Source organism: Diceros bicornis, chromosome 31 (genome assembly GCF_020826845.1).
Source record: "Diceros bicornis minor isolate mBicDic1 chromosome 31, mDicBic1.mat.cur, whole genome shotgun sequence".
Lineage (NCBI taxonomy): Eukaryota > Metazoa > Chordata > Mammalia > Perissodactyla > Rhinocerotidae > Diceros > Diceros bicornis.
Genome location: NC_080770.1, coordinates 14,362,522 through 14,506,700, shown reverse-complemented (window position 1 = coordinate 14,506,700; position 144,179 = coordinate 14,362,522). Strand labels below are relative to the sequence as shown.

The window sequence follows — 144,179 nt, the reverse complement described above, 5'->3', positions numbered from 1 at the left end:
TCCAACCTTCTGCAGAAAGACAGTGAGGAAGGACTAGAATTGTGAGCCTGCTATTTTCTCATCCTCAATACTCTACTTCCACACCCCAACCTCCTGCCACCTCCTTGCCTTCAGAGACTAGGGTTGCTTCTGGCCAAGGATTTGTATAAGGTCAGCAGCATCTGGAAATCACACAGCAGAAGCATTTTGAGGGATGCTCCACTCTTTGAGTTCTTCAAGGATGAGAAGGAGAGGGAGATTGTTCAGGGACCAAAGGAATTAAGAATGCACTTTACACATATCCACTGACTAATCTTCATGAGGATGTTATTATCATCCTCATTTGGAAGACATCAAAGCTCAGAGAGACTAATTTCCTCAAGTTCATCTAGAAATGAGAGACAGAGTTACACTTTGAAACCATATATGAATGACTCTGAAACCTGTGTTCTTCCTCCCTGATAGAATGAATATTAAAAGTGAGTATTAAACATTCTATGAGGTTCCCAAATGCCCAACACACAATCCTCCACCACCACCACCATAAGGCTTTTTCTATATCTTGGTCTATATCTATATCAGATGCCTAACAAGCCTCCTTTTATTGGAAATAAAGAGTATCAGTCCTTCAAGAACAGTTAAGAAAGAAAACTTAGAGCAAGTGTTAACAAAAATTTGCTTAAAGGTCCAGCTAATAAATGTTTCAGGCCTATGGGCCATTTCAGAAGTTGTCTCAGTTACGTTACAATATTTGAAAAACAAGGAAAACTTTTGACCCGTAGCCATGAAATTCAGTTGAAATGACATTCACAATTCTCGGAAATGTGCCAGGGATTTAACAATAACTGGGAGAAGACCATTGGCATACCTGATAGTGCTTCAAAACTCAGGCTGAGTTCAAATTTTAGCCCTGTCTCCTACTTCTTTGTCATTGCTTAACCAATCAGAGTCTCAAAGTGTTTTCTAATCAGTAAACAGGAAATTGGAATGCATACTTTTCAGAGGTACAGTGTTACACAATATAATGCATTGTAAGATGCTCAGCATGATGCCTGGCACAAAGTAACTAACATATGTTAGTTTTTTGTATTGAGTAAATGATCAATATGCCATTTTATAGATTTAGCAGTTATATCCAATGAAGTGGAAAACAATTAAAAATTTGAAGAACTTATCAACTTAATTAACATAAGAGAAAGAATCCGTGAATCAGATATTTGAAGCAGTCGTTGGCCAATTAGCTAATACAGATGTTTACAACCTTTTTTTAATCCATGGAGGTGAAATAGTTAAAAAATATGTGTTAATTGATAGGCAAGATTAAATATATTTTGTCTTCCCTGGGACTAACGGCTTGCTAAAGCTACACCATGTTCTGTAGCTTGATGAAGCACTCGTTAAACAAAGGCACCCTGTTGCGTGGACCCAGAATTTCAGAATGTTGGAATATTTAAGGGACTTGTAGATAGAATTGGGTCTCTGACGCGGGTCTACCATCTGCACCCTACCTTCTTATGCTGTTCTTGAAACTGTCAGAAAAAGCTACTCTTCTTATTTCTCTCCTTCAAGTACTTTTCTTGCTCTCTGGTTCTCCCCCCATTTATCTAAAATTGCCCATTCCCATGTCTTTCACCACTATTTTCTCCTCTGAACTTTCAGTCAAGGTTTTAGAAGTTTTGATTCAAGATCCACCATGCTTTATCAGTCCCCAAAAAGAACTTGTGCTCCATTTATTCGCTCTGAGAACACTGTGGTCAGAACTGATGCTTGAGAAGAATGAATCTTTACTCCCCCACATGGATCGGCTGCCATATCCTTCCCCCAAATACCTCATCCATCCATTTCTTCCTCCACTCCTCTGCCACAACCTTAGTTCAGGGCCTCCTCCTCATATTAGAATATTGCTGTTTTCTTCTCACACTGGCCTATGCTTCCAACATCTACCCAAATAAAAATTTTCTCTACCCTCATCTTCAAATCTTTCTTTCTAAATAAGAAAACTGCTTAAAAATTTGGGTACACCCCTCTCCCAACTCTTTTTTTTTTTTTTCACCATGGTAAAATATATATAACATGAAATTTACCTTTTTAACCATTTTTAAGTATACAATTTAGTGAACATTAAGTACAATCACAATGTTGGGTAACCATCATTACTATCCATTTCCAGAACTTTTTCATCAACCCAAACAGAAACTCTGTACCCATTAAACAATAATTACACATTCCCCCTCTCTCTAGCCCCTGGGAACCTCTATTCTGCTTTCTGTCTCTACAAATTTGCCTATTCTAGATACTTCATGTAAGTGGAATCATACAACTTTTGTCCCTTTGTGTCTGGCTTATTTCACTTAGCATAATGTTTTCAAGGTTCACCTATGTTGTACCATGTATCAGAATTTTGTTCCTTTTTAAGGCAGAATATCATTCCATTGTATGTATATACCACATTTTGTGTATACCACTCATCTGTTGGTGGACATTGGGTTGCTTCTACGTTTTGTCTATCACAAATAATAGTGCTATGAACATTGGTGTACGAGTATGTGTTTGAGTTCCCGCTTTCAATTCTTTTGGGTGTATACCTGGAGTGAATTGCTGGATGATCTGGTAATTCTGTATTAAAGTTTCTAAGGAACCACCAAACTGTTTTGCACAGTCACTGCACCGTTTTAGACTTCTACCAGCAATGCCCAAGGTTTCAGTTTTTCCCATTCTTATCAACATTTGTTACTTTTCCTATTTTGGTAATAGCCATCCTAATGTATGGGAAGTGGTAACTCATTGTGGTCTTGATTTAAAGTTCCCTAATGACAGTGATGTTGAGCATCTTTTCATGTGCTTATTGGCCATTTGTATACCTTCTTTAGAGAACTGTCTATTGAAATATTTTGTCCAATTTTTAATTTCTTTTTTTCTTTGTTATTGTTAAGTTGCGGAAGTTCTTTATATATTCTGAATATTAATCCCTTATCAGATATATGATTTGCAAATATTTTCTCCCATTTTGGGATTGTCTTTTTCACTTATCGTATTTTCACACATATAGTATCCCTTCTCTCCAGTTACCATTGATTAACAACCCATGCACTTATTTAAGCCAATCCATCTACTTGAGTATTATATTGCATTCCTTTTGTCCACTGAAGGATGTTGCTACAGCAAGTCTCACATCATTCTTCTGCAGAATCATTTTTTTCACCTTCTTTTGGGTCTTCTCATTGGCATAGATTTATGATATATTTGTCTGTTATATAAAAATAAATACTTCTCTTGGTTCCAATTCCTTCTTCCAGCTACTTCTCCATTTTTTTGTTCTCTTTGCAATAAAATTCATTGAAAATGTTGCCTATACACACCCATCTCCAATCCCTCTCCTAAATCTCATCTAATTGTGTTTTACTGCCACCATTCCACTGAGACTCTTTTGTCAATGTCATCAGCCATCTCCATGTTATTAAATGCAATGTTTCATTCTTGCTCATCATTTTATTTGATCTTTCATCAGCTTTTGACATGATTGATCATCCTATGAAGGATTTTCTTCACTTGGCTTCCAAGACAATACACTCTTGGTTTTGCTCTAACCACATTGCTTACTCCTTTTCAGTGTCCTTTATGGACCCTTGTCTTCTCTCCAATCTCTTCATGTTAGATCACTTTAGAGCTCAATCCTTGATTTTCATTTCCATCTACACTCATTCCCTTGGTGATCTCCTTCAGTTCCATGGCTTAAAATCAATCTATATGACTATGAACAATAGATATATATCCCCATCCCAGATTCTTTTTCCAAACTCAAGACACACATATCTAATGGCCTGTTTGACATGTCCTCTTGGATATCTATCCAATAACCATCTCAAATTCAACATGTCCCAAGTTGAACTTCTGATTCGCCCTTGGACCCAACCTACTCTGCCTGTAGCCTTTCTCAACTTAGTTGACAGCAACTTTATCTTTTTAGTTGTTAAGGTCAAAAATCTTGGAGTTATTCTTAAGTCTCTCTTTTCATCACACTTTACATCCAATTCATTATGAAATCTTGCTGATTCTTGTTGGGAGACATTTCTCCATGAGTCTCTCACATTTTTGCATGTCTTATGAATAAAGACACTGATGACCTTTGTTACTGACTACCTTTTCAAGGATGTTTGCATAGCGAACATCCTTGGAAGCTAGAGATATTGTTTTCCTCAGAAGCAGAGGGCAGGTTTGTTTACTGTCCAGTATAAAAAAGATGTCTCTCTCTGGAGCAAAGGTCAGGAAGACTTGCATGTAGTTTATTATAAAACATTCAGGTTCCCTAAATTCGGGGTTACTCAGCTGCAATACAAATCCATTGCATCTGCAACATCCACTCATGCCCTTCTGCGTCACCTACATAGGACTTGTGGGGCAAGGGGAACTGACACAAACATAGAATTCATTCTGCCTCCTGTGCCGTGAATAATAAAATCCTGTCTCTGACCCAAGAATCTTATATCTCCTGCTGGCATTTATGAAATTGTGCCAGGCTATCTTGTTAGCTTGTAAGTAGGGTAAAATTTTAAAGCTCTCATGGTTCTTGGCAGACTTACCTCCAAAATATATCCAGAATCCAACCACTCTTACCCTGATCTCTGTAATCACCCATCACTGACTCTTGCCTAGATTACTGTAATATCTTCCTAAATCCTCCCTGCTTCTCTCTTTACCCCTCCAGTCATACTTCAACATGGAAACCATATGTTCTTTTTAAAACAAAGGCCAGATCTTGTCATTCTTTTGTCCAACTCCTGCTATGACTATGAATCTCATTCAGAATAAAAGACGCAAATTCCTTACAATGGCCCACTATGTTCTCCATGAATTAGCCTCCAGTCACCTCCCTGACTTCCTTTCCTACTTCACTGTCTTTGGCCACTCTGTTTCAGCCACTTGTCTTCTTATATTTCTTTAAACTGATCAGGTCGACTCTTGCCTATGACCATTGCACTGACTTTTCCCTCTGCCTCTACTCTCTTTTCTCGTTAGTCTGCACAGAAGACTCTCTTGCTTCCTTCCACTTAAAAGCCACCTTCTCAATATGACCTTCCCTGATCACCGTATTAAAAATCATAACTACTTCCCTGCTCTCTGCCATGCTCCCATCCCCCATTACCATTCTCTATTTCTTTTCTTTTCCCATAGTAATCATCACCTTCAAACATGCTGTACAATTTACTTATTTATTTCCTGTATTGCCTGCCTCCCTACATGAGGTTATGAGCTCTATGAGGGCAGGGATATTTGTCTGTTTTGTCATATACTAAGTGCCTAGAAAAATTCTTGGTAGAAACTAGGCACTCAACAAATACAAATGAATGACTATCCCATCATTGTTGTCATATCAGAAGTCCTGCTTTTGGGACCTCTGCAGTCAGGCAAGTGGATCCGCCGTGGCAGGGCAGGGTGACCATGCATGGTAGGACTGCATTGGTGGGGGGGAGGAAGGATTGAGGTGGGAGGGGGGGAGGGGGGAGTGAGAGGGAGGTAGGACCTCAGGCAGAGGGGTTTGTTGACTGCAGCACACTTGTATCACTGGCCTTCTCAAGTGGCCACACAGGAGATTTGCTTCACATTCCAATGACTAAAAGGATTGTATATTACCATGCCTGGGCCAGCTGCACCCAGCTACACTCCTGAAAGAGCTGACAATAGCCTCACTGGCTGGAGGCATACAGCAATTGTAGGCTCTGGAAGCTAGCAACCAGCCATGATGGGGGCCTGACTCATTTAACAGCAAAACAGCAGCATGGGTGTGCTATTAGACCATGCAGACAGCAGTGATGGGGCTCACCCTGCCCAATAAAGTGATGAAAGTGACTGTAGCATCCACACATAGCTGAGCCTTACAACGAGCTGGCCCAGGGGACAGCCTAGCCTACCCATGCATCCAAAGCAAGAGCAACCCAGCCACAACATAAGGGCACATGTAGCCCACACAGGCAACACTACTGGAACATTTGGAACTGGTGATGACAGGGAAGCATATTGTTGGGCTCCATAAGGAATCTCTTACATAAGGCCACATCTGCAAGATTGAGAGATGTAGCTGATCTACGTAATATGTAGATATAAGCACAGAGAGGTAGGCAAAATGAGGAAACAAAGGAATATATTCCAAATGAGGGAACAGGAGAAATCCTAAGAAAAAGAACTAAACGAAACAGAGATAAACAATCTACCTGATAAAGAGTACAAACTAATAGTAATAAGGAGGCTCATTGATCTTGGGAGAAGAATAGATGAAGACAGTGAGAACTTCAACAAAGAATTGGAAAACATAAAAAAGAACCAATCAAAACCAAAGAATACAATAATGGGAATGAAAAATTCATGAGAGGGAATCAACAGCAGAGTAGATGATACAGAAGAACGGATGAGTGAGGTGGATGAAAGAGTAGAGAAAATCACCCAAGCTGAATGGAAAAAAGGAAAAAGAATTAAGAAGAATGAGGACAGTCTAAGGGACCTCTTGGACAAAATCAAGTGCACTAACATCCATATTATAGGTGTCCCAGAAGTAGAAGAGAGAAACAAAGAGGTAGAGAATTTATCTGAAGAAATAATAGATGAAAACTTCCCTAGTCTGAGGAAGTAAACAGACGTCTAGGTACAGGAAGCCCAGAGAGGACAAAACAAGATAAACCCAAAGGCCTACACCAAGAGGCATTATAATTAAAATGTCAAGCATTAAAGATAAAGAGAGAATCCTAAAAGCTTGCAGAGAAAGGCAACAAATTACATACAAAGGAAACTCCATAAGGTATTGGCTGACTTCTCAACAGAAACCTTGCAGACTAGAAGGGAGTAGCACGATATATCTAAAGTGCTGAAAGGAAAAAACCTAAGGCAGAGAAACCTCTATCCGTCAAGGTTATCATTCATAATGGAAGGAGAGATACAGAGTTTTCCAGAAAAGCAAAAACTAAAGGAGTTTAGCACCATTAAACCAGCCTTACAAGAAATGATATAGAGATTTATTTAAGTGGAAAAGAAAAGACCACAAATAGGAATAATAAAATTGTCAAAGAAAAAAAATCACTGGTAAAGGCAAATATACAGTAAAGGTAGAAGATCAAGCACCTATAAAGCTAATATGAAGGTCAAAAGTCGAAAGTACTAAAATTATCTATTTCTGTGATAAGAGGTTAAGGGATATATACTCCCTGAAAAACAGGTTAAATATGATATAAAAAACAAAAAATGTGGAGGGAGGGGAGTAAAAGTGTGGGGCTTTTAGAAAGAGGGAAACCTTAAGAGACCATCAACTTAATATAGATTGCAATCACATAGGTTATTATATATGAATATCATGGTAATCACAAATAAGAAATCTATAATAAATACACAAAAAATTAAGAGAAAGGAACCCAAACATAATACTAAAGAAATCATCAAACCAAAAGGGAAGAGAGCAAAAGAAGAAAGGAAGAGAGAACAACTGAAACACCCAGAAAAGAAGTAACAAAATGGCAATAAGTACATTCTTATCAATAGCTACTTTAAATGCCAAGAGACTAAATTCTCCAAACAAAAGACTTAGGGTGGCTGCATGGAGACACACTTCAAACCTAAAGACACTCACAAACTGAAAGTGAAGGAATGGGAAAAGATACTCCATGGAAATAGCAATGAAAAGAAAGCTGGGGTGGCAATACTTATCTCAGATAAAATAGACGTTAAACCTAACACCGTAACAAGAGATAAAGAAGGGCACTACATAACAATCAAGGAAACAATCCAACAAGAGGACACAACACTTGTAAATATCTATGCACCCGACAGAGGAGCACCTAAATATATAAGGAAATTATTAACCGACATAAAAGGAGAAATAGACAGTAACACAATAATGGTAGTGGACTTTAACACTTCACTTACCTCAATGGATAGATCAGCCAAAAAGAAGACCAATAAGGAAACATAGGCCTTAAATGATACACTAGACCAGACGGACTTAGTAGATATGTATAGAACATTCCATCCAAAAACCCCAGAATACACATTCTTTTTGAATGCACATGAAACATTCTCCAGGATAGATAACATGTTAAGCCACAACACAACTCGCAACAAATTTAATAAGATTGAAACAACACCAAGCATCTTTTCTGACCACATCGGCATGAAACTAGAAGTCAACTACAAGAAGAAAATCAGGAAAGCCACAAATACGTGGAAATTAAACAAAATTCTACTGAACAACTACTGGGTCAATGAAAAAATCAAAGGAGACATCAAAAATACCTGGAGAGAAATGAAAATGAAAATGCAACATACCAAAATTTATAGGATATAGCAAAAGCGGTACTAAGAGAGAAGTTTCTAGCAATACAGGCCTATCTCAACAAACAAGAAAAATCTCCAATAAACATCTAACACTGCACCTAAAGGAACTAGAAAAAGAAAAACAAGCAAAGTCCAAATTCAGTAGAAGGAAGGAAATAATAAAAATCAGACCAGAAATAAATGAATAGATACTAAAAAGACAAGAGAAAAACAGCAATGAATCTAAGAGTTGGTTCTTTGAAAAGATAAACAAAATTGACAAACCCGTAGATAGACTCACCAAGAAAAAAGAGAGAAGGCTCAAATAAATAAAATCAGAAACAAAATAGGAGCAATTACAACGGTAGCCTCAGAAATACAAAGGATTATAAGAAAATACCATGAAAAGTTATATGCCAACAAATTGGATAATCTAGAAGAAATGGATAAATTCTTAGAAACCTACAACCTTCCAAAACTGAATCAAGAAAAAATACATAATTTGACCAGACCAATCACCAGTAAGGAGATCGAAACAGTAACCAAAAACCTCCCAAAAATCAAAAGTCCAGGACCAGACAGTTTCCCCTGTGAATTCTACCAAACATTCAAAAAAGATATAACATCTATCCTTCTCAAACTCTTCCAAAAAATTGAAGAGGGGGGCAAGCTTCCTAACTGATTCTATGAGGCTAAAATTACCCTGATATCAAAATCAGACAAGGACAATACAAAAAAATGAAATTATAGGCCAATATCTCTGATGAACATTGATGCAAAAATCCTCAATGAAATACTGGCAAATCAAATACAACAATACACTAAAAAGATCATACACCATGATCAAGTGGATTTATTCCAGGGATGCATGGATGGTTCAACATCTGCAAATCAATGAATGTGATACACCACATTAACAAAATGAGGAATAAAAATTACGTGATCATCTCAATGGATGCAGAGAAAGCATTAGACAAGATCCAACATCCATTTATGATAAAAACTCTGAATGAAGTGGGTATAAAAGGAAAGTACCTCAACATGATAAAGGCCATATATGACAAACTCCTTCATACTCAATGGAGAAAAGCTGAAAGCTATCCATCTAACAACATAAACTACACAAGGACGCCCACTTTTACCACTCATATTTAACATAGTATTGGAAGTTCTAGCCAGAGCAATCAGGCAAGAAAAAGAAGTAAAAGGGATACAAATTGGAAAGGAAGAAGTAAAACTTCCAGAAGTAAAACTGACATGATTTTATATACAGAAAACCCTAAAGAAACCACTAAAATACTATTAGAAGTAATAAATGAATACAGTAAGGTTGAAGGATATAAAATCAACATACAAAAATCAGTTACGTTTCTATGTACTAACAACAGAACAGCAGAAATAGAAATTAAGAATACAATCCCGGGGCTGGCCCAATGGTGTAGTAGTTAAGTTCACATACTCCACTTCAGTGGCCCAGGGTTCACAGATTCAGATCCAGGTTGTGGATCTACACACTGCTCATCAAGCCATGCTGTGATGGCATCCCATATAAAGTAGAGGAAGATGGGAATGGATGTTAGCCCCAGGCCCATCTTCCTCAGCAAAAAAGAGAAGGATTGGCAATAGATGTTAGCTCAGGGATAATCTTCCTCAAAAAAAAAAAGAATCAATCCCATTTAAAATTGCAATAAAAATAATAAAATACCTAGGAATTAATTTAACCAAAGAGGTGAAAGACCTGTACACTGAAAACTCCAAAATATTGTGGAAAGAAATCAAAGAAGACACAAAGAAATGGAAAGATATTCCAAGCTCATGGTTTGGAAGAATTAACATAATTAAAATGTCCATACTTCCTAAAGCAATCTATAGATTCAATGCAATCCCTATCAAAGTCCCAATCACAATTTCACAGAAATAGAACAAAGGATCCTAAAACTTATATGGAACAACAAAAGACCCCGAATAGCCAAAGGAATCCTGAGAGAAAAGAATAGAGTTGGATGTATCACACTCCCTGATTTCAAAATATACTACAAAGCTATAGTAATCAAAGCAGCATGATACTGGCATAAAAACAGACACACAGATCAATGGAACAGAATTGAGAGCTCGGTAATAAACCCACACATCTATGGACAGCTAAGTTTTGACAAGGGAGCCAAGAACATATAGTGGAGAAAGGAAAGTCTCTTCAATCAATGGTGTTGGGAAAACTGGATAGCCACACACAAAAGAATGAAAGTAGACTATTATCTTATACCATACACAAAAATTAACTCAAAATGGATTAAAAACTTGAGTGTAAGACCTGAAACCATAAAACTTCTAGAAGAAGACATAGGCAGTACACTTTTTTACATCGGTCTTTACAGCATCTTTTTGAATACCATGTCTAACCAGGCAAAGGAAACAAAAGAAAAAATAAACAAATGGGACTACATCAAACTAAAAAGCTTCTGCACAGCAAAGGAAACCATCTACAAACCAAAAAGACAACATAACAATTGGGAGAATATGTTTGAAAAGTATACATCTGATAAGAGGTTAATATCCAAAATATGTAAAGAACTCATACATCTCAACAACAATAAAACCAACAAACCAAATTAAAAAATGGCCAAAAGATCTGAACAGACATTTTTACAAAGAAGATATACAGATGGCCAACAAGCACATGAAAAGATGTTTAACATCACTAATTATTAGAGAAATGTAAATCAAAGCTTCAATGAGATATCACTGATATTCACCATCAGAATTGCTATGATTAACAAGACAAGAAATAACAAGTGTTGGAGAGGATGTGGAGAGAAGGGAAAGCTCATACACTGCTGGTGGGAGTGCAAACTGGTGCAGCCACTATGAAAAACATATGGAGATTCCTCAAAAAAACAGGAGTAGAACTACCATACAATCCAGGTATTCCACTTCTCGGTATTTATCCAAAGAACATGAAAACATGAACACGTAAAAATATGTGCACCCCATGTTTATTGCAACATTATTCACAATAGCCAAGATTTGGAAGAAACCTAGGTGCCCATCAAGGGATGAATAGATAAAGGAGATGTGGTATATATACACAATGGAATACTACTCTACTACTCTGCCATAAAAAAAATGAAATTTTGCCATTTGCAATGACACAGATGGACCTTGAGGGTATTATGTTAAGTGAAATAAGTCAGAGAGAGGAAGTCAAATACCATATGATCTCACTTGTAAACTGCAGATAAAAACAACAGCAAACACCTCTGGGGCCCTGGCACCAGAAGCGGTGGCACACCTGCACCCTGGCCTCAGCAGCGGCAGTGCCCCAGCACCTGCGGCAGCAGCGTGCCTGCATCCAAGCCCCAGCAGCAGTATTCCCTCAGCTCCCCACCTCCCCCAGTGGTGGTGGCATGCCCATGCCCTGGCCGCAGTGGTGGCGGCTCCCTGGAGCCCTGGCACCAGCAGTGGCAGCATGCCCGCACCCCTGGTACCAGCGGCAGCAGCCCCCTAGTGCCCTGGTCCCTGTGGCTCAGTATCAACCGTGCCACAGCCCCAGCTGCCCCAGCTCGACTATGCCATGGCCCCAGCTGCATCAGCTCGACTGTGCCCCAGCCACAGCTCCTTCAGCTCAATCGCACCCCAGCCCCAGCTCCATCAGCTTGGCCAGGCTCAGGATCCAGCTGCCTTGGCACCAGCTACTTTGGCCAAGCCATGCTTCAGCTCCTGCCATGCATAATGCCCTCAAGGTCCATGCTCCTGCTTCTTCAGCCCCACTGTGCATCAGCTGCAGCTGCTGCAACCCAGCCACACTCCAGCCCCAGTTCTTCCTGCACTCCAGCTCCAGCTGCTTCCACTCAGCAGTGCTGAAGCTTGGCTGTGCTCCAGCTCTAGATTCTTTGGCCCACCCACACTCGAACCCCAGCTGCTTCGGCCTAGCCTTGCTCCAGCCCCAGCTGTTCCTGTGCTCCAGCCCCAGCAGCCTCTGCTCAGCCATGCTTCAGCTCAGCCGCACCTCAGCACAGCCGTGGGCTGACCAGAGTGCCCGCAGATTGAGGCAGGCACAGAATACATAGCTCTTGACCCCCACCTAGTGGCAGCAAGGGGAAACTGTGATCAGATTTTTTCACCATGAAGAAAAACAGGCCAACTTAGACAGACCCTATGCAAAAATATATTAAATCTCCAGATGAAAAGGAAAATGACAAGCACTCAGAAATCAACTCTGAAACCACAGAAATGTATAACCTTAATGACAGAGAATTCAAAATAGCTATCATAAAAAGCTCAACAAAATACAAGAAAACACAGATAGACAATTCAGTGAAATCAGGAATTTCTTCACAAAAGAGATTGAAATTATAGAGAAAAAACAATCATAAATCTTAGAGATGAAAAACACAGTAGAGGAGATAAAGACAAATCTGGAAGCCTTAAGCATCAGAGCTGAATATATGGAGGAAACAATCACCAATATTGAGGACAGCAATGCAGAAATGCTCCAGATGGAGGAGGAAAGAGAACTAAGACTAAAAATAAATGAAGAAACTCTCTGAGAAACATCTGACTCAATTAGGAAATCCAACGTAAGGATTATAGGTATTCCAGAGGGAGATGAGAGGGAAAAAGGAGCAGAGAACTTGTTCAAAGAAATAATAGCTGAGTACTTTCCAAACCTAGGGAAGGAGCTGGAAATACCAGTGAATGAAATCAATAGGTCTCCTAAATATATCAAAATGAAAAGACCCTCTTCAAGGCATGTAGTAGTAAAGCTTGCAAAAGTCAATGACAAAGAAAAAATGTTAAGGGCAGCTAGACAAAATAATAATAATAATAATAACGTACAAAGGAATTCCTATCAGGCTTTCAGCCAATTTCTCTACACAAACTTTACAGGCAAGGAGGGTGGAACGACACATTCAAAATTCTGAAAGACAAAACTTTCATCCAAGAATACTCTCTCCAGTGAAAATATCCTTCAGATATGATGGAGAAATAATAACTATCTCTGATAAACAAAAGCTAAGGGAGTTCATTGCCAGAAGACCCCCCACTACAAGAAGTGCTCAAGAAAGCCCTCAGGCCTGAGGAAAAAAAGAGAAAGTGGATACAAAGTTTTAAACACGGAGGAAATCAGGTGGACAAAACCATAAAAATTGCAGCTCTCTATCAGAATAGATTAGCAAACACTTAATTATTCAACCAAAGATAAAGGCAAGGAAAACACCAAAAATAAATATAACCTCATCACTTTAAACACAAACTCACAACACAAGATGGAACAAGTTGTGACAACAATAACTTAGAAGGGCAAGGCATAGAGGATATAATGGACTTAGTCTAAGGGAATAAGAAGCCATCAAAAAATGGACTATCACATCCACAAGATTTTCTATGCAAACCTTATGGTAACCATTAACCAAATAATCAGAACAGAGTCACACACAATAAATAAAGAGAAAACTAAGAGAACCCCCATACAGAACTACCAAACTGAATTGGTAGTCTGAAACGCATGGGACGAGAAACAAAAGAAATGCAAAAGAACTGGAAAATGAGTGATAAAATAGCAACATTAAGCCCTCATATATCAATAATTACCCTAAATGTAAATGGACTGAACTCTCCAATCAAAAGACACTGAGTGGTAGGATAGATTAAAAAACAAGACCAAACAATATGCTGCCTCCAGGAAACACATCTCAGCTCTAAAGACAAACACAGGCTCAGAGTGAGAGGATGAAAGACAATACTCCAAGCTTATGGCAAACAAAGGAAAGCAGGTGTTGCCACACTTATATCAGACAAAGTTGACTTCAAGATACAACAGGTACTGAGAGACAAAGAGGGGCAATATATAGTGATAAAAGGGACACTCCACCAAGAAGACATATGACTTATAAATATATATGCACACAACACAGGAGCACCAAAATACATAAAGCAACTATTAACAAACATAAAAGGAGGTGTTAACAACAACACAATAATAGTAGGGGATCTTAGCACCCCACTTACATCAAGGGATAGATCACCCAGACAGAAAGTCAATGAGGAAATAATAGACTTAAATGAAAAACTTGACAAGATGGACTTAATAGATATACGTAGAGCATTCCATCCAAACACAGCAGATTACACATTCTTAAGTCCACATGAAACATTCTCAAGAATAGACCATATGTTGGGAAACAAGGCATGCCTCTATAAGTTTAAGAAGATTAAACTGTAACAGGCATCTTTTCCTAACACAATGCCATGAAGCTAGAAATCAACTACAAGAAAAAAACTAGGAAACTGACAAAGATGTGGGAGACTAAACAACATGCTACTGACCTACCAATGGATCATTGAAGAAATTAAAGGAGAAATCAAATCATATCTGGAGACAAATGAAAATGAAAATACAGCATACCAACTCACATGGGATGCAGCAAAAGGGGGTCCTGATAGGGAAACTCATAGCAATACAGGCCCACCTTAACACAAAGAAAAAGCTCAAATAAGCAACCTCAAACTACACCTAACAGAATTAGAAAAGAAGAACAAACAAAGGTCAAAGCCAGCAGAAGGAGAGAAATAATAAAAATAAGAGCAGAAATAAATGAAATCAAAACAAACAAACAAACAAAAAAAAAACAGTAGAAAGGACCAATGAAACAAAGAGCTAGTTCTTAGAGAAGATAAACAAAATTGACAAACCCTTAGCCAGACTCACCAAGAAAAAAAAGAGAGAAGGTTCTAATCAATAAAATTAGAAACGAGGGGCCAGCCTGGTGGTGCAAGTGGTTGGGTGTGAGCGCTCCACTGCAGTGGCAGAGGGTTCGCTGGTTCAGATCCCGGGCACGCACCAACACACCGCTTGTCAAGCCATGCTGTGGCGGCGTCCCATATAAAGTGGAGGAAGATGGGCATGGATGTTAGCCCAGGGCCAGTCTTCCTCAGCAAAAATAAATAAATAAATAAATAAAATCAAAAGCTTAGGGTTAAATCAAAAGAACTGTATTCTCACACTCAAAATGCAGGGGCAAATAAAGAAGGTGAAAAAAAGAAAGCAAATAAAATTTGCCTCTTTCAAAATGATGCCTCAGGCAAGTCCTATATCAGAAAAGGATATTCATCAAGAGTTTGGGGCTCAGGCCACCTTAGCACAGTCCAGCTGGAAGCTTCTCTTACCTGGCCCCGCATAGCTCCATTAAGATAGTGACTCCCAAACCTGATCATGTACTTGGATAATAAAATAACAAAAAAGCATGAGAAACAGGAAGGAAATCTTTTAAATATGGTGAAAATAAGTACATAAATATCAATAACCAAAATAAATGTGAATGGATTAATTTTCCTATTAGAATACTGGTCTCTCATATATTGAGTAAAAAACAAAGTCCAAGAAGCATGTATTAGTCTGCACTGGCTGCCATAACAAAATACCATAGCCTGGTTGGCTTAAACAGTAGAAATTTATTTTTCATTGTTCTGGAGGCTGAGAATTCCCAGATAAAGGTGCCAGCAAGGTAGGTTTCATTCTGAGACCTCCTCTGTTGGCTTGTAGGTGGCCGCCATCTCACTATGTCCTCATATGGTGGACAGAGAGAGATAGAACTCTGGTCTCTCTTCTTCTGCTTAGAAGAACACCGATCCCATCGTGGGGGCACCACTGTCAGGATTTCATCAAAACCTAACCTCCTGCCAAGGGCCTTACTTCCAAATACCATCACATTGGGGGTTAGGGCTTCAACATATGAATTTGGTGGGTGACACAAACATTCAGCTCATAATAAGGCACATTTGAAACAAACAACATGTGAGGGTTAAAAGGATGGAAAAAGATATATTAGACCAATGTTAAACTGAAATCCAGGTAATAACATCAATATCCGGCAAACTAGAACTTAAAGTGAACATCTAATAAATACAGAATCCTCCCACAAGATAGGTTACGGGTATTCCTAACAACACAAGGCAGCTACAAAATATACAGGCATACAAAGAGAGATTAGTAAATCCAGAATCATAGTGAGAGAATTCAGGACACTGTGCTCTGAAAGCAACAGATCGAGTAGACCAAAAAAACACCATTTGGATTTACACAATACCATTAGACTTGATATTTTGGTGATTTCTCATTATCTACTTAATTTGTGTTTGAGAACACTTGTTCATCTGTTTGTCTGTTTATTACAGCTGACCTACAGGGACTATGGGGGAGGGGAGGGATGTGCTTCCACAAGGGGAGTGCTGGTAACTTGTTTCTAAGTCTAGAGGCACCCTGTCCCTCCTATGATCATCAGTTATCTATTGGGCAAACTCTGCATCTCTAGCCCCAGTGGCGACACTCACCACTTTAGCCTGTGGATAAATTCCACAGCTGTCATGGTGCTTAAGACAAAGAGGACTAGGATGTGAGGATGGGGTAGAGACAGAGGTTGACTAGATGAGCCACAATAAAATCATATCCTGGGCCAACTTCCACCCACTTCTTACTTCTGCCATCCCCAAACTTGAAGGTTTTCTTCCAGTTCCTGTCTCCACAGGAGTCTGCTCCCTCCAGTGTTTCAATCTGGGGTTTCCTCCAGGTTTATCTATCTGCTTAAAATTTCTGGCCTCAAGACAGCACTTTTTTGTGTGTGTTAAAATTTACTTATTAGAACTTTACTTAGGATTTTTTTCAATTTTTTTATTGATGTCTTAATAGTTTATGACATTGTGAAATTTTGGTTGTACATTATTGTTTGTCAGTCAGCATATAAATGCACCCCTTGTGCCCACCCCCCAGCTCCCTTTACCCTGGTAACCACCACACAGTTCTTTCTGCCTGTGTGCTGGTTTATATTCCACATATGAGTGAAATCATGTGGTGTTTGTCTTTCTCTTTCTGGCTTATTTCACTTAACATAATACCCTCCAGGTCCATCCATGTTGTTGCAAATGGGACAATTTTGTCTTTTTTTTAATGGCTGAGTAGTATTCCATTGTGTATATATATACCACATCTTCTTGATCCAATCATCAGTTGAGGGACATTTGGGTTGCTTCCACTTCTTGGCTATGGTGAATAATGCTGCAATGAACATAGGGAGGCATAAGCTTCTTTGGATTGTTGATTTCAGGTTCATTGGATAGATTCCCAGTAATGCGATAGCTGGCTCATAAGGTATTTCTATTTTTAGGTTTTTAAGGAATCTCCATACTGTTTTCCATAGAGGCTGCAACAGTTTGTATTCACACCAGCAGTGAATGAGTGTTCCTGTTTCTCCACACCCTCTCCAGCATTTGTTGTTTTTTGTCTTGGTGATTATAGCCATTCTAACGGGTGTAAGGTGATATCTTAGTGTAGTTTTGATTTGCATTTCCCTGATAATCAGTGATGTTAAACATCTTTTCATATGCCTATTGGCCATCTGTATATCTTCTTTGGAGAAGTGTCTGTTCATTTCCTCTGCCCATTTTTTGATTGGGTTGTTTTTTTTGTTGTTCAGTTGTGTGAGTTCTTTATACATTATGGAGATTAATCCCTTGTTGGATATATGATTTGCCAATATTTTTCCCCAGCTGATGGGTTGTCTATTCATTTTGATCCTGGTTTCATTTGCCTTGTAGAAGCTCTTTAATCTGAAGAAGTACCACTTGTTTATTTTTTCTTTAGTTTTCCTTGTCCGAGTAGACGTGGTATCTGAAAAGATTCCTCTATGCCCAATGTCAAGTAGTGTATTGCCTATATTTTCTTCTAGGAGTTTTATAGTTTCAGGTCTCAACTTCGGTCTTTGATCCTTTTTGAGTTGATTTTTGTGAATGGCAAAAGTAGATGGTCTACTTTCATGCCTTTCCATGTGGCTGTCCAATTTTCCCAGCATCATTTATTGAAGAGACTTTCCTTTGTCCATTGCATGTTCTTAGCTCCTTTGTCAAAGATTAGCTGTCCATATATGTGTGGCTTTGTTTCTGGGCTTTCAACTCTGTTCCACTGATCTGTGTGCCTGTTTTTGTACCAGTTCCGTGCTGTTCTGATTACTATTGCTTTGTAGCATGTTTTGAAGTCAGAGATTGCGATGCCTCCAGCTTTGTTCTTTTTTCTTAGGATTGCTTTAGCTATTCGGGGTCTTTTGTTGCCCCATATGAATTTTAGTATTCTTTGTTCTGTTTCTGTGAAAGATGACCTTGGGATTCTGATTGGGATTGCACTGAATCTGCAGATTGTTTTAGGTAATATAGACATTTTAACTACTTTTATTCTTCAAATCCATGTGCATGGAATATCTTTCCATTTTTTTATGCCATCATTGCTTTCACTCAATAATGTCTTATAGTTTTCATTGTATGGGTCTTTCACCTCCTTGCTTAGATTTATTCCTAGACATCTTATTCTTTTTGTTTCAATTGTAAATGGAATTATCTTTTTGAGTTCTCTTTCTTTTAATTCATTATTAGCATACAGAAATGCAACTGATTTTTGTAAGCTGATTTTGTATCCTGAAACTTTGCTGTAGTTGTTGATTATTTCTAATAGTTTTCCAATGGATTCTTTAGGGTTTTCTATATATAAAATCATGTCAGCTGCAAATAGTGAGAGTTTCAATTCTTTGTTGCCTATTTGGATTCCTTTTATTCCTTTTTATTGCCTAATTGCTCTGGCCAAAACCTCCAGTACTATGTTGAATAAGAGTGGTGAGATTGGGCACACTTGTCTTGTTCCTATTCTCAGAGGAATGGCTTTTAGACTTTCCTCATTGAGTATGATGTTGGCTGTTGGTTTTTCATATACGGCCTTTATTATGTTGAGGTAGTTTCCTTCCATACCCGTTTTGTTGAGAGTTTTTATCATAAATGGATGTTTGATCTTGTCAAATGCCTTCTCTGCATCTCTTGAGATGATCATGTGGTTTTTATTCCTTGTTTTGTTAATGTGGTGTATCACGTTGATTGATTTGCAAATGTTGAATCATCCCTGCGTCCCTGGTATAAATCCCACTTGGTCACAGTGTATGATGTTGGTAACATATTGCTGTATTTGGTTCATGAATATTTTGTTGAGTATTTTTGCATCTATGTTCATCAGCGATATTGGCCTGTAGTTTTCCTTCTTTGTATTATCCTTGTGTGGCTTTGGTATCAGGGTGATGTTGGCCTTGTAGAAAGTATTAGGAAGTGTTCCCTCTTCCTATATTTTTTGGAATAGTTTGAGAAGGATAAGTATTAAATCTTCTTTGAATGTTTGGTAGAATTCTCCAGAGAAGCGATCTGGTCCTGGACTTTTATTTTTGGGGAGGTTTTTGGTTACTATTTCAATCTCTTTACTTGTGATTGGTCTATTCAGATTCTCTATTTCTTCTTGGTTCAGTTTTGGGAGGTTGTATGAGTCTAAGAATTTATTAATTTCTTCTAGATTGTCCAATTTGTTGGCATATAGTTTTTCATAGTATTCTCTTATAATTCTTTGTATTTCTGTGGTACCTATTGTAATTTCTCCTCTTTCATTTCTAATTTTATTTATTTGAGTCTTCTCTCTGTTTTTCTTAGTGAGTCTGGCTAAGAGTTTGTCAATTTTGTTTATCTTCTCAAAGAACCAACTCTTTGTTTCATTGATGCTTTCTACTGTTTTTTGGTTTCAATTTCATTTATTTAAGACAGTACTTTTTTTTTTTTTTTTTTTTGCTTTGCTATTGCAGACTTATTCTGTTTTGTTCCTTTTTGTTTTCCCCGCGGTTTTGTATCATTATTGGTGTGAAGAAGACAGACATGTGTGGTTCACCACTTTGATGCCCTCTCCATCTAGCATTCTGTCTCTTCACTCTTTCTCTCACGCTGGTCCCATCCCTCATATTGCATCAGTTCTCTCATATTTGCCTCATACAGTTTCCTCTGTAGTCAGAAGAACCTGTCAATCAGACCTTCCCATGGACACGAACTCCCCTGAAATATTACCTGAGTCTCAGACTTTGCATATGAATCTTCCCTTGACACAGCAAGCAGTCTTTTCTTTTACCTTCACTGAAGGCATCAACTCAGGAGTAGGGGCAGCACCAACATTGATCCCAATGGGCCGTCTTATAAGGTAAACTTGTTGTGCCTTCTTAGGGTACAGGGCAGAAGGCAGAGTTTAGGAGGGACAGTTTCTTCCTTCCTTCCTTACCCTGAAGGAGCTCCTGCTCTCACAGAGAAAAATTAGGGACAGTCCAATGGAAGCTCTTGGCAACCAAGCCTTTCCTTGTCACCAGGGGAAGAGTAGCCTGTGTGTCCAGGGGTGAGATTTTAAAAAAATTAACAATGATGCCCAGGAGTGATAATAAAAATATTTTAAAACTGGTAAGGGCACCAACCTTTCCAAACAGTTTGTCTTCCCAAGGGCCTATGCCAGGACCTGAAGATCGTGGCACCTCACTAGCAGCCTATGGGCTACCTACCTGCCCCCACCCAACACACACACTCACACACACACACACACACACACACACACACACACACACAGGCCTCTGCTATCCTTTGGCCCCTGATCTCATCTAAACTTAGTCCCAATTTTTTTCTCCCTGTGGCCCAAACACGTGTGTTGTAGGGTTTTTGTGAATCTCTTTTTGAGCATACTCTTTGACCTCCAAAAAATTTTCATGAGAAATAGATCTAAGGTAAAACTTTTCATTTCAGGCCAGATCAGCAAATCTTCTTATGTACGAACACTGAACTGCCTACTTGCTGCAAAAATATATTGAAAAGGAATTATTATGCTTGTATAGTCATAGATTATCTCTGGAAAGGTAGAGTGTCTAGAGAATGGGGTGAAAACTAATTTATTTTCCTGTATATACTTTTTTTTTTTTTGAAAAGTGTATTCTGTGTCTATTCAAAAGTTAATTTTTTTTAAAGGGGATATTGCCTCCACTAAGGAATCTTATGAATTCACTTGTCCATCATATTCCCTTACTAACCCTTCATTCAATCAACAGCGTTTGTCCTGGTGCGCATAGCTGAACAGAAATTTCCCTACTATAATATGAAATAAAGTACCAACTATTCTCCTTCTGCTTCACCCTGTATCCCAAGAAGATGGCATCTTTCCAAAAGACTCATTCCCCTGTTCTTCTCCCTCCTCACATCCTGAAGGGTGTGATGGGTGAGACAAAATGCCTCTACTTCTCTACTGGTGGTCCCCTGAGCCCAAATCCTGGTTGTTTCAGTTCCAGATATCATAGAATTTCCCTTGCAGTGAGTCACTTCTATTTAAAGATTCCTGCTTTAAAACATTTTTTACACATTCCAAGAGAGCCTAGCATTGTCTGTTTGGATGTGAATATATGCATAAAATTTGCCAGAATTTTGCTCAGAATTTTTGCTTAGAATTCTTACTCCAGTATTTTCTACGTGACTATGTTAGTGATATGATTTCCAAGTCTTCCAAATCCACAAATATCTTTCTTTGACCCTTACAGGGGTATAGTTTCTGAAGTCTTCTAAATCCACAAATATCTGTTTTGATCCTCAGGGGACTGACACCCTGTGACCCCAGATTTTAGGCTGACCAAATTTTATTTTCTCCTTTTACACATGGGGAAACTGAGGCTCAAAGAAAGAAGGTAATATGTTCAGGGTCATGCAACTAGCAAGAAGGAGATGACTAGCCATGGGGGTTTCAGATTGGGAGTAACAGTCAAAAGCGCAGGATAAAATAGGGTTTAACCCAATTTCAAGTTTGTAAAATGAGGTAAGACTGAAAAGAGCTGGCAGAGCATATGCATTCTCATCAGGATCAGTGCAATGTCCCACGTGCAGGTTCCAGGCCCAGCCACAGCAAGCACTGCACTTGGTTGCCGGACGCGAGCCTGGCTGGGTGTGCACCATCTCAGTACAGAGAACTAGTACATATCTGCACACTCTGCTTTATACCTTGCTAGTCATGACAGCTCTTCAGGTGTGTGTGACTGGTTCCCATCCTCTGTGCAACTGGGGCCCACTGATTATAAATCATATAATAAATAACCTCTACACCCTCTGTAGGTTTCTCAGAATATTCTCCTTACATTACACAGAAACTGGAAATTGCACAAGATTCCTCATTTATCATTAGTTCAGGATATACTCTGGGTGAGAAGTTCAAGCCAGTGTCAACTCCAAGGTGTCCTTGGCTCCTGTACATGTGAGGGGAATCTAGTAGTGTCGGGGCAGGGTGTTAAACCATCCTCTTCACTCCTTTCTTCTGAGGTAAATCCAGGTATGGAAATTAAGTCTTCTGGCTCCTAGCCCTGAACAGTTTCTACAAACACCTTAAGTGAGAAGATGCTGAGAGAGACAAACAGCAGAGTCTTTCTCTGAACTATAACTGAGTCTTACTCAAAGTCTTTGCATATCAGACTTTATCTTTGCTACCAGTGGGAGTGGGCACTGAAACTGTGCTATTCCTCACTGAAAGTCAGGAAGAAGAGGAAGAGACTGTAGATGACTCGGGTAGAGGGAAGGGCTGGGTGACCCTGGCCCTGAGGACTGCAAGAATGCAGGAACCAGGAGAACCATGAATGAACAGTCTCTCATCTTCCCTCTATCCCACTCCAGCCCTGGGGGATTCCAGGATGCACTAGGCAAGGATTTCTCCCTCCATCCCAACTCTTCATGCTTTGTTGCTTTCCTCTCACAGTCAGCAGTGTTGAGGACTTCTCTCTGCCCCTCTTGAAGCTTACATTCTGAACCAAGGAGATGCAAACTATACCAATAAAAAAATAATCATATTTACTATACAATGAAATGCAGTATATGGGGGGAAAAAAGCAGAATAAGGAGACAGAAGATGACAGAGGGGAAGAGGATATTATTTTATAAGAAGTGATCAGGGAAGCCCTCTCTGAAAATCTGGCATTTGACAGAGATCTGAAGAAAGAAAGGGAGAGTCAGGCACATATTAGCAGTGGAGGGTTCCAGACCAGGGAAGCACTCTAGAAAGTGCCTAAGATGCCCCATTGGGGTGAATGAAAGAAATATTTGAGCTTCCATTTATTTTTTATCTAAAAAATAAGAAATTAAGTGTACCTAGCATTCAATCTATTAATTATAAAAGAATATATATAATGTAAATAAGTAAATATGTGGTAGATGCTCAATTTGTTAAAAACTATAGGAGTGGGAAATTAAAAGTTTAGAGATTACTACTCTATGGCAATTACCTACTGAAAGGCGAGGGTAGGTTTTATCCATGTCTGTATCTTCGGATCCCATCATATTATCTGGATCGAAAGAGATATCAATATTCTGTGTATGTCTTTTCTATCTCCCCGACTTTACAGTAAAGTCTTTATCCTATTGCATAATAGCAACTAGACCCATGCCTTGCAAATGGGCCCCTAATAAATGAATAGGTAGATGGATGGACAGAAGGATGGATCAGCATGGGGACAGGTGATTCACCAGACCCGCGTGCATTGAAATGCTGCAGAAACAGCCCTAGCACAATAAAAAACCTTGGGTTTTGGCGCTGGCACAAGTTAAAATCATCCAAGGACTGCCCTTGAGCAATTTACTTACCTTGTTTCCTAATCTGTGAAACAGGAAATGAATTAAATAGAAAGATGATGAAATGAGACAATCCTGTGGAAAATGCCAAAGCACAATGCCTGGCATTTAGTGGACGCTGCCCATATGTTCTCTCTCACTCTACTCTCTTCGCCCCGACTCCCACGCAGCCCGGTCCCCATTGTTAGGGCCAGAAATACTTAGCTACTGAGACAATGACAGGTATCACGCTGGTTTTGCCCCCAGGGCGCCTTTTACAAAAACTCCAAGGACCCAGAGTTATGGAGAGACCAGTGTGCCCAGAGACAGATGAGGTGGGCCTTAGTTAACTGAGAGGAAGGTAAGTTGGAAACTAGAGTTGAGACAACATGAGCTATAACAACCTTGGACTAACAGGTGTAACTTCAGGCAGCACGTGACTCGGCATCTTCCACTCTCACCTCTCCACTCCCTGCCACAAATGCAGCCTCTTAAAGAGGTGGAAAGCTCTTCGGCGCCGGAGAACCTAAGAGTGAGCAAACCACACCGTGCTGCAATTGGCCATAATGAGCGTCAATCCTCACTCCGCTTTTTCCCCGCCTCCCTGCCGCTTCAGGTTCCAAAAGGCTCATCCTCTGGCGCCATCTGCAGACGGCGCGCGGGACTCCATCCGCCGCGAGGAAACCTTTGCCAGTAGGGAGCGTCCGGGTGGAGGAGTGGGAGCGGTTCTTAGGGGTTCTGTTCGCGTGCCTGGCGGTCTAGAAGGGGGCTGCCCGCGCTGATCTCACTCCCAAGCGCTCCCAAGACTCACCGGCGGGTTTTGAGTGAGGGTCACAGAGGGACAGGTAGGGGCAGCGGGGTCCAGGCCTGAAGGGGAGCGAGAAGTGCTGGGGTGGGGTGAGGTCGTGGAGGCTGATTGGAACAATAGAGAAGCAACGCCTGGTGGCTAAGGTAACTGTGCCTGAGTGCTTGGGTTGTAATCTTGGGTCTGTTGATAGCTGTGTGTTTTGAGGCCAATTGCTTGACATCTCTATGGCTGCAATTTCCTTTGAAGTGGGGATAACTGTAGCTACCTCTTGTGGTTGTTATGAGGATAAAATTAGTTAATATTTGTAAGGTATTTAGAATAAGTTTTGTTAGATGAAATTAACAATTGGCTTTAAAGACAGTCACCAGCACCATTAGCATCTCTCTTGAGAAATGCAAGTTACCAGGCCATGCTCCAGCCTTATGGAATCAGGATCTCTGCAGAGGGAGCTCAGGATGTGTTTCAGCAAGCTCACCAGAGGATTCTGATGCATCCTAAACTTTGGGAAGCACTGGTCCGAGTTTCTTGGGCTGGCCTGTTGATGCCTCTGCTTGTTAAAAGATGCAGATTACTGGACCTCACCCAGACCTACTGAACTTAAATATATTGAGGTTAATTCCCAAAATCTGCATTTTAAAAACTACCCAAGGGGCTGGCCCCAGGGCGCAGTGGTTAAGTGCATAGGCTCAGCTGCTGGCTGCCCCGATTCAGATCCTGGGCGCACACTGACGGACCGCTTGTCAGGCCATGCTGTGGTGGAGTCCCATATAAAGTGGAGGAGGATGGGCACAGATGTTAGCCCAGGGCCAGTCTTCCTCAGCAAAAAGAGGATTGGCAAGGATGTTAGCTCAGGGCTGATCTTCCTCACACAAAAAAATAAATAAAATAAAGCATCCATTGCTCAAGACACTTTAAAAAAAAAAAAAAACTACCCAAGTAATAAATTTAAACATGATTGGACTGAGAATCACAAACAAGCAGACCTCTTTAATTTACAGATAGGGAATTGAGACTTCCAAGAAGGAAAGGGACTTGCCCAAGGTCTCCCTGCAGGATCCCAAGAGGCTGTGAGGCCCTAAGGTTAAAGTCCTGGACGTCTCTACTGCTGCCCCCAACTAGTCCTGTAGTTCCAGCAAACTGTCCTGTTTCCTAATCTGTGAAATGGGGGCAAAAGTCACAACTACCCCAAACGGTGACTGTGAAGATCAATGAGACCAATGTGAGTCAACTACCAAACAGGGGTTGCCCTAAAGTGTTCATCCATCTCCAGGCCCCAGAACCGAAACGCCTGCAGGCCCTGGACCCCCGTAGGCATGGGTTTCCCTCTAGGAAGCGAGTGATAAAATAAGGCTCCTTGGAAACTCTAGTCACCAGGGGAGTGGACTTAGGGAGTAGGTCCCATCTCTGGGCCTCTTGGTTTGGCCTGAGAGTCCTGAGCCATCCCCTGTGCTGAAGCCCCTTGTAAGAGGGGGAAGGCAAAACCACCCAGTTCACTCCCTGTGTCTTGGCCCCAGGCTAAGTCCACCATGTGGGGTGCAGTGGATACTTCTCTTACTGGAGAGAGAGAGAAAATTCCTCCGTGGCTCAACAGATTCCTGGAGCACTCCCTATTCTGTCACTGCTGCCAAGTTGCAGTGGCTTTGCATCAAAGCTCTCAGAGCACAGCGCTGAAAGGGAAAGCAAAGCTGGAGCTCTATTGCAGACCTATAGGTCCTGATCCAGCCAGCTCTTGGCAGTTAGTTTTCTTGTGAGGGTCAGTTTTACACATAAGGCAGGAAAAGAAGACGGGCACCTAAAATGGCATCAGGCTAATTATTCCGAGAATGTGGTTCTGTGGCTATTCCAGTGACGAGTAAATGAAGAGGGAGCAGAGGCATCAGCTGTTAGCTAGGGTCAAGGAGCCCCGAAACTCTGGGATTGGCAGAAAGCATGTGCTGGTTGGGATGCCATTACAAATGAGCGAAAGTGGGCCACTGGGAGGGAAAAATACACACATCCCCTAGGAAACAGGGCATCTGGGAAACAAGGCAGACTCTTTCTTTATCTGCTACTGAGATCTCCCTGTGAATTATTTTCCTTTTAATTTTCACTGTAGCTCAGATATACTTCTCAGTTAATGGCAATATCATTACCATCATAAGTCCAAGCTTCTCTGTCTTTCTCTCTCTTTCTCTCTCTCTTTTATTTTGGTCTATGTTCTTCCCTCTCATGTTCAGTCCCTTGTGCCTTCTTGGCCCTCCCTGGGTATTCACCATCATGTATTGAATGTGAATGCTTCTACTTCACTCCTATCTAACAGTTGGAGTAGATTGGCATCTCTAAGTCAACATGTCAAAAGTAGAGTTATTCACACACACACACACACACACACACACACACACACCCCATTCATAGCACACACAGCAGCTCCTTCCTCAGATTTCCCCATATCAGTTAATGGAGACTCTATCCTTCTAGTTGCTCAAGTCAAAAGCCCAGGAATCATCGAGCCCTCTTTTTCTCTTGTTTTGGAAACACTCTATCCATAAACAAAGCTTGTGGGCTTGCCCTTCAAGATAAATGCAGCATCTGACCCCTTTCACACCTCCACCACTACCACCCAAGGCTGCGCCTCCCACATCTTTCAAGTGCTGGGATAACCTCCTAACTACCTTCTCCTTGTGCATCTTCTCTTGTCCTCCCAGAGTTTTGTGTCCACACAGCTACCAGTGATTTTTTTTTTTTTTTAAAACAGGTCATATTACTCCCTTGCTTCAAACTCTCTGTTTAGAATAATTCTCACATTTATAATAAAATCCAGACTCCTGACTATGGCCTACAAGGTACTTAGTGCCAATGGCATATGCAAGTGCTCCTTAAGGTATGTTCCTTTCCAGGGCAAATTCTCAGTCCCCAGAGACGTCAGACAGTTTCAGGAGCACCATTCTCTACAACCTCACGCTATTCTTATTAACGTCTCCTGATTCTACAAAGAAAAGAGAATCAGCAAGTCCCCTCGTGCTGTAATTTGTTCTCCATCTGCGTAGACGTTGTTCCCGGTCACCTGTACCACTCTAGGAAGATTTAAGCAATAACAGTGATTTGAGAACACTATCCTAGGTTTTCCTCTAACTTTTTGATATTATTTTCACAATTACGCTTCTAAAGTTTACTCTCTCCAAATCTCACAAAGTAACTGGAATTTAAAAGGTGATTGTAGCTTCTCTGTGCATATTTTACATCAAGTCAAGTTAGGAAAAGCTTTCATGATTCTTACACCAACACCATCAACTTTTACATAAATATCTGTTCTTCTATGAGTTACAAAAGAATTGTCACCATGTTCACCTATCAATCATATTTTCCCCTTCTTTGACCAGCTTTTCAAAAATAGCACCCAATACTGAAGGTTCTTAAGCAGTAAGATGTCTTCTCAAGCCCCTTGCAAAGCACTTCTTTGATCATCGGTTCGGGGATTCCTAACTCTGGCGTCCTCCATCAGGGCGGTCAAGTTCTGCATGTACTAATGTAACGTCCTGGGAACCAGGAGCGCAGATGCTGGCCCCTTCCTCCTGGTTGGCAGAGTCTATGTGCATCAGCCTCTTGGCGAAGTTGGCTCATTTGCGGAGGGGCGCCAAGTCCCGCTAGACACCCCCCAGGAGCGGGCTGCTGCCTGCTTTGGGCCATTTTTGTCCGCTGGAAGCTGGCGAAGCGCCCCGCGAGGACGCCCGCAGTTTCTGGGCAGGAGCCTCTGCCCGGTCTCGGGGGAGCTCCGCGCAGCCGCCGGGTTCGGTCCTGGATCCTCATCCCACCGCTGCCGCCCACTCCGCAGCGGCTGAAGGGCAGCAGTCACCGCGCACGAAGCACCAGTGGCCGGGCCGTTCGCCCTGCAGCTCCGACCCCGGGCGCGCTGCTCCCGCTCTGCGCGGCTGCTGCGGACTCAGAGCCCCGGGAGGCGCGCGAAGCCGCCAGCTCCTTCCACTCCCGCCCAGCGCTGGCTCAGCTCTTCACCCGCCGGCAGCGGAGGCGGGTGGGCGGAGGGGATGGAGGGAAGTGAATGCTCCAAGTTTGCCCCGGAACGCGGAAGCTGGCCGTGGAGCGAGTATGGGCAGTGAGTGGATGGGTGGGACCAAGCTGGATCATCAGGTCAAGTAGAGCGGGTGCGTGTGCCTCTCCTCCGGGCCCCACCTGACTCAGCAGCCCGCGCTCTGGGGTCCATCCCCATAATTTCTCGCCGCCCCACTCAGTGGTCCAATGAGGGCAGACAGCGCCTGCAACTTTGACGTCCATTGGCCAGGCGGTGTCAAATCCCACACCCATTCCTGCCTGCGCAGACTTCTAGTTGCTGGCGAGAAAAGTTTCCGGAGAGAGCCCGCTGAGCGCCATTTCCGCAGCTCCTGCGACTCCCAGTGCGGCGGTCACCGGCACCCCTGGGGCAGATTCTCCGCTTCTGTGAGTGGTTCTTCTGGTCTTGAGTTGAATGTGGAGTTCTTAGGGGGTGAATATCAAGGGCACAAGGCAGAGGAACCGCAGCCTGGAGCCAAAGAGATTTTGGCGGGAGGGGAGGAAAGGCAGCTTTCCATTGTGGGAATCCCCTTCCCGCTCCCCAGCTTCAAAAGTCAAAAGTTTGACTCCTGGCAAGGCACTTTGAGACAGTCTAGGTAGCTGTTCCAACCAACGTGTTGTGCGCATAGGGGAGGTGGGGGGGGTGCGGGGTGGGGGTGGGGGTTAAAAGTGCAAATTCCATAATTGCACCCGAGATGTGTTGAATCATGATCTTTGAGGATGGAATCCGGTGTCTTCTTTTTTAACAAGCTCAGAGGAGGTAATTCACGGGGACAATAAAAGTTTGATCTGAACCAAACTCTTTAATTTACAAATGAGGAAGCTGAGATGCCCAAGAGCTGTGTAGGGAGAGGGTTTGACGTTTTAGGGTCGTTCTTTCCTGGTTTTAGGTAGTTTCCTCCATTGCTGCTCTGATCAGTTCTCAGCTGAATATCTGAGGGGAACCCTCTTCTTATGCCCTGAGTTCTCTCTCTGTGCAGGTCTCTCCCTTCTGTATCCTATGAACTCTTGCCACCTTAGTCTCTCAGCTCTATCTCCTCAAATCAGGAATCCTAACTGACTCTGCCTGGCTGCTCCTCCTTGCACCCTGGCCTGGAATCTCTCAAGCAATCAGCTGGAATAATCATAGGTTGCACCTCATTTGTCACTGCCCTTAATTGCATGATGTCCAGTTCTTTGTAAATCATTGTTTCATATATTTTGCCCTTTTGGGCTTGTTTTGTTTTCAGACTGGAGGGTAAATCCGGTCCCTTTTAGTACATTTAGCCAGAAATCCAAGGTAATAACTGTTCTAGTGTTCTTGTCTAGTTCTGTCATCTGTGTCACTTCTGGATCTGTTTCTGTTCATTGATTTCTCTCCTCATGATGGGTCCTCGTCATGATACTTTCCTGCTCCTTTTTATGCCTGATAATTTTTGATTGGATGTCAAGCTTCATTAATTTCACATTTTGAGCTGCTAGAAATTGTTATATTCCTATCAATATTCTTGAGCTTTGTTCTAGTGCTCAGTTATGTTACTTGGAAACAGTTTTATCCATGCAAGGCTTGCTTTTAAATGTTGCCAGGTGGGACCAAAGCAGCCTGTAGTCTAGGGCTAATTTTGTCCCACTGTGGAGGCAACACCTTTCTGAATATTCTACCTGATACCTCATGAATTATGAAGTTTTCCAATTTGATGCTTGGGAACAGAAACTATTCTCAGCCCTGTATGAACCTCAGAGTTGTTACATCTTTTCCCTTGGGGTGGTTCTTCTCCTGGCTTCCAATAGTTTCATCACACGCATGCACTGATCAATATTTAGCTGAAATTTCCAGGGTACTCACTATAGATCCCCAACACTCTGTCTGTATAGTGTAGCTCTCTTCTCTCTAGAACTCTGCCATAGAAACTCCAGCCCCCTAGGACGCCCACAACTTTCAGGTTGTCTTCTCAACTCAGGGAAACTGCCAGGCTCTATTGTGTTTTGCCTCTCTGAGATATGCCCTGGAAATGCTCCCCAGGCAGTAAGCCAGACATCCATGGGGCTTACCTCATTTGATTTCCCTCTCGTAGGGATCAGAGATCACTGTTCTGTGCTGCCTGATGTCCAGCATTTGAAAATTATTGTTTCATCTATCTTGTCTTTTATTTCTTTAGTCATTTCAAGTAGGAGGGTAAATCCAATCCTTGTTTCTCTAGCTTGGCCAGTGGTGGAAGTAAGTTATATTCTCTTGGAACTCATCATGAATTCTGTGAAGCCTGAAGAGAACAAGTCATTCAGTGCTACAGAAAATGACCAGAGTACCAGACCTGAAGTTTCAAAGGTATGTCTGCTTTTTAACAAGCCTTTGCAGGAGCAGCCCTCTAACCATGGCACTATATTAGGATCCTAGAAGGGGATAAGTTCATAAAGAATGGAAGTTATAATCCCTTCTTTTGCGTAGCTTAAAATATATTTGGGGAGATGATACATGTAAGTGCTTGTGTAAAACAAAATGATAGAGTATGAATTAATAATGCAAAAAATGCCTTGTTAGACAACAAAGTGACTACCAAACAGTGTTAACACTTAATATCATTGGCAATATAGACAGGCAAAGATAATAACATAGTTAATGTTTACTGAGCAATTACTTTGTGCCTGGAATTATGCTTGTCATTTCCTATGGATTATCTCATTTAACATTTAATAAAACTCTGTGCAATAGATATTATTATCATCCTTATTTTACAAATGAAGAAACTGAAATCCAACTTTCTTAAAGTTGCAAAGGTAATGGACTTCAGAGCAAGGATTTTGAAACCAGGCAGTCAGACTTTGAAGCCTGGTTTTTGACCAACACACTGACTTATTCGAGATATGCACAATGAGGATACTAAGTGGAGATATAAACAACTGCTTTTGAAGTGCAGAGAGAAGAATGCTTAATTCAGACTCAAGAAATTAAGGCAGAATTGTATGAGAAAGATCTTAAAGAATGAATAAAATTTCACCAGAGAAGTGGATCAAGCATGAGGGAATAGTCTGAGTCATGTACACATGAAAACATATTTGAGGAACAATATAGCTAGACTTCATGGTATGTAAGGAGAATTCAAGAATACGGTAGACAAATAATGCTGGGAAGATGGTTTGGTACAAGATCACAGCAGACTTTATATCAATAAGAACTTTTTATTTTGTCAGGGAAAAAAATCCTGTAATTGTGAAATAATAAAATGGATTCATTGCATTAAAATTTAAAATTTAAAATTAATTTCCTCAATGCACTAACCACATTTCTAGTGCTCAGTCACCATATGTGGCTAATCGCTACCATATTGGACAAGGCAGATATAGAACATTTCCATCATTGCAGAAAGCTCTGTTGGGCAGTGCCGCTGTAGATTAAGGAATTCTGTGGCCTTGCTACTCAAAGTGTGGTCCACCCACCAGCAGCATTGATACTGCCTGAGAGGTTGTTAGACCTGTGTGATCTACATTTTAACAATACACCCAAGTGATTCATATGCACATTAAAATCTGGGAAACACTGTTTTAAAATACGCTTCCATTCAAATATTATGTCTGGTGAAATCCATCATTGTTATCAGCATTATTTGCTAAGGTTTATTTAGCTTGCATAGCATTGTTTCAAAACAAGACACTTTTAGCCCCATGAGGGGAAAAAAAAATGGATTTCATTGGTTCATGCATCTGAAAAGTCCAGAGTTACGCTGAGCTTTAACTCAGCAGTACACAATTTTTTCAAAGACGTATTTATGTTTTCAGTCTCTATACTCTGCTTTTCGTTTCAAGCCTCTGGCTGGCTTTCTGCGTAGTGACCATCCAGCTTCAGTAATTTCAGAGTTCATATCTGCATTCTTGACCATCCAGATAATGAATCTATCCTGGTACCCTGAGAAAACTTCTATTTGCCGTCTAATTGTTCCAAGCTAAGTAGCTCAACCATGCCTGCACAAAACCTTGTGGCTAAGGGGGCACTTAGAGTAATCAAGATCTATTCCTGAGCTGGCATGAATTCATTTCTATACACATTTATAGCTGCTAAGGAAGGGGAGAGAGGTAGAATAGCTTTTTGGGAAATCACTGCAGTATCTTTTGCTTCCTTGAACTCCATGCTTAGGTATTTGGATTTTATTCTACAAGTAAAGGAAAGGTATTTCCAGTTTTTTTCTTGTGTTATTTAGGAGGAGAGATTTAACTGAAACTTTAAGTTAAATATTTGTGTTAAAATACCTAGTGCTACACTGTTCAATACAATAGTCACATGTGGCTATTTAAATTTAAATTCAACTTAACTAAAGTTAAATATTGGAAAAACTGAGTAATTCAAATTCTCAGTTGCACTAACCACATTTCAAGTACTCGGTAGCCACATGTGGCCGTCGTATGGGGCAGTGTAGATGCTAAACCTTTGGATCATTGCAGAAAATTCTATTGGACAGTACTCATCTAGGGCATCCACTTATAGAACAAAACTATAATGTAAAACTTCAAAATTATTTGGAGGGAAAATGGAATGAGGGGAAAAAATTGATCTAAAAGAAGACAATAAAGCAAGAGAAAATAAATCTAGAAAAAGTGGGAAAAATAGTTGAGCAATTCCACTCCTAAGTGTACCAAGAGACGCTCTTTCACATGTGCATCAGGAAACATATCAAAGAGATTCGTAGCAGCACTGCAGCACTGTTTGTAGCAGAGAAAGGTTGGGAACAACTGAAATGCATGCAAACAGTTTCTTCAATGGATTCTATTTAACTGAAAGTGAATGTAGGACTCTCCATCAACTAGAATGAACCCCAAAAAAGTAGCAAAACAAGTCACAGAAGAACACATTCAGTAAGATGCTTTTGTATAAACTCAAAAACAGGCAAAACTAAACATATGCTACTTATATTTTGACTACATATATGAATGTCTCTAAAGAAATGTGAAGTAATAATAATTTTAAAACAAATTCAGGAATAGTGGTTGTCTATGAGAATGAGAAAGGGAGAGAAGATGAAGGAGGGGCATACTGAAGCCTTCTAATGAATTGTAATATACTATTTCTTAAGCTTCGTGGTAGATACATAGATGTTTCTTATTATTATTTAAAATATAGGATATGTCATATATTGCTTTTGCATGTGTATTATGTTTCATAATTTTTAAAAAATGGCATATAAGAGATAAAATAGGGACCAGCCTGGTGGCATAGTAGTTAAGTTCCAGGGCTCTGCTTCGGCGGCCCGGGGTTCACAGGTTTGGATCCCGGGGGTGGACCTACACACCACTCATCAAGCCATGCTGTGGCAGGCGTCCCACATATAAAGAAGAGGAAGATGGGCAGGGGTGTTAGCCCAGGGTCAATCTTCAGTAGCCACATGAAGCAAAAAGAGGAGAATTGGGGGCTGGCCCGGTGGCGCAAGTGGTTAAGTGCGCGTGCTCCGCTGCGGCGGCCCGGGGTTCGCTGGCTCGGATCCCGGGCGCGCACCGACGCACTGCTTGGTAAGCCATGCTGTGGCGGCGTCCCATATAAAGTGGAGGAAGATAGGCACCGATGTTAGCCCAGGGCCGTCTTCCTCAGCAAAAAAAGAGGAGGGTTGGCGGATGTTAGCTCAGGGCTGATCTCCTCACAAAAAAAAAAAAAAAAAAAAAAAAGAAAAGAAAAAAGAGGAGAATTGGCAACAGATGTTAGCTCAAAGCTAATCTTCCTCACACACAACAAAAAGAGAGATAAAATAGAAGGAGAAGCTGAAGATGATTCCTAAGGTGCTAGCTTGGGTGGTTGAGTGGGTGACAGCACCATTAAAAGACTCAGGAAACACGGGGAAAAAGGGAATGATGAGGGGTAAGTTTTATGAGTCTGCTTTTGAAAGGGTTCGGTTTGGTTTTGAAAGTGTTGAGGGTGAAATGCCTCTGATGTATCCCTGAGTAGATGTCCAACAGGCGACATTTATTATATCTGGAACTCAAAACAGAGGACGTTGCTGCAGATACAGATTTGGGCAGTAAATAGTAGTTGAAAACCTGAAGGAATAGGAAAGCGCCATGAAAAGAAGAAACTCACTATGCCCGAAACCTAAGCCCATTCCATTGCACCTTCCTCTTAAATAAACCAAACCCAGGTGTCCTTTCTGACTTTACTCTCTCCAGCTTTATTCCTCTACTCCTGTAGACTTGGTCCGAGACTTCAGATTCCACAATAATTGCCATCCAAGTTCTGTTGACTCCTATGGTGGAATATTTTTCACTTATATCCTTGTTTTTCATTCCTGTTGCCATCAGTTTATCAATACTTTTTCCTAGGCTATTGCCAACTGATTGTATATGTATATGTTTTGAATATGTATATTTGCTTGTACACATAGCTAATCCTGTGATTTATCAATCATTTTAGTATATTTCCTTAGTGCTGTTGAAACCATGTACAGAATGGAAACTAGACAGATATTTAATGGGAATTTTTGAAAGGTGATGTTTCAAATGTCCAAAAGATTTATTAAATAAGTCCAGCTTTACTAGTAAGTAAATAAATGCAAATTTAAAAAACAATCATCTTAGATGGCATTTCATCTATCAATTGACAAACATTTAAAATAATAATGCTGATATCGTTTTGAGGAGTCAGCTATATGGTTGATCTCCTTGGGCAGCAGGGGAGGAGAGACAGGGTGAGTTGATACAACTTTCCTGGAAAGCAGTTTGGCAGTATATATGTTGTGAACTACTTTTATAACCTTAGTCTCAGTATTTGCACTTCTGGGAATGTAGCCTAAGTAAATATTCAGACGTGCAAACAAAATGTTTTATGTATAGAAATATTTGTCATATTTAGAGTTGTAAAAAATTGGAAACAATCTAAATATCCAGCAATAGAAGAATGGATTAGAAATTATTGTACAGTGAAATATCATATGGGCCCTCAAATTGTGTTTTCAAAGGTTGTTTAATGACATGTGAAAGCACTGGCAGATTGTTTAGTGAAAAATAAACTCATATGCAGCATAGAATAATTTGAGAAACATAAGATTTATGTCTGCACGTAAAATAATAGAAACAAATAAAACAAAATGTACAATGGTTATCTCTGGTAATGGAATAATGATCAATATTTTTTCTCCATTGCTCTTTATCCATTATATTATCCAATTTTTATTCAGAATATCTATTAGTTTTACAATTAGAAAACATGAAATATTATTAAAGGCGATCCTTATTAAATTTTTAACTTTTCCCTTTTTAAGGATGTCATGAAGCAGACATGTTCTGGCACACCTGTTCATCATTCTCTGTCTGATACAGAAGAGTGTAGTGGCACCATTAAGCATGAAAGTGAAGTTATTAAGCGTGAAGCATCCCATGAAATTCAGAACCCAAATTTGAGCACCAATAAACAATGTAGTTTCACCTTTACTTTGAATGAAAGCTCCAGGAAACCAGACCGTAGTGTGTTTACAACATATGGTGAACTCAATGAGAATATCTACTCAGCTCTGAAAGCTAATGACAATTTCAGTGAAAGGATGAAGAATCATTTGAATAAGAACATTATTGTTTATGAAGAAAAAACAATAGAAGGATATATAAATTTAGGAATGCCTCTCAAGTGCCTACCTAGAGGTTCTCATTTTAAAATAACATTTGGTCAAAGAAAGAGTAACCAGGAAGAAGATGATAAGCTATTACGCCAATGTAAAAATCCAAACGTCAAATGCATTCTTTTTCGCGTTGTTGCTGTTGGGAAGACGATAAAGAAGATTCTTAAGATCAAGGAACTTCATGAAAGAGGAAGTACACTTTGTATTTATGCCTTGAAGGGTGAGACTATCAAAGAAGCCCTGTGTAAGGATGGCCGATTTCGGTCTGACCTAGACGAATTTGAATGGAAACTAATGGAAGGTCATAATAAAATTCATGGAAAACAGTCCAAGGTAGATGAAGTATCTGGAAAAGTCTTAGAAATGGACATTTTTAAAAAACGATTTGTCAGGAAAGGTACCTTTAATAAAATTAAACAGGAGAATGAAAATGCCACTGATAAAACCAGTCCCTCGCATCCGATACAGTCTAAGATTGAGGTCTATGAAAAAGACAAAGATGGAGAGACTGAAGATGCAGAACACAACAGAGAAAAACTTCTCCCACCTCAAAGTCTAGGGCGTGATATTGAAGGTAAAAAACGCCGGACAATTTTCAGAGTTAAGCGTTATTACAACAATAATTTCAACAGAAAATATAGGAAAAAAACCTCACGAGTTAGGCAAGGGCCCCATATGGCTGTGCAATATGCTATTAATGAGGCTATCCAGCGGGAGGCAACTAATCTCAGGATAAAGAATTTCCAAATGTTGGACAAAGTTATAATGCGGCAGTATCCGAATTTTAAAGATGAGACACTTCGTATGAGAAAGTATTTTCGGGAAGAGCGGAAGAGAACAAAACTGCCAACGTTTAAACAATTCAACCTATATAAAAAGTACTTTGGAAAAGTGACTGAAAATTCTACTTCAGTTGCAACCTATGAACATCTTATTCATCTTAGTAAGTCAGTCGGGTTCATGAGATGGGACAATAATGGAAACACAGGCAATGCTACTTGCTTTGTCTTTAATGATGGTTATATTTTCACCTGTCGACATGTTGTACATCTTATGGTGGGAGAAGGGACAGATTCAAGTTTGTGGCCAGATATAATAAGCAAATGTGCAAAGGTAACTTTCACTTATAACAAGTTCTGTCCTACTGATGCTGATTGGTTTTCCATCGAGCCATGGTTTGAAGTGTCTGATGCAGCTCTAGATTATGCCATTTTAAAACTAAGAGAAAATGGAAGTGGATTTCCTCCAGGCCTGTTTAGACAAATTTCCCCTCCACCAGATAATGGTTTGATTTATTTAATTGGTCACCCAGAAGGCCAGATCAAGAAAATAGATGGTTGTGCTGTGATTCCTCTAGGTCAACGGTCAGGGAGGTACCCACAGCATCATCAAGATGGGGTGGTAGGACCCTCTGCTGCCACTTCCAGTGCTTTCCCTATGTTTACCCAAAGAAGTTTCCTATCAGAGGCTTGGAGAATTGACACACTTAGCTATGATACTTGTTTTTCTAGTGGGTCCTCTGGCTCCCCAGTGTTTAAAGCATCTGGCCACTTGGTTGCTGTGCATTCCATTGGGCATTTTTATCAATGTGGCAATATGGTGCATCCTGTTATTGAATTTGGCTATTCTATGGAGTCAATTCTTTGTGATATTAAACAGAAAAATGAGAGCTTTTATAAATTACTAAATGAAGAGAAAAATGAGAACCACAGTGAAGACAAAAATAACAAACAAGAGTCGTCATTTCAAGATCATCAGATTGAACCCATGGAACATTAGAAAGAAGATGCTGTTTTCAGGAAAATAGGCCAATAATTTAGAGTATTTGGGGCTGTTTCCTTAAAATATAATGAATATTCTTTTTTATTAGAAAAATTTTAGAGAATCATGTAGATGTACAAAACAGATATTAGACCTCAAATAAATATTGATTTTTTTCTCATTGGTGCTTTTTTTTTTTTAATTTGAAACAATCTGAAGCCTCACTTAAAATACTTAGCTCACTGATACATATACAAAGAATTTGGTGTTTGCCATTCTAAATTCCTAGTATGGTACAGCCATCCATCATCCTAACTAATGAAGTGATTCTTGTTCTCTGAGTAACAAGATATATTTACAGTTAGAGTTAAGGAAAAAAGATGTACTGTTCCTCTAACACCCAAAATTCTTTGGTAATCTTACTTTTTTCCCTTTTATGCCACCTGTGGCATCAGCCTCTATTGCAAATGCCAATAGAAAATCCCAGCTTTTCAGTTCTTTAATTCTGCACTTCTGTGACAGATACAAGGAATGACTTGCTTAGTCTCCATCCCAACCCGTTCATGTTCAGAGTCTAGAAAGCTAAAAGCTATTTCAGTCTAACTTGCAACTAAGATTCTGGGTATAAGTCAGATTCCTCTAAATAGATGCACTTGCATATTATTTGGAAGATAGAAATAAGATGCAAGCCATCCTTCTTGCTCCATCTTCTGGAAAACTAAATCATAGAAAAGTGAGTGTCTAGAGATAGCAGTGTTGGCCACATTCAGTGTCAACGTCTAGTCATCAGGTTCATGGGTATCCAGGAGTAATCACAGCAGTAGCAGCAGCCAGAATCAGCATTGCCATGTCTAGTCATTCGCTTCAGTGGTGTGGAGGGGCATTTGTAACAGCTTCCTAATCTAGCCTCCTGACTCCTGGATTGCAGCTGAGAGAGTATATTCCTGAACTCAGTAATTCCAATGTTGGTCTTCTGAATCTCACTGCTTTTATCATTCTGAAGATTTTCCAGCACTTAATCCCTTCAGTTAAATCTCTTTTACCCGCACTGAACTCTGATATACCCTCCTTACCAACTAACAATTGATTGGACTGTCCAAACATGTGATATCTCTCAGTTGCGAAAAAGCTGACTCAGAGAAATTGTTGGTTCAGAAACTCTAGATCTGTATGTCTGTTAGAAAGGATATAGGAACAACTGCTGAATTTCAAAAATAAAATGGTAGCTTAAATGAGAGAGAAGTTTATTTTTCTCTCACATGATAGCCTGAACATACTCTCCTCTGTGGTTGTGGGAATTCACGGCGTCAAGGTATTGGGTTTCTTCAGTCAGGTTACACCACAATCCTCAATATGCAACATGGTCCAAGATGGCTGTTAAACCTCCAGCCAACGCACCCACACCACAGCCAGGAAAATGTGCAAAAGGTAAATGTACCTCTTCCTCTTAAGAACACCATCCAGAATCTGCATATATCATGGCTGCTCATACCCATTGTCTACAACTTGGTTACATAGCTCACTTTGCTGCAAATCAGGCTGTGAAATGTAGTGTTTATTCTGGATGACCAGAAACCCAGCCTAAATTCTATTACTGTTGAGTAAAGGGAAAATGGATACTGGGTAAACTAGTAGTGTCAACCACAGTCCACCCATCTAGCCCCTCTAGTATCTATAGATCCTCTTCTTTCCATATACAAAGCACACTTACCCACTTCCCAAGATAGTCCAGAATTTCTGGGTAATGTGCATTTCTCTCCATCACATCTGGATGCAGCTCCTCATGGTCCAGAGATGTATCTGCCCATTTGCCCTCATGCTATTCACATACCCAATATACCGTAGTGGAATATGGCCAGAATCCAACAACTTAAATTTTTCACTAAGAAAAAGGGAGAATGGAAACTATAGCAGTCACCATCCCATAGCAGAGATCAAATTCTGTTGTGCAGGAATTGTCAGGATGCCCAGCGCTGGCAGGGGGTACCATTTCTGGTTAGCTCATATTGCACCTCTTGGTTACTGCTCATTGGAGTTGGAACTGCCTTGACCATTGTCCTTCACAGCCCCAGATTTTATCCTTCAGGGTGTTCTCTTTTGTCCATTGTTTTCTATGGCCATTTATTTATCTATTTTAAAGCCTAGTTTTATTAAGTTAGGATTTATGCACAGTAAAATACATCCTTTTTGGCATATAGGCCTATGAATTCTGACAAATGCATATACTTGAGTAACTGCTACCACGATCAAAAAGTTAAAAGCCAAACTATTTTTTCATAAAAGTATAACTGCAGTGCTGTCGGCATGCTTACAAACATTTAATGATAATTTTAGTCAGTGTATATCTTTCCCTAACTTCTCCTAAATTTGCTGTTAATTTTTGTTTTACATCTGGGTTTTTCAAATCAGAATCCAAACAAACTCTACACATTGTATTTGGTGGTATGAGTCTCTTAAGTCACTTAATGTGGAAATTCCCCCTTCCTCTTTATTTTTTCCTGACATTCATTTATTGAAGAAAGTGGGTCATATTTGTCCTGAAAAATATTCTACATTCTGGACTTCGCTGTCTCATCCCTGTGATATCTTTCAATGTGTAGCTGTAGTCTCTGTATTTCCTGTAAACTGGTGGTTAGATTTAGAGGCTTGATTATATTCAGTTTGGACGTTTTGCCAAGAAACTTCCTAGGAAGTGCCAAGGAATGTCTGGCCTTCTGGTTGCATTTACTGGAACTTTTATTGGCAAAAGAGATTAATAAAAACGGCAGAGATTGTAGATTTAATGGGGAAAATGTGACGGTGTTCTTCTATCCAGTACTAGTATGTGAGATATATACTGTTATAATTATTTACTTATAAGCCAATTCAAGGGCCCAAAGTGCTTATTCAAGAGACATGCCTTCTTTCTTAATCACTACCTGAGTAGAAGGGAATTAGGTTCTACTCTCAGCATTTGACTCATTATTTCTATATGAGTCCATGCGGGCTAGCATTTCCTGTTTTAGTATTTACTGAAACGGAAAGGAGCAATTGCACAACAAAAGGAGAGATATAACTTTAACCAAAAGGAAACTTTTAGACATTTTCATGAAGCTGTGGGCCCTCTAGTCAAATCTTGGGAGCCCAGTACTCCTGTTACAACCACGCGCATAAAGGTTTCAAATCACTTAACCCTGCTGCTGCAACTAAATCTCCACGGAAGGTTACTCATGGAAGCTCTTAACTGAGTGAATCAGATCTTCAAACTTATTTTTTTTAATAGTACTCAATTGAAGCCTGCCCTTCTCAGCGCCAATCCTGAGAGCCTGTGCTGTTGCTTCGGCTTGCCTGTCATATGATCTCTGCTCCATCCCTCTGAACCTAAGATGGGTTCAACCAGGTGGGCCAAACGGTGGTTCTAAGTGGTTATAGTAAGATTCATTCTCCACTGAAATTTTAGGTATAGCTTATCATTGGGATTTGCAGGAATCAGACACATAGACTCTGTGATTTTGTGACAGGAAGCACATCCAAATTTCGGATCCATAGCTCAAATGTCACCAGCTCTGTGCTAGCATCCTTGTAGCCTTCTTCATGCCACCACTGCATCCTGTTCATTTCTGTATTATAGCACATGAGTTATAACTCCCTTGTTACTTGTCTTGCTCACCTACTAGATTGTAATTTATTGGATGGTGAGGACAATGTTACATTCCTTTTTATATCCCCAGTGCTTAACACTATACTTGGCACACACATAAAAGTTCCTCCAAAAAGAATGAATAATTTTTTTTTAAAGAAGAAGAATTTAGGTTTATAGTTCTTAGACACAGATCAATGAGAGATGAGTAACAGCTATCCCACAGAGCATATTAAGGGGACTTCTCCCCCAACAGTTGCTTATATTGGGACCATACAAATCACTAAAGATGAGACCCCATGGTGGGTCCCCTCCAGCACTCTCCTTTCTGTCTTTGCTTCTTGGTTATCCTGGGTTTCATGCAACCTTGCAAAGGGCAGCCAAGAAGAGCAAATTAGAGGCTGGTCCACACCTTGCTGGTGAGATGACATGCCCATCCATCCACATTGAGCTCACGGGCTTCAGCCTGTTTTTTTTTTTTTTTTGGTGGTTTGTTTATTGTGAAAGTCAGTTATACATTTAAAGTAGAACTAAAAGACAGCCACTCAAAACGAAATCTAGCTAATGCTTCTGGTCAGTTTAACCATGTGATTGAGCCACTTCCCCCAATTGCCAGCAAAGGAGAAGAGTGTGGAGAAATAAATTAATTGCTAGGCTTCAAGGAACACAAAGAGTCTGCAATCAGTCCGGCCATTTCAGTGTGCTTTTGCTGTTGCCTCTGCTATAAAAAGGCTAGGAAGGAAACCTAAGATTGAGGAATTAAACTTCCTAATATGTAATATATTGATTTACAAGAGAAAAATATGTAACTTAAAATATATTTAAGGGTCCAGCCTGCTGTCCCCTTTTCAGGGCCAGAAATACTCGGCAGCTAACTTCATAACAGCAGACTCCTTAGCCCTGCGCCAAGAATCCCTTTACAGTTTTACAATAATCCAGAGTATCACGAGTGATGGAGAAAACGGCATTTGAGACTTGGTTTGCCCAGGGAAGGTCTGGCGGATCGTTAGTAAACTAAAGGGGTAGTGATGCGGCCTCGACAGGCCAAGCCAACCTCAGTACTAGCACCTTTAGACCAACTGATGGATCTCTGAGGAGCACGTGAGAGAGAACGTCCTGCTCCCACACTTGACAGCTCTCTGCTAACCTCTCCCGCCTCTCCAACACAGAGAGGGAAAAGCAGTTTCCTAGGCTTCAAGCTCTGCCCCTAGAGAACTGAGGATTGGGTAAACCACCTCCTTATCATGCTGCCATTGGGCACAAAGGATGTCAATCCTCGCCCCGGCTCCGTACCCGCCTCCCCACATTCCCGCAGGTTCATCCTCTGGCTCCATCTCCAAGCGGCGCGCAGGACTCCATTCGTGGTGAAGAAACGGCTTTCCTAGGTGCGGTTCTTAGGGGCTCCGCTCGCCGGGCAGAGACTGTCTTGGAATAGGGCTGCCCGCACTCACCTCATTCCCCGGGGCTGCGAGTCATGGAGCACCGTGTGCTCCGCGAGGGGATTACGGAGGGACAGATGGGGTCGACAAGACGCAGAGGAGAGCGGGCGGGGAAAAGCTGAGGTGAGGATGAGCTGGGGTAGGATGGGGTCACAAAGACTGATCTAACAATGGAAAGGAAGAAAATCCTAGAGGCTAAAACCATGGGGCCAGGTTCCTCCTCTGCAAAATGGGGGTGATAAAAATTGTCCCACTTCGCAGAGGTGTTGTGATGATTTAAAATTCGTCAAGTCTGGCAGGCCCGGTGGCGCAGCGGTTAAGTGCGCACGCTCCGCTGCTGAGGCCCGGAATTCGCAGGCCTGGATCTCCGCGTGCACTGATGCACCGCTTATCATGCCATGCTGTGGCAGTGTCCTGTATCAAGTGGAGGAAGATGGGCATGGATGTTAGCCCAGAACCAATAAGAGGAAGATTGGCATCAGATGTTAGCTCAGGGCTGATCTTCCTCACAAAAAAAAAAAAAAAAAAAAAAAACTTGGTAAAGTGCAGAGTTAGCAATTGGCTTTAAGGACTATCTAAGCCAGAGTCTCTCACCAGGGCAGTTTTTAAAAGATGCGAATTATATCTTTGACCTTGCATGTAAAAATTAATTTCTTCCCATCAAGGAAGAATTTTTCCCCCAGAAACTATTTACTGACTGCTAATTAAATATGGAAGAAAAAACTCTTTGGGGCTAATGTTGGAAAAGACTTGTCCTCTGTAGACCTAGTCTAAGAATTATGAAATAGCCTGCTTGATAAAGCATTGACAAGGAACTCAAACTATTTTCTTAGAAGAGGAGTTTGATAGTAATTATAAGAACTCTGGTCTTTAGAAGACAAAAGAAACCAGATTTAACATGTAAGTTTAATGGTAAAAATAGCTTTTTAAAACTTATTTGGTTAATAGTCTTGAGAATGTGAATTTTATTTGGTTTTAGATCTCACTAGCTATATTTTGTAACTTTGAAATTAAGACTTCATTTTGTCTGAAATTTGAAGAAAAAACAATAACCAAAGTTTGCTACAGAAAAAAAAATGTCAATCTTAGACTTTTTTTTTTAAGTTAAGGAACTTTCATAATATAAACCAAGAAAAGGCCAAAGATGTAGGGATGATGAGGAAGAAAATGTGACAGTAATCTTTCATCCAAAAAAGTTTGTTTTCCTATTATCTTAAACCAAAACATATTTTACTGCAAATATATTTAAGGTTTAAGAAGTATTTATTTTATACCCTTTCTCTAGTAAGCCAACACATAACTTACCAAGCCAGAAATGTTTTAATATAAAGATGATTAAAATTATACAAAATTATATAAATATTTAAGAAAAACATACTAAATATCTTGCTACATAGGTTTAGTTGCATAGGCATTAGAGGAACACATTTTATATCCTCTGTAATAGTCACATAATTATCTTCTTGTGCACTAATATTTCAATAAACAAAATATATCAGTATGTTGAATTCTTAACATTCATGTTTTAGAAAGTTCTGTTAAGACTATTGTCTGTTAAATCACTACTTTGTTTATACATTGAAATGTACAAAAGGCAGAAAACAAAAACGGAAGGAAGGAAAAAAAGAAAGGAAGAAGGGAGAGAGGGAAAAGCCACAGAAAACACTTCACATCCACATAAACACATTCTTGGTGGACTAACCACTGTATTTATTGTCATCATAAGTCTTCTTACTCTGTACTATCTCCACGTGCAGTGGCCTCAACAATACCAGTGTTTGTTCCAATACCAACTTCACTCTTCGTCATAGCTTTCTGAGATCCATTTCTTAATTTCCAGGCAATCTCAAAAGCCTAACAAATACTATTAAGTCAGATGGAGATATCAGGATGCTGTTCAATGTTTGGCAGTCACCAGGCTGGCTCTCCAAAACAGGATAGCTCAGATTGCTGGGCAATTTCAATCCCAGTATTCTTTCACACCTCTTGCTTGTCACTGAAATTTTTACTGCTTCAGAATCCGCAATGAAAAAAAAGAATCAGCCAAATCCTAATACTTTGGTGATTATTGCATGCACTGCTCTGAGGGGTGTAGAAACCTCTCCAGATTTTCAGAGAATGAAAATAAGTGGTGAAACTTTCGTACAATTTTTTATTGTTGTTGTTGACTTTTTAAAGGGTTCTCTAGCCAAACCCCAGAGAACCCACAGAAGCAGCAGCAGTAATTTTAGCCACTTTGGGTGTTTTGTATGCATATTAAGGCCAGCTCCCCAAAATTACCACCTGCACTGTAGTTACTAACACATTTTGCAACCCTATCGCTTTATGTACATCATATTCCTCTTGTCAATTGCGTAAGCGCTGTCACCGTTGTGACCCTGATCACTTCTCTAACACAGCATGAAATACTTGCACATTGCTCTTCCTGCAGATCCTGAAACAGCCGGCTGCAGTTGCAAGCCCTTTCCAATGGAGTTCTTTCATTGTCAGCTTTGAGGTGCATATTCCTGGAGTCCATATCGTGGTCTTCGTCCGGATTGTAAATTTCTGCACATATTGGGCATTTGGAGACTCGATATATGACAAGGTCTTTCACTCCCACCTCCTGCATTCACTGCCTGTTCCTGATTGTCATACTCCTGGAAGTGTCTCAACTGCTGGGAATGCCGCCCCCTGGGAAGAGCCCGAGTCGCCCAAGCCCTCCTACCCACCCGCCCACGCGAAGCGCCTCCTGTGCGCTGGAGCAAGCCACGTGTCCCCTCCTCCCACCCACTTCCGCGGCGGGTTCCTGCGAGCGGGGCTGGAGCCTCCGCAGTGGCCCCGCCTCCACCATTCTCGCTCCTTCTGCCCCCTGGCCTCCCGCTTTCGCACCTCCCAAGCCCAGCCCACTCCCACTCCGACCTACCCCTCACTGGGGCTCTTTCTCGAGTTTGGGACTAGGGGATCAAAGAGACATGAAGCAGGCATTGACGGCAGTGAGCAGCGGAGTAATAAGGCATGATGCTGCTTAGGGAGGGACAGTTGCAGGCGTCCCGCCATCCGCCAGCGCGGGCCTTTCCTTCCACTATTGGGCGGGACGGGTCCGCACTCAACTTTTCCCGCGCTCTACTGGGGGGGGCAAGAGCGCGGCCAATCGGCTTCTGCAGTAGAGAATAGACAATGAGAGTATCCAATGAGCGTAGACAGACTTCACGATCTCTCTTGTCATTGACCAAATGCACCATTCTCTGGGGAGCTGCGCCAGAGCAGGGGATTCTCGGCGGAAGCGAAAGGTTCCCCCGCATTTGCAAGTGCAGGCGAGAGACGGCTCGATTTGGGACAGAATCTCCTTTTAGGTGAGTTACCCCTTTGTTCCTGGGGCTGACTTGGAGTTTGCGGAAAATTCATTGACAGGGCGTGATGCAGAAAAACCTCAGGCTGGGGGAGAGAGAGTGGAGAAAAAGAAAGCGAGAGATGGCGGGAGGGAGAAGTGGGTAGGCGGCTTGCGCTGGGAGAAGCCGAGTGGATAAGAAAGCGGAAGTAATCAAAGGGCCAGCTGGGCAGCAGTTCCTCAAAGGCAGGAGATCTTTCTCAAACGTTAGCCCCACCTCCCGCCTTTCTTGCCAGTCTGAGCCAACGTGAGGGGCTCTTCTTGGCCAGCTGTCTCTGCGAGACTCAGAGGCTTTCGCTTCCTCCGATAAGAACCGACCTCGGTTGGGCGCTGGCTTTGAGTCCCGGGTGCTGGCGGCAGGCGAGGTGCGCAGCCGGGCAGGCGAGCGCGGGACAGGTGCCCGCGTGCCTCCGGGGCTGGGAGGGGAAGGGCTGGGGCCCCGAGTCCTGGGCCAGATGGCGCGGCCCACCTAGGGAGCCAAGACGGCACAGGTTTTATTTCACTGGCTGCTTCTTGTCAAGCTGTGTGTTGGGGGGGGCGGGGTGGTGGGTTTGGACTAAGCCTAAGGTCAGCGGAGATCGGATCTCTGCCTCTCCACAGCCTGACTCAGTTCGGGCTTGGGAGCGCCTGAGGGAAGAGAGAGAAGGCCGGAGGAGGCAGAAGTGGAGCGGGGAGGGAGAGAAAAGAGAAGGAGAGGGGAGAGGGGAAGGGGGAGAGGGAGGAGGAGAGAAGGCGGGAGAAGGAGAAAGCCGGAGGAGGAAGTGGAGCCGGGAGGCAAGAAGAGAGGGAGGGAGAGAGAGAAGAAGGGGAAAGAACAGGAAGTGGGAGTAGGACTGAGAGGAGGTGGAGGGGGAGAGAGAAGGGGGCAGAGAGAGAGAGAGGGTGAGAGGGAGACAGAGAGGAGAGGGGAGAAAGAGACGGGAGGAGAAAGAAAGAAGAGGGGGAGAGAGAAGGGAACAGAGAGAGAGAGAGATGAGGGAGAGAAGAATTCTAAAGGGGAGCCTTGGAGTTGGGTGAGCTGGAAATGGACCAAGGACAGGCTGTATTGCCTTATCTCTTTACTGTAGAACATAGGGCAAGTCCTTGTGGTGAGCAGAGCCTCAACTTCTCCAACTCTAAAACAAGGCATGGAGTAGGATAGTTAAGGACACTTCACATTTTGCTCTAACATGGTTCAGGCTGGATACTGGAAACCGTGTTGGAGGGGAGGATCTTGGGGTGTTTTCTTAACCTCTTGCCCCTCTTCACTGTGGTTGCTCAAGTTCGTCCCAGTGGAGTGCCAAATTCACATTTGTTTCTGCCCACTTCGTATTCCTTTTTTGGTCCATGTGTAATAATCACTCCTAAAGCATCTGGGTCCTCTCTCAAATTCCATAAGATAGGTCATCATCAACAGACACACCGAACCCCCAAATTCTCTTAGTTGTTGGGAAGTAAGTTCCTGCCTTCAAGGATCTCTTAACGTAGCACAGCTCCTTAATTATATGTATCTCTTTTTGTTTCCTCAGGTTCTCTGCTGTTTAAGAAATATCCCTGTGGTAAGTATATTGATATTGATAATACTAACAGCAACAATATTTACTGGGAAATTTATTACATGCCAGGCACTGTTCTCAAGGCTTTACACGCTTTGTATTTTTTAATCTTCACAACAATGGAAGCTGATTCTACCTCTACTCCTATCTTGGAGGTGTGGAGAATAAGGCAGAGAGTACTAATTAATATGGCCAAGGTCATGCAGCTAGTAAATGGTAACCTGATATTTGAACCCAGATGGTCTTACAAAAGGAAACGTAGATGTAGCACTTTCATATTCATTCTCTCAGAATCATTGCTTCATTTTACAAATAGAAAACAAAGGCTCAGAGAGGCTGAAGTGAGGTCCTTAAGTAGCTTATTACCAGTAAATGATGAAGCCAGGGCTCCTGCTCCATAGTAAAATGGTTAAGAGAATAAACATAGTCTTTAGATAATTTCTACTTGACGTGAAATACAGGGGCGAGAACATAAATTAAGCAACATCAGGAGCAACCCAGAAGGTGAACATTCTACAAACAACTTCTTTGTTCCCTTCAACAAATTAATGCTTTCTCCAGAATAAGAGACTTAATAGCCATAATACTTAAAGACAACTTACATAGCTCAACTGGGTCTTGGTCTGAATAAATTAGTATTATAATTATATAAGAAAAAGTCTTAAATTTTTAGAGATGGAAAATGATAATTAGGATTAAAATATTACACTGTCTCTAACTGTAAAATAATCAAGTAAAATACAAAGATGCAATTTTGCAAAAAATAAACAATTATTATCTATGTGATAGGTATAGGGAGGCTCATTATGCTGTTCTTTTTGTGTGTGTGTGTGTGTGTGAGGAAGATCAGGCCTGAGCTAACATCCATGCCAATCCACTTCTCTCTCTCTCTCTCTTTTTTTTTTTTTTTTGCTGAGGAAGACTGGCCCTGGGTTAACATCTGTGCCCATCTTCCTCTACTTTATATGGGACGCTGCCACAGCATAGCCTGACAAGCAGTGCGTCTGTGCGCGCCTGGGATCCAAACCCGGGCCACCAGCAGCGGAGCACGCGCAATTAACCACTGCAACATGGGGCCGGCCCCTCTTTTTATTCTCTATTTGAAAACTTACATAATCGAAAGTCAATAAAAGTATACTCTCTGGGGCTCTGTGACCTTGAGTAAATAGTTTAATCTCTCTTGGTATTCAAGTTCTTTATCAGTAAAATGGAACTAATAATACCTATCTCACAGGGTTGTAAGAATTACATGAGGTCGTTTATGGACAGCACTGAGAACAGGGCACAGTACATCATATGCATACTCCATTCATTCATGGAATGTATCTTTACAAATGTGTCTTTCTTGAGGCGCTGTGTTAGATGTTGAGATACATGAAAGAGTATCTTTCATGTGCCAGGCATTGTGTTAGATGTTGAGATACTGAAGACAGACGGCTGCTGCCCTTCCTGGCTTTCCTTCTATTGGTATTTATCGCTATTGAAGATTTCACTATTTTATTTACACTGTTCATTCTCTTCTGGGGAGGCATCAGAGGAAAGATAGAGTGCAAGCTGTCATTCTAAGTTTATTTTGTCTTCATGATAGCACCCAGTTCCTTTTCCATCTGTTTCTCTATAATTGTACCATCCCTGTGCCATCTCCATCTTAAATGGAGTCCAGATTTTTAACCTCAGTGTAACTAGAACACACATTTGAATTCTCCAATTGCAAACTCTTCTGTTGGATATTTATAGCTGCATTTGAATTCCATCTCTGCCACATAGCTCTGGCCTTGGGCAGGTCACTTACTTCTATGAGTTATACTTTCCTCATCTGCAATATGCAGATATACCTACTTTGCATGGTATCTGTGGGCATGGACAATCAGAGATCATTTTTGTAAAATATTTAGTATAGTCCTCTATAAAAGAGAATTTTTATTGTTGAGGTGATTATAGTTGGTAGATAAACTATCTACTTGCTAAGTTACCATCTCTGAGGGTAGGGAGACTGGACCTGAAGGAAAAGGTGGGATGTGGGGTCCCTGTTAATCTTATGCTCTGTACAATTAAGAATAGCTATGAAGATACTGCTATAACTTGAACCTTTTTCAAATTAGTGTTTCAGCTGAACTGTCTGTTCATCTTCAAGTCATCATGAGCCCTAAGAAGCGCAGGTCACAGAAGGTCGCATTTGATGAAAAGAGTAATATGAAAATTGATCACTATTTTTCTCAGGTATGTTTGTAACAATTTATAGAATATACTGATACTAGACTTAGCCATCCTTGACATTGGTTCATATCAAACCATCATATCCTTTTCTGATTCTAAAATGCTCCTTGAATTTATCATGAAGAAGGCTGAGAAATGGCAAGCATTTGAGGACGCAACTTAAAGCCTTTAACTTTTCTTTTATCCTGGTTCTAACTAGAACATCCAAGTATCTAGAAAAGCCAAGACAAGCCTAATTCTGTTTTTCAGTTCCACGACAGAGTGAGCTAATAACCATGTGCTACCCCAGACCCCTTTTTGAAAGTCTATATCTACCCAAGAATCCTTTGAATAGTTGGAAATCCATTACATTATTCTGATAGGGTGTATGACAAGGATGTTTTTTGGCAGCGTTAGGCTGAATCTATGTTCCTTTTTTTGATCCAGAATATTAGTACCATTACAAAGAAGGAAAATAAAAGTTAACCTATGATGTGCTAACACTGTCATACATGATGTTACAGTTAATCTTTACAACAGTCCTGGCATTGTTATTCCATTATCAGCAAGTGGCATCGCTGGCATATGAACCCATATCTGTTGACACCCATGCCTTGATGAATATGACTTGGGGAAAATGTATCTTTTAGACATAGGAATCAGATGCTCTTAATTTTTCATTGAATTTCTGATATTTGATTAATTCTCCTTATGTAATTCCTCTCCCCTCCCCCACCCCTGGTTTTTAAGATAATGCCCTATAAAAATGGGAATCGTGGGTATAAAATTTACAAAAAAGAATATATAGTCTAATGGAAAAATACTGGCCTAAGTATTGGAGTTCCAATATTCATTTCATTCATTGGTTATTATGTAACCCTAGGAAAGGCACTTACAGGAAAAACTTTTTGTGCCTCATTTCTCCATCAGGAGGGCAGAGATACCATATTTGTTCCTCCTCACTTCATAGGATTTGGAGATTAGTTGATATAATAGAGGAAATAATTTGAGTTCTTTGCATAATAGATACTGGGTGATTCAAGGTTTTTATTATTAGAAATAACTATATTATTATGACTAAATGATTAATTAACTAATGATGGTTTTGTTTAACATTTAATGCTTGGTAAAAAACGATCATAATTTATTCTTGCTGGGTTTGGAAATTTAAGAACCAAATTTTGGTGTGATCCATCACTATACTCGGAAAAAATAAAAACTGTATAGTTGAGAATAGTAAGCAAGACCTGAAATAACACTGTAAGAGAGCTGGCAGACTTTTAAACATCTCTGTATTTGATGCACCTGGAAAAAAGTTATTTCTTTCCTCATATTTCCCAGAAAAATGCACCAGTGTGGCAGTAGTAAGAGTTTATCCGACTGATGAGACAGGAAACTCAGCTTGTATTTTGAATCCCAACTCAAACTCGGATTTAATTGTATTCACTGGCCTTTTGAGATTGGTTCTGAGTTTCCTATAGAAATTTTGTGAATTATGTACTAAAAAGAGATACAAAAGACTAGAGTTGCATTCAGAATTTTAAAGTATTTAACATTTGTTTTTAGGTCAATAAAAAAGAACAGAATAATTCCAGTATGTCTCAAACAAAGACAGGCTCTAGAAAAGGTCCAAAAGATATAACTAACACCCAGGCTCAAGAACCCAAAGACCAGACTACACCCCTAAATAAGACAATTAACGTTACCTTGGGTGTAAATCACAAGAAAAACCAAAAAAGGAAACTCGTGCTCATACATAATGAGAAGGATAGCTTATACTCGGCACTCAACACTCTTAAGGCTGTCAAAGAAGAGATAGAAACTCATCAAGGCAAAGAAGTGCTGGTGCATGGCATAGAAGGAATTGAAGGATATATAAACCTTGGAATGCCTCTCAGTTGTTTTCCTGAAAACTGTCACGTGGTAATTACATTTGCCCAAAGTAAAAGTAAGGAGGAAGAAGGGAACCAGGTATTTGGACGCCATGACGAGGCATCTGCTGACTGTGTCAAATTTTATATTCATGCAATTGGGAAGAGGAAAAAAACAATTGTCAAACGCAGGGAACTTCACAAAGAAGGGTACAAACTCTGTGTCTATGCTTTCAAAGGAGAAACCATTAAGGATGCTCTATGCAAGGATGGCAGATTTCTTTCCTTTCTGGAGAATGATGATTGGAAACTCATTAAAAACCTGGACTCTGTTTTAGAAAACACACAGCCTGTTGATGATCTAGAGGGCCAGCTCTTTCAGGTCGAGGTTGAGAAGGGAATGGGCTCCAGGGCAGCAGCTGCTCAGAGGCCTGAGTCAGAGAAAAGAAACACTCGTCTGTTGAATGAAGAAATTGTGGACCAGTACCCCAGTTTGAGAAGAGAAAGTGAAAAAATCAGAGAAAACTTTGAGAAAGAAATAAAAAAAAGAAAGAGCAAAAAGAAAACTTCATTATTTAAATGGCATGAAACAAACTTTGGAAAACTGACAAAAAACTCCACTCCGGTTAAAGTACACAAATTTCTTTCTCGGCTCAGTGACTCAGTTGGGTACGTATCCTGGGACAACAATGGAAATGCAGGTTCTGCCACGTGCTTTGTTTTTCAAGGGTTGTTCATTTTCACTTGTCGGCATGTAATAAATGACATTGTGGGAAAGGGGATAGATCAAAGTAAGTGGGCAGACATAATTGGTCAATGTGTGAGAGTGACATTTGCTTATGAAGACCTGCAAGAAAAAGAAGGTAAAATTTGCTTTTTCGTTGAACCGTGGTTTAAGATATCTGATGTAACTCTTGATTATGCTATTCTGAAACTGAAGGAAAATGGACAACAGGTACCTTTGGGACTATACAATGGAATTGCTCCTGTACCACTTAGTGGGTTGGTATATATTATTGGCCATCCAAATGGAGATGCAAAGTCTACTGATGCCTGTGCTGTGATCTCTCAGGGTCAGCGAGAAGAAAAATGTCGAGAACATTTTCAGGCTAGAGAAGCAGAGGGTTGCGATTATGTTATGCAGTATATCCATATGTTCACTCAAAGAAGTTTCCAGGAAGTACTTCACAACCCTGATGTGATTACCTATAACACCACTTTTTTCTTTGGGGCTTCTGGCTCCCCAGTGTTTGATTCAAAAGGTTCGCTGGTGGCCATGCATACTGCTGGCTTTGCTTATGCATATCAAAGCAAGTTTTCCAGTGTGATTGAGTTTGCCTCTACTCTGGAATCCATCCTCCTTGATATTAAGCGAAATCATGGAGCATGGTATGAAAAAGTATGTATAAATCAGCAAGATGTAGAAATGGTGAGTGATGAGGATTGAGGACAGTGGGAATTTAGTCTGTTTACTGGCTTTAAGAGAATTGCCTATGGCATTGTTATTCCATAGGCAATGGTGACAGTTTTCTAAATTCCAAATGGTCAGTTTCCTCAAAAATGATAATAATTCTTGGTCACTTCCTAGGTGCCAAGCATTTTCCTAAGCACATGAAGAAACTAGTCCTAACAGCTCTATGAGGTGGACTGTTGTCTCTATTTTAAAGTCAAGCAATGTGAAGAATGATAAGATTAAGTAATAATAAGTTTTATGATACTAAAAATAGTGTAACCATTGATTTTTTCTCATCTTCCGTATCTTCCCGTCAGTTCCATTGCTTGAAGGCAGGATCTGAATGAGATGATTTCTTCATTATTCAATAATTCATCTCATTATTCCCAATGTCTGACACATGGAAAGTACGTGTTTAGAAAATGTGTGGGTCGTGACTTGCAAAACTTAAGGATACGATTAATCTTCACTGAGGAACTAAATCCTTGGTTAGAAATGATCTCAAATAAAATCATAATTGTTCATTTGTACCGGGATAGGAAATAACTTTATCACCTAGAGTACTGTGTTTATGAGCAGTTTCTTTTGCCTTTCATCCTACAGACTTGTTCCCAAAGTTACTTAGATCAACCTCCTTTCCCTCACCTCCTTCCGTGAGGTTATTTCATATATTTTTTAGTACTGTTAAGATTTTCTTGTCACAGCCAGCATTCTTTCCTTTGATCCCTTGACCTCCTAAATGATTTTTTAAATTTGCATACATTAAGATTCACTCTTCATGCTGTAAATTCTTTGGGTTTTGACAAGTGCATAATGTCATGTGTCCATCATTACAATATTATCCAGAATCATTTCACCACCCTAAAATTCCCCTGTGCTTTGCCCACTCATCCCTCCTCTCTCCCCTGAACCCCTGGTGACCACTGATCTTTTTACTGCCCTTATACTTTTGCCTTTTCCAGAATGTCATAGACGTGGAATCATATACTAAGTAGCCTTTTCAGGTTGATTTCTTTCACTCAGCAATGTGCAATTAAAGTTCCTCTGTGTCTTTTCATGGATTGAAAACTCATTTCTTTTTATTGCTGAATAATATTCCATTGAATGGATATACCACAGTTTGCTTATTCATTCTCTTTTTGAAAGATAACTCGGTTGCTTCCAGTTGTTGGTGATTATAAATAAAACTGCTATAAGCGTCTGTGTACAAATTTTTGTGTGAACATAAATTGTCAACTCAATTGGGTAAATACCTAGGAGTGTGGTTACTGGACTGTATGGTAAGATTATGTTTAATTTTGTAAGAATCTGCCCAGCTATCTGCCAATGTGGCTGTACCATTTTGCATTCCCACCAGCAATGAATGAGAGTTCATATTGCTTCACATCCTCACCAGCATTCCGTATTGTCAGTTTTTTGGATTTTAGGCATATTAATACTGTTGGAATGCCTGGTATTCTTCAGGGAATTATGAAATTTATTCAGGAAATTGGGGCTGTCTTGGATGATCTAGCATATATACACATAGTTTTAGTATCAGTCTGGATTCTGTCAGGAGAATAAAGTCACTACAAACACAGCAAGAGTAAGGTATTTAACTAGGAATTGGGATTATATGAGTATGGAAGGAGCAGGGAAAGAGAAAAATCTGTAAGACTGCAGCCAGAGGATGTCAGCCTAAACCATTGGAAGGGGGAGAGAAGGTGCTAATTGACGTGGGGAAGTCTGAAGAGTTGCCGTGTCTTGTCACCATAATGGTATAGTGGTAACTTACAAAGAGTGTGCAAAGTTGCAGCATCGGTCACAACCTATGAGTGAGAACTTGTGGAGATATTACAAAGTCCTGCCTGACTGCCACGATCTTCCAGTAGTGACTTCCACTTCATTTCCACCTCCCAAGTTTCTTACGAGTTTTTCTTACGGAACAATGCAACCCAGAACACACAGGGATTTGAGGAAAATAGTTCTCAGCTTTATCAGGAAGTGGTGGTGCTGCTAAACTGGCAATAGGTAACCAGCACACACATGCATACAACACATGCACATATATACAATCATAAATTATCATTGTTAGCGAGGTTGTAATGCAGTGTTTATCATGAAGTGTATGTTACAACTTCGATTAGTAACTGCAGGTCATCTGATTATTCATCGTGTCCTGTAAATAAATTATGATATAAACAAATCCTATCACCAGGTGTTTTTGTTCGGCTGAAATATTCTGCCATGTTTAATATCTGATGCCATCCCAGAGAATTGTCAAGTGAAAAATCAGACTAAAATTGGACACAGCGAGGAAAAAAACTCACTTCTTTCTGTCTCCTTTTGATCTTTCATACAGCCCACCTCTTTTCTCTTTTTGCTTATTTTCCACATGGGAATTCCAGGTGAGCTCACAAGAACTTTAAACACAGCCTTTCATTTCTCATTTCTACCTTGGTTTCTTTTCCAAAACATTCATTTCCGTATTTCTTCCCATCTCATCATTCACACTGAAACACAGAGTTGTTTCTCTGGCACTCTCCCCCTCTGTTAACAGCCTTTGAAGACATCCAGAAAGAATTATGAATTTCATATTTTGAAAACTGGCCTCCCCAATATATACACCCAATATGCCTTGGGAAAATTACTTAAAATCCCTAAGCTTTGGTTTCTTATCTGTAATTTAAAAAAAGAAAATTACATGGTATGTTTATGGGCTAAGCACTGTCTTAAGTACTTTATATTTGTTAACACTAAATCCTCACATAAGCCCTATGACGTAGGTACTTTCCTTATCCCCATTTTACTGATGAGGAAACTGAGGCACAAAGAGGTTAAGCAGCTTGGCTAAGTTTATATAGCTCCTGAGAACCAGAGTATGAATCCCAGAGAGTCTGGCTTCAGAGTCCATGCTCCTAACTCTTCTACACAGTCTCTCAAAATGTAAGGTGGAAATAATAATGATCCTTGGGAGGATTAAATGAGAAAGCCTAATTCCTTTTCCCCTTGTCCTTCTAACTTTCAAAGTGGTGATTTTATGAATTATCTTGATTTGAGTTGGCTTAGGAGATTTGTTTTAAGTTCTGAAGAGAAACAGATCTAATACTTTTTAGAGTTCTGCATGGGTATGGGAGAAAGAGTGAGGAAGGAAAATGGATGGGAAAGCCCAAAGATGGGAGAAAGCACAGTTGTTCTTTGGAATGTCTGACCTCTGACCAAATCCATTGGCCTTTTATCAACTTTTCTACAGGCTCTCCTTTTTATTTCTTAATTTATATACAGTAATATGCACTCTTTTATTTTTGTCTTACAGTCCTATGAGTTTTAAACACATGCAAAGATTCTTGTTATCACCACCGCTATCAGGATGCAAAACAACTCCAGCACCCCAAAGAATCCCCCTGTGTTACCCTATTGTAATCTGACGCTTGCCCCTCCCCTAGTCCCTGACAACTCTTTGTCCTCTGTCTTATAGGGTCTTTTTATTCTTAGCTTTTTATGGCACTTGATTTTCTTTCCACCTTTCAAACCATTCCTCACTCCTCCCTCTTTCTCTTCATACTATCCAAATATTCCCTTGGAATCCCATCTTCTGTCCTCTTCACTCCCTTATTCTCCACTTGGCATTCGCAGTCATGGGTCAGCTTCCCTAGTACCTCTCTCTGGATGATTCGTGATTATTATTTCTAGACCTGATATCTCTTAGGAGCACAAATATGCAGGTGAAAGTCCTGGACACAGTCCCCTCAAACCCAACTTGTTAAAAGCCAAGCCATGGAGATCCCCTATCCTGCACCCCCCTAATCTGCCTTTTCCTACTGTCTCTGTTCTGTTCACAGCCTCACCATCCACATAGCCTTCCAGACTAAAATCTTTGGAAGTACTTTTGGTCACTCATTTCCCCTCATCTCCCATATCTACATTGTCAATAAGTCTTGTTGCATCTATGGCTCTCCTCAAACACGAGCCCTCCTCTCCATTTCATTTCTTTCCATTCTCTTTCATCTCTTCCATCAATAATATTATCATGGTAACTAACATTTTATGCAGCGCTTAATAGTTAGGGCCATGCTAAAATTTTAAACACAATATCACATTTAAGCGTTGCCACAACCTTAGGAGGTAGATATTGTCATCATCTCAATTTTATAGGTGAGAAAATAAGGCATCTAAGGTAGAAGGTCATCCAGAGCAGTGCAGCAGGTTTTGGACCACATCTGGAGCCTGGATATCCATTCTAGATCACCAGGGACCCAATTCTGTCTCCTGGCTTCCTTGGGGATAAAGTGTCAGAAGATGTGAAGACCTGGGGTGTTCCTTCCTTCCCTTGCCATGCAAACTGCTGAAGGAACTGGGCAAGATCAGCCACTCCTACTTCCGCCCCACTCACCCCAAATCTTATTTTAACATGTTGAACTGAATTATCTTTACAGTACTTTTGAGCCCTGAACTTCTGAAATTGAGAGAGGAGACCACAGACTTAGGGGAAATATTAACCAGAGCTCTTTTATGGGGGGAAAATGTATTAATATTTTGGTTATAACAGAAACAATTACAGAGGTTGTGGTGGGTTGAACTGTGTCCCTCAAAAAGATATGTCCAAGTCTTAGCCACTAGTACTTGTGAATGTGGACATGACTTTTTTAGAAATTGAGTCTTTACAGGTGTAATTAAGTTATGTCTAGATGAGTTCATCCTAGATTTAGGGTGGGCCCTAAATCCAATGATTGGTGTCCTTATAAGGAAAAGAAGAGTGAGATTTGACACACACCAGGACAAAGACCTTGTGGAAAAAAAAAAATGGGAGAAAGACATGAAGATCTGAAAAAGCCTGAAACCGGAAAGTTGGGGTGGTAGGCCAAAGGGGTGAGGAGAAAGAAGACTAGGAAGCCCATCAGTTTCCCTCCAAGCTGGAACCCATTTCAAAGCCAGAGCCTCATTTGGATCCACCTCTCCCTCCCTTCTCGCTCAGCAGGAGCCAACCTTTGTCACTTGTTTGCCAGCTCCCAGGTCTCTCCAGTCCCTTTATTGCCTCCACTAACCCTCTGGATCCCTTCATTTTCTCCACTAAACTTCTGGACTCTGTCCAAAACACTCACTGCAAGGAAAGATGCAGTCATCAATGATCAGGGAAAGGGATCCTCTCTCTACTGCATGGTGTAGGCACCTGGGAGCCCAAGATGTAAGGTGTCACCAAGGCCAAGCTGGGAAGGTGGACTGTGTCTACTTAGAGGGCTATGGGGGGGGCAGAGTTGAACAAAACCTAGTGTAGCCCATGACCCTCGGGAGCCTGCCTTCGTTGAGGAAGAAGGAAGGATGTGTGGTCAAGAAGCAATCATGCAAGCATAATAGTAATGGATCAGGGAGTAATTTTTCATTGAGTGCCAGCCAGAAGAGTGCCAGCTGAACTGCCAGAGAAATTGAGAGAAGGGAGAAGGAGTGGAAGAGACGATGGGGAAAGGTGGCTAGCAGGAGATGGACTCACCAGCAATTGCATTTACACACCCACTCCACAAGTACTTATTTAGCCTACCCCACATACCACAATGAGTATGACTTGGGAAAATATACCTTCAAGACTGAGGGATCAGATGCTCTGTTTTCATTTAGTTTCTATCATCTAAACTTGCTCTTTTAATTCATTTTTTTCTAAAGCCAATCTCTTACAAATGTGAATGATAACACAAAATTCACATAGGAAATCACATAATCTAATAGGAAAAGTAATAAACAAAGCATTTGGGTTTTGATTCTCACTTCATTCATTGATGATAAGTGACTTCAGGACAAAAAAAAAAACTTTTCCTGTGCCTCAATTTCCCCTTCAATTATTAGAAACAACATTTGTCTGTCATCTGTCACAGAATTATTGGATTGAAAAATGCCAAGTTGTCTATTATTAGCAATAACATGATATTATGCTTAGATGGCTAGCTAAATAATTTTTCAAAGTAACTGTTGGAAGAAGAAGGACAAGATTACTATGGGATAGGTTCAGGGATATGAGAAGTTCTTAGCAAATGCTTTCACTAAGTGATGGGTGCAGTCAGGAGGGGTGGAATTAAGGGTCCCTCACTGACATAGCTGTTAACGAGTCTGATTGACTCATAGAGTTGAAACAAGCCACCCAAATGTTTCCTTGGTTGTTACTCATGTTACTTTCCTCTTGGCAGGAACAGGAAGAGATGTTATGATAATGGAGCACCATAATGATCTTGCTATATGATGGCAATTGCTATTGATCAGCTTTGGGTGAACTAAAACATTAGAAGTTCATTTGGTTGAACCCAAACCACCACCAGCCGCTCAAAATCAAAAATGAAAGCATGTAGTCACTCTCGTCTCCCTCCTCACCCCCTGATCCCTCCCTTCCCCTCTACCAAAACCTTGTCTGCTTTTGGAGAAAGATAATCAGAGATGAAGCTGAGATCTCCCTGTCTTCTAGGGGAACTGAAGGCCATACACTCATATGACTATGGGAGAGGGGGATTCAAACTTACGGCTCTGATGAATTCAGGTGCCCAAATCACCATCCTACCCTGTCCCAGAAGAGGAAAGGATTCTGGGCACAGGAGTGGTCAAAGGTGCCAAGGACTGACGGATGGAGCTGAGGCAGCGTGTGTGGGGGTGGAAAAGGGGTCCCTGAACTTGGATGCTCAGCAGACACTGAGAGGTACGTGGGAGAAGAACCAGCACTGGTGCTTAGGTGCTGACCCTGGAATAAGACATCAAACGAGGGAGGGAAAGAGACTGACAATCAAGTTTTCTCTCCTCCACCTTCCTCCCTTGCCCACCTCCCTGAAGCTGCCTGGGCTCCTGGGTGGAGCCCCTGTGTTCCTATAGGAGGAAAGGCACCCTAACTCAGTCGATGGGGTTTAGGCAAGATTTGAGGTGGGGAAAGAAAGCTGGAGTGACATTGTATGTGGAGCCTTTTGGGTGGATTTGACGTGCTGTTGTTGTGGAATCATGTGCTGTATTCCTGCTCTTCCCATCTCATAAGTGCTACAGGGGATTCTCCTGTTCAGGAACTGCTTCATGTGGAACATGTAGATTGTCCCCCAAAACACTGCCCTGTCCGCTCTGGATATTCCAGGAAAAAATAATATAGAATCCCAAAGAAGATAGGAAAATCCCAGCTTGAAGACTGAAAGGCACCAGAACACCCAGAGACGCCATTTCCTGGTACAACACTACCACCTGCTGGATGCAGCCACCTGTGCACACCTTCTAAACAAAGGCAGCCATTAACCCGTGGATACGCTCAGGCAGAAACTGATGGCTGGAGCCAAGGATGTCTCTTCCATCTGGCCTCCTTTTTTTTTTGGAGTTGTTCAACTCAGACTCCTTGAACAAAGGAAGGGTCCAAAAGGCCTTGGTAGTCAAATACAAATGGTATGCGTATCCAGTAGCTCAGCCAGCCTGGCTTTGGCATCATGTTGGATTTTTACATGAAAAAGTGGCAGTTGCCTTTCTGGGGGAAATTTTATCCCCTACTTCATCACCTGGATTTTGTTGTTTTCCTCCTAGGAGGGGTTACCATATCTTCTGATAGACAGAGTGAAATCAGATCATCTTACTCAGTTAGGGACGAAACTGACTTGAGACAGAGTTACAGAATGTTAAGGCTCTGTCTACTTCTGGTCTGCTCCACTTCTAGAGTTTACCTCTCTAGGGGTCCCAGCCAAGAGCTTGGGATGTATATAGGACCCTCTCCCTTATTAAATCCTGAAGTCCAATTTTTATCTCATCAGCACTAGAAGTCTTTAGGAAACTCTGCCCCACTTTTCAAAACACTTACCTAAGTGGGTGGGCAGGGATGAAAATTAGTGTAATCCTTAAGATCTAAAAAATATAGGAATAATAGTCTCTGTCAGATATGCATTTAATTTATCAGTCTGGCCCTGCAGAAACCTAGGAAGTCTTGAAGAACAACAGTTGACTACCACAAAGTCAAACCACATGGTAAGCTCAATTTTAGCCACTGTGCCAGATGTGGTATCTTTGCTAGAGCAAATTAACATGGCCTCAGGAACATGATATGTGGCCATTGATTGGATGGATGTGTTCCATTCTGTCACTATCAGAAGAGGCAGCCACAAGCAGCTGGATTCACATGGAATAGACAATAGTATATAATTTTTAGTTTTGCCCCAGAACTATATTATCACTCTCTTCTATTGTTATAATACAGATTAAAACATCTGGACTATTTGTACTTCCTGCAAACTATCACATCAATCCACTTTATCAATGACATCATGCTAATCAGACCAGATGAGCAAGAAGGAGCCAACATATTAGAGATCATGATACACATGCATTTCAGATGATGGGAGAGAAACCCTATGAAGAATTAGAAGTGCACTAAATCAGGGATATGCCAGGACATCTCATCCAGAGTGAAAGATAAATTATTGAATCTTGCATACCCTACTGTGAAGAAGGAAGTACACCACCTCCTTGGTTTCTGATGGTAGCATATTCCACACCATTGACAGGGTGACACAATAGGTTGCCAGCTCTAAATGGGGTTTAGATGAGGAAAGGGTCCTGCAGAAGACCCTGGCTGTGATGAAAACAGTACTGCTACTTCGACGATGCAGACTAGCTGACCCTATGGTATTAGAAGTATCAGATGAGGGAAAAGATACCATGTGGAGTACATGGAAAGTCCAAGTGGGAGAACCACAATGCAGATTTCTGGCGTTCTGGAGTAAAGCCATGCCATTTGCAGTGGAGAATTATATGCCTTTCGAATAACAACTCCTAGTGTGCTACTTGGTCTTGATAAAGATGGAACGCCTGATCTTGAGAGATCAAGTGACTATGCATCCAGAATTGCCCATTATGTGGTGAGTTCTATCAGATTTACCAAATCGTCATGTGAGGTGTGGCCCAAAACTGTCTCACATGAGATGGAAGTGGTACACCCAGGACTGAGTATGAGCAGGACAAAAGATCACAAGTCAATTGCACGGGCAATGTGGGGAGCATCCCTGCAAAGACATCCACATCCTAATTCCTGGAACTTGTGTGTATGTTAGGTTACACGGCAAAGGGCAAGTGTGGGGCATCTCCGATTGGCCGTTTTAGCTCCTGAGCTTCCTATTGGCCAAGACTATTCCAGGGTACAAGTTCAGGAGGTCCCAAAGGCCTTCAGGTTCAATAATTTGGTAAAAGATTCATAGAATTGAGGAAACTGTTATACTCATGGTTACGGTTTATTACAGTGAAAGGATACACATGAAAATCAGCAAAGGAGTAGGATTTATTCCAGGCATGCAAGGCTGGTTCATCATCCAAAAATTTATTGATGCAATCCATCACATCAACAGGCTAAAGAAGAAAAACCATGTGAGCATATCAATAGATGCTGGAAAAGCATTTGACAAAATCCAACACCCATTTATAAAAACTCTCAGCAAACCAAGAACAGAGGGGAACTTTCTCAAGTTGATAAAGAAAATCTACAAAAAACCTACAGCTGATATTATGGTGAGAAATTAGATGCTTTTCTGCTAAGATCAGAAAAAAGGCAAGGATGTCCACTCTCACCACTCTTATTCGATATCATACTGGAAGTCCTAGCTGATAAAATACGACAAGGAAAAGAAGTAAAAAGTATACCAAGAAGAAATAAAACTGTCTGTTCACAGATGACATGATTGTCTATGTACTATGTATAAAATCCCAAAGAATCAACAAAAAATAACCTGTTGGAACTAATAAGTGATTATAACAAGGTTGCAAGACACACAGTTAACATACAAAATTCAATTGCTTTCTTATATACCTGCAATGAACAATTGGAATTTGAAATTTAAAACATAATACCATTTTCTTTACCACCCCCAAAAGAGGAATACTTAGGCATAAATCTTACAAAATATGTACAAGATCAATGCGAGAAAAAATACAAAAGTCTGGTGAAAGAAATCAAAGAAAATGTAAATAAAGGGAGAGATGTTCCATGTACGTGGATAGGAAGACTCAATATTGTCAAGCTGTCAGTTCTTCCCAACTTGATCTATAATCAGTGTAATCCCAATTAAAATCTCAGCAAGTTATTTTGTGGATATTCACAAACTGATACTGAAGTTTATGAGAAAAGGCAAAAGACCCAGAATAGCCAACACAATATAAAAGAGAAGAACAAAGTTGGAGGACTGACACTACCCGACTTAAGACTTACTATAAAACAGCAGTAAGTGAGACAGTGTGGTATTGGTGAAAGAAGAGACAAATAGATGAACGGAACAAAACAGAGAACTCAGAAATAGACCCACATAAATATAGTCAACTGATCTTTGACAAAGGAGCAAAAGCAATACAATGGAGCAAACATAGTTTTTTCCACAAATGGGGCAAGAACAACTGGACATCCCCATGCAAAAAATATATATATATATATGAATTTAGATACAGACTTTACACTTTGCACAAAAGTTAACTCAAAATGGATGATAGACTTAAATGTAAAACACAAAACTATGAAATTCCTAGAAGATGACATAGAAAAATCTAGGTGATCTTGGATTTGGTGATGTCTTCTTAGATACAACACTAAAACATGATCCATGAAAGAAAAAATTACGTTGGATTTCATTAAAATGAAAAAATTCTGCTCTGTGAAAGACATTGTTAAGAGAATGAAGGCCACCTCATCCCTACTGCTGTGAGGTACAGAGGTAAGTGCTGATGAGTTCAGAGAAAGTCCACATGAGCCTGAGCACTGGGACACCAAGGCACTTCCTGCTACTCCTGGGCCTTGGGGCACCTGTTATTAAAAAAGAGAGAGAGAGAAAGAATGAAAAGACAAGCCACAGATTAAGATAAAATATTTGTGAAAAACACATCTGATAAAGGACTGTTATCTAAAATATACAAAGAACTTTTAAAACTCAACAATAAGAAAACAAACAGCTGGATTAAAGAGATGGGCCAAAGACCTTAACAGACGTCTTATCAAAAAGATAGGTGGCAAATAAGCAGGTGCAAAGATGCTTAATGTCACATGCCATTAGAAGATTACAACTTAAAAGAGTGATGAGATACTATTGCTTATGTTCTGTGGGTTCTGTGTAAAAACCCATAGAATGTACAACACCAAGCGTGAACCCTAACGTAAAATATGACTTTAGTTAATAATAATGTATCAATATTGGCTCATAATTGTAGCAAATGTGCCACAGTAACACAAGACATTAATAATAGAGGAAACTGAGACGGTGGGGCACTGGGGGAACTCTATGTATTTCCTGCTAAATTTTTTTGTAAACCTAAAACTGCCACTCAAAATAAACTGCATAATTAAAAAAAAAAAAAGATCAGCAGAGGGAGACATAGTAGAACAGGACCCAGGAGAGACCAGGTGTGGAGCTTCTAGTTGCCCCTTCCCGGTGGAGTTGTGTGGCTGGCGCTTATTTCTCCCAGCAATGATGTATGACAACATACATGGAGTATTGCCAACCAGGGAAACTCACCCAAGCTTTTGTGTCCAGAGTTTTCATTAGGGGTTGGTCATGTAGACATGGTTGACCACCCATGAAGCTGACCTTAGTTTCCAGCCCCTCCAGAGGTCAAGCTGATACTCTATGTCCCAAGGCCTCTACCATGTTTTACATTGTTAGAATTAACTATCTGGCATGGCGCAAGGCCCCAGGTAAACAAAAGCACTCTTGTCAGGCAGGACACTCCAAAAGCTTAGAGGTTGTCTCCCAAGAGTCAGGGGCAAAGGGCCAAACCTCTCTGGGTGAGATTAATCCTCTGTTGCCCACAGGGCCTGCATTGCAACACAACTTCTCCCTTTGCCCAATCCTGCTTTTATCTCCTTCCTTCCTTCCCAGGTGATGAGCCAAAGTATGCTCCTTTGTAAATATTCTGCCCACTAAGCTTTGTCTCAGAGTTGGCTTTCTGAAGAAGCTTACCTGCAACAGCTGAAGTGATGGGACATTTGGTCTGTAGTTTAGGTCCCAAGACCAACTCTGATCAGATTTTATTCACCAGGTTTTGAGATTTATTCTGAACTTTCCACAGAAAAATCACACACTGTGTACAAAAGGAAAAGGAAAAGTTTTAAGTTGATTTAGGAATTTTTAATCTGTAAATTATTTATTTTTAGGATCCCAAAGACAATTAGGTTAATTTAGATACTCTGAGAAAGAAATATTTTTCTGGTCAGAGGTGTTTTAGGAAAAGTTCAAGAAAGAGAGCTGGCACCAAGTTTCAAGGATTACATTCATCTGAGGAAAATCCCAAAGGCCAGACAACTCCCTAAAAGGAGAAACTTACCATTACTTTGGATGTAAACTACAAGAGACACTGTTAAAATAACTACCCAGTAGATTGTGATAAGTTATGAATATATAGTGTAATAGCTAGAGCAGTCACAAAAAAGCTATTCAAAGAGACACATTAAAAAACACTATTTATAAATCAAAATGGAATCTTAAAAATGTGCAAGTAACCCGCAGAAGAAATAAAACAGAGAACAAACAGAAGACAAAAAATAAAATGGCAGATATGAGCCCTAACATATCAATAATTACATTAAATGTAAATGGTTTAAATATACCAATTAAAGGGCAGAGATTGGCAGAGGAGATTAAAACATGACCCAACTATAAACTGTCTACAAGAAACTTAGTTCAAATATAATATTATAGGCAGATTGAAAGTAAAAGGATGGAAAAAAGATACACCATGCAGACATTAATAAAAGGAAAACCTAAGTGCCTATATTAATATTAAAGTAGATTTTAGATAAAAGAAAATTAGAAAAGAGAGGGGTATTATACAATGATAAAAGGGTTAATCCACCGAGAAATATAGAAATCCTAAATGTGCAAGCACAAAACAGCAAAGTGGCAAAATAGACAAATCCACAATTATAATTAGAGATTTTAACACACTGCTCTCAACAATTTATAGAACAACTATACAGAAAATCGGCCTGAGATAGACGAACCAAAGTCATCAATGAAAATTTATAGAACACTTCACCCAACAACAACAGAATACACATTCCTTTCAAGCACCGATAGAACATATACACTCACATGTTACCGGTGAAAATGTAAAATGGTACAACCACACTGGAAAACTGTTTGGCAGTTTCTTTAAAAAAAACTAAACGTGACCTTGCAATTGTATTCCTGGGCATTTATCACAGAGAAATGGAAACTTTATGTTCACACAAAAACATATATATGAATGTTCACAGCAGCTTTATTCATAAGATGCCAAACTAGAAACAACTCTGGGTCCTTAATGGGTAACAAGAAGACAAACTGCGGTACGTGCACTCCATGGAATACTAGTTAGCAATAAAAAAGAACAAGCTCTTGATAAACACAACAATATGGATGAATCTTCAGGGAAGTATGTCGAGTGGAAAAAACCCAGTCCCAAAAGGTTACATACTATACGATGCTATTTACATAACATTCTTGAATTGACAAAATTATAGGTATGGAGAACATATTAGTGATTTCCAGGGATTAAGGACAGGTGGTGGGGGGAGGATTAGATGTGGCTATAAAACAGCAACTTCCAATGTGATGATGGAAATGTATATTATATACATTTGTATACAAAATGTATAATGTGTAATGTATGATACAATGATATTGTATCAATAAAGGAGCAGAATTGTAACTACTCTGTATCTTGACTGTGTCAATATCAGTAGTGATATTGTACTATAGTTTTGTAAGTGTAGTTTTGTAAGATGTTACAGTTGGGTAACGTGGGGGAAGAGGGTACATAGGATCTCTCTATCTTATTTCTCACAACTGCATGTCAATTTACAATTATTCCAAGATAAAAAACTTAATTAAAAAAAAAAGGCAACGCAGCTTCTGTCTGATTCTTTCTATTGGGTCACACTCATTTGGAACCCAACCTCTATGCTGTGAAGAAGCTAATCAGCAACATAGGCCAAGTGTAGAGGCTTGGGCTGACAGCCCTAGCTAAGTTCCCAGGTGACAGCCAGCATCAAGCACCAGACATGTGAATGAGCAAGCCTGCAGATGATTCCAGCCCCCAGCCGTCCTTCAAGCTGCCTTGAGCCCCATGTGGAGCAGAGACTAACTGTCCTCATCAAGCCTTCTCCAAACTACACATTCTTGTGCAAAAAACACCCAGCTTGTTGCTGTTTTCAGCCACTAATTTTAGGATGGTTTGTTTCATAGCAATAGGTAATTGGAAAAAAGAGTGACTTTTGTCTATGAACATCCCACAGAAAAAGAAGAGAATGGCTTTTTCATTGAACCTTGATGTTAAGCAATGATGGCATTTTTTCAAGTATCAAATTATACCTTTGGACAATTCAGACTAGCTTCATTCCAATCAGCCTTAATTAGTGAGGTTATATTATAGCTACCATATTCCAAATTACAAATTGCGCACATCATTTGGTTAAAGATTATTATAGTTTGGATACTAAAATGAAATGTCTGAGGTTTTCAGGAGTTTATGGTACAGATTACTTGAAATTAGGATTATCTTGGAAGATCTAAGAATTTATAATTATAAATTATTATTGCCAAGTAGGTTGTTATGAATTACAAACTATCATAGCTTACCAAAAATACACATCTTACCACTGTAAATGATTACTAATGTCAAGTCATCTATATATTCACTTCTTCTTGCTAATCAATCAGGCTAGATACAAACCTTTTCACCTGTCATTGGGCATTTCGGTTCTGCTGTAGTTGGCAGATACAAGAAGACCAGATACAAAATCAGGCTGCACATAGGTAAGAGCCATTTTTTTTTTCCTGGTTTCCATTCATCTTTCAAACAGCCTGTCTAACATTTGTTAATAGTCCTCTTATCTGGTTCAGGCTTTTTTTCACCTGGGAATTTCTCGTTTAGCTGGTCAGATGCTGTTTTCTCTCTGGTCCTTCCAACATCCCCTTCATCATTACTGATAGTTTCTGGATCTATACCTACTGAGACCACAAGTTTCCATACTCTTATGCTTGGAATGAAAAGTCTTCGTACTCTTGGTCTCATGGGTGAAGGTAAAAATAGCTCAATAAAGCTTTACATTACATTTTCTTCAGTACTACTTTTGTCCTTCCAGAGCAATCTCTCCTCATTTTCTCCCTTTTCTTTTTTCACACTGAGACACTTTTACATTGCCATATGCCTTGCCTCTTATTGCACTGCCTGCCTGTCATATAACTTGTGCTACGGAACCAGTAATTTTTTTTTTTTTTTCGGTGCCCAACTAAATTTCGAATACCAATTTCCCCTCTGGCTAAATATACCCTGGGACAAATCACTCACATTCCCTAAACCTCGTCATTTGTAAAATGGGAATAATAATGGCTCTTGGTAGGATTAATCGAGGTCTCCTTTACTCCTTTTCCTTTTGTCCTTCAAACCCTGAAATGTGATATTTTGATGACTGGTGTTGATTGAGTTGGATTGGGAGACTGGCCTTAAGGCAGTGGCTGACTGGAGATTCTGGAGGTCATACAGGGAGATTTCTGGACAAGGGCACCAGAAAGAACTAAGCTCAAAGGTAGCCTTAAGCTTGGTGCTTTTGGAGCCCTAAAGAAAAGCACATCTGATATTTTTCCTTTTGCTTTGTATTTATAACTTTGAGGAGGGAGGTAAGTGTAGAGGGATGAAAAAGATACGGAAAATACTAACAATGGGAGAGATGGGAGAAAAGACAGCTGTAATACAAGAGAAAGCAAGAAAGAGAGAGGGAAAATAAATCTTCCAAACAAAAAAGAACCATATGAGATTATGAAAGAAAACGATTATTTCAAAAGGATTCATAATCCTAGTCTCTAACACACAACCTATTTTTATTTTTCCATCTCCTATCCTGGATCTTGATCATATAAATCCATTGTTTTATGTGGTTGCAACCTCAGCAAAACAAAGTTTGTCTTCTCTGGTAAGATTAACATGTAATCCTGATGTCAATCTGCCCTTTTAGATAATTTTCCACATTTGATGACCAAAATAACCAAGTCTAGCTTGTGTATGTCCTAGCGTCTCGTTATTTTGGTCACAGAAACCCTGCAGAATAAATAAATTTAGCACATGTCTTCTTGACTACTGTAACGTTGAAGCAGGCCAGAAAAAACACATTTGCTCCCTACATAGACGATATAAATCCGTCATTCCCCAAATTGCTGCATCCCTTTGGACTGGGTCCCATCAGCAGAAGTAGGAGCTGAGCAGTAACTAAAGCATGTGGCCATTTGCCGTCACGCGTCGCTTCGGGACAGCAGGGGGCGCGCGAGGTCCAGGGCACCAGCCCGCGTAGTCAAGGGGCGTGGCTCTGCATCCTTGACGGACAGCTAAAGATGCGGGTGAAGATGAGGTAATACGAGCCGGAGCAATGAGGGCGTGGGGGTGTGGGTGCGTGTGTGTGCGAGTGTGAATGTGTGAGTGCGTGCGCGAGCCAAAGACACTGCGTGTCTCCGAGCTGGCGCTGCAGACACTGACCACACTGCATTAAATAAAAAGAAATCCCATTTCTGGGGGGAAGGCTGCAAAGTTGCAGCCGGGCGACAGCTGCGGTCCCGGGGCCGTGTCATGGCGGGTAGCTTTTCGGCGTCCAGGGCCTGGGGAAACCCCCGCGGGCGCGGGTTTGCCCTAGCGCCCCGCTTGGGAGGGGCGATTCATTCTGGAAGCGACTGAGCAGAGCCACAGGGAGGGGGAGCTCTCGCCAAGGCGGCGACAGCATTTCGTGCGGCGAAAGCAGGGGGAGGGTGGGCAGAGGGGAGGGAAACACGGCGTGCCATTCCGAGCGCGGTCGCGAGGCGAGATCCCACCCCGGCGTCCGCAGAGCCCGAGGCGCAACTGGTGCGAGGGCTCGGTCCTCGCCTCACTGTTAGCTCCAGTTCGCGGCCGCCAGGCTCTGGCCGCGCGCCCGCCGGGTGGCTTTGCAAGGCGGGGGCCTGTTTGCAGAGAGCCGGACATTTGCATGAAGCGACTCGACCCCACGGAGCAGCGGCAGCAGCGGCGGACCCCGGCGGCGGCGGCGGCGGCTGCGGCGCGCAGTCGGAGCCAGGCGGCCCCGGTCTCCTGGCCCCGGTGGATGCGCTGCTGGGGAGCGGCCCATGGGCCGGAGCTGAGGCTGCCAGGGGCGTCGGGGCGCGCGGCGGGGGGCGCGGTCGAGGCCCGGAGGCGGCGGCGCAGGAGGAAGCGGAGGAGGGCGGGCGCTCCGGGCCCCGGAGGCAGGCAGCGCAGAGCCGCCGCCGCCGCAGCCCCGGGCTCGCCATGCTCCTGGCCTCGGCCGTGGTGGTCTGGGAATGGCTGAACGAGCACGGCCGCTGGCGCCCCTACAGCCCGGCCGTGAGCCACCACATCGAGGCGGTGGTCCGCGCCGGCCCCCGCGCCGGGGGCAGCGTGGTGCTGGGCCAGGTGGACAGCCGTCTCGCGCCCTACATCATCGACCTGCAGTCCATGAACCAGTTCCGCCAGGACACGGGTGAGCCGGTCGTCCCTGCCTCGCCCGCGCCCAACCCCCCTCCCCTCCCTGCCCTGAGATCTCCCGCCTCGCGAGCCCCCGGGGACAGCCCACCCAGGCCGCACCTCCGTGCGGTGGCGTCACCAAAAGGTAGTCGTGCGCGAGGCATTTTACTCCCCATGATCCTATTAAGATCCCCGCTGCAATAAACGTCCATGCTAGTAGCATCAATGTTCTGGTTATGCAAATCGATCTTCAACCTAGCTCCTAAGAACCTCTCTTTTACACCCCGTTTTAAGCGCTTGATGGCCCCAAATCACCCCATAAAGAAATTCTGGGGCTGCCCCTGCCGCAAGCAATCCCTGCCTCTAGTACAGGCTTCCTGCTTTCATCCCTCACACATCAGCTGACCCTGCTTTGTCTCAGGCACCCCTGGGCCTCCCACACATCACCCTCATCGCCCACCTGACTGCCTCTGCCCCTCCTGTGTGAGATGCCTTCCCACAGCTGGGGCAGGAGGAAGGGATTCCCCGCAGGCTCTGGCTCCCTCCCAGTAGTCTAGTATGGGAAGGGCCCGGCCTCCCTGGGAGGAGAGACGGGAGTTGGGCGGATTCTAGGGCATGAAATGCCCTGGATGCTGTGCCGCTGCTGGTGCACTCCGGGGGCTGAAGCAACAGGCCCTAGCAGATGGAGAGAGGAGGCGGAGGCACCGGATTCCGGAATGCCTGGCAGGGAAGCCACTCCCTTTGTCCATGGAGGAGGAGGAGGAGGAGGCGGCAGATTCCTAAGGAGAAACTATCCCCAAGCTTCCTCCTGAAACAGCCGCCTATGAGGGACACTCTGGCCTCCCAGAACACTAAACTGTTTTTTCATAAGAATCAAGTTGGCACTGCGGCCACCACAATCCCACTTCCCAGCTGACCAGCCTGTCCAGGTTAGAGCAAGGAGAGGAGCCTGCAGAGAGAAGGTCAGGGTGGCGGGTCATTGGCGGAAGGGGCAGGGCAGAGCTGCACCTCTGCTTGGCCCAGTGTGTCCAGGCTTCACTGAGGACCTGGGACAAGTCTCTGTCTCCCTCATGGGGATGGGGGGTTGTTTCTGGAATTCTGGCTGGACTTTCCCGAGCCTGTGACCCAGGAGCCTGGAGGGGCAGGTGTGGAGGGGAGGGACTAGAGAGGATGACTGGGAGAGTCCCAGAGGGTCAGAGAACAGCTGTTTGAGCAGACCTCAGCTTCCCTGGAAAGCCCCCACATCCTGTGCACTAATTAGGATTGTCATGGGAAAGGGTTATCTTTCCACCTTCATGCCCCCATCTTGAGTCATAACTCCCAACAACCTCTTTGCCAAGGACTTTGCAGACACTGGCGGAATGAGTAAAGCTTTCTGCGGAAAGGATTTCAGAAGGGTTATCATCTGGAGGGGCTTGAAACTTGGTGAGAAAGGGAGAGACTGGGAGGAGGAGGGCATAAGGAGGAATGTGAGGAGACTGAGAAAGAAGATAGAGTGTGGCTGAGGGGGAGGGAGAGAATATAATTGTAGGATTTGGATAGAGGTTGTGGAGGTGAGGGAGTATGTCTGGAGAGGTGGGGAGCTGAGCCATGGAGGTGGGACCAGGGAGACCAGCAGTTAAGACACCTGACAGGGAATTCCAGTCCTGCTCAAAATAAACGGACAGGTGTTAGCTTTTCTATTTCAGACTAAGTCTCTGCAGCATATGGAGAACCTCCCTGGTAACATAAAGCTCCCAGCCCCATGTCCCACATTTGGGAAGGGAGAAAGTTTAATCACTGTTTAGAGGTATCTAAGATGGCCATAGTACCTAGGAAGGGTCATAGCCTGACGGGTCCTTTTTACAGAAGTGAAGTTCTGGAGAAAACTGAGTTAACGGACCTCCCCCAGGTCTGACCACTCTTTGAGGACGAGCTGACCGCTATCTGGTGGTTAGCAGTTTAGTCCGAGGCTAGGGCTCCTCAGATTTTAGCCTGGAGGCAGAGAGCTGGCCCTGGGTCATTTTAAAGACTGCCTTAGGGTATGTTTTACGTTCTTGCCTGTCTTTGAGGCACAGGATTCAGACTGCGTATGTTACATCCACTCATTCTAATGGTCAGTTGGTCGACGTGTGCTGAGCGCTTCCCTCCTCAGTCCCAGGCCCTGCGCTGGGTGCTGAAGGTGCTGGGCTGAATTCCCAGGAATGCTGGGTCTGTCAGGGAGCTTGTCAAAGTAGAATAGAATCTCTGGGTTTCTGGGCTCGGAGCCCCCTCCTCTCCCTTCTCCGCCAATAGACACACAGTTCCTCTCAACATAGCTCATTGATGAGGCCGTGACAGGGTAGGAACTTTAAACCACGGGCTCCCAGGCAACTTCAGCCAAGCTCTGGCAATGTTTAATTAAATTACCCACCGTCCCCAAGCCATAGTTTGAAGCTGGGAACCAAAAACATCCCCACAAACAAAGGAGAGCTGGAAGTCCCCTGCCCAGAGGCGATTCCTCTCTTTTTTGTTACCTCCTCTATGTGGGGACATTTCCTGACATGGGAGCTTTGTTTTTTCAGAAGTTGCATGTCCTGCTGCTGAGTGAGTCCTTGGACTCGCTGCTTCCCTGGGCTCTGACTTCATCCAGCCTGTCTCCAGGGAGATGGCCAGGAGGTTGCAGACACCCTCTGTCCGCCTCTGTTTGCCCTGGGCCCTTCTCTTTCCCCAGACCTCCTCCAAGTCTGAGCTTATTTGCATTCTGTGCTTGTCTCCTCTAGACATTTTAAGCTAGAGAATCTGGAAGAACGGAGGAGATGGGGCTTTGGCTGCTTCCAAAAGCCTTGGTTGGGTCCTCCTCGTCTGTGGTCATTTACCTTGACTAGGCTGACCTTTTTCTGTTGTAGGGCAGTGACTGGAATGCTTTACTTCAGCATCACTGTCTCTTCCAACATACCTGATCACTGCCATCTCCAGGGCTCCAGCAGCAGGATGGGGGAAGACCTGGGCTGGGAGTGGGCAGACATGACTCGGGCTCTCATCCCAGACTCATTGGCTTACTGTGTAACCTTTAGCAAGTCCCTTAACTGCTCAGATCTCATTCTCCTCTGTAGCATGAAAAGCAGCCTTAAGATTTCTTCTGGCTCCTTTTCTCCCATCATACAGATCAGCAGGTGAATGATTTGGCCCCCACACCAGTGATGATGATGTGAGGGAGGGTTCTTTCCAGCTTAGAGTTTTCTGTGCAACTTTTGTCTCTTTTATGTCTTTAATGTGGTGAAGAGGGTCAGACAGAGAGACCTTAAAGGATTTGACAGAAGCTGATTTTTAGGCACCCCCCCACTATACGCCCCACTTTGTGTGAGCCCAGGAGTGGAGGAGACAAGTGTCATGATGACCACAAGGTAGTTACCGTATGGGGCATGGGCCAAGCACATTGCACACATTACCTTGTTTAATCTTCACAGTGATCTTATGAAGGAACTAGTGTTCCTATTTTATAGGAAAGGAAACAAGTTGAAAGAGATTAAGTTGCACAAAGTTTTACAACGCAGAGCTGAGATTCCAAATCAAGTGCCCCATGCTTTACTCCTTCATTTGATGAACACTTATGGAGCACCTGCTTCCTGCAGGCACTGTTCCAGGCATGTGGGACACAACAATAATAAACTTCCAAGTCTTTGCCCTCGTGGAACGTTCTAGTGGGGGTGAGAGGTGCTGGTAAGAGAGGTTTGGGATTTCTTGGGCGCAGCATATGTTCTAACACAGTGTTGCATAGGTATGGGTGAAAAGAAATGTCCTAGAGATCTCGGGTCATGCCCGGAAGATGTTGTCTCCCATTTCCTAGGAGCAAAAACATCTTGGGTGCTTTGAGGTATAGTGTCTGAGTTGCTAGGAAAAACTGATTTTCTTTTTATTCCTCATCAGTCTGTGAACATCCTTTATCCTTGTCCCATTAGAAGCCTTTTCCTTGAGTCACTGCATGTTAGGACCAAATAGATTTCCTCAGATCATCTAGTTCATGGTCTTGCTTATCGAAAAATCCAGGGCTAGCCCATTCCAGATAGAGTGGTCTCTGAAAATAATCAGAGAATGAAATCCTACCATCTCTCTTGTCCCTAAATGTTGTTTCTGAGGTCTGCCTGCTGTCTCTAACTAACCCTCTAGGGCTGAACTGAACTCAACTGGCCAAAAACTGGGTCTTCTTCTTGGCACCCCTCTGCCTATTAATGGTGCTACCATTTTACCACTTGCCCTTGGTCAAAACCTCGGGATTCTTTGACTCGTTCTGTTATTTGGGCGCCCAATATGGACGCATAAACCATGTGGCCCAGAAGTTGAAACTTGAGTGTACATCACGAATGCTCGGTGGTTGTTCACATACAGAGTCCCAGGCCCAGTCCCTGGAGAGTCTGACCCTTAGGACTAGGGGGCATTGCTGATCCATACTGCAGGAGATTCTGAAGGAGGTGATCCTAGAACCTCTCCTTCTCTCTGAATGAAAGCATTTAGTTACTCATGGTCAAGTCCTCGAATTTCCTCTCTGTGGGGTCCCTCCAGTCTGTCACCTTCTTTTCATTTTCACTGCCAACACCCTCGTTACTTCTCACTTGGAACCAATTAACAGAGCAGCTCTGGCCTTGTCACTTCTCTGTGTCACAAACCTCACTAGCTCCTCATTGCTTACAAATAAAACCCATCACAACCTGGTGGTATAGACTGTCTATCCCCTGGCTCTCACATACCTTTCCAGAGTTATCTTCCTCTATGCCTTATATTTTCCTGTACTTCTGCCCAACAGATGTCCCTTTTATCCTCACACGTTCTCTCAGAGCTCTCTGATCACCCCCTAAAACTCTTCAGAGTCTCTTCTACCGAAATGCCCTCCTTTGCCACTTTTATGTATTGAAATTCTCCTATCATTCAGGTCCTATGCTATTTGTCATCCATTTCATGAAATGTTCTCCAAACCATCATTACTTCATTTATTAAGTTGATATTTATTGAGCCCCTAGGACATGACAGGCATGGGGGAGACAGCCATGAGCAAACACCTAGATGCCCACTTGTGGGATTGGGAATCCAGTTAGGGAGACAGACATTCATCAAATTAATCACACAAATAAATGTGTAAATGCACATCAAGATAAGTGCTATAAAAAAGCAGGAATGGGAATTTGACCTGTTCAGGGCAGCCCAGAGAGTTTCCTTGAGGAAATGAGCAGAAATCTGAAGGATGAGCAGCAAAGAGGATGCCAGAGTGTTTTGGAGGAGGGACCAACATTGTGAAAAGGCCTAGAATCGGATAAGCATGGCAGTGGGGCAAGACTAAAGGAGGCCAGTGTGGCAGAAATGTAGGCAGAGTGCATAAGGGTGTGGGGGGGCTGCAGAAGCTGGTGGGTGGGGGAGATTTTGGTCCTGATCTAAGAGGAAGTCATGGAACAGGTTTAAGCATGGTGAGATGTGGTCAGATTTTCTGCCAACATGCATTTTGTTGGCACACTTCTTGTGGCATATTCTGCCTCATAATAGTCATTTGCACACTTATCTTGTTTTAGACTGTAAGCCACTTGAGGAGAGTCTGAATCTTTGCATCCCTCATAGCAGCTAGTGGGTACCCAGCAATATGTGATAACATGATTAAGTGCCAAAGAAGCCATAAGTCTTCAATCAATCACAGCATGTTTATAGGGCCCTCGTCACTGCCAGACACTGCATTAGGCTCTAGAGTGCAAAGAGCTGTATAGTGGTATCCCTGCCTCCACTTAAGGCACCGTAAAAAGTGCCGAGATACTAGTACACATCAGGGCACAAGCAGATATGCGCCTCAGACTTCCTGAGGGAGAGGCCTGGGCTGGGAGAACATTTCAAAAAATGGATGGCAAATGGCATAGGACCTGAATGATTAGGAGAATTTCAACAGAGAAAAATGGCAAAGGAAGGCATTCCAGTAGAACCGACCCAGCGAATAGTAGGGGGCGTGGCCAGGGAATCTGAGGGAATGTGTGAGGATAAAAGGGGCATCTGTTCGTCAGGAGTGGAGGAAGATACAGGCAGAGAGGAAGATAAGCCTGGAAATGTATGTGAGAGCTAGGGCATAGTTCCCAGAAGTTCTGGGGCAACTCTGAGGCATCTCCGGGATTGATAACACTATCATAAAAGATGCCTTTTGAGGACATTTGTGAGAATTGGTCAAGTGTATTGTCCCTGCTACCCTGAACAGAATATGAAATAGTGTCATTTAAGCTCTCTAAACTTAATTTCTTCATCTCTAAAGGGTGTGTCATAGGACTGGCGTGAAGATCATATGGGGTGGGGTGGGTGAAAGTGCTTTCTAAATGATAAAGATTATACAAATACAAGTTATATATAAACACTCTCTCTCTTCCGTCTCCTCCTCCTCCTTTCTCTCTCTCTGTCTCCAGCACACATTGCATCCCCTGAACTAAACTTGCCCCATATTTTCTATTATATGTCCATCCTGCTTAGACATATAATAGAAAATAAATTACAATAATAGTCACCAACTTTGACTGAGCTCTGCCATGTGGCAGGTGTTATTTTAGCCCAATATATTCATTCCTTCGCTTTATCCTCAAGTCCACCCTTTGAAGTAGCTAGCCTGGACCCAAACAGATGAGGAAACTGAGGCTTCATCACACAGCTGGAAGGGAGGAAACCTCCACTGTTGGGCCCAAAGCGCGTGCTCTTTGTTCCCCAGTGAGCAGGCTACTCAGGAAGGAAATGGAGGCCAACCAGGGAACTGTGGCCCACCCCCCTTCTTCCTCCTCTGTCCTCCCATCCCGCTATCCCCATGTGCTCCAGCAGAGCTCATGGTGCTGAATAGGGGATTGTTCTGCTTCTCTCTCTTGCCTCTGAATGTTGATGTTTTGGGTCATTAAGGGGCCTGGAGATGGGGTGGGGGGCGAGTTATGACCCTGGCAAAGGCCTGAATAGCCATTGTTCCTTTTCTTCCCCCCTTGAATGGGATTCTGTCCCCAGTCTTGGTGTCTCCCTCTGGGTTGGAGGAGGGGTGGGTCAGAGGCCGGGGAAAGGGACCCTTTTCCCACCACTTTGATGGATAGGGCTTAAGCTGACAGAAGCAGAGATTCTAGCATCCTTGGAGCTCTTCCCGGCCTCCCCACCCTGCTTTGAGCCAAGCACCTTCAGCCTTGATGTTGATACCCATGAAAGGAGCCCTGGTTGGGGATGGGTCTGAATTCAGATTTGGGGTGGGTAGGGGAGAAAGAAGCAACAGTTACAGGCTTAGTTTTCCCTTCCGATCCCGCAGGTTCATTTCTGCTGTTTTATTCCCCCAAACTCTTCCCTGCCCCTCAGTGAGACTGTAAAAATTGAGATGATCCCATCTTTAGGAGGGTTTGAGTTTCTTGCAAGAAAGACATTAGATAAGTATAAAATTATTCTTATGACCGTTATTATTGCTGTTGATATAAGATTTAATGCTGGGAAATATGAGAGTTCTCTCAATCTGATTTTCCATTTTTTGCCACACCCATAAAGGTACAGAGAGCTAGCTCAATCGCCTCCTCCTCTGGGCAACCTTCCTGGTGAGGGCAGAGTCTTCCTCTGTCCTCTAGGCTTCCGTGACCCTGTGTTCTTTTTCCCTCATAGCCCTCAGGGCAGGACTATTTAGAGGGACAGAGGAGAAGGGATATGATATTTATGAGCACCCACTAGGTGTCCAGGGCTTTATATGACTTAGTGCAAATTACAGGGTGCACGAGAAATCCAGGACCTGGCATATAGAAATACGTGTTTGTTAAATGAATAAGTGAGTCACATTTAATTTTCACAAAAAGCCTGCGAAGGAGTTATTATCCTATTTATCAGGGGGAAAAAAGAGGCTGAGGGGTTCTATATTAGTAAGTGAATGAACTTGGCTGCAGACTAAGGTCTCCAGACTCCAAACCAGGAGGTGCTCTTTCTGGTATGTGGCACTGCCTCCACCTCCTTCCCCTTGTAACTCGTCTGCTCCCACCCTTGTGAGACTGTAGACTCCTAAAAGTCAGGAATGAGTCTCATTCAAAGCTGATACCTCAACAGGCAGCCTAGGGCCCGGCACACAGTAGGACTCCTTTAATGTCTGCCTGTTAATGTAATGCGATTAGGTTTCATTGTTACTGACCCTGACCCTCTCCTCTGTCTCCATCTGGCAGGGACCCTCCGCCCAGTTCGCCGCAACTACTACGACCCATCCTCGGCCCCTGGGAAGGGCGTGGTGTGGGAATGGGAGAATGACAATGGTTCTTGGACGCCCTACGACATGGAGGTGGGCATCACCATCCAGCATGCCTATGAGAAGCAGCACCCCTGGATCGACCTCACTTCCATCGGCTTCAGCTACATCATTGACTTCAGCACCATGGGCCAGATCAACCGGCAGACCCAGCGCCAACGCCGCGTCCGTCGGCGTCTCGATCTCATCTACCCTATGGTCACTGGTACCTTGCCTAAGGCCCAGTCCTGGCCAGCCAGCCCCAGCTCAGCCGCCTCACCCCCTGCACCGCCCTGCTCCTGCCCACAGTGCATCCTGGTGATGAGCGTCAAGGCGGCCGTGGTCAATGGGAGCACCGGGCCCCTGCAGGCCCCAGCAGCCCGCAAGAACATGCCCCCATCTGGAGCGGTCAAGCTGCCCCCACCATCAGGCCCTGGGGCCAAGCCTCTGGACAGCACAGGCACCATTCGAGGCCCGGTAAAGACTGCCCCATCGCAGGCGATCCGGCGACAAGCCTCTAGCACGCCGGCAGGGGCGGCTGCGGGCTCCCCTGCCAGCCCCCCAGGAGGCAACGGCAAGACCGGAAGGGTGGCCCTGGCTACCTTAAATCGTACCAACCTGCAGCGACTGGCCATCGCCCAGTCCCGGGTGCTGATCGCCTCTGGGTAGGTGCTTCCCTGGTGGCCTCTGAGCATTTACTCCTCACAGGCATAAGACATGACTGGTCTTCTGGGTCAGAGATGAAGGAGGGACAGCCAAGACCTCAGCTCCTCATCATCTTGTCCTGACCCTCTGGCTGCAAGTGGAAGGCAGCATGGTGGATAAGGGAGGGTTTGGCGTTTGGGGTCCGACAGATCTGGATTCTAATTGAGACTCTGCCTCTTACTAGCTGTGTGATTTGGGGCAGATCCCTAATATCATAGAGTCCTAACTTCCTCCTGTATAAATGCCAGCAATAATACTCATGTCAGTGTTGCTATGAGGGTTAAAGAAGATTATGCATATAACTACGTTATAACAGGGGGCATTAACTGAGCTCTCACCATGTTCTAGTTTTGAGCTTTATCACTTCATTTAATCCTTACAGCTACTCTGGGAAATAGGCATGTTGATCCCATTATACACATGAACAAGGCAGAAGTTGACTTGCTCAAGAGCATGTAGCTAGTCATCTGCTGAGACCAGGATTCAAACTTTAGGAAGTCAGAGCCCAGACTCTCTCCGACCCTGCTGTGCTGCTTCCCTGTGGAGCACGTACCACAGTGCTCGGCATACAGTCAGTGCCAAATGAGGGTTAGTCCCTTTCCTCTGGTCTCTCTGGAAGCTGGAGGGGTGACCCCAGATTGGAATAACAGCGCATATTTAGTGAGTACTTACTATGTGCCAGGCACTGTCCATGCATTGTCTCAGTTACTCCTATGACAACCTGGTGATGTAGGTTCTGTTATTATTGCTTTTTATGATCTTCTTTGTCTTCCTGATCATAAAATGGGAGAGGCTGAGAGGTCCTTGCGGTGCCCACAGCCTTGGCCTGCCAGCCCCTGATTTCTTGTGAGATTGGCCTCTCGCACCTGTCCAAACTTCCCTTTGCCCAGGTCGGGGTGGGTTAGTTAGGTTGGACACCTGAGTGTGAAATTCAGGCTGCCTGGAGGAGCTCTGCACATAGAGGTCAGTGCTGGGAGGAGACAGGATGGAGGGTATACTGCAGGGTGAGAGGCCCGGCCTTTATTCCTGCCTCTGCCACTTGGATAAGCCATGGGATCTTTGCAAGGTCCAGTTTCCTTGTGTGTGAAATGAGGATCGTCATGCCTGCCTCACCTACCTGTTGACACACAATCCATAATCAGTCGATAAATCAAAATTGGGTTGACTTTATTATGAGTCGGATCTGAGGGCCAGCCCAGGGCCTTGCTTCCCCAAGTGAGATGTACAGAGTGGTTATATACCATCTTGGAACAAAGAGCCTACATCACATATGATAGGAATGTCCTGTTTGCAATTGTCACGAGATGCTTAGCTGGCACAGCAGGTTGCTGGTCAGCAGGTCAGTGGTCACAAGGTGAGCACAGCAGGTCAGTAATTCATCCTTAGCTTCCAGAAAGAGATGCTTGTCCTTAAAGAAATGCCGATATAGGGGGGCTACACCTTAAATATTCTTGTCTTTGGGACATAGTAAATATTTGAAGCAGATGTATAATGCATGCTCAATAGGCCACGTCAGGCCCTTTTGGTCAGAATGAATTAGTTTTACACCAAATGGCTTCCTCTTATACCCCAATATATTCTAGTGCTTTTCATTTATTTATCATACCTCACAGAGCCATTGTGCAAACCTCCACTAAGGGATCTCACCCCTTAACAGTTTACCCAATGCACTTGCCTGCACACATTGGCATTATCCCATTGCCTGACCCTGTGATACAAGTGTCAGGCATGGGCACTTAGCTCAGAATTAACTCTCCAAGGAGAGCCACGCAGCTCATGTGTTCCAGAGTGGGGGCTGGAACCTAGGTTTTAGTCTCTTTGTCCACTGCTCTTTTGGCTAAAGCCCAGCTCCTCATTTTTTGTGAAGGCAATTTATAAATGGTCAGATGCTAGTCAGATACACACGGGATTTTCATATGACTTCCCCTGAGCCGGCAGAAGTATTTGGGAGAGGGAATGTGTATGTAAACCGCGCCGCTTCTCAATTTCTCCACACTGTCGCACAGCAGTATCTGGGGGCCCCTAACACAGCTCCAGGGGGATTACTGGTGTGGCAGAAGGAGACTCGCATGGTGGGCAAGAACACAGCCTCCAGAACCTGACTGCCTGGGCTCGAACCCAAGCTCCTTGGTGTGTAACTTTAGGCAAGTTTTGCATCCTGTCTTCAGTTTGCTCATCTGTAAAATGGAGATAGTAATAGTACCTTCCTTATAATAGAGTTTGTCATGAGGATTAAATGAAATAGTGTATAGATTTAGCACCATGTTTGGCACTTAATAAGAGTTCGGTCAGTATTCGCTGCTATTTTTATTATTATCAGCAGGTATCTATTGAATATGCACTGTGTAGTTATTGAATTGAAGTCAAAGCTGAGCAGAGTCAAACACCCCACCTCATTTCTGGGGCCCTTGACAAATGCCAAATGACTCCATGCCGTAACTGAGAGAAAGGAGCCCCAGATCGCTTTAAATCTCAATGAGGGAGTCGGCAGCTCTTTATCTCTCTGCTTTATTCCCTCTGCCAATAGAATTGGAGCCAGAGAATAGGGTGGAGGTGGAGGTGGAGGTCCCAGCAGCCTAGTTTCAAAAGGGCTATGGAAACAAGTTGTTTTTTTCTCAGCTCTGTTTTTCTGACAAGGGAGGCACCTCCCCACTCCTCTCTATCTTCCAGCCCTTTCCTTTTCACCTCTTCCCACCTCCCTAACCCCCACTACCATCTTCTTCAGCCTTTCTTGGCCATTAATTAGCGTGTTTATTCCCTTTGTCTGGTATTGCCATCGACCTTCTGTCGTGGAATGGCCCCTTCCCCCTCCTCTCTCAGCCCATGACCTCTTCAAGCAACTTTCCCACGGAAGAAAGGAAGACCAGGGAGGGCGGGAGAGGTGGGATGGAGAGAAGGGTTTGGGGGGAACAAAAGATCCTGTGAATTATTCAGAGACACAAGCAGGGGGTTTCTAAAGAGAAGAGAGAGGGGGCCGTGCAGCGGAGGGTGGGAGTCGCCCCTCTGGCCCTCTCCTCCAGAATTGAGGCTTCTGTATCTCCAGCGAGACCTTGATTGCTGGAGAGACAAGACCATTGTTCTGCTTGAGGATTCCTGGTTTGGCTCCTAACTCCAAGAAAAACACTGCTGCTCACCATGGTATCTGCAGAGCTATTCTCCCGCTGTTGACCCCCATCCCCCACCACCTTGTCAGCTCTTCTCTTTTCTTAGTTTTATATTTTAGGGACAGAAATTAAAACTTGGCCCCTCCGTAACTGGGAACAGCCCAACAAAATGGGGGCAGTGGAGTGTCTGCTGATTGACAGACAAGTGGTTCGGTCAGACAGCTTTGGCCGAATGGAGTTGCCTGGAGGATGTGAGAAGCAGGTCTGCCGTTGGATTGCTGATTTCTAGAAGCATGGCTCAGGTATATTTACCTGGGGCCTCAATGGGGTGTGACTGGTGTGGACTGCATGGGCAGGTCTCCACAGTTTTCATTTTAACCAGTAACAGTGGGTGAGGGGTGATCAGGTATTGGCAACTCAACAGTTCTAAGTACTGCCCAGCACTCAACTTTATGCTTGATGTCCTCAAGAACCTGAGAAAATTGGAATATTAAAGCAACAAAAGACTTTATCAAGCCCCACTTCCTCTTACCATTGGGAATTAAAAATGTAAACTATCACCCAAATTTGCACAGGGCTTGGCTATTTACAAAGTATTTGACCTGGATCCTAAATCCTCATAGGAACCCCACAGACAGAGATTTAGGGTTCCCTGTTACAGCTGTGGTAACTTGGATATGGTCAACGAAGTGCAGAGAGGCTGTGTGGCTCTCCCAAAGGCACAAAGTCAATGCACAGCTGGGCTAGAAGGCAGATTTCTGACCCCTGTGTGGGGCTCCTTCCACCATACCCTTCCGTATTTCATAAGCAAAAATCCCCCTCCTCCCCAACCCTTGCTGCCGCTGTCCAGAGCCTAGTGACAAGCCCTTCCACCATGTTGTCCCTTTCCTGGCATGGCAGGGACACTCACCTCTTCCACAGTATTCATACAAGTCCAGGCCCCAGTGCAGACCCTCCCTTTCTTCAGACCTTGCCCCCACCCCGAGTTCTTGGGCTGCCTGTGGTGTGTGCTCCGAGAATTGGCCTATTTCCTGGTTAACCAGATTGGGTGTGGAAACCTGCCAGTCCAGTTTGTAGGAACAAAGGAGGCTTTTGTGACCCAGATCACAGCTACTTATCAGCTGGAGTGGGGGCCCTGGACGTGTTGAGGGGGAAAGGCAGGTGCTGGGCTGGGCAGCACACTGCCCCCTGGTGGGGAGCCGGGGAACAGGCACAGGAGGATGCCTCTTCGCTCCCAGCCTCTCCAGGTACAGCCTGGTGAGGAAGAGAAACAGCCATAGGTCGGGGACCCAGGGCTGCCATCTTGTTCTTAGTTACTAGGATGGGAAATCGTCAGAAAGTCTCCCTGGCCTCTTTTTTTTTTTTTTTTTTTTGTGAGGAGATCAGCCCTGAGCTAACATCCGCCAATCCTCCTCCTTTTTTGCTGAGGAAGACGGCCCTGGGCTAACATCGGTGCCCATCTTCCTCCACTTTATATGGGACGCCGCCACAGCATGGCTTACCAAGCAGTGCGTCGGTGCGCGCCCGGGATCCGAACCAGCGAACCCCAGGCCGCCGCGGCGGAGTGCGCGCACTTAACCGCTTGCGCCACCGGGCCAGCCCCTCCCTGGCCTCTTTTAACCCGAGATCCTCACAGGTTTACAGATAAGGAAATTGAGGCTCAGTTAAGTTAAGGGACGTTGTGAGGAGTTACTGGCAGGATGGGGACTCGAACCTGGTTTTCCTGACTCCCCGTCCACCATACCACGCCTGGTGCAGCAGGTCACAGAGTCCAGAATCAAGTCCGTGCCTCTCTTCTTGGCCGATTTTCCGTTGTTTTGAATTACCCTCCCCCCATCGGGGTTTGATTTATCCTGGGGACGGTTTCTGAGTAAAAGCAGCCTTTGGAGGCCTGTTGAGATGCAGACACTCCCACATCTGTTATTTCACATCCTTCTCACAACTGTGGTGCATGTATCATCATTCCTGGGAAGAGACAGAGGCCTGGGAAAACTCAGCATAGCCCAGGCAGCACCCATCCTTGTGGGCATGTGGGGACAGACTGACCCAAAGCTCAGCCTTGAGGTCTCATTCCAGCTCTCCCTTCTCTTAGTTGTGGGTTTATTCCTTACACTCTCTGAGCGTCCTGCTCTCTCTGCAGCGTGGGGTGTTATAAGGATATATAGATGCAAGAGCGCAGCCTGGAGAGTAGCTAAAACTGGGCTCTGGATCCAGATTTCCTGATTTCCTGAGCTGTGTGATCTTCGTCAGGTTGGCTTAACCTCTCTGTGCCTCAACTTCCTTGCCTATTAAAACGGGTTTAATAATACTAATACCTCCTACACAGGTTGTTGGAAGGACTAGATGGATTTATATATTATGAGCAGTTAGAACTCTGGCTGGCACAAGGTGGGCTCTATGCATGTTAGCGATTATCATGTGTGGATGAAGGGCCATGGACTGTCTTGTTCATTGCTGTGTCTCCAGCATCTAGCAGGTGGTCCAGAACAAAATATGGCTCAATGTGAATGGACAAATAAACAAATAATAAAGAAAATAAATAAACAAATAAACATACTCTTTCACCCTCTTCCTGTTTTCCCAGACCACCCTGCCCCCATAGCAGAACTGCTGGCTTCTCAGGCAGTCTGGCTCCTGGAATCATCTGTAACCCAGTCCATTGGCCTCTCCAAACCCACTTCCCCCCTCCAAGCCCAGCTGTGGAAGCCTGGGTGGCAGGGTGGATGATGCAAGACCCAGCCCCACACGTCCCGTGTTTTTCTAGCCGGCGCCGTGGGAGGCCTGGTCTCTCCCAGGCAGCTGTGCCATCTCCTCTCCAGCTTGGCTTGAGTTGCTGGGGAGAAAGACAGAAAGAAGAGGAGGCTTTGCCTGATATTTATGATTTCTCAGGAAAAAGGAGAAGCGACAGCTGTTAGAGCAGTGGTTTCCAAATGTTGCCCTGGGATTGGCTGCATCTGCATTCTCTCAGTGGAAGCTTGTAAAAGTAGATTCTTGTGCCTCACAGGTGGAGACTGATTCAGGCCTGGAGCTCTGTCTTTTTAAAAGCTTCTTAGGGGGCTCTTATGGACACTTAGGTTTGGACTCACTTTATTTTTTCATCCCTTCAACAAATCTTCATTGAATGCCTACTAGTGCCAGACTCTGAACGAAACAGACAGAGATATTTGTCCTCGTAAAGCTTATATTTTGGAAGGGGAGATAATAAGCAACGACTTATTTTAAAAAGTATAATTTCCCTGGGGGGGGAAAAAAAAAAAAAGAGCAGGGTAAGGGGATGGGATGGAGGGATGGGCAGCAGTATTAAATAAGATAGTCTCAGGAACCTCATTAAGAAGGTAAGATTTGAGCCAAGACTGAAGGATTAGTAGGAGGGAGCTAAGCAGATGTCTGGTGGAAGAGTGTTTCAGGCAGAGGGAACCACATACGGAAAGGCTCTGAGGCAGGAGCGTGCCTGGCATGTAGGAGGAACAGCTAGAATAGAGCAAAGAGGTGAGTAGTGTGAGAGAGATGGGGGGATTGGGGTGTGCTGGTACTTCGACTCTGAATGAACTGAGGAGTCATTCTGAGCTCTGAGGTTCTGAGTGGAGGAGTGACGTGGTCTGACTTAGTTTTTGAAGGTATCACCTCCGGCTGCAGTGCTAAAAACTTACTGCATCTCTAGTAGGGATACGTAGTTTCTGTCAGAAAAGGGAACCCCTCAGTGAGGGAAATTTGGGGTCCCAACACTGGCCCAATTTGTCAAAACCATAACGTATCTGCTCTTTCCTTCTATAGGGTCCCCACCGTCCCAGTGAAAAACCTAAATGGGTCCAGTCCTGTCAATCCTGCCCTGGCAGGTAAGAGAAACCCTGGGCTGGTCTTGCTTAAAGTAGAAAAATGAAAACAATGAAATAGGTAGTGACCATTTGTAAAACAGAGAGAATTTGGATATTACTTAAAGGGGGATTTTAGGAGTTGGGTTGGAAGGGCAGGAAGAGCTTGGGGAGAATTGACTGCTAAAAGCAAAGCATGCTGTTGCAGATGCGTGAATGAATACAAGTAGAGGGTAAGTAGAGAATTTGCGAGTTATGAGAACTCTGCTAGAAAGGGAGAGAGGAGGTTAATGGGGAGGGAGGGATTTAGCGGGTATTGGGGACCTAACACCTCAGTCCTTCCTCACTCCCGCCTTGCCCTTCCAGGAATCACTGGGATCCTCATGAGTGCAGCGGGGCTGCCTGTGTGCCTCACTAGGCCACCCAAGCTGGTCCTCCACCCACCCCCCGTAAGCAAGAGCGAAATAAAATCCATCCCAGGGGTTTCCAACACAAGCCGCAAGACCACCAAAAAACAAGCCAAGAAAGGTATCAGCCTCGTTAAGGGATCCTGGGGGTCAAAGCCTTGGCTCCCAGCCTTGGCTCTGCCTCCATCACTGAGGGTTGTACCCATGACTTAACCCCCTGTGCCTTAATTTCTGTATCTGCTAAGTGGGCCTAACTAGTACCCGCTCTGATGATTATACCCAAGTGGATCAGATGTGTGTATGGATCAGATGGAGACCCCTTGAGAAATATAAAAATGCAGTGCAAATATAAGAAACATAAAAATATAAAGTGTGACGCCAGTAAAATATGTTGGAAAGATGACTTTGGCATTGGAACCAAAACAGGCGGATTCAGATCTCCACTTTGTCACTTGCGAGTCGTGTGATCATAGAGAGCCCCTATTTTCTCCCCTTTACAGTGGAGTAAAAATACTCACAGCCAGTGTCCAACAGGTGTGCCCTGGAATGCATCCATGACAGTTGGGAAGTAGCCACTCTCTTGTGTCCCTCTAGAGCCTCTAGACGCTCTGGCCACTTGAACCGTCCTTCAGGAGCTCTTTCCTACCTGCCCACAACTAAGGGGTCGCTACATACCTGAGCCTACTTTGGTACCAAAGGACCCTGCCTCAGCTCTGTGGCTGCTCTGTCTGGTCACTGGTATTGGTTGTTAAATGTTTTGACCATTGCCCCTAAACCCCCACCTTACAAACTTGTGAAATTTCAATGGGATCATATGTTGCATTTAGCCTACGGCCTAGCAAGCAATAGGGCCTCAATTAATAGAAGCTTAATTCTTTCAAGAGAAGCAGGCTACTGGGAAGGAAGGGCCTGCATGCCAGCTTTTGGCTGTTGCATGAGCCACTTCCTCAAACCCTTGTGCTACATTTCCAGTCTATCAAAATTTCTCTGATTAAATGAATTTGATTGCCTTGCTCATAGTCTCATAGGAAATGACAGGATTTTGCACTTTCCCACTCTTCCTGTTATTGTAATAGCACATATTGGACCATTAGCTGGCAAAGTGCTAAAAGGCTGCATGTCCATTGGCTCATTTAATTGTCAAAGTAACCGTAAGGTGTAGGTGCTAGTGCTCTTCCCCGTTTTATAGGTGAGAAAACGTAAGTTTAGAGACGTTAAGAGAGTCAACCAAGCAGACACTGACCCATTGTTTCCTTTGATGCCTCCTTGTGAGGCCGTATCATCCCATCCCCTGCATTTAGGCTGGACTGCCTCTTATGGGTCCAGTCCCCAAAGAAATTCCAGAATCATTACACCTGTCAGGATGCTTTCCAGAGCATCACCTTTTCCCTGCTGCTGGGCCACATCTGCTGGCAGTGACCACACTGTCAACTTGGGGCCAAGGAAGACCATCCTGAAGCTGTGGTCATAACTTCCTGGTTTCCCGTAAAAATAATATCACTCTGATGCCACATTGTAGATCAAGATAGTACTTAGCATACTGTAAAATCAATGCAATAAGCCTACCTAATATTTTTTAATGTGTAACAGTTTACAGAGTGCGTTCATTTCTGTGTCATCAGGTCATTTGGGCAGGTCCAGGCTCTTCCAGGCTTTTCGATTTCAGTTAAAAAGTGGGTTTGTTGAGGGCCGGCCCAGTGGCATAGCGGTTAAGTTCGCGCGCTCCACTTCGGCGGCCTGGGGTTCACAGGTTCAGATCGCGGGTGCGGACTGACGCCCCACTTGGCAAGCCATGCTGTGGCGACGTCCCATATAAAGCAGAGGAAGATGGGCACGGATGTTAGCTCAGGGCCAGTCTTCCTCAGCAAAAAGAGGATGATTGGCATGGGATGTTAGCTCAGGGCTGATCTTCCTCACACACACACAAAAGTGGGTTTGTTGAAAATAGGCAGGGGATGTGAGGGACGTGACTGCAAGAGGTAAAGGCAGGCATGAACACCTCCCACCTCCTCAAACCACCTCTCTCCTTCTTCTATGCCGTGCTCCCCTTCAAATTCTTACGTACAGTTTCAGAATGAATTCCTCTCCTTTCCTACTCTGAGCCTGGCTAATAACTCCCCTCTCTGGCATGCCCGGCTTGACAAGGCTGTTTGATCCCTTATCTCTGTCTTGGTGGCCTACTGATTATCCTGTCCTCACAGGTAAAACCCCGGAAGAAGTGCTAAAGAAGTATCTGCAGAAAGTCCGGCACCCACCAGATGAGGTGAGTGCAGGGGAGGCAGGGCAGGGCTCACCTTCTCCACCGCCCACTAGCATTTCCTCTGCCAGAGTTTCCGCAGGATGCGGGAGGAGCTGCTTCTAAGTGCTGACTGTACAGAGCTGGTCAGAGCAGACGCCCAGGCTCCAGGTTCGTGGTCCTGAGCTGCAGCTTAACCTCCTCCACCTCCCTGTTCAGCAAAGTGCCAATTGACTCTAAATTACGTTAGCATGACCACCTGAATTTAAGAAAAACCGTATGATAAGCTATGGAGACTGACTTTTAAAACGGGCTTGATGTAAAACAGTGGTTCCCAAACAGAGGCAATTTTGCACAACTTTGGTAGGAGTGGCGATGCTACAGGCATCTAGTTGGAAGAGGTCAGAGATGCTGCTAAACACTGTACAATGCCCGGGACAGACCTTGCAGCAAAGAATTATCCGGCCTCAAATGTCAATAGTGCCAAGGTTGAGAAATCCTGTTTTTAGATTTTTTAAATAGCCGCCTCTCCACTACACTCAAAATATAATTCCTTTACAAAAGTTCAGCTTAAATAAAGCTCATTGGTGAGTCTATCAGCAAGCGTTTGTTTCCTCCACAAGCCCTTGGAGGACACCAAGGGAGGCGGTGCATTGTCGCGGCTCTCAAGATTATCTTGTTGGCCAGCCCAAGTTCACATGTACTTCCACCAGGAATTATTTCAGGAATTTCTCTGTTGAGTAAAGCAAGACAAAACTATAGTTAGATTCCCAAAGGCACATATACCCTGGTTTGTGGGTTTTCTAGAAGAGAAGCAGTAACAGCTCACCTGACCTCTGAGATCTTGTGGGAACCACTGGAGATGCTCTGGCCTCCAGGCTGGGTGAGAGCTGACGAGGTCTCTGCTCTGTCCCCTCCCACCCCCAGGACTGCACCATCTGTATGGAGCGCCTCACAGCCCCATCGGGCTACAAGGGCCCGCAGCCGACAGTCAAGCCTGACCTGGTGGGAAAGCTGTCCAGATGCGGCCACATCTATCACATCTACTGCCTGGTTGCCATGTACAACAATGGCAACAAGGTTAGTGCCAGTCTATGGGGCTGCTGCCACCTCCCATGCTAGGTCCTAGAGCAGCAAGTGTGTGGGGGCCCCTATTGGGGTTGTGCCCAGGTGATTTGGGGAGTCTTAGAGGCACCCCAGGGCATCAGGGATGATGATCTTGGCTGTTCTCAGCAGGATCAGTAATCCACAAATTATAATGTTGGCAAAACCTGCCTTTATCTTCCCTGTGGGCTATGCTACCCAACTCCCCCCAATCCCCACACTGGGTGTGGTGGTCTGAGAGGTGGAGACTTCTGTCCCTGAGGGTTCTGAGGGGAATCACAATGGGCCCATGGTAAGTGTTCATTCATAGTGGCATAAATGGATTTCCCAGTCATCCTTCCTTCTCCAGAGCTAGTAATTTTCAGTTATAATTCATTTTCTTGGGACAGTTTCTTCTTACTTATTTATTTATTTTTCTGGGAAAGAGTCACACTGAGCTAACATCTGTTGCCAATCTTCCTTTTTCTTCCCCCACCCCGCCCTACCAAGCCCCAGTACATAGTTGTGTATAGTTGTTACACTTATTCTAGTTCTTCTGTGTGAGCTGCCACCACAGCATGGTTACTGACAGATGAGTGGTATGGTTCCATGCCTAGCAACTGAACCCCTGGCCGCTGAAGCAGAGTGTGCCAAACTTCAACCACGAGGCCATCAGGGCTGGCTCTGGACAATTTCAGAACACTCGTGATTGCCCACTCCTTCAAAGAATTAGAGACTATTGCCAAAGTATACCTGGTAGTCCCTTAGCATCCCACTGTTGGAGGAGGGAAGACTGTTTGTGATGCTCATCTTGTCCATTAATGACAGTGGAGTAGGATTCCCCCATTAGAGCTAGTTTCCAGGAATCTAGGAGGGTCCTTCGATGATAACTCTCTCCTCATACTGTCTGAGCTTTTTTTAAGTCATTGACTTTTCTTGTGTTCTTTTCTGTGCCTGGAATAACCTTCACTCTCCATCTCCATGAATTTGAATCCTACTCATTTCTCCAGGCCCAGCTTGGATTGCATCAGAGTCTGAGATTTCCCTGATATCCTCCAACCTCTTACTCACCCAAAAAAATGACTGCCTTTTGGGGACTGCTCTGTACCTTTCTTGCTGTGGGAAAGAGGAGAGGCAAACTTGAAGCGTGGCTTATTAGCCAAGTGACGTTGGGCAAGATTTTCAGCCACTTGGAGGTTTCATTTTCCGTCTGGAAAATGGAGATAAAACAATATCTACTTTAAAGAGTTTTATTACTATTATTATTCAAATTGATATCTCCTTTGTATTATGGCTATAATTTTTTCATTCATCTTTGTGTAGCCCTCTCGTTGAAATTCCCGAAGTGCTTGTAATCTTTGTCAGTGTTTCAGAGAGTGTATGCTCAATCGTTGATGGACGATGCATATCTGGATCCCCTGCTCACTTTCCTGAGACTAAGCTAAAAGATTTCTTTGGGACTTCGCATTTTAAGAGGTTATTTTGAGTTTAAAGGGGTTTCTTAGCACATTCATTACCTTTTTGATGACTATATTCATGAAGAATCTAGTACCTCCTTGCATTTATCTCGATGGTGCTTCAAAAATGTTTCTCAAGACACTATCCTTTATTCTCTTTTGTACTAACACATTGAAGCATGCATTTTTCATTTCTTGGCACAGAAGAGGGGAGAAAAGGGCCCGCAGAGAAACAGAGTGATTCACTCAAGGTCATGAAGAAAATTAAGGCCAGAGCAGAGAGTGGGACCTGGGTTTCTTGACCCCAAGCCTTGGGTTCCCATCCTTTTGTCACATGGAGTAACCTCTGCTGCTCTGAATACAAGCTATTCCTTTAAATGAGTAGAGTTTGAATTGAAATGTCTCTAAATATGTCCACAGAAGAGTCCTGCCTTCCCAAGGAGATGGATGTCCTGGAGAGCTTTGGTCCCAGCTGTGGGACAGTGCTTTTTATACACGTTGTTCTCTGCCCATGCATGCCTTCCTTCTCCTCATCTGCTTTTTCTTGCGAGCCTGGAATATGATTTACTGTCCAGGCTGTCATCCTGGCTCTCCTCCCACCCCTCCAGGGGGCCCTTCACCAGGTCCTGCTGCGAGACCACGACTCCTTACATCACTGCATCCAGAGTCCCCCTCTGCCCCCTAACAGAGCCACTGAGGTACAATGCAAAGCTTGTGAGGTTTACACAGATTTGCTGGGCTCCCAGCCCTAACTAGCAGCAAGTCCTTTAATTTTGCTGTGCCTCAGTTCCCCTCTTTGTAAAATGGGATAATTTTTAAGGCTAATATTCCTTCTCAGCTGATGTCAGAAGGTGAAATCTAAGCAAAACAAGAGATGTAAACTCTGTTGTAAGATTTACAATTCTATAACTAATGACATCATTCCATCCTTTAGTTATTTATGTAGACCTCACCCTCCATCCTTCTAAACCAATTCATAACTATTCTTTAAGGACCATTTTCTTAAAGCCATCTTCATTTGCTCCGGCACATGGTGCCCAATTTCTCTTCAATCGCAGTGGTTTCCAAACCTGTATGAGCATTAGTCTCCCCACAGAAATCATAAAAATACTAATAACGTTTAGATACGCCTCATGCTAAAGATTTCCTATGGATTATCTCATTGAATCCTCCCAACAACTCAGTGAGATAGATACTCCTGTTTTCCTTGTTCTATAAGGAATCTGAGACTTATTTGTCCAAGTCACACAGTGGGTAGATGGCAGAGCTGGGAATCAGATCCAGGAAGTTTGACTTCAGAGTTCATACTCTTAACCACTATGGCTCTGTAGCCTCCCAACTCTGATTCAGTGGGCCTGGTGTGGGTCCAGACGTCTTTAGTTTTCGCAAGCTCCCGAGGTGATTCTGATGTGCTGCTCTCTAGTGCTTGCTGTCGGTTCCACTCTTTTGGTGCTTAGCAGTTAAATAATGATTCCCTCTGTATGGTCCTTGCCCTCATGAGCTGGTCTCCTCAAGGACAGAGTCTCTCTTACCTGCCTCTTCGCACATGGAGCCTGGGGCTGTCTGTGGGGACTTGACCTCCTCTTACTTTGGAGAAAGCAGAAACGGCCTTGGTAACTGGGCAGGGGGGCCGTAAAGTCTAGTCCTCATTTCAGTGCATTTTGACTCCCTGACCCTAAGCTAGAGTGGGGAGGTCATTACCAAAACTGTTTCCCAGTCTGGTTGTTCTGGCCTTGTCTCCTCAGGATGGGAGTTTGCAGTGTCCAACATGCAAGACCATCTATGGGGTGAAGACAGGCACCCAGCCTCCGGGGAAGATGGAGTACCACCTCATCCCCCACTCCTTGCCTGGCCACCCAGACTGCAAAACCATCCGGATCATCTACAGTATCCCCCCTGGCATTCAGGTGAGCTCACCCTCAGCCATCGACATTTATTGTTTTAAGTTTAAATGTTTGCAGATAAGTGTTTGCCTTAGTCCATTCACGTTGCTGTAACAAAATACCACAGACTGGGTGGCTTTTAAACAACAGAAATTTAGATCTCACATCCTGGAGGCTAGTAAGTCCCAGGTGAAGGTGCTGGCAGATTCAGTGTCTGGCGAGAGCCTGCTTCCTGGTTCCTAGACTATCTTCTCGCTGTGTCCTCACATGGCAGAAGGGGTGAGGGAGCTCTCTGAGGTCTCTTTTTTAAGGGTACTAATCCCATTCATGATGGCTTCACCCTCATGACCTAATCACCTACCAAAAGCCCCACCTTCTAATACCATCATATTTGGGATTAGGTTTCAACATATTAATTTTGAGGGACACAAACTTTCACTCCATAGCATTCCACCCCTGGATCCCCAAAATCGATGTCCCTCTTGCATGCAAAATACATTCATTCCATTTCAACAATCCCAAAAGTCTTAACTTATTCCAGCATCAACTTTAAAGTCTAAGTCCAAAGTCTTATCTAAATATTAACTAAATCAGATATGGGTGAGACTCAAGGTACGATTCATCCTGAGGCAAATTCCCCTCCAACCGTGAACCTTTGAAATCAAACTAGTTACGTGGTAGAGCCTCACCGGACAGTGAATCTGCTGGCACCTTGATCTTGGACTTCCCAGCCTCTAGAACTGTGAGAAATGGATTTCTGTTTCTACCATAAAGCCAACCAGTTTATGGTATTTTCTTACAAACTGACTAAGATGATATTATACCATGAAAAGTCACCTTCCTACTCTTGTACCCATCTATGCGGTTTCACCCTCCCCCACTCTCCACCATTGTTCTTACTTTCTTAGTTCTCCTTCTAGGCTTCTTTGTGCATATGGAACCAAGAGGGCATCTACTCCTCCCATTTTTACACAAAGGATGACATATTATACATATTGTTCTGCACTCTGCATTTTGCAATTAACAGTATAGTCTATAGATCTTTCCATGTCAGTATAGAGAGAGCTTCCTCATTCTTTCTTAGCTCTGCAGAATAATCCATTGTATAAGTGCACCATGATTTATATTCAGCAGTCTCCATTTGATGGGCATATGGATTGTTTCCAATCTTTTGCTACAACAAATAATGCTGTAATGAATAACCTTGTATGTATGTGAGTATATCTGTAGAATATTTTCTAGAAGTAGAACTTCTTTGTCAAATGGTGTTTGCATTTGTAATTTGATAGATAGTCCTTGGCTCTGATTTTTGTGGGCACTTCTTTCCTCTTTTGAATCTATGAAAGAAATCCTAAGGAAGAAATTGAACAGTTTTCCTGACAGTGAATACAAATGTGCCCCTTCCTTCACACATTGAAGCTTTTTCTAAAGGGTCTGGGGTGCGTACTGGGTTCATTTATTTAGCAAATATTTATTGGTTCACCCTTCTTTCCTCCCTCTTCCTTGTCTTCTTCTATTTTCTCTTTTATTTAACAAACATTTGGGGGTGGATTAGGGGCCAGGTGTGTTCTAAGTGCTGGAGAAACAATCGTGAGCAAAACCTTGCTGTCCTTGAAGCCCCCATTCTAGTAGGATGAAGAAGACAATAAAGTAAACAAATGAAAAACAAGGTATTTCCAAATAGTCATAAGGGATGTGGAAGAAATAAAACAGGGAGATGTGATAGCCTGCAAAAGAATTGAATAAAAAGCACGATTCTTCTTTGAAGGACTAACCATCCAGTCAGGGAAAAATAAACATACATCACTAAGCTGTAGAGCAAAAAATGGTGTACACCATTGATAAAAGCTGTGGGAGGCACTGTGGACAAAGGCAACACAAGGCCTTCCAAGTCTGGCGGACCCGGGTTCCAATTCCTGGCTGCCTCTTTATTAGATGAGGACTTTGGACAGCCACTTGACCTTTCTGAGCTTGGTTTATTTATCTGTGTGGACAGAAACCTAATGAGCAGGGATTTTGTAAAGCTAGAGATAACGTTTGTATGTGCGTATTGTGGTACCGAGCACAGTACTAAGATGCTCAATACCTGGTCACCATCATCATTTGAGTATCCTGCTTATCAGAATAAGGAGGATGGCTTATGTCTGTCTGACTAGGAGGGTCAGAGGAGACTTTCTGGTGCAGGGCACTCACTAGTAGGGCCTTGAAGGACGTGATGAAATGGAGGAGATCGTTTTTAGTTGGAGGATGCAGGAAAATTGTAGAGGAGAGAAAGTGGGGGTGTTGAAAGCTCATAAGGAAGATTTTTAAAGGGTCTAAGACTTGTGAAAGTGGGGGAGGAGAGGAGTGAGCATGAAGGATTTAGAAGACTAGGCAGTGAAGAACAATTGTGGCCAGGTAGAGGAAGGTCTTGAACACTAGAGTGAGGGCTGTGGACTTTCCTTCTCAGGCTGTGGGGAGTCCCTGAAGGTTGTTGGGCTTGTGATTAGGATTATGGAAAGTCATGTGGTTGAGATTATGCTTTAGGAAGGTTCGTCTGGCGAAAGAGTGAGGGATGACCTGACAGACCAATTAGGAGACCACTGCGATAGTTCAGGCTCCAGTAATGGCACTTGAACAAGGGAGGGGACAGGGGCAAAAGAGAGCAAGATGTGGTTGGATGTGGAGGCAGGTGAGACTTCTGGAATGATTCTGAGGCAGCTAGTTGGGATGATGGGGACATGAATAAAAATTTGAAAGTCAGGAGAAACAGCCAATGGCTTTGGTGGGAAGTAGAACAGACTGAAGTGGGCAAAGGTCGGGATAGGGCCGCCATTTCGGAGGATGTTCTTTCTCCCAACCTCCAGGACTGACGAACAGAGAGCCTGAAGAGTATAGAGGTGCCTGCATGCTGCCTTTATAGCTGCCCCAGCTCCTCCAAGAAAACCCAGGCTTGTGTCAAGGCAAATGCATCTCTCTGCTGTCGTTACAGACATTATGTAGACCCACCCCTGAGAGTCAATAGCTAGACTCTCAGTGCCACGTCCATCTCTGGAGATTCCAGGGACCACCAGGGCTTTGGCTTCCATGAGGAGGCAAGATGTTTAAGCTCTACCTTCACTGAAGAGAATGATTTCTTGAGGGAGAAACTGAGCTGGGCGGAGTCGAGACTGCTCAGCTTAGTGACGTGCTGGGAGCACACAGCCTTGCTGGGTCAGTGCCAGGCAGGCATCTGAGTTGGCCACACAGCTGGCAGTCCTAGGCAGGAGAGGAGCAGGCAGAGCTGTGGTCGGAATTGGCCTTTCAGTCTGGCAGCCTGGCTTAGAAACAGCCATGGCCATGGGACTGTTGTGAATGTAGAGTGATTTCATATGAATGTGAAATTCAGAACCATCAAGTCTCGCATCTCCAAGAAGACATTGTTGCCTCTTTCAGCTCACAATCATCTTTTCCTTCTCTGAGACCCCAATGCACTTACCGTAGTGCTCAATCTGCCAAATCATAGATGATCTTGAAGCATGCTATTAAAAAAATTAATATCACAGAATTTTAAAATCATTTTGGAACCAGTGTCCATAATAAAAGAGAGTGAAAAATCTGTGTTTTGTTGTAGTTTTGTTATTTATTTATTCACTCACTCATTCATTTATTCAGCCAGGATATATTTACTGATCATCTCTGTGAGAGCTTGTGCCAGGAGCGGCATGGAATTATCAATATTATATTGGTTTCATCTAGAAGAGAATTTAAAAGAGAGTTCCACAGACCCTGAGGGGGTCAGTGGTGTTCAGAAATTTTAGACAAACATTTGTCTGTGTGTGAAATATGTGCATTGTTACTGGGAGAAAATCGCTCACTTTTCATGAAGTTCTCAAAGGGGTCTGTGGACCCATTCTGGACCCTGATCAGGAAGCCTGGTTTCTGGCTAAAATCTGCTTCAGTTTCTTTCTGAGACTGCTTTTTAATAGGGGTATTGGGCGATAACAGTTGAAATGTTATTAGAAGATTTTTAGTCGTGAATATCCCAATTCATATTACTAAACAAGAAAACAAACAAAAACCCGTTAGGACAAAAAAGAAAACCCACAAGAATTATTCAGAAAATTCTGATTGCATGGCTCCTAGCTCAGAGGTACCTTTGTTATTCTGAGTAGTTTAGAGGTAAAAAGTCCGGAGTATGCCCCAGAAGGCTAGGCTTAAGTTTTGGCAAAACCCTTAACATTATGAAAGTCATGTAACCTCTCAGGACTGCAAGTTTTCCTAGTTTATTAAACAAAAGAGGCAGAATAGATGCTGATGATGATGATGATAAACATTTACTGAGCTCTTACTGTGTACCAGGTTCCACGCTCACTTAACATTCATAACAGTCCCACAAGGTGAGAATTCACATCCTCCCTATTTAACTTGGGGAACCAATGCCCCACGACGGGCTCCAGCTAACATAGCTGGGAGGCGGCAGCTCTGGTCCAAAGCTAGGAGTTAGAACTCTGAAGGGTGTGTTAAATGCCTACTCCCACTGCTGTTTGGGTCTGTTCTCTGTCTAGACTCTACGGCCATTATTATTGTCATCATTATTTGAATTAGTCATGGCCTGCACTTCCTTCATTAGAATTTTTTTTTTTTTTTTTTGGCAGGGGAAGATTTGCCTTAAGCTAACATCTGTTGCCAATCTTCATCCTTTTTCCTCCCCTGCCAAAGCCCCAGTACATAGTTGGGCATACTTGTAAGTTCTTCTGGTTCTTCTATGTGAGCCGCTGCCACAGCATGGCTACTGACAGACGAGTGGTGTGGTTCTATGCTCAGGATCCAAACCCGGACTGCCAAAGTGGAGCACACCAAACTTTAACTGCTAGGCCATCAGGGCTGGCTCTCATTAGAAATATTTTGAAAAAATGTCCTTCACTTTCTTTCTTTCTGCTTTCAGGGGCCAGAACACCCAAATCCTGGGAAGAGTTTCAGTGCCCGTGGCTTCCCACGACACTGTTACCTTCCGGACAGCGAGAAAGGGAGAAAAGTAAGAGTTGCGGGGGCGGTGTGGGGTGGGGGGTGGTGGGGGCTGGGTGGTTCACGGTAGAGCCAGGGAATTTACTTCTCTGTTAGGGCTCCAAGTTGTGCTTCCCACAGTGCACAAGCTAAAGAGAACTAGTTCTCTTTTAACTCTAGATGCACAGGGTAACAAGGTCATATTTGAGTCAACTGTAGGTAAGGGTGGATGTGATTAGGACTTTTTTTGCAGGGTGGCAGAGGCAGAGCCTTTGGCTTTTTCCTGTCCTGGATATTACTGGCAATAATTCACCTATTTTAGGATCCTTTCTCTAAAGGTTTGCTGCTTAACAGCTGGTCCTGGGAACCGCACCAGTGGCAACACCTAGAAGCTTGATAGAAACACAGAATCTCAGAACCTACTTCATTTTCACAAGATCCTGGGTGATCTGACAGCGCATTAAAGCTTGAGAAGCATTGCTCTGGGGCAGGGATCTTAATTTGTGGGAGATTATTTTCTTTTCATGTACTTTAGTATTCTTTGACTTTTCCCAAAGGGGCAGAGGGAAAAATCAGTGGGTTTCTGGATTCCTAGTGATTCATGGTCAGGCATAGCGGTTTAATGAATTCTAAAAAATAGAATAAAAATTTTATGTTCCTTTTTCTGCGGATAAGGCCAGAAAGTCCTTGGGTTTTCAAAACCTTCTCTTATCTCAAAAGGGATAAGAACCATTGATCTAAGCGAGTGTTGTACCCTTTCTTGTGGGGATGCTGGAGAAAATGTTGGATGAGGTGTGTTTCCACTGGCTTTCTCTGGGTTGTGCTGTGTAACAAACAACCTCTAAGTCTCAGCAGCTTACTTCAAAAACTGTTTATTTCTCATGTACTTGGCATCTCAGTGGCTGTGGCTTGGTTGCTGCTGTAGGGCAGCTCAGTCTGCCCCATGTGGCTTCTGGTTACAGAATCCAGGTCAAAGGAGCAGCCCTTCTGTGGTTCATGCCCTTCCCATGGAAGCGGGCAGAGGACCAAGAGAGAATTCAAGGGTAATTGTGCAATCCCACGAGAGCTGCTCCTGGAAACTTGTTGCTTCCATTCACATTTCACAGACCCCAGCAAGTCATGGGCAAGTGAGACAAGGAATGGAGTCATGAACTGCCCACAGGGAGGCCCTTCAGGTCTCACAACAAAGGGTGTGGATATGTTCTCCTGTTACAGGGGAGGAAGCAGGTAGTTCAGAACAATGAGAAAATCAACCCCATCATGAAGATGTGCCCAGTGCAGTGTCCTCACATTAAGAGTCAGGACCAGTCCTGATACCTCTTTGCCCTTAACAGCCACATTTCTGTGCCTGAGCCCTAGATCTCCAGTTCCACTTGCTGGCTAAACGTCTCTGCTATAAAGTCCTGCTGCTAAAACTTGAATCCTCTTGCCAAGAGCTGCTCCTCTTCCAGGCCTCCCTCTTTGTGTTAATGACATACCCAGAATCCCTGGGACCCAGATTGGACACATTAACCATCTTGGACTCTTGCTCTGATCCACTACATCCATTCAGCCCATTTTTCCCTGTGCTGCCCTCCAAACCACTCGGCTCCTTTTCTAATCCTGCCACTGCCAACCTCCTTAATGCTTTCATCTTTTATCTGCCACCAGATTAGTTATCTCAAAGCACGGTTTCTAGCATTAATCTCCTCTGTTTAAAATAAAGTAAAAAAAAAAATTGTTTTGATGGTTTTCCCTTCCTTCTTTACAAAGTACAATTTTCTCAGCTTGACTCACAAGACCTACTCCAGTGTGGGTGTCAACCTTCCCCTCCCCCTAATTCCTCATCCTTATCCTTCATGTCTGCTGTTCCGGGACCCTAACTTTGGGCCCTGTTGCTGAGCGAGGTAATAAGAGCATGTGCCTTGGAGCCAGACCAGCCTGGGTTTGAGCCCTAGTTCCACCATTTACCAGATGTGGGGACTGATATAAAGTTTAACATCCTCAAGTCTCAGTTTCCTATAAAATAGCTGTGATAATTTCTATCTGTGTGGAGGATGTGAGAATTAACTGAGAGTAGTATTTGTAAAATGCCCAACGTGGTGGCAGCTATTGTAATTATACATGCCTTGGCTCATATTTATTCACTATGTCTACACATCCTTCTCTATTACTATACCTTAAATCCTCTCCTCCCTCTGAGACTCAGCTCAGAAGCAGCCACCTCTAATGAAACCTATACTGATTCCCATCTGAGAGTCAACAAAGTAATGATTCAGACCATGGACTGTAAAGTCAGGCAGTCCTGAAGTCAAGGCCCCCTTCTGCCACTTACTAGCTGAATGACCAAGACAAGTCTTTTATCTCTGAGCCTGTTTCCTTGTCTGCAGAAAGAGGGTAATGAGAATACCCATCTTATCTAATTGTTGTAACCATTACATGACCCAGTGCTTTGCGCCTGGTTAGTAAACACTCAGGAAATGGTAGCTCATAGTTTTAAAGTCTGCTTTTATGATTACTACTACTATTATGCCATGTTTACAGTAGTTCAGTTCTGAATCTAATACATTTTTATTGGGTGCCTTCTTCATGCTGGGCAGGGTGTTAGTCATTTGTCTTGTTCAACAAAGATTTTCTTTTTTTAATTTAGCTGAATTAGAACATTCTGCAAGCCCTAAAACCTCTCTGGGCTTCACCTATAAAGTAGAGACAACAATAGTGCCTGCCAGACCTGCCCCAAAGTGTGGTTGTGGGGACCAGATGAACAACTAAATATGAAATAGCCTGGAAGAAGTCAAGGCACTTCCACAATGTCACTGGAGAAATAGTCTACAACTTTAGCTGTGGGTAAATTAATACCACATTCAGGTGGGGATGGTAGAGGAGAACTTCAGAAGATCTCAGATCATAAGTGCCTTGAATTCCTAGATCCTATCTTTTAAAACGCAGCTATGATGTTGGTAGCTAACAGTTGTTGAGTAGTATGTGCCAGGCACAGCCCCCTAAAATGCTCACAACCTTTGGAGGCAGATTGTACCATTGCCACTTTATAAGTAAGGACATTAAAGCTCAGAGAGGTGATATAACTTGTCCAAGGTCACATAGTTAGTTGGTGACAGAGCAAAGACTTAACCTACAGGTCCCTAACTCCACACTCAAATCTCTTTCTAGTCACTGTGCTGCTTAGGGCATCATGATGCAGGAAGAGCAGGACCCTTAGGAGACTTTCTATCATCCAAGGGATAGTCTTTGACCAACACTAACTATCTGCCTTCAGTCTTCTACCTTTACTGTCTTAGGTTCTGAAGCTGCTGCTTGTGGCCTGGGATCGCCGCCTCATCTTTGCCATTGGTACCTCCAGCACCACGGGCGAGTCAGATACCGTCATCTGGAATGAAGTCCACCACAAGACAGAGTTTGGCTCTAATCTCACTGGCCATGGCTACCCAGATGCTAATTACCTGGATAATGTGCTGGCTGAACTGGCTGCCCAGGGCATTTCTGAGGACAGCACTGCCCAGGAGAAGGACTGAGCTGGAGGGGCTTTGGTGGGGAGGGCCATGGGGACCACAGGGCAGGAAGTGGGAAGAGTCAAGGTAGAAGTTGGTGCCCTGCCCTCCCGACTCCCTCATCTCCCCTCCTGTCCTGTCTCCATCCCCTATCCCTCCCAACCACAGGGGGGAGCCAGATTGAACAAGGTGATGTCATTCATAAATCTCATCCATCACAAAGGGGACATGGGATTATGGCCATCCTTGGTCTATTCCCATGGAGTTTTCGGTGCTGGGTAGGCAAGAACCCCCCTCACCCCCTTAAGTGGGGACATGGTCAGCACACTTAGGGTGTGGACAGTGCATGGGCACTCCATACCCTGGCCTTGTGAAGCCTGAGGTTCAGTGCCTCAGCTGGCTTCTTGCTGCTTCCACTCTGCTTTGAGAGCGGAGTTTCTGCTTTTCTCTCCTCCGCTGGAGGTGAGGAGCTCTCACTGTGCAAGGTTGAGGGGCAAAGGGGTGAATTGCTAAACTGCTGTGACATCAGAAATCTATGCCTAGTTGTACAGCGAGGAAGCACTTCTTGCCAAGAGGGTCAGGGAGGCAAAGGCTTCTGGGAGCACTCTTAGCTCTCATGATAGTCCTTGGGTTCCCCGGGCCCTCCCTCCTCCTCACACCTTTGATCGTCCAAAGAGGCATCTGGTTCTCTTGTGTGGATGGATGGACTCTGGGATTCCTCTCTGGGGCAGCATCTCATGATGTTTCCAGCCCTTTTCTGATCAGACCAGAGCCTGCATCCCACTTAGCATCTGAACTGTCCTCAGGGAGAGGAGCCCATAGCCTTCTTCCCAACTCATCCCAGACCAACTCAAAGACTCCATGAGTTTCATCAAGTCACTGTGAGTAGAGCTCACGCTGGGCTCTGTGCCATCTGTGTATGTGCATATATATGTGTGTGTGTGTGCGGTGTGTGTGCACACCACTGGGCCATGTTGGTAGAGAGTCCCATCATGTTCCCACACTGTTTTGCAAGATGTCAAACCCCAGTTATGATGGGGATCAAACAGCCAGGCTGTGGTCCTTTGACTTCCCTCATCATTTGCCAACCTACCCCATAGTATACTTGGACCCAGATGGAGACAGAACTGTGCTTTGGGAGATGTGTAAGATGATACCTGGACTGATCCCTTTTTATATCTCTTTCGAGATTAGATCTGAGCCAATCTCCATCCAGTCTTGTTTCTATGAGGGCTTCAATCTGTCTCCATACAAATTTGCTAATCAGAGCCCAGAGATGGTGCTGGGCCCTTCAACTCCCTCATCTATTACAGATTGACCTAGAGCATGGAGAGAGCTTCTTTAGCTCATTCCTAATAGGGTTAGGACCACGTTATGATCCAGTCCAACCCGCATCTGGGTTGTGTTCTAAGATAGACCCTGTCTATCCCCTCCCCTACATTCCTCTTGCCTTTGGCTCCCATTAAGGAATGAATTGGGAGTCAGGGAGGAGAGAAGGCAGATTAAGAAGGGAAACCCAATTCCCCCTTTGAAAGTGGGTTCTTTGAACTGTGTGTTTGGGGGAAATTCCTCTGGATACTTACTAATTTGAATTTATATACCTCATGTTTTGGGGGTTTGACGTATATATATGCATATATATTTCATAATATTTGGAAGGTTTTTGATGCTAGAAAAATTGAAACAAAAGAACCTTCAAAAATGGTACTTAAGTTAGAACTGGAAGCCAAGCTTTCCTGAGAGCCAGCTCTGGAGCTGCTTGCTGTTAGGCCTGTAGCCACTTTGATGTTAGTGTGGCCAGTGGATTCACCTGTGTGTCACCTAATTTTTCTGGACACGCCGGTGCTAAGCCTTTCCTCATTTCTCAAATGGCTACAGAAATGTTAATCGGCTCCAGCAGAGGGAGCTCTGATAGGAGGAATTGTTCCTGCCATTTTAGTTCCAGTCTCTCTCATCAGTTAGCAGCCATTTTATCTTACCAGCCGACCATGAGATTGGTCCTGAGTTCACTGCACCATGGGGCAGTTTCCTGCCACAGTTAGGAAGGAAACATCTGAACTCAATGAAGAGACATCCCTGCAGGGTTTAATGTCATGCCCCATGCCCTTTGCCAGGCTACCATGTACCCGAGATCATCAGAGAGCCTCATTGTAGGCCTAGTAGCATCTCTACCTTCAGTGCCGTGGTCAAGTATCTGCTAGGATTCTCACCCACAGGGATGAGGAAATAGACTTAGGGTCAGTGGGTGGAAACACACAGCTGTGCAGTAGGAGGTAAGGAAGGAAAGAAGACATGCTTTGACAACTGGCAGTGGGCAGTGGGGAGAGACTGATTTCCCTGAATCAGGCAGAAGAAGGTATTGGTGGGGAAGTGGACGGCCAAGAGCAGAAGAAAGAGATACACAGTGTATAAGGCAGGCAGCACGACAGGGGCAATACCGCTTTGAGAGTAAGTCTTCATACCTTCAAGCCTTTTCCTCTAGGATGTTGACTATGTCTGTGCCTCTTCCTCTCTGAGGATGCTCTTCTTGTGGGACTTTCTGGGCAGAAGGGATGTTGAATTCCCTTTCTAACACTGTGCCGTACAAGGCAGGGCGCCTTCCTCTGCCCTTTCTCTTGTGCCAACCTGGAAAGGCACAGTCTTGGGTTCAGCAAGAACCCTGTCAGCAGAGGCCCTGTGCATTCACCACTTTGACACAGGACGTTTTCCCACCAGAAGCCCTGCTGTGTTCCCTGGCCCATACAGGGAATTCCATGCCTTTCCTTTCATCGTCTTAGCACCAGCAGCCTAGTTTCTCCCTTCCTGAGTCTCCAGGGATGACAAATGTGATTGGAGACAAACCCTGTCAGATGCTCATCCTTTAAACATAAATGTGTATATGTGATTGTGTGTGCCTTTGTGTTTTCATCCCCCTCCCTCCACCTTTTGTAAAACTTGGACTTCTCTGCGGTTTTCTACTTGGTCAAAAGTACTCGTCCTGGTATTGCACCATCATGCACATGAGAGGATGGGGGAAAGCCCCGTGGCGTACAAGAAAGGGGCTTGTCCCCTTTCCTTGTCTGTGGGTACTAGCATTTGAGTGGGGGATTTCGGGGAGAGGGCAGGTGAATGTCCTGTTGTTTGTAACTGGTGTGTTTTGAAGTCTGTGGTGTTGCTCTGTGGGAGGACATTGCCACCTGGTGCTCATGAGATGTATGTACAGAACAATAAATGGTAAATGAACAATCACAAATTGCTGTTTAACCTTCTGCTTTCTGTACATCAGGGCACCTATCTGTGAGGCATTTGGGGTACCTCCCTAAGTCTATAAGGAGCCACAAACGCTTGCCTTGGATGGAAGGGAAGGTCCCTTTTCTCTATTTTTTTTTTCCACATCTTTTCCACCCACACATTTGACGAAGGGACCAGGCTTGACTTCTTGTTCCTCTAAAGCCACAGACCACACGGCAGGGGAAATAAACAAGTGAACCTTTGGGGGAAAGACTCTCTTAAAAACTGCCAATATTAGCTTCTTAAAGTTCCCTTCACCTGACCACAATACAGTGTATGTGTCAATAGTTTACAGGCTGTTGTTTTTCAAATAAATGTTTAGTATTAATCATCCTGATACTAACAAGAACACAAAAATAAAATGCAATTGCAAAGCTGCCTTTGTCACCCAAATGTGTGTCTATTTCTGATAGTCCGGAGTGGTTTTCTTGGAAGCTAGGATTCATCTTTCCACAGACCCCAGCCTGCGCTCACCAGTCAGGAAAACAGAGCCCATGAACCACCACCCTCCCATCAGGGTTCTAACTTTGTAAAATGACTTGAATGTAAACTGCAAACTCCCACATTCTGATTTCCTATGGAAGCACAATCAGACAGAGTGTTCCTTAAATACATATTTTAATGCATATTTATGTGCAATTTTGTTATTAGAAATACAAGTTTGTGAAGAGCTTTTTATTTCAACGGTTAGTGCATTAAAAATCTAGAAACCTATAGACTATACTTCATCTCTCTGACTCAGTAATCTTCAAAGAATTCATGGGAAAGTTAGTATTTGCAGAAAAGTGGTTAGCTTGGCTGAAACTTACCCACAAAACACCCAGAGGTTTAGGAGAACATTTTAATGCTTAAGAGGCAGGGTCAAGTGAAGAGGTTGTAGAAATCGGTGTCGCTGGCTGAGTAGCCAGGAGAACAGACCTCAAATTCTGTGATTCACTTCTCTTCTCTGTATCATAGTGGGAGATGAATGAGTATCCTCCCATCTTCCCACAGGCTGAGGTGCTTCAAGCTCCTCAGGAGAAGGACCTATTGTAAACCTAAACTCTTGATTGTGAATGTTAACTAGGAGAGGACAAATTATCCTTCACAGACGATAACTCACTAATGACGTGTGATTTGGTGAAGAAATGTTGTGGAGGAACATTAACAGATTCACCCCGGTAATTACAATTAGGTGAGATTAGCATTAAAATCGGGCAAAGCCCCAAATGCCAGGTCACAATTATGCATCCTGCTAGGTGCCCCGGGGAAGTCAGCCTGGAACTGAAAATAAATGTGTCACAAATGTTGTTGATGTCTTTTTTGTTTCATTTAAAAACATGGATCTGATCACATCAACCTCCTTTCTGCTGGAAGAAATAACGGTAGGGTACGTAATTGGTGCTTTTTACTCTGTTTTGGTTTAAGGGAGGAAGTAATACTTAGGTGTGGGCTTACTTTGACTTTTTACATTTTTCCTTGTCTCCCACCCCCAGAAAAATGCAGACTTCCTGTTGGAATGTGGTGTGTGTGTGTGTGTATGTGTGTGTGTGTTTGGGGGGATGTGTGCATGTGATGGGAAGACGGGAAGGCTAACGGCCACTCATGGAAGAGGAAGGGGTTATACTTTGGGAACATAGACCAGGAAACTGAAATGCTTGTTCTATCCAAATCTGTGGCTTCTTTCTTTGCCCCAATTATGATGAGGAAGAAACCAGGTAGTTGGTTGTGGGTAAGAATTCCAATTTCCCCTGAGCACCAGAATCTTTTCCAGTTTTTACCCTTTCTTCACTCACTCCTTGTCTCTAAACCATTCTCTCCCCCTTGACCTCCTAATGGAAGTTTATAAGTTAAAATATTTTCTGAAAACTTTATGACACTAGTCTGCAGTCCAAGAGTGGCCTGGTCTAAGTAAGTCTTGACTGTTGGCAAGTTGGAATAAATGGGCTGGGTACAGGCAACATCTTTCTGTTCAGATGATGTTGAGATGACACAGTCCATCAGTATCAGCCCTCAAAGGTGAAAAGCAGTGGCCAAGCAGGACTTCCAGGGTCTTCTGGGGGTCTTGTCAGCCTCCAGGAGCATGAATTTCAGACAGCTTTTTTAAAAAAACAAAATAGTGGGAGGGTAACACTTATAGACAGAAATTCTTGCAGCTCATGAATTGGAAACCCAGCTGACCTCAGATTAAATGCATAGCGTCCAAGTCCAATGTCAGCATTCACTCTCCTCTCTTTTTACAAGGATGCATTCAGGTGAAGATAATTAATGACACACTTAGAGAAAAGACAACCCTTTCTCGCTTTAGTCTCCAGAATGACTTTTGCTTAAAAAGTCACAACTGCTCCCCAACCCCAACCCCAAACTTGTTCATGTAGCTCTATTAATTTCCTGGCCCAGAGACCCAAGGATGTCACAAAATTATACCTGCTTTTTGTTGCACTTGCCACTTCAATAGTTAGGACGGCAGAAGTGGAGAGAGAAGGAATGAAATTCATGCTTGAAGCTCTGGCTGGAGATGAGAAACAGTTTCTTGGGAGAGATTTAGGCTGGGCTCTGCTCGTGGTCTTGGTCAGGGGTATCGCTAGTTTCTGTAGCACCGGGAGCCAAACTCTGCCTCTCACCTTCTAATGCCTGGTATTCCCTCTTCTTATACTTGCGGTTGCCGTAGATGGCCAGGGCAATGACAGCTGCCAGGACAGCAGTGACACCCACTGTGACCCCAGCTGCTGCTCCTCCTGACAGGCCACTACCGTCCTCATGGATGACCTTCATGGCCTTGCGCAGCTCTAATGGCTCTCCCAGCCTCCACTGGTGGGTCTGGGAATCTTTAATCCAGGAACTTGCGGTCTCAGTATTAGTCACTATGACAGTGTTGGTGGCAGCCTGGCTCATGAGGGGTGGCCGGGTGTAAGGTGGGAGCCTGGCAGGGGGCAGAGACCCTCCCGTAAAAAGCCCGGACTTGACACAGTAGGACACTTGGCACCCATCGCTGATGACGGCTAGGTGTTGGCTGAAGCCCCCAGGACACTTTTTTAGAGAAGGTGCCCCTACATCTCTGGATGTGGCAGAATCCACCAAGGGGTTCCCGGCTGCACAGCTAAAGAACCCACCAAAGGGGACTGAAAACCTATATCCCAACTCAAAGTCCTGAGAGGCACACACCTTGAGGTTTTCAAAAAGGCTCAATGGAATATAGCCAGCTGGGCATGACTGTGCATTTGTCAAAGGGTTTATGCTCTTACCGCTGAAGAGGCCCCCGAAAAGTAGTCCTGAGTTTTCTGGTACTTGGCCAGTGGCTGCACACCAAAAAGCCCTAAATTTGGCCTTTGCCACCCGGAACACATCTTCACACACCGTCTTGCAGAAGATGACAAGGGTGCACTTCCGTTGACACTCCAGGTGGTTGTAACCCTCCTCATGGATCTGGGATAGCAGGCGGACTGGGGAGTAGCCAGAAGGGCAGGAAAAATCGCCAGTGAGTGGATTCTTCTGCTCCAAGTTTTGGCAGAGTTGGACAACATCATTTCCTGAGAACTGGGTGCATTCCTGATAAACTCCGCCAAAGGAGAAATTGGTCATTTTCCCCTCACAAGAGCCATCATCAGTGTTGGCCTGAAAGTTGAAGTTGGGTGAATTGAAATCTGTGCATCCAGGGTAGGTGTTGAACGTGTAATAGCGTTTCACAGCTGCTTCCACCGTCTTAGACAACTTCTTCACCAAGGGCCCTGGCAAGTCAGGCAGCGTGTTGGGGTTGATGAAGAAATACAGAGGCAGGCCAGTGCGGTCTACAGCCACCAGGTGGTTGGTAATGCCCTGTTGCCAAACCTGGAGGGTGATGCCTGGGTAAAAAGGAATCCCTCCAATGCTTTGCACCCTGGAGTTCGTTCGGTTTGAGACGTAGCTCTTGCTGAAGGCATTCTTTGAGGTGTAGTTCTCCTCAAATTTGAAGTTCACAATGTCTAGGAAGGCAGCACCAGCAGATGCAGTCATTGCACTCTGGCCACTCTCGCTATCCTGCAGGAAGGAGGCTCTGATGTGGTCCTCCTGAATGAGAGCAGCCCCAGCATCCACACTGGTGATGACATGGGTGCCATAATTGAGAACCAGGAGTTCTGCCAAGTAGGTGGCCATCCGTGTCTGGTTGTTTTCCAGACGGTCAGAGATGTCCATGAGCTCCTTCTTAAACCCCCTGCTTAGTTCTGAAGCTGGGTTGATTTTGACTGTGTAGACCAGGTTTCTTACCTGAACCCGGGTAGTGACAGCTTGGTCCTTCACTTGAAGGGTCTTCATCCTCTGGAACTCAGAGGAGAACTTGCCATTGACTTTGGAAAAAAGGGAGAGTTCCAGGTTGATGGAGTAGGAGGTGCTACTCTGGTAATTCACCCAGGAATCCAGGATTTCTGAGTTCATCTCCAGGTTGCTCTCTTTCTGGGCAATGGTGAAGATTTCATCAGGGATGATGTACTGCCCATCCTCTGTGGTCCTGCAGTTGGTGTAAGTCAAGTTCATCACCAGTCCCATGTCCACATTCCGCAAATTATCCCAGCCCCCTCCAGGTAAGACTTCCAGAACAGGTAGTTTTAAGGCATCCTTGCATTTTTGAAATCCAGCCTCATCTGTCTTTCCCAAAGGCTGGTCCGTTTTAGCCCATGCTGCCACTGCCCAGAAGAGGATGGCACCCCTGATGCTGTTCATGGCTCAGACAGCCCCAGCCCTACGCCACCCCTAAGCAGCAGGCCAGCGAGCTTGGTGCAAACTGAACCAAAAGGAAAGAAAGCAGTTGCTGAAACAAAAAAAATCTCTTAAAACCACCAGTTCCTCTTTAGGCTAACCTAATTGCAAAATGGGGAAATGAGAGTTGATTAGAATACTAAGGTCCATTAGCACTTTGAAAAACTTACGTTGTGCTAGATTTGCAAATACAGCTATATCTTCAACAGTTAACTGCCCGGACAATCCTCCACCTTCCCCTAGCCCCAGGCTAGTTACTCAGCAGCAGTAGTGGACACTCGGAAAAAGTGTAAGCACATGCCTCACTGCTTCCTCCCCAGGAGCTTTTCCGGCTTTGAAAGAAAGTTTTGGTTTTGCTTTTTTGTTCACTCTGTTGATGTTTCAAATTTTCCCTGACTGCTCTCTCTTGGGACTCCAGTACCAGTTTCCTTTTACTGTAAATGCAGAGGTGAATGGCCATATCACCCTTGCTGAGGCACCCTGTCTCTGCTGTACCTCGGCTAGCTATAGCCCAAGGCCAAGGCCTGGGTTTCCCGTTCACCTGAGGGTGAAAGACGTTCACACAGAAGAAAGGAGTGAAAATCTTGGACACAAGTCCTGTGGCGTTTTATTGTTATAAGCCCTGATAGTCCTTGCTTTGGAGATGGTGTTATCTAGGGCAGAGCTGAAGGGGTCTAAAGAGGATTCCATTTGCTATATGCTGGGAACCTCAGTCTGCATTGCCCTCGGTATTCAGAGTGAAGACAAGGGACCCCCACACTGTCATTTCCTTTCAGATAAAAATGTTTAAGCAAAGAGAAAAATCCACACTATAATCTAGATGTTGATTTATCAAAAGCAGACAGTAGCCAAAATATATGTGTATGTGTATACACATTTACACATCTTGTGTGTGTGTGTGTGTGTGTGTGTGTGTAGTTGGCAATAAGTTGGTACCTGCTATTATACCTTTAATTTTTCATTCCATTATTTAGTGTATGTAATCAGTATAAATGCATAAAAAAGAATGTGGCTCTTCATTACTCTATTTAAAAAAAGCAACAATTCATTTGCTATATCATTGGGAGAACATACGTTCATGTGTTTCCTTTAATGTGCTAATGCTAGGTCTATTGGACCCCGTAATTTAGAACAGTGCTTCCAGGCCCGTTGGTCTAGTACCAGAATTAATTGAAGCCCAGCTCTGTCAATTCTTTGGGACATCCAGGGTGCATCTTTGTCCATTTATTGGTAACCAGGGAATCCAGAGGAGTTAATGAAGCTCCCAATTGTACCTTCATGGCTCCCAAAGTCATCCCATGAGCCAGATGCAGTGCTGAGACTGAGAGAAGTCATGTTTCATTTCACAAGTATCACAAATTATCACCTGTATGTATCCTGGAAAGAAAGTTTCAAGAATAGAATTACCTTGGATGGTCACAGATGCAGCTGACAAGCGTTTTCAGAAATAAAGGGGCCAGTTGCCTAGCTTCGCAGGCTGAGCTTCACTAGTTATTATTAAAACCTCAACAGTGCTCTATAAACCCAGAAATATCACATTCTGTATCTGTCCCTGCCTCAGTTATCCTGCTTCAGGGAATTCACTTACATTCAAGAGAGATTAATTTATGAACGAGTATTCAGTTTATACTCGGCTAGAGAAGCAAGCCTTTGCACAGGATGTCCTGGTTAATTTATAAATCAGTTAGTTATAAATTTATAGCCCAGTAGAGTGATCCTAGAATTAGAAAAATTAGAGTTGAACGCCCTTGAGTACTTCGAATATGTCTGTTGAAATATCCACAGACATCTCTTCAATGTGTTTCAGGGCTAGTTCATCAGAAATCAGAAAACTCGCTCACACTGTTTTGGAGACATGCTGACAATGTCTTACTCTTCGTTTTCCTTTTAATAGGTCCTGTTGAGACCTCACTCTTTTCCAATGAGAGTACAAGCAAGAGGAATGTAGATAATTCTGTATTCAGGTGTTCCCATATCTTGAAACACCCAGTCATTGTCATTTCTTTGGAGAGCCTTACTCTTCATTTTTACCAGAGCAAAAAATTTAAAATAACTAAAAGACCCAACAAGAGTGAAATTATATCGCATCCATAGACAAAATATTTTACAGCCATCATAATTATATTTTCAAACAATTTTAATAAGAAATTCCTCTACCATATTGTTACATGAAAAAATCGTGATAGATATTCAGCATGACCTCCACTACATACAAATATTTATAACTAGAGGGATAAACACCAACTCATTGACAGTAATTATATCTGGTCGGTAGGTTTTATGAATTATTTAAAACTTTTCCTCTTATTTTCTGTATTTTTTGAGTTTTCAGCAATGAGAATGTCTTTACTCATTTGACAACTTTTTATTGAGAAGCTGCTAAGTGCCAAACTCAGGGATGGGTACTGGGTAATCATCCCATTAGTATTCAGGAAAATAAATAGCAATTAAACATCAAAAAAACAAAAGAAATAAGTTATGTCTGGAATTTCCATTTACCTGAAATGATCCAAAGCCTATGACTCTGCAAGTACTGCATTCAAGGAAGTCCCTTTTCAGTTCATGGGGAAACAAGGAAAGGAGAAGTGCAAATGGTGGGAATTTTGGCTCAACTTGAATTTGCATGCCGCCAGGCTGGTCACAATGGTCAGGTGTAAGGAAGCTGCCTGCAAGAGTTTGACCAGAGCATTTCACTCACTCCTTTCTCGCTTTACTCTGCCCACCAGCAATTTCCTCTACTTTTTCTTGTACTAAAATGCATATGCAGTCGCATAAACTCTCCAGATGGCCGCACTCAAGGGCCTGTGTCTAAAAATTGAACTTATTCTTCAAAAGAAAAAAGCAACTTTTCTGCAAAAGATATGCATCTGTGTTGCAGAAGAGTGATTTCACTTCCTCTAAAAAGAGGCAAAAGGGAAGTCTCATGTCTGCTTTCTTTCTCAATTTGAGCACGTGCAAACTTCTGACACCATTTTGTGCAGGGCCAAACCATGATTCATGTCTTTGGTTCAGTTCTGTGTGGGCTTGGAGCCAGTCCTAGTGTTTCTCACTTCTGCATTTCACCTGCGGTCTGAAATGGGCAGGAAAGTCTGGCTGCATTTGCAGGCACCACTCCCTTTCTTATTTTTAGCAGGAATTTAGCAGGAATTTTAGCAGGAATTTGTCAGGACACTGACAAATAGTCGCTAAATGGATCAGAGAACTATGATTTTTATGGACTCTGGAATAAATTTAGTTCTGGAAAATCTAGGAGGTATCAGTTGACAAAGTGACAATATTTTCTTTTCTGAACAGTTGATTCCTAACCTGATGTTTTGAGAGTTGCTTTGTCAGCTCCTTCTTCTTAGAGACTCTTCTTCCCATCAGGATTATTTGTATCCTGACCACAAAAATAAGAACATAGTGGTTTCTTGATTCCTTTTCATCTTGTGGGTAAAAACAGAAGACCCATGTGAAATTCTGCATATTCCTATTAAAAACTAGGCCAGAAGTTGGCAGCCTCAGCCATTTTATGTCTTTTCTCTGTTAACACTTTTCCCTCCCAATTTTTCTAATTCTTTTTATCTTCATTAGCTATTCTCTTTCTGCTCTTTTTTCCCTTTGCAATTTCCATATCTAGGTTTGGAGGACACAAGTCTGTGATTTAAGGTGATACTTCCACTGCACTAAAGAAGGAGAAAATCTTGGTCTGGCAAAGACTTAGTCTTGAGGCTGCCACTGCCTTTTTCCTTGTCAAGTGGCAACACCATCCGTTGCCACTGAGCTCTGAGGCTACCTCAGTACCATCCTCAGCACAGTTCTCCAGGACATTCTAATGGAAATCTGTTTCATCTACCCATTAAATAAATACTTAAAACAATGTTATTTGTCAGGCACCCATTGTAAGTGCCATTTTAGAGCACCCAATGTCAAATTTAATGCTCTTTTAAGAGTCGAGGAGACTGAGTGAGCCCTCGGAGTTACCCATCCTTTTTCATTTACTCTCCAAGCTAAGCTCCATAGAGCCTGAGCAGCTAGGACCAACCCATTCCTCATCCCCATAAGCCTTTAGGTTTCCCAATGACACCAGCCAAATATGAAGCGTGCCTTTTGTATTCTCCTTCAGCTGAAAACAGCTTAACGTGGAGGGCTTTGCATACAATGGGACTGGAAATAGTGAATTTCTCTTATATCCTTGTTTCTCAGTCCCTACATCTTTCCTATCGTGTAACTTCCTCTTTGAGGAAGATTTGAGCAAGGAGGTGACTGAGTGGCTTTGGGCTTCGTAGGGGAGGAAGACCAATCTTCTACCCTCTGGGTCCTTCTGGCTGGGCTACAAATTAAATTCACGAGACAGAATAACAGGAGAAAATCAAAGCTTTAAAACACGTATACATGGGAAACACTCAGGAAAACAGAGCAACTCGCCAAAATGGCAGAGGCTTTCCTCTTAAATACCAGCTTCAGCTAAAGACAAAGGAGGATGTTGGGGGTGGGAAGGGTCAGTTATGGGAGATTACCAGAAAAGCACAGTAAACAAGAGTAAGGTTATTATGCAGATTTAAGTCCTTGCCTTCTGCACTGGTGAGAGTTTTTAGAGATAAGGTCATTCCCACTTCTTCCTGGTACAGAGAAGCAGATACATTTACAGATGGAGATTTCCCTTACAAATGTATATGTCTCTTACAAAGAGTAAATTCTACTTTTCAGAGCTTTTCCCATCCCTGCAGTTTTTAAAAGTAACCACCCCAAAATAATCCTCATGCCAAAGAGACACATTTTGGGGTGGCTGATTCTGATCCCCCACAGCTTTTCTGGGTTAACCGTTGGCAGAGTTCATATTTCTATATGTGTTTCACTGTTGGGTAAGACAAAGCCAGTCTAACCTTCAATCTTTCCCTCTTTTACCACAGGATCTTCAGAGGGATTTTGGGCTAAGATAAAATAAACATTACCAACACTTTTCTTTCTACCTGAAATAACCATGAATAGGTTAAGGTGAAAACACGTGAGTTAGGTGATGTGGTTGCTCGATCACAGAATTATGTGGAATTGGGAGCTTTGAGTCTTCCATTGAAATATTTTTATTGTCTCTACTATTTTTTTGGTGATCTAAATATGGGATTAAGAGTGTGGGTTGGATTGTGGTTCTCTTCAGTCTCTAGACTTTGTTCTGTTTTGTTTAGTCACTCAAAATATCCTAATGCTAGACTGATGTGAAATAGAGGTTTCAGAATTGAAGTACAGGCAATATCTGGGCTCCATAGGTGACTTTGGGCAAGTTCTGGAGTCTCCCTAAGCCTCCATCTCCTCAACTGTGAAACACAAACAATAGCAGTAAATGAACTTGTTAAGAGGATTGACTGAAATCATCCATGTAACACTCTATATGACTCAGGTAGGAGCTCAACAAATATCAGGTTCAGCTTTCCTGAACCGGTTGCTGCAGTCTTCAGTTTGACTCTGTGGTTCAATCCTTTCAGGATAGGAATGGAAGAAAAGACATTTTAGAGCACCTCAGGAGCTTGATTTTCCTCTGGTCATCCATTTGAAAACATAGGAAGCCATATTGACTCAGAGGGATCACCTGATATTTTTTATTAATATCCCAAACAATGACATGCATTTCTTTAAGGAAAATAATCTAGTAGCCATGTCATCTGGATTAATGACATAGATAAATTAGAAGTGATTGGTTGCTTTATCAAAGAATTCATCCTAGGAATCTTTTAGAATGGAGTTGACAAATTTTTTTCTGTAAATGGCCAGCTAGTAAATATTTTAGGTTTTGCAACCAAATGGTCTCTGTGGTAACCACTCAACTCTGCCATTCTAGTGCAAACATGGGTGATATGTAAATGCATGGGCATGGCTGTGTTCCAATAAATCTTTATTGGCAAAAACAGTTGGGGGCTGGATTTGGTGTGGGGTTTGTAGTTTACTGATCCTCAATTTAGAATTATAGAATTATAGAATCCCATGATTGGAAAGGACATGCCCTCCTAGCCGACACTTGAGCCTCCTCCAATACGCTCTTATAAAGTGGTCATCCAGCCTCTGCTTGGATGCCTCCAGGGCAGGTTGGCTCCCTACCTGCTGTCTGTGGACAACTCTGATTCTTAGAAAACTTTTGCTTCAACTGAGCCCAAATTGTCTGTTTGATCCTCTGGTGACTGAGATCACACTTCTGTGCTGTGGCCATCTTGACAGTGATGCTGTGCACTAGAAGCGCAGAGGACTTAATTCCACGTGTCAACGAACATTGATGAATTAGAGACAAGAGATAGGAGGGATCTGGAAAATAATTTGTCTTGCCTTTCTCCCTCCAATGGACTGTTGTGAGGACCGGTGTTTTCTTGTGGTCTGTTCGAAGACATCTGCGTGACTAAACAACTGTCTGAGTCTTTCCTTAAGCTGTCATCAGCTCAGTAATATATCCCCTTAGATTCGCTTTGTCTCCTTCCCTGCCTTATCTCCCTTTACCTCTTACATTTGCTGATCTGAGATTGTACCTCTGGGAGGTACAATGTAGAACATTAATTAATATTATCATGTCCCTCTTATGTGTCCACAGTACCCCTTACATTTATCCATCTATACTTTAATGGACTTTTTGTTTAACTCTCTTCTCTAGTGAACTGTAAACTCCTTATGGGGAAAGACTGTGTCTTTTTGGTTCATCATTGTATTACCAGAGTTTAGTGCCGTATCTGGTGCATAGCAGATGCCCAATCAATACTTGTTACTATTGAATGAATAAACAACTGAACAAAGCTGACAAAGCTGACGATATTTCTCAAACATTTCCCTGGAAAATCAAGCCATGACTGATTGGGAATAAATATTCAAGCCAAAGCAACATTATTACAGGATTTTTGTTTCAATTTACTTCATTATTTTTGAGCACTTACTCTGGGTCTAGCTTGCACTGTTTGTATTTCTTATGGTGAAGTAATTTGGTTTTCTGATCTATAATTGTATTATTGGTGAATTTGGAATGGTGTGAGCCTAGTGTTTACATAATAAATGGATTTTATAAGAGCCCAGAGGAAGCTCTCCTATGTGCCAAGATCTTCTGCTTTATTTATGTCTGATTTGGTATTTAAGGCTCTGGTTCTGCAGGACTGAACCTATATCCACTTCTATATTCATCTTGGTCCCTATCTTGCAAAGTATCTGCAGCTAGTGAGGCTGACATAAAATTACCTGGTCTCACCCTCTCCCTTCCCCTTTCCCTCTTCCTTATCCTCCCACACAGTGTGCAAACAAGCCTTGCCTGGAGGGTGGGGTGGAGGTTGGAGAGGAAGAAGAAACTATCACAGGACTAACCTGCCCAATTCTGATGACATTTCCATCATGCTGACAGTCAGCAGCAGGAGTGAGGAAAGTAGAGGAAGAATAGAAAAGAGAAACAGATCAGCATAATGCAAAAAAGAGGATAGAAGGAGTTTATTTAAAAATTCTAGTTATTAGAGAGCCAAATCTGAGCTCTGCTAAGAAGAACCAGAGCCCTGTTTCTGGGTGTTCCTGGGTCCTGGGTAGACCTTTCTGTCCCTCTTTTCTCCTGGTCCTCTCTTAAACCTAGGTTTTTTATTTCTACTTTGGGAAATGAGGGCATCATGGGACAGCAAAAGTAGCACAAACTAGAATTCTGAAGACTTGGATTCTATTCCTCATTCTGCCACTAATCTGTTGGCGACTTTAGACAAATCACTTCCCCTCTCTGAGTCTCTGTTTCCCCATCTGTAAAATAAGAAGGGCCTTTGAGATCGTTTCCGGTGTCTGTATGATGATGCATGGTCCGTGAATCTGCAATCCAATTACAACCTGTTATGGCTGTGATCTTCTACTAAAACATTTTGAGACTATTCTGTTCCATACAGGTTATGGCATGCACATTTTCCCACTTGTTCCTGCTGATACTTCCTCCTGATGACTTGATTCCTTGTGTGGTTTATCACTTATGACGCTTGATTTCCTTTTCCACTGGGGTTTGCTGGCGGAGGCTGGTTTGCTCTGGTTCATGCAGCTGTCCCTCCAAGGTGGTTTTAACTTTTTCTCTGCTGAGGCTTTATACACCCACTGGATCAGTGTTTATGTTAATTTCTTGGTTTGACGTCAATGTGAACTGAGACCTCACATCTGTGTGAACACAGGCCTGGGGTTCCAAGGTCTCTTGGAAGGTGGCAAGCATCCTGGCCATTTTGCACAGGCAAGTGGGTGGAGTTTTTCTCACCTGCAGGTGGTGGCTGAGGCAGCCCTTCTTGACTCGAGGACGGTTCCAGCCCCCTTGAACGTTGTGCACAGAACTAGTGGCCTTGACCACAGCCCTTAAAGCACCAATACCCTGCTATGAGGTCTACATGTGGCTCAGAAAGCCCCTTAGTGACAGGGCTTCAGCTCCCACTCTCTGCTCTGATTTTGAGTTCTCTCTTTCTATTACCCCAAAATTTCCCTTTCTTGGTTTTGAGCTTGACTCATTGTGTTTGGAGAAATGTGCCTTGCCTGTGTGTTTAAGTGGGAGAGGGGAGTTTTCCATGGGTTGGCTCAGTGAGTCAAATTCTCTCTTGTTATGGTTATTTTGTACAGTTAACTTGTTCATAGATATTATGAGTGGCCATATATATACTGTGGTATCAGGGCTTTGCAAAACAGACTTTGCTGCTATCACATCCCTTCCTCCCAATAAAAGAACACCTTCACTGAAGCCTGAAGCCCTTTCTCCAGAGGTAACAACTCTCTTTTCACAGGCAGAGCTCAAGCTTCAAATGTGGTCTGCCTTTTCCTCTCCCTGCACCCGTAGGAAAAAGAAGGAGATCTGTTATTTCAAAAAGTGACAAGAATGGAACATTTCCTGAGGGTAGGGAGAGGGAAAGAGAGCAGCTAGGTACTGCACAAGTGAGATGGAGAGAGGGAAAGATGAAGAAAGCCGAGGTCCTGGGATAGAGAAAGGTCTGAGACTAACCTTACCGGCAGTAGGTCATAAATAAGAACCAGTTCTTTCTCCCTTCCCCTTCACTTCCATGGTATGTGTGAGTGACTGTGTGAGTATGTGTGTGACTGTCTGTATGTGTGAGTTTGTGTATGTGAGTTGGTGCGTGTGTGAGTGTGTGTATGCGTGTATGTGTGCGCCTGAGTATGTGTATATGTGAATGGGGGTGTGTGTGTGTATGTGAGTCAGTGTGTGCAAGTGGGTGAGTGTGTGTATGTGAGTGGGTGTGTGTATGTGTGTGAGTGTATGTGTGACTGTGTGTGTAGAGAAAAGTGCATGGTCAATTCACTGGGAGAACTCAGTTTGAGTACCAGCCTCCTCACTCGCTTGCAAGTTCTTTCTCTTCTTTAGGCTTTCATTTCCACATTCACAAAATTAGAGGATTGTATTAAATTTGTAGATTATACACATGATCTTAGCAGCAGAACCTTTATTTTCAAATGCAAGCTTACATGGAAACTAGTCTATAAAATATGTAAAAGAGGAGCTGCCTCGGTTGAACAGGACCCACAGCCCCAAAGCCCAGTGGCTTCCTTTCCTCTTCACATCTTGGAGGAGGCAGATCCCTAGGATCCCCAGAACACCATTTGAAAACTGCCAGTCCCCATGCATTTTCTACAGTTTCTTCTCGTTGAGGCATTATAATTATGGCGAGAAGGACAAAAGTTTCCTTAGTTGTAAAATTCACGAAACAGAGCTGAAGTAGCATAATTTCTCCAAAAACAGGAAATCAGGGCTGCCATACTGTGAAGCAAGCATTTTTAGATCATACTGCATTCTTCCTTATAGAACCTTTCACCTCCTTTTAGCTTCATTGTTGACAGGCAACAGCCAGCTGTTGTGTTGTACATGGAAAGATTGCCAGGCTAGAAAGGAGTGCTTTCGTAACCAGCTGTGAGTCATTAGCAAATTATTTCACCACTCAGAGCCTCAATTCTTTATTTGTGAAAAGAGGGGAGTGAAATAGACTAGTCAGTAGGAGGTCACTTATAGCTCTAAAAATGTTCTGAGATATAGTCATATTATTAATTTACTCACGAATATTTATTGTGCAAATACTATGTGTCAGGCATCACTTTGTTACGGAGATTATAGTCTAATGGGAAGATAGACATTAAACAATGACACGTTATATGGAAAGGAAAGTACAGGGTGCTCATAGAAAAGGAACATAGAGGAGGATCTCAACTTGGACCAGAGGGTCAGTGTGGTCCTCCAAGACAGAGAGAGAGAGACAGAGAGAGAGGCACACAGAGACACAGAGAGAGAAAGAGACAGAGAAGAGAAACAGAGACAGAGAGAGAGAGAGAGACTGAGAGATAATGGGGAGAACAATGGGGAAGGAGTCTAGGATAACTACAGATTGGGGAAATGGGTGTGATTTGAACAGAGGTTAGAAATATCAGTGACCAAAGGGACCGTGACTAATTCACTTTCTAATGCACCAACCTGATGGGTAAAGCAAACTCTTGGTGATTTTTTTTTTTTTTTTTTTTTTGTGAGGAGATCAGCCCTGAGCTAACATCCGCCAATCCTCCTCTTTTTTTTTTTTTTTTTTTTTTTTTGCTGAGGAAGACGGCCCTGGGCCAACATCGGTGCCCATCCTCCTCCACTTTATATGGGACGCCGCCACAGCATGGCTTACCAAGCAGTGCGTCGGTGCGCGCCCGGGATCCGAACCAGCGAACCCCGGGCCGCCGCAGCGGAGCGCGCGCACTTAACCGCTTGCGCCACCGGGCCGGCCCCTCTTGGTGATTTTTATATTCTGTTTTGCTCCAAAATGTTTGAGCCAGCAACTTGCAAAGATATATAAAACATACAAGATGATAATAGATTAAAAAATGGTGACAGAAAAAAAGTAGGATGCAGAGTAGAGCCAGGAATAGGAATAAAAGCACAGGCCAGAGTGATCTGAATTCTTGCTACACATGGGTCACAAATTCTACTCAAAACTTCTCAGCAGCCAATGTAGAAAGTGTTCATGTTTCCATGTTCAGTGAAACAATTCACAGTGTTGATAGGATGAATACAGAAAAAGTGTTCGTAAGAAGGCAGTTGTTGGAGAGTGGATTTCTTCTACAGTCCTTCAATATAAACAATTCATTGTGGATGCTGATACAATGTTGTCTGCTAAACACTCTTCTTATCTGGCTTAAGCCAGGGGTAGACTTTAACACACGAGTCGCCCTCCGTTATTATCCCCCAACCCCGATATCTTGATGCATTGCCATTCAAGACTGTTTTCCTTCAACAGAGCCTATGTCACAACTGATCATTTCTTTAATCTGCATATAGATGCAGATGCCATAGCTAGGATGGAGCCTCATTACTTTTGCTACCTTTGGAGAGCATTATTTATTCAATTCTATTTTTATTTTAACATTTTGATTTCTTCTTTGTTTTATGGTCATTTGGGAATAAAATCGTTTATAAACTTGTTCCATTGAGAAATCCATTTTTGAATAACAGTGTTTTAAATAAAGCTCATCACTCCTGATATATAACTTAAGTGATGATTTTATTGAAGCTAACCTTAACTATTTAACAGAAGTCAGTTCTCCTTTCTCTTTCTGCATTTAAATCATGCCTGACAGGAGAAAATAGTTTTTGACAGAATTTGCTTTAATATTTTCCCCTTCATCTCTGGATGATGCCAAGCATACAGGTGAGTATATATATGTATTTTCAATTAATGGTCTTGGTGTTGTGTAGATATGTACTTTGGGTTTCCCTAACTTGTTAGTGTGTGCCTTTGTATAGGTTACTTAACCTCCTTCCTAAGCCTCACACATCTCATCTCTTAGATAAAAACAATTAAAACCTCTATCTCAGGGTCAGCCCCGTGGCTTAGCGGTTAAGTGCGTGCGCTCCGCTACTGGTGGCCCGGGTTTGGCCCTGGGCGCGCACCGACACACCGCTTCTCCAGCCATGCTGAGGCCGCGTCCCACATACAGCAACTAGAAGGATGTGCAACTATGACATACAACTATCTAATGGAGCTTTGGGGAAGAAAAAAAAAAAAGGAGGAGGATTGGCAATAGATGTTAGCTCAGGGCTGGTCTTCCTCAGCAAAAAGAGGAGGATTAGCACGGATGTTAGCTCAGGGCTGATCTCCCTCACCAAAAAAAAAAAAAAAAAAAACCTCTATCTCATAGTGTGGTTATAAGGACTAAAAAAAATAGTGTATATAGAGACTTTCTGTAGTATTTGGTACATTGTATATAAATGAGGACAATAAACAATCCTACCTAACAGGGTCATTTCAAGGATTAAAAGAATACATATTGAGAGGCCATCAAGTGGAATTAAGGAAAAACAATTGTTTGATTATACCATCCTTTGTCAAGGGTATGGGAGAAAGGTGCACTATTACATTGCTGACAGGAGCACCCATTGGTAGTCACTCTAGAGAGAATTTGGCAGTGTCTATTAGAATTTAAAAATATACATGCTCTACAAGCAGCAATTCAACTTCTCAATTTTTACCATAACAAATGCATATTAGCACGAAGAAGTATGTACAAACCTGTATGTTGCAACGCAGTTTGTAATAAACTAGCAAAAACTGGAAACTACCTAAATGTCCATCAATGGAGGAATAAGAACATAAACTTTGGTATATCAATTCTATGAAACAATTAAAAAGACTGAGGTAGATTTATATGTATAACATGGAAAGAGCTCCGAGAAATAATGATTGAATTAAAAAAAATCAAGGTAGGGGCCTGCCCCACGGCGTAGCAGTTAAGTGCATGCACTCCGCTGCTGGCAACCTGGGTTCGGATCCTGGGCACGCACCAACACACGGCTTGCCAGGCCATGCTGTGGTGGCATCCCATATAAAAGTGGAGGAAGATCAGCACGGATGTTAGCTTGGCCAGTCTTCCTCAGCAAAAAAGAGAGGAACATTGGCAGGGATGTTAGCTCAGGGTTGATCTTCCTCACAAAAAAAAAAAAAGATCAAGGTATAGAATGATTATTCAGTATGATTCCATTTATGTAAATACACACAGAGCTACATAAAGCAGTATTACATGTTTTTTATTGGTACACACATGATTGTTAATACACAGAAAAAGTGTAAATTTACATACCGATATAAATAGTTGTTACCTCTTAGGGAGTGCAGAAAGGAATTCAAATTGAGGGTTATAGCTTAAAGGAGACATTTTCTTACCTATAGTGTTTTAATTTTTCTTTTTAACAAGGAATCTCTGTATGTTATAGAATTGAAATACAATTTTTAAAAGCTTCTGGGAACAATGCCTGGCATATAATAAGCATCTAATAAGTCTTAATTCCTTCCTTTGACATAAAATCTCTAAATTACCTGCAAGTGAATTTGGATTTATTCATTCATTAAACAAATATTTATTAAGTACAGAGTTTGTCCCAGTCATAACCTATGCTTTGAGGAAACAACAGAGAGCAGTTTAGACAAAGACATTAACAACTTGGGGAGAAGACAGATAACTAAACAAGAAAAAATAATCAAGTCTGATAGGTGCTGATAGATGAAATAGAGGATGCTATGGGAACACGTGCAGTAATGCTTAACCTGGTCTGGAGGAGTCAAGGATCAAGGAATGCTTTACAAAGGAAACTTCAGTCTAAGTCATAGCCCCTCCTATACATAAACTGCCAATTGTACAAGTAGTCAGAGAGTGGATCAAATAACAGCATGAATTGAAAGAGGGATTGAGGCAGAATAGTTATAGCCAGAGTTGATGCGACTTAGGGATGGCAGTCATGATTCACCATGACTTATATACGCAACCAGCAAAGAAGCAAGACTTCAGAAATGTTTGTCCTTTGCTCAAGAACCATCTTGTAACATAGGATCAAAGACCATTTAAAATCCAAATTCATTTCTGCTGCGACTCACTGACTTGGTTGTCCTATCTCAGATCATGTTATGGAACGGGGTCCCTTCTAAGATAATGCATGAAAATGAAAGCAAGGATGTCAGAATCATGAGACAGGCTGAGGTCAAATTCCAGGAAGATAGTGGACAGGATACAACTCTAATACATGAAGTGGGAATAAATCAGGGATGAGATGAGGACAGAGAGTGACTCAAATATCCACACAAGGCCAAGAGTGAGAACTTGTCTAGGGAGCAGATATGGAATCAGAGCTTCCAGGGGAAGCCTCTATCCCATGACCCCACTCCTTAAAACAGGTGGTTCCTCCCCGTCACTAGGAAGTTTCAGCCATGAAAATTAACCATATGGCACTCGACTCTCCTTTAGGGCTTCTCAATTACGCGTATCCCTGCTCTTTGCTCACTGTGACTTCACAGCTTTGGATTTGTTGATTTAGGTCCCTATTTCTCGCCCTCATGACCCCACATATGTGACTCTTGGCTCTTCTAACACATGGTTTACAGGTAGCTTATTGCTCTCCTAGCTCTGAGTAACCATTGCTGAACGCAGCTCAGTTACGGCTCTCATGTCCCTAATTCAATCAGCCTTCCTGGTCAGTATCAAAGCTTGGATACGTAGGAACCCAACACAAGAGGAGCAGAAAATTTGTCCCAAGGAGTGAATGGATTGGTATGAGCTGTGTTATTGTAGAAAGATCTCTATTGGATGCTCATGGTACTGGGGCCATGCCCCAGCTGGCTCTGAGGCATGGTAACCTGAACACAGCACTGGATACCATAAAGCTAAGGAATGTCGTGGAAAAGCACATTTATTTTCTACTGCAAATGACCAAAATTGAAACTCTATCAGTCTATGACAAAAAAAGTGAAGTGAAGAAAACAAGTCTTTGTTGAGCCTAAATGTGCAGTAGACATGTAGGTTGGGGATCTAATTTGAAATAACTTCTTTAATTTATTACTCAGATTCTGTGAGCTGCTTATTATTATGCCTGTTTATATATAGCAAAACTTAAAATTTTCTTACCTTAAGGAACTCTAAGACACGGAGAAGACATCTGCTTCTTTCTCTCCCTGAGTTTTTTCAATGCATCTTTGATCTCCTTGTTTTGCAGACTATATATGATGGAGTTCAGCATGGGAATCACAGCTCCATAGAACACGGACACCACCTTATCTTGGTCCCGTGAGGAGCCAGCACTAGAATGGAGATATTAGAAGAGACCAGAGCCATAGAAGAGAATCACTGTGGTCAGATGAGAGGCACAGGCGTTGAAAGCCTTCGTCCGTCCTTGGGTTGAATGGATCTTCATGACAACAGCAATGATGTAGCCAGAGGAAACCAGGACAACAAGAGCTGACATCCCACCAACTGCACACACAACAAGAAAGTTCACTACCTGGCTGAGGAATGTACTAGAACAAGACAAGTTCAGCAGAGGCTGTAGGTCACAGAAAAAGTGGTTAATGACTTGAGGCCCACAGAAATGGAGCCAGAACATGGACCTGGTTTGGACCAATCCAGTGAGGAATCCTCCAGCGTATGCTGTCGTGGTCATCCTCACACAGATGGTTGGCGACATGAGGGCTGTGTAGAGCAGAAGGTTGGAGATGGCAGCATACCGGTCATATGCCATGGCTGCCAGGAGACAGCACTCAGTGCCTCCCATCCCAATGAAGAAGAAAAACTGAGCCACACAGCCCACAAAGGAGATGGTCTTCTGCTGCTTGAAGAAGTCGCAGAGCATCTTAGGGGCGATGGAGGAGGTATATGAGATGTCAACAAAGGACAAGTTTCCGAGGAAGAAATACATGGGGGAGTGGAGGTGTGACTCCAACCTGATCAGGACAATGAGGCCTAGGTTCCAAGCCAGTGTCATGAAATAGATCCCCAGATACAACACAAAGAGGATAACCTGCAGTTCTGGAGGATCTGAAAATCCCAAAAGGGTGAACTTGGTCATGATGCTGATATTCCTTCCCATGGCCGTATATTTTCCCTCTGCCGCCTTCAGAGCCCCAAAGGGAGATTCCTGGGGCAATGAAAATCCAGTTGAAGAAACTATTTTGTTCTGTCATGGAATCATAGACTCCTAGAGTCAGAAGAGACACTGGAAGACAAATGTCTTACCTGTATCCGATGCAGGATTTCCTTCTACAGCATTTATTGGGTCTTTTATGAGATCGTCACCTTGATCTGATGCATTTGTTTATGCAAAAGTGATATGTCTCAGAATTGACTGGAATTTTTGCATTAACTGAATCATCACTTTTACTGTCAATGTCACCACTTTACTGGAGGTAACTATTAATAGTACTTGGACTAAGTACTCCTTTTTTTTCAGATGCTCCATGCATTGTGGTTGGACTATTGAGCCACTCTAATTTATACTAGATACTTTTTTCTTTCTTTAGGAAAATAAATATGTCAAAAGTTCAAATGCCCAGAGAGGAAATTTTGTGTTTCTTATCAACATAGTTTGCTCTGACCAGGTTTTATGGGGTCAAGGTGTCCTTTCTCTTCGAAGCAGAAAGATGTCTTTCTACTTCGAGTGAAGTAGAGATGTGAAAAACTGGCATCCCCTTTAGAGATTAAAGAAAGGAGTAAAAAAAAAAAGGTTTATCACTGTGAAATGCTAATGCTCATTTTGCACAAATATTATCAACTGATCAAACACCTTGCACCATGTGTTTGATAGAGCTAAAAGAAGATGATATAGAAAGTAATAAAACATTATTATCAGATTCAAAGATTCGATGTAACGCATAAGACAGATGGGAAACAGATAAATCACAGTGCAGTGTGACAGGTGCTCCAAGAGAATTATTTATACAGTTCCCTGAATCCTGGATATAGCAGGTGGAGGCTTCCAAGAAGATATGTGTTTGAGGAGGATTCCAACAATGAATAAGAGCCTACCAGGATGAAAATTGGTGTGTGAGGGGGTTGGGAGGCAGTTGGCTCAGAGAGATTTATGTTAAAGATGAGAAAAGCACAAGAGAGCACAGGGTTTGAGGAACCTTAAAAAGGTCAGCATGGCAGGAGCACAGGGCCAACAGGGTTAAGAGAAGCTAATAGAAGTCTAGTTTTGAGAGACAGTGGGAGGTGGACAAATTGTGAAAGGCCTTCAAAAGCAAAGATGGCAAGGACATTTGTTTCATATATATATATATATACACACACACACACACACACACATATATAATATATATATTACATACACATATACTGTATATGTAATTGCATATGATATATACATAATTGCACATACACGTGTGCATATTCATATTTAATTTCAACCTTCTCTGAACTTCTGGACTTCTGTCCTCCTTTGTTCTATTCTCTTGGTAGTCCTTATCACCTCTACCATTGAATAGAATTGATTTGTTTGTTAATTGCTGATTGTCCATCTCCCTCCACTAGAATGTAAGCTTAACAAAGGGCAGGACTTTTAGGAATTTTTGTCTCCTTTGTTCATTGAAGCATCGCAAGCACCTAGACCTGTGCATGGCACATCATAGGTGCTCAGTAAATGTTTGCTGAATAAATATCATGTTAAGGAGTTTGACCTTTCTCTTACAGGCAAGAGGGAAAACATTAAAGTTTAGTTTTTTTAAAATTTTACCCGTTTCTTTGTCAACAGGGAACTAGTTGTCAGATATGTGTTTAACAATATAACTGAGAGCAGTGTAGAAGTGTAGAAGCAGTGTAAAAGATGGATGGGAGTGAAAAGAGATTGAGAAAGAAGACTAGATAGTTGCTTCGGAAGCCAGGAAGAAAGCTATTGATGATTTGAATTGAAACAGATTTAGAAACAAATGCTCCCTTGAGATGCAAGAACACCATTCATTCTGCAGTGCAGCAGGGAAGGGAAACCATACAAGGCCAGACAATCAGTCCCTGCTCCTCTTCTTTCTCACATTTACAGTAGTCATCAAAGGTATATTTTAGCAAGGTTCATCATGATTCTTTTCTATTTCAACCCCAAGAGTCTACTATGTATAGTCTATTACATTTTTTGGAGTGTAATAAAAGCTAATCGCCAATTATTTTATATGATTACTATATTGGTAACCTGTTTAGTTTGACCTAAATTATCTGGAGTTAAATATATAGAAATAGAGTATGACATACGTTAAATTTTCTTATAATAATAACTATATATAATATATTGTATTAATATGTTTTATAGTATATATACATATATACATACACATCTACACATGCACATATATACATACATATATTTGTTTGCATGGTCTGAGAACCACCACTACTTACTTTTACAGTGTTTTTGAGTTCGTGCAGTGTGTTCACGTCATGTTATTTGTGGTCATCCAGAGCAGAGCTTTGATGTCAGACAGAGCTGGTCTCTAATCATTACATCACTACTCCCTAGCTGTGGCCTTGGTCAAGCTGACACATCACTCTTAAATCTCCTCTTTTGATTTTCCTCAACTGTAAAATGGAGGCAGTAAAAGGACTACCTCATAGATTGTAAAAATTAAATTAAATGCCTTACATCAAATTTTAGAGAGAAAAAGAAATAATTTTTATTACTTAACAAATGATCAGCACTATCAGGATTTGAACCCAGGTCTCTTCATCCTTCATCCAGGTTCTGCTTTCCACAGCACCTGCTGCCTCAACCCAGGTGCACGTACTTGTGCATGATAATAATGGCTACATTGACCACATGCCCTTTGCTTATGTTAATGCCAATATTTATAGCAACATATTGGCTTATTTCATAACACTTAGCACACTTCATATTTACTTTTGTTTGCTGATTTGTTCTGTCTCCTTAACTATAAAGTCTGAGAAGGCATTATAATCTCAGTGCCTTGTACAGTGCCTGGCACATGGTAGACATAAAATAATATTTACTGAACGAGTTCAATTTACCGCAATTCCAAAAGACACATATTATAGACCAGAAGCTAATTGAGGTTATGACAGCTCAAGGAGTTATTAAGTGACTGAGCCAAGATTTAAACCCCCAATTATTTGACTCCAGAGCATATTCTCCTTCTTGAATTCTGTAAAAGAAACTGGCCATGGGTCTGGGCAACCTGTAGGACCATATTATAAGTATAACTGCAATAGATATGATCCTTTCCCCATCCCAGCTGACTGGACAAGACTGGTTATGTGGAACGTGAATTCTGAAAATCATTCTAAAGTTTTCTTCTCAACCTGGGCAGGTCCATTTACATTTTAACAAAGTCAAAGCTACATACCAAGATAAAGGGGAATGAAGTTTTTTTTTTCCTTTTTATGAGGAAGATCAGCCCTGAACTAACATCCATGCCAATCCTCCTCCTTTTGCTGAGGAAGACTGGCCCTGAGCTAACATCTATTGCCAGTCCTCCTCCTTGTTCTCCCCAAAGCCCTAGTAGACAGTTGTGTGTCGTAGTTGCACAACCTTCTAGTTGCTGTATGTGGGATGCCGCCTCAGCATGGCGGGACAAGCAGTGTGTCAGTGCGCGCCCGGATCCGAACCTGGGCCACCAGCAGCGGACCGCGCGCACTTAACCGCTAAGTCACGGGGCCGGCCCCAGGAATGAAGTGCTACTGTGATAATTCTCAAATGAATGCTCTATTTGAGGTGCAGAGGGTACTTGCAGTTCAGATGACTTTGTAGGGTCTGATGAAGAAAATCTAGAAAGACTAGCATTTAAGAAAACGAATGTGTTTTCTACTTTCATCAATTTTTTCTTCTCATCTGTTACAGTGCTTGGCACATTATAGATGCCCAATGAATATTTGTTGACTGGCTCAATAAAGGGTTATAAAATACTCACTATATAAATACTGTAAACTTGCCCTAAACCCAAGACAACTGGACCTGTTCTATTTTAAATACTGCATGGATGTCCAAAAAATTCTGGAGATATACCTAAAATGATAAAATAATAGAATATCATAGGTAGAAACCAGTTAGCCTAGACTTTTCCCCATTATAGATAATAAAATTAAGGCCAAGAGAGAGAAAGTGAATGTCTGTACAGTTGGTTGGTAGGAGAGGTGAAATTAGGACCCGTATCTCATTCCCCAGGAGTAGCCATTTCTGCTTACCTTATCCTCAGACCTGGAGTCTCAATGGTAACTAAAGATCTAAGGAAACCAGATGATTTGTTTTTTATTGCAGACACACTCACACATACACAAACTCATGAGTCTAGAATAGCATAAAAAACACTAGCCTGAAAACTAAAAAGAATGCAGATTTCCTTCCTGTTCCTCCTACCTTTTTGCTGTATGACCTTGGGAAAAATTATTTGCCTTTCTGAATCTTAATCATCTCATCTCCTGTCTATAGAATAAAGAGATTAGTTTAGACCAGGTTTTCCAGTCCACTTTCCTTCCTTCTTTCTTTCCTCCATTATTTCCATCTGTAAATAGCTAAACATTTAAAAAAAAAAATCTTCTGCAGAGCCCCAGAATATAAAATCAGTCAAGACCAGCTCTTCTGGTTAAAGTTAGAGCAGTAGGGAGACAGGATTCCAGCATCTTGATCCTCCATCTTCCCCTCCTTCAAGAGTCTTCCCAATTCTCCCATTCTAGGATTCTAGGATTCACCAGTAACTGTTCCTAAGGAAAAGCAAAGCACAGACTCACCTATACCTCCTTAAAATCTGGGTTTCAGTCAGATGGCTAAAACCAGGCGCTTGGAGGAAGAACAAAACCCATCTCTGCTGCATCTGGAACACTGGTGTTGGCCAAATAAATAAATAAAATTTGGAATAGATACTTTAAATTGGCCACCAGCAACAGACTTGATGAGGCTTTAAAGAAGGCCAGTTCTCTCCTAGGTATCGTTGGATCTTTCTAGGTTGTGGCATATGGTGTGTCCCAGAGAGTACCTATTGGCAGCTTGGCTGGCTATCTGGGCTCAGGAGTAAAGAGGATGCCAGCTTTGATTGGGTGGAGTTGATTTCTATTGGCACTGCTTCTATTATATTCCTAGTCCCTCGTCTGGTTCCAATAAGATATTCCTAGAGGCAGTGAAAATCAAGAGTGACTTTGGCTCCAAAATATGTGACTATTTCATCAACAGCAGTTACCTCTGTAAAGCACTGGATATTTCACAGAACTTCTCCAATGTAAGACTATCTTTTGGGATAACTCCAAGAGTTGGAACTAGGACTAAATGAGTAAAAGAGAGAGAGACAGAGAAAATAGGATAGGCCAAAGGTAGAATGGATGTCCTGGAAAGGAGTAAATTCTCCATCACTGGAAGTGAGTAAGAAGATAGTATACTTGACAGTGATGATCTCACTTATATGAGGAATCTAAAAAGCAAAGAAACAAACAAACCCATAGAAACAGAGAACAGATTGGTGGTTGACAGGGGCAGGGGATAGGAAGTGGGGGAAATAGGTGAAGATGGTCAAAAGGTACAAACTTCTAGTTATAAGATAAAAAGTTCTGGGGATGTAATGTACAGCATAGTGACTATAGTTAACAAAACTATACTGAATATTTTCAAGTTGCTAAGAAAGTAGATCTTAAAAGTTCTCATCATAAGAAAAAAAATTTGTAACTCTGTGAGGTGATGGATGTTAACTGTGGTAATCATTTCATAAAATATATATATCAAATCGTGTTGTGCACCTTAAACAAATACAATGTTATATGTCAATTATATCTCAATAAAATTGGAAAAAAATAAAAGAAATAGGCTATCAAAAAAAAAAAAGGGCCAGCCATGGTGGCCTAGTGGTTAGGTTCAGCACGCTCCACTTCGGCAGCCCATGTTCGGTTCCCAGGCGCAGATTTACATTGCTCTGTTAGCGGCCATGCTGTGTTGGTGGCCCACATTCTAAAAAATAGAGGAAGATTGGCATGGATGTTGGCTCAAGGTGAATCTTCCTCAGCAAAAAACAAAACAAAAAAAAGAGGCTCAATTAGTTGACCTTATGGGTTCCTTAAAATTATAAGATTCTATGATTCTGTGAAATAAAGAGGAAAGAAAGAAGATAGACAGGCACTACATTTTTGGTTGTGTGGATTGGGCCTTTTTCATATTGTATTTGATAGTATCCTCACAAAGGAGAATAGTTCCCAAAGGAAAGTATTCTTAAGTGCATTTTCAGATGAGGAAATGGAACTTTGGAGAAGTGCTTGCCAAAGTTCACACAGAGAGAGTGTGGCAAAGCTGGAATTTGCACTCAGGTCTTCCAGAATCTAAAGTCCACACTCAGTCCTCTACACCCCATTGCCCCCCATAAGGACATGCAAAATGGATGGCAATAGGGGAAAAATAACTTGATAGATCTCATTTTTCAAAAGATCTATGCGCAAGAAGTTTAAAAAAAAATAACTTTTGCTGTTTGACTAGGGCCAGATTTCCCTCGGGTACATGTTTTGTTTAGAATTTATCAAATATCCCACCTAAAAAGACTTGAAGCCTATTTGTGTGTCTTGGGGAGGCCCTTATAAGAAGGAGGAGGAAGTGGGCATTGTACAAACCCACAGGGTACTGTGGCTTCTTTCAAGGATTTGTGAAAGATGGTGGCCACACCCTGTTTATGTTGGCAGTTCTTCAACTTGCATCCAGATGAGAAAAATCTGCTGCAGTTTCCCCACTCCACTCCAAAACCCCACCCATTTCTTTTCTACCAGGGCCATAGTCTCCTACTGTGAAGCTAAAAAAATTATACTCCTTCCTTGAATTCCCAGCTCTTGGCCTTATGCCTACATTCTTGGGGTCTCTTTAAGGCTTGATATTGGGGAAAGGATCACTGTGGCCAATGCACTAGTTTGTATGTAATGAACATTTTCTAGATTAAAAAAATAATAATAAAAACAAAAATCTCTTGTTTTTTACTCCCTTTTGCTAAGTGAAGGGTGTAAGGATAGGGTGCTGAGAGACTGTGGTGTTTTTTCAATTTTCTGTCTCTCTTCTTCCCCACCTCCTTCCTTCCTCCGTAAGGCAAAATTTCAGAAAGGATTCTCTTTCTTTGATATTTGCAGAATGAAAATGTCAACAATAGAATCAAGGCCTCCTTTTGTGACATAGCCATCCCAGTCCCTATTTGGCAGGCAGTTTTAACCTATTGTTCATGATCTGCTACTATCTTCTAATTGGTCTTTTTGCCTTTATACTCTCTTCAATTCAATCTTTCCTCCTTAACCTGCAGATGGACTTCCCTAAAGCACAGATCCAGTCATATCATTCCTTGCTTAAGAATATTCGTTAGTTGTTGTTCCTTAATAGCCCCATGACATCCAAATTCCTTATCCTGACCCTCAAAGCCCTTACCACCCAGTAATGCTTAGTGAACATGGCATGGAAGTCAAAGAGGAAAAAACAGGAACAAATGGCTATTGGATGTGGCAAGAAGGAAGGAAGATGATCTTCCTAGCACAGTTTCAATAGAGGCCCATCAATCCCAGATGGGGTATCTGGAATGGGGCTTAGAGGGGATTTGAGTACAGCCAGGTGCTGAAGAAACTGAGATGCTAGTTTAGCAGTGAAAGAGGAGAATGAAATGGAAAAGTAGGTACAGCGGCTGGCAATGTCAAGTGAATTAATTCTTAAGATTGGGGAAACTGGAACAGGTTTGGAGACTGAAGGAAAGGTCATGAAGAGGGGTACTCTGCAACAGTGGTTCTCAGTCACGGGTGCTCAACAGATTATAGTCATTGGGAGAGCCAGAATTTAAGCTTGCACCAATCGTGAGAGATGATGGAAGGCTGCATGAGAACACAGAGCCAAGTGGTAATGGGAAGGACAAGGAAGCCAGAATCAGGAAGGGAGGGGCTTCAAATAGCAGGGGGTGGCACAGAGGACAAAGTTATAGGAAGCTGGTCTCGTCTGCCTTTGTAAATAGTTCTTTTAGCTCATTGAAAATCACCTAAAAGCTTATTTATTTCTCTGGATCCAGGGTAAATGAAGAGGGTCTTCTCTGAAATCTATTTTCAGGCTTAGATCTATAAGCTAGCATGGTAAAATCTAGAAAATATTTGCCCAACCACATGTGCTAGGCAGATGTGACCCTCCACACACAGTGTCTATTGTCTATTCTTTAAAGAGACTCTGATCCTTCAGTCTTGTATGGAGTCATGGGAAGGGTAGAGCCTCTTCTGGGAAGCCACATTGCTGTGGTACCTCCTGCTGAGAGAGCCCACCGCAAGTCTTTCCTAAAGAAGCCTTTCTGAGACCAGGAACACGAACAAGCATGGAACCATTGGGAATCATGCATCCAATTAACTGTTATGCAATGCACCACTGAGTTGTCCTCTAAAATAGACCTGAAAATGATCCAGAGCTGATGTGACTTGGGAAATGTGCAACCAACCTGAACTTGCTTGATCCTAAAAGTAGCATTTTGTCAATAAGGCTCAACTTCAAGGAGAGGCAGCTGTGATTGGGGACAGGCAGTTGGGTAGATGGATGTTCACTAGAGAGGGCTATCCAGCTGGATCCCAGATGGTAAGAAAAGCCTTGTCTATAAGAGGCCATAAAAAGCCAGATGAATAGGAGACACTTCAGTCTACGTGGATGTTGACGGTTTGGGGAGGCAAAAGAGGATGAGATGAGAAGACAGCAATGGGTTATCAATTATCTATGTATTTTACTGAATCATTAAGTAGTCTTAAAAATCTAAAATTAGTTTTGAAATTCTGTCAGTTGTTGCAGACAGAAAGACAGGGGAAAAAAATAAAACCCAACAGCTTCCCTCTATGCACTGCGTATATTATATCTTTGATTGAGATCTCAAGACATCACTCTTCTCAAGCTGATCAACACTGGGTTTGGGTAATCAGCTAGTGAGCAACCACACATAGCTAGGAATGGCAAAGGATGACCTATTGCTTATCCATTTATTGATTCTCTGTATGACTGAATTTCAAACTCAATAATGTAGGAAATATTTCTGGATTGACTTCACCTCACCGTGATCATTTCATTCTTCTGTGTACTTCTCAAGCCAACACTTATTTAGCCCTCTATGTTTAAGGGCAACTAGAAGACAAATAAGATGGTTTTAAGGTTGTTGCTTCTCCAAATTGCCTAGCTGCACACTGTCTTGACCTGTATACCTCCACCAACTTCAAACTCTATGCCACCCCAGTCACGTGCTTTGGCAGCCCCATCCTAGACTTCACCATCATGAGAAACTGTTTAATTCTAAAATTTCAAACTCTAACATTTCCCTTTATGAAAACTTCCTGTTTTTCTACTCTGCAACTCTCAGTGAATCTACTCTTGGTTTTCATGACTTCTTGCTCCTCCGACCCTCCCAAGTTCATGAGTCCATCACCCTGGATCTAGTGGTTTCTATTACCATCCTTCACCATTTTCTTCTTTTTCCAGTACTATTCCCAGACTAAGGTTGCTGATGGGGTCAACTATTTAAATGTTGCCTCCAACCCCACAAAAATTCTCACTGCTGCATAAAATCCTTCCTGAGCTTCTTGCTGATTGATGCCCAATCATATTCCCCAAAGCTGTCCCAAGATAACCTTTCTTGACACCCTCAACTGGATATGATTTCTCCCTTTTCTGAACTCTCATAGCTTGTACTTCTTATTCCTCGTGACTTCCACCACTTTCTGACTCACAAGACTTATGTGTCTACTTGTATTATTTCTCTTTGAGGTCTTTTAGGGTTTTAACTTCTTAATCATTTTTGTATTCCACTGCCTGTCATCAAAAAAATGCTTGGTGACTGTTTCTTGAATTGAATAGGACAACTTTTTTACAAAGAAACTAAAAAACAAAAAAAACTTCATCAGAATATCAACTGCAAAGTTTGGAGAGGGTAGTTTTACAGAGAAGGAGACTAAAATGTGCAATGGGGATATTGGTTTCCTATTGTTGCATAATAAATTAACACATATTTAGCAGCTTAAAACAATAGACATATAATATCTCACAATTCTGTAGGTCAGAATTCTGTAGCTGGGTTTTTTTTTTACTGGCTTTCCCCGACCAGTGTTAGCGAAGATACTGGGCTTGTTTAGCAACACCCATCTCTTCAAGCAGAATGTCGCTTCTTTTTGCATCTTATGAAGTAAGGAGGGAGGATATTTTAATGCCCTCTTTGCAGATGGGAAGTAATAGATTGAAGTTGAATAGATCTTGTTGCTTAGTTCAAGGAGGAATTTTCTTATAGTCAGAATTTTCTTATCTGTATCTGAAGATAAAAGGGGTTAAGAGGTTGTGAATCCTTGGGATGAAGAGAAGTATTCATATCTCCTGGGCACAAAGCAGAGGTGGAGGTATTCAACCACTCTCAGACATGCATGCCAAGATATTTGAAGAGATAATCTCAGCTAAAGGGGCCATGATTTGGGAAAAAGATTATCCTATTTGGACCACTGTGCGAGAGTTGTGAACATCTGTCCCCTTGGGTGATGCTAGAATGGTTGAATGCCTTGTCCCTCATCTGCTGCTCATTTGCTAGATCACCTCAGCAAGAGTGAGCTGAAGTTCTGCTTCCTCATCTATAAGGAATATAAGGCAGCTCATAGTCAAGCTGCCATTAAGACCAAATGTTTGTGGATAAAAACTGCAAAGAGTTACACACTAAAGTCAGTATCATCATTATCACTAGTCAGACCTGCCCACTGTCCCCCTTGTCTGTGTTCACTTCTCAGTTACTAGAGAGTCTTGTGATGGATCTCCCTCTACTGGCTAATAAAAGTCTAACAGGATTTCACATTTTGGTGTCTCGTTGTAATAGATTTATCATATGTATATATTTAAGACTGTTCCATCTTACTTGCCTCTTCATATTCATTGGGTAATTTGGTTGTCTTCACAGCCATAAAATATATTCCTGACAATCCATCTGTAACTCTAATCAATAGAAGTCAAGCCATATTTTAATTGCATAAGGAGAAAGGGCTATTTCAAGGAAACATATGGTGAATCTCTTCATTTCTACTTGTGACCAAAGGGGCTGCCCTCCTCCTCCTCCTTAATTCCTCATTTAGCTCAGTTCTGTCCCAAGAATGTTGAATTGTCTACTGTATGTCTTACTGGTGAAAGATATATCTGGATCATGTCACAGCACTACAGGTGGGAGAATTGCTAGAATCCTGGCAGTATTTGTCAATCATGGTTCTACCAGAACCTGAGGTCTGAGACTGTGCAGGGCTATGTAGGAATCAAACACGGACATAAGTTTACCAGGTTTCTTAGTTTAAGTGTGTCCTCTTCTGTTGGTATAGGGAAGGGCAGTTTCTTTTGTAGATGGTCATTTTACTCAGGAACAGAGATGGGTTAGTGTTTCACTCAATTTTTTATTTTCTTAGGATCTTTACTTTCCATGGTTTACTTCCTTTTTCTGTTTCATTATCAGATCTCTAAGGAATACCCACCACAGAAATGGTACCTTCCCAAGAACATTGCCTTTGGTCCTGTGCACTTTTCAGCCTACTCTTTTTTAAACAGCTTTTTTGAGATATACTTCACATATTATAAAATGTACCCATTTAAATTGTGCAATTCAGTGGTTTTTAGTATATTCACAGAGTTTTGCATCCATTACCACAGTCTAATTTTATAATATTTTCATCAAAAGAAACTCAATATCCATTCCTCTCCACCCCCTCATCCCTAGGCAACCACTAATCTACTTTCTGTCTTTATTTATCTGCCTATCTGGAAGATTTCATTAAAATGGAATCATGCCATATGTGGTCCTTTATGACTGGCTTTGTCACTTAGCATGATACTTTCAAGGTTCATCCATGTTGTAGCAAGTATCAGTACTTCATTCCTTTTTAAGGCTGAATAATATTCCACTGTATGGATACAGCAAGCTTCTTCCTTTTGCTTTTTTTGTTGAGATATAATTGACATACAACATTATATTAGTTTCAGGTATACAACACAATTCGATATTTGTATATATTGCAGAATGCTCACCACAATAAGTCTAGTTAACATCCATTACCATTCATATTTACAGATTTTTTTCTTGTGATGAGACCTTTTAATATTTACTCGCTTCGTAACTTTCAAGCACAAAATACAGTATTATTAACTTTAGTTACCATGCTGTACATTACATCCCCATGGCTTATTTATTTTATAACTGAGATTCTGTACATTTTGACCACTTTCACCAATTTTGCCCATGCCCCACCTCTCACCTCTGACAACCACCAATCTGTTCTCTGTATCTGAGAGTTTGTTTATTTGTTTTTAGATTTGACATATAAGTGAGATCATACAGTACTAGTCTTTCTCTGTCTGACTTATCTTACTTAGTATAATGTCCATAACGTCCATCCATATTGTTGTAAATGACAAAGCCTCTTCCTTTTGATTCTCCAGTTTTCAATGCTCTGACTTGCCAAGACTTGACCTATTCTCAGTATTTCTCCCTCTGAGGAGGGAGTATCTCTTTTCCGGGGGAATTTAATCTGTGTTTCACAATAGCTAGTCTTACCTGCCTTGTCCTCTTTACTGATAATTCCAATATCTGAAGATTTTACAGGTCTGTTTACAAGGACTACTTTTTCCCTGTTGGTTCTCAATTATGGGGGTTGGTATAGAGGTTGGTGCTTTTATTTTATTTTTTACTATAAACTGCTTTTTCAAATTCTTAAACATGATATGTGGGAATTCTTGCTTGTTTACCCTGAGGGTAAGCCCTCTGGGCTTTATGTGCACGTCACCTTCCAGACTGTCAAGGCAAATAATCTGTAATCAATCTATAAATCAAAATTGGGGTGAGTTTATTATATGAGCCAGATCTGAGGACTATAGCCCAGGGGCTTCCTTCCCCAAGGAAGGAAGCACATCAAAGAAGTGGGGTGTACAGAGTTGTTATATACTATCTTGGAACAAATAGCATACATCACATATGACAGGAATATTTTTTTTTACTACTGTCACGAGGTGCTTAGCCAGCACAGCAGGTCAGTGGTCACGAGGTAAGCACAGTGGGTCAGTAATTAATCCTTACTTTCTAGGAAGAGATACTTATCCTCAAAGAAATACCTATATGGGGAGAAGCCATAGCCCTATCTTTAAGACCATCATTCTTGTATTTGAGACATTGTAAATATTTAAAGCAGATGTACAATGCATGCTCAACAGGCCACATCAGGCCTTTTTGGAAAAACAAGGCCAGGCCGGATTAGTTTTAAACCAAACGGTTGCCTCATATACTCCAATATATCCTATTGTTTTTCATTTATTTATCAAGACCACCTGGGTCATGCCCTGAGTTTTGTCTTCTGAGCCTTCACCACTGATGCAGGTCACATAGTAGAAGCTCAGGGTCTCCAGTGTTCAGCAGGACTCTCGAAGGCGAAAGCCATGTTCAGCCCTTGTTACTTCCCTGCGTTCCCGGTTTCACTTCATTTTGGGGCTTAGCTTTTTCCTCCTTTGCTTTAAGTTAAATCGAACTTCATTTAAACAGTGATTTTATTTCATATACAGTATTTCAGTTAGGAGGGTCATTTAGGTATATATAATTCAACATACTGCCAGATGCAGAAATCCTCAGTAAACTTCATTCTCCTGGTCTTTAAAGATATTTACCATTCCTCTTCTTATTTTTGAACATATCAGTCACACCTATTTTATATTTGAATTGAGACAATTGCCATTCCTGACATCTTTATAGGTTTGACATGGCCATGTCTTCTTGGCTTTCACCTATAAGATCTTGTTCCCCTCTGTATTTCGAGATTTGTGTAAGCTGATTTTCTCTAGGAAGTTATTTTACACATAGATACAGAGAACAGATTGATGGTTACCAGAGGGGAAACGGGTGGAGGAGGGTGAAAGGGGTAAAAAGGCGCATGTGTGTTTGATGGGTGGAAACTAGACTTTTGGTGGTGAACACAATGTAGTCTACACAGAAGTCAAAATATAATTAGGTACACCTAAAATTTATATGATGTTATAAACCAATGTTACTTCAATAAAAAAAAAAAGAAAGAAAGTTATTTGGGAGAATTATTTGAGCCTGGGTTTAAGATTCTCTCTTAAGAATCTTAAGAAAGCATTTGCATTTGCTTCTGATTGGTACCTGAGGGTACTAACAACCTGGGGCTACTTGAAAATAAATTCTCAGCTAAAGATTCCTTGAACTGCATAGTTAGTGTGAATTCAGACCACAAACCTCCATTAGACCATGTGGTTACAAATTCTCAGTTTACGTTTCCCTGTACCCAGTACGAAGCCTGAGAGAGTCAAGATTTCCCTTTTGTGAGATACGAGTTTTTTTCCTTAATTTCCTCTCACACTGAAGTATAGTCCACTGGACTCTCAAATATACGTTTGGATCTCCTATTAAACTCTCAGGCAGCCCTAGGCTTGGTCTCCATTTCCCCATGTGTCATGTGCCTGTCAAAATATGGGCCCAATGTTACCAGAGTTCAGCAGATTCCCCCAATGTGAATGTCAGTCATCTTCAGAGCTGCCTTCACTCTTAGGATTCTTTATTTTACTTCATATTTGGATGCTGGAGATTTCCTTTCTTTCCTTGCCTTCTCAGAAATGTATTTAAAGATATTTTCTAAAAAATATTTTGTCCAACGTCTTTAGTTGTTTTGCATCGTTGGGTACATCTATGCTATACAGTCCCCCATAAGAGAAAGGTAGTCTTTCCAATGTTTTAGAATCCAAATGATCACTTCTTTCCTTTGTATTTTAGCTCTTTCAAGTCAGGATAGTATAATAGAAATCCCCTTGTTCATTCACTTACAAACTATTAATGTTGAGTTCTAAAAATAACCTAGAAAACACATCCCAGACCAAACTCCCTATGGCAGATGTCCTTGGCAGGGAAGTTAGTTCAAAGTCTAAAGTTATTCTGCTCTCCACATCTCCACTTCAGTCAACTGGAATTTGCCCCTAGGCAAGAGAGTTTGAAGTCCAGAGAGTTTGAAGTCCAGGACAAAGCAGTCGTTATTCTGCTTGCAATGTCGTGTATGAGAAAGATCACTGGTCTTGTGTTTAGTCCCATTCTCTCCAGCCTGCAATCTGAAGTTCTGAAAAGTATGTAAGGGTGAAACACCAAGAAACTGAAACATAAAAATTAATATATTAACTGTTATGTGAGGTCACTGCTGATGTAAGAGGAGAGTCAACTGTTCAAGACTCAAAGAAGCCACAAGATTTGCATGGCATTGAGCCAGTCCTGGATTTAGATGGGTTGATTCACTTGCAATCCTGCCAGAACACCAATGAGGTTGATAGTCTGGAAACTTCCAGTCACCTGGGTCACTAACCTACCACACCTTTAATTAACTGTGACAATGGGAAAATACTCTCTTATTCTTATATCTCATAAGGGCATCTTTGATTTCCTTGTTCCTCAGGCTGTAAATCAAAGGATTCAACATGGGGATCACCACAGTATAGAAGACTGCTGCCATCTTGTCATAGCTCAGAGAATTATCAGCGCTTGGGTGCATATGGACAAAGAGTCCTGATCCAAAAAAAAAAGTCACTGATATCAGATGAGAAGCACAGGTGTTGAAGGCCTTGGATCTGCCTTCAAGTGAGCTGATCTTCAGGATGGTGGCAACGATATAACTGTAAGATATCATGATGATTATGACGGATGTCACACCAAAAATCACCGCTATCACAAACTTTATGAGTTGTAGGAAAAAGGTTTCAGAGCAGGATAGGACTAATAATTGAGGCAAATCACAGAAGAAGTGGTTGATAATATTTGGTCCACAGAAATCGAGCTGAAGTAAAGCACACAGTTGGATCAATGAGCCAAAGATACCAGTTATATAGGCTCCAACCACCATCTGCTCACAGAGGGTGGGGGACATGATGGTTGTGTAGAGCAGAGGATTACAAATGGCAGCATAACGATCATAAGCCATGGCTGCCAGGAGACAGCACTCAGTCAGACCCAGGCTAGAGAAGAAGAAGTATTGCATGGCACACCCCATAAAGGAGATGAATTTAGGCTTCTGGAAGAAGTCTGAGAGCATTTTGGGGGTTGTGGAGGTAACATAGCAGAAATCTATAAAGGATAAGTTGCTGAGGAAGAAGTACATGGGTGTATGTAGGTAGGAGTCCATCCTAATCAGGATGATGAGGCTCAGGTTCCAGGCCACTGTTAAGAGGTAAGTCCCCAAGAATACTGTAAAGAGAACAATCTTGAGCTTGGGAAAATCTGAGAATCCCAAAAGGATGAATTTGGTAACTGTTGTATTGTTCCTTTCTTTGGCCATTGTCTTGAAATTACTTCAATCTGCAGAAAGATGCTTGGCTTAATGATTGACTATTTTAATATTATGAAACGTACTTGTTTTGAGTATAGTTTCATGTTTTTGGATAAAAAATTATCCATAGTCGAAATAACTTTTTTAACAATATAAAAAATTACAGAAATTATCTTAAAAATTTGGGAATCCCATTTCCCAACTACTCAATAGTTTGCGATATATTCTTGCAAGTTTTCTTACACATACACATGCACACTTATGCACACAGATGTTGCCAAATTGTTGCCTAAAAATTGCTGCCAATTTACACAAGTATCAAGATCTTATGACAATATACCTTGCCATCCCATTATCAATACTGCCCATAATTATTTAGCTTTAATCTTTGACAATCTTACAGGTAAAAAAATACATTTTATTGCTTTTTATTTAAATTTACTTTACTGATATGCTCACATACCTTTTTGCCCATCTGTCTAGTAGGCTGTTTATTATTGATTTGTAGGAGCTCTTTATATATCAAGGAAGATAACTCTTTCTCCCTCACACATTTTGCTAAATCTTTTCCAAGTTTATCATTTATTATCAATATTATTTGTTGTACTTTGTGATACAGATTTTATTTATTTATTTATTTTAAATTTTTTGTTTATTGCAATAACATTGGTTTATAACATTGTAAAAATTTCAGGTGTACATCATTATACTTCTATTTCCACATGGATTACATCATGTTCACCACCCAAATACTAATTACAACCCATCACCACACACATGTGCCGAATTATCCCTTTCGCCCTCTTCCCTCCCCCCTACCCCTCTGGTAACCACCAATCCAATCTCTGTCTCTATGTGTCTGTTTATTGTTGTTATTATTTACTACTTAATGAAGGAAATCATATGGTATTTGACCTTGCAAAACAGCATGGTACTGGCACAAAAACAGACACACAGATCAATGGAATAGAATTGAAAGCTCAGAAATAAACCCACACATCTATGGACAGCTAATCTTTGACAAAGGAGCCAAGAACATACAATGGAGAAAAGAAAGTCTCTTCAACAAATGGTGCTGGGAAAACTGGATAGCCACGTGCAAAAAAATGAAAGTAGACCCTTACCTTACACCATACACAAAAATTAACTCAAAATGGATTAAAGACTTGAATGTAAGATCTGAAACTATGAAACTTCTAGAAGAAAACATAGGCAGTATGCTCTTTGACATCGGTCTTAGCAACATATTTTCAAGCACCATGTCTGACCGGGCAACAGATTTCTTTTATTTTTAAGTGCTCAATTTTTTGTGATATTTATGGTTCCTGGCCTTGGTATTATACTGAAAAAGATTTCCTTACACAATCCAAGAAAACTCTTTTCTGTATTTTCTTTTAGTTCATTTGTATTTTTACCTTTGCATCTAAAATTTATGGAACATTTTAGTGCATAGTGTGAGGTATAAATCTGAGATCATTTTGGTTTTGTTTTTCCAAATTGATTGCCACTTGTCCCAACACAATTATTGAATGATTTCTCCGCTTATTAAAATCATTTCTATGATGAAGTTGATTTTGGACTCCTCATTCTGCTCAATTTTTAGCCTACCAGTCCCTGTATCATCTATCCAGTTCTGCACAATATTTTATAATTACTTATAATTATATCTTATTAATAAATTATTTTTTCACTCTGAGATTGTTTTGATAGTTCTCATATTTATGTCTTCAGAAGATCTTTATGATAAACTCAGATAAATAAAATAGCATTTTTATTGCATTTCATTCTTACATTAATTTGGGGAAAAATGACTGATAATTTGCTAAGTTGCTATATGATGTTAAAGAGTTAACACTAATTTTTTAATAAATATTTTAATATTAAGACTACCAAACTTGATTGAGGCACCTGGGTCTAGTGACATATACCCTAGATTCCAAGCTCTGTCCCTATGTTGTTCTAACTTCTCTGTGTCTTCAGTTTCCTTGTCTGTAAAATGAGATAATTGTA

At 42.5% G+C, this 144,179-nt stretch overlaps 5 protein-coding genes and 1 pseudogene across 9 annotated transcripts; 3 read left to right on the top strand and 3 right to left on the bottom strand.

Moving 5' to 3' along the window:
* The first annotated feature begins 28,741 nt into the window (after window positions 1-28,741).
* Window positions 28,742-38,095, top strand: FAM111B (FAM111 trypsin like peptidase B). Its single transcript, XM_058526812.1, has 3 exons — window positions 28,742-28,972; window positions 30,766-30,890; window positions 35,800-38,095. The coding sequence occupies exons 2-3, from the start codon at window positions 30,810-30,812 to the stop codon at window positions 37,930-37,932; spliced, it is 2,214 nt and encodes a 737-aa protein (XP_058382795.1). The 5' UTR covers window positions 28,742-28,972; window positions 30,766-30,809; the 3' UTR covers window positions 37,933-38,095.
* Window positions 38,096-46,021: 7,926 nt separating this feature from the next.
* Window positions 46,022-54,458, top strand: FAM111A (FAM111 trypsin like peptidase A). 2 transcript variants are annotated; one of them, XM_058526810.1, is made up of 4 exons: window positions 46,022-46,307; window positions 47,851-47,880; window positions 49,980-50,097; window positions 51,640-54,458. In XM_058526810.1, the coding sequence occupies exons 3-4, from the start codon at window positions 50,017-50,019 to the stop codon at window positions 53,389-53,391; spliced, it is 1,833 nt and encodes a 610-aa protein (XP_058382793.1). In that variant the 5' UTR covers window positions 46,022-46,307; window positions 47,851-47,880; window positions 49,980-50,016; the 3' UTR covers window positions 53,392-54,458. The 2 variants fall into 2 exon arrangements, with proteins under 2 accessions (XP_058382793.1, XP_058382794.1); XM_058526811.1 differs by lacking the exon at window positions 46,022-46,307 and adding an exon at window positions 46,575-46,707.
* Window positions 54,459-70,403: 15,945 nt separating this feature from the next.
* DTX4 (deltex E3 ubiquitin ligase 4) lies at window positions 70,404-105,813 on the top strand. 4 transcript variants are annotated; one of them, XM_058526805.1, is made up of 9 exons: window positions 70,404-70,843; window positions 78,966-79,689; window positions 86,608-86,669; window positions 87,012-87,173; window positions 89,254-89,315; window positions 90,216-90,368; window positions 93,574-93,735; window positions 98,618-98,707; window positions 101,955-105,813. In XM_058526805.1, the coding sequence occupies exons 1-9, from the start codon at window positions 70,633-70,635 to the stop codon at window positions 102,186-102,188; spliced, it is 1,860 nt and encodes a 619-aa protein (XP_058382788.1). In that variant the 5' UTR covers window positions 70,404-70,632; the 3' UTR covers window positions 102,189-105,813. The 4 variants fall into 4 exon arrangements, with proteins under 4 accessions (XP_058382788.1, XP_058382790.1, XP_058382791.1 ...); XM_058526807.1 differs by having other exon boundaries at window positions 101,933-102,125; XM_058526809.1 differs by lacking the exon at window positions 70,404-70,843 and adding an exon at window positions 70,920-70,972.
* Window positions 105,814-106,030: 217 nt separating this feature from the next.
* MPEG1 (macrophage expressed 1) lies at window positions 106,031-110,364 on the bottom strand. The gene has a single exon (XM_058526804.1). It carries the CDS (start codon window positions 110,109-110,111, stop codon window positions 107,958-107,960), a length of 2,154 nt encoding a protein of 717 aa, XP_058382787.1. The 5' UTR covers window positions 110,112-110,364; the 3' UTR covers window positions 106,031-107,957.
* A 14,664-nt stretch (window positions 110,365-125,028) lies between these two features.
* On the bottom strand, window positions 125,029-125,985 carry LOC131395553 (olfactory receptor 5A1-like; annotated as a pseudogene).
* Window positions 125,986-141,227: 15,242 nt separating this feature from the next.
* On the bottom strand, window positions 141,228-142,178 carry LOC131395552 (olfactory receptor 5AN6-like). Its single transcript, XM_058527412.1, has one exon. It carries the CDS (start codon window positions 142,176-142,178, stop codon window positions 141,228-141,230), a length of 951 nt encoding a protein of 316 aa, XP_058383395.1.
* Window positions 142,179-144,179: the final 2,001 nt, after the last annotated feature.

Excerpts from the sequence above, each read along its gene's own strand:
- FAM111B (XM_058526812.1), top strand. The coding sequence starts at position 30,810 with ATGAATTCTGTGAAGCCTGAAGAGAACAAGTCATTCAGTGCTACAGAA. Across the intron at positions 30,891-35,799 it reads CCAGACCTGAAGTTTCAAAG|GATGTCATGAAGCAGACATG; the intron begins GTATGTCTGCTT and ends TCCCTTTTTAAG.
- FAM111A (XM_058526810.1), top strand. The coding sequence starts at position 50,017 with ATGAGCCCTAAGAAGCGCAGGTCACAGAAGGTCGCATTTGATGAAAAG. Across the intron at positions 50,098-51,639 it reads TTGATCACTATTTTTCTCAG|GTCAATAAAAAAGAACAGAA; the intron begins GTATGTTTGTAA and ends ATTTGTTTTTAG.
- DTX4 (XM_058526805.1), top strand. The coding sequence starts at position 70,633 with ATGCTCCTGGCCTCGGCCGTGGTGGTCTGGGAATGGCTGAACGAGCAC. Across the intron at positions 93,736-98,617 it reads GTATCCCCCCTGGCATTCAG|GGGCCAGAACACCCAAATCC; the intron begins GTGAGCTCACCC and ends TTCTGCTTTCAG. Across the intron at positions 98,708-101,954 it reads ACAGCGAGAAAGGGAGAAAA|GTTCTGAAGCTGCTGCTTGT; the intron begins GTAAGAGTTGCG and ends TTACTGTCTTAG.
- MPEG1 (XM_058526804.1), bottom strand. The coding sequence starts at position 110,111 with ATGAACAGCATCAGGGGTGCCATCCTCTTCTGGGCAGTGGCAGCATGG.
- LOC131395552 (XM_058527412.1), bottom strand. The coding sequence starts at position 142,178 with ATGGCCAAAGAAAGGAACAATACAACAGTTACCAAATTCATCCTTTTG.